Genomic DNA, 144,179 nt, shown 5'->3' with positions numbered 1-144,179 from the left:
TGTCCAGGGTCCAGGCTGAGAGAGACTGGGATATTTGTGACTGACAGGGCTTGCATTAGTAACTGACAAGGTTTTACCTTAATTAATACTCTCTCTCCATACACAAAACACCTTGGTACCAGGTATAAGTAATAATAGATTTATTATTGGCTTATAGGAATAATTAGACAAAGAGAATTGCTTCAAATAGCACTAAATGGTTCATTGCAGATAATAGCAACTACTATAGAGAATATCTAATATCCTGGGCCCCCGCGAGAACTGAACATCAAACTGAATGGCAGGGGGAAAAAAGATATGGAACTAACAGCAGGAGGTGAGGGAAATGAATGACTGTGATGCGATGTGTGACCACGCCCCCCCTGACGTCACTGGGAGCTCCGGCGACGGTTGAAGAGCGCCTCACCATCAGGTGCCGCGCGCCAAAGGGGCGCAACAAAGGGGCTCTCCCCTTTGTGCACCCCTTCGTACAACCCTTGTGCTTCTAAAAAAAAAAAAAAAAAAATCTTTTATATTTTTCTGTTATTTAACCTTTATTCCAATTCTTTACCTTTTCTTTTTGCTTGTTAACAATTTTAATTAGAAATGTTCATTGTATTAAACTATGGAAATTTATTTCCTGCTATTCTGTTTAATGTAAACCGGTATGATTTACATCGAATGTAAGAATGTCGGTATATAAAAATTAAAAATAAATAAATAAAATAAATATAAAGATACAGAGTTTACATAGTCACACTGTAGAAAACAAGAACCCAAGAGATCCATCTGTCCTGCCAAGGTCTGAGGTCTGTGTTGAATGATTCTCTTATAGCTTTGTTCACCTTTATACAGAAATCTATCAGGATAAATCTAACACTGGCAGATGCATAAGGTGGGAATGAGCAAACTGCTTGAAACAGGAGGGCGAGCCTTCCTCCCTCTGTTTGCTTATCAGTCCTGGTGCCCCAGTTAAGCACATCAGACCCTAATGTTGGTTTGATGCCTCCCTTCCTGCTTTGTCCTAATCATCGGCAAAGAGCCCCGTTATGATATCTGCAAGCAGTAATTAATGTGGGGGATTATATGCCAGGAAGGGCTCTGTGTGCTTGCGCATATGCAAATTAAGTTAACCAGTTCTGAGTTTGCCAGGCCCAGAATCAGTTTTAGATATACTTATGTACATTATCTCTGGGTGTGGCTCCGAGTTCATCAATAAGAAATAATCTCATAACAACCGTAAGCTGTTACTAATTTCTGCCTTGTTTGGAGTTCATTTTTTTGCCACTTTTCCTATAAATTCTAGAATTTGAATTGGGGGTTTTTTGGCCCTTTTTTCTGTAAACGTTTTGTAAGCTAGTGGCTTATTAAATTGTTCATTCCCTGGCTGGCAAGGGTAACTTAAATTTCAAAAGTAACAGCCCCTGGCCACTATGTTAGTTACAGAAGATTGCAAATGCTCTTTGGAAGGTAATGAAAGGGAAATTGTGTGGAGAGAGACGAAGAAATGGCAGAAATATTAAACGAATACTTCAGTTCTGTGTTCATTAAAGAGGACCCTGGAGAAGGACCGTCGCTAGTTAACAAGAAACTGGAGGGGAGTGGAGTAGATGTAACTCCATTTACAGAAGAGAATGTATGGGAAGAGCTGGAGAAACTGAAAGTGGACAAAGCCATGGGGCCTGATGAGGTTCATCCCAGGATACTGAGGGAGCTCAGAGATGTGCTGGTGGATCCGCTGTGTGACCTGTTCAATAGATCCCTAGAAACGGGAGTGGTGCCGAGTGATTGGAGGAGAGCGGTGGTGGTCCCGCTTCACAAGAGTGGGAGCAGAGAGGAGGCTGGAAACTACAGACTGGTTACATCACCTCGGCGGTGGGAAAAGTAATAGAGTCGCTGCTGAAGGAAAGAATAGTGAACTATCTACAGTCGGAAGAACTGCTGGACCAGAGGCAGCAGGGATTCACCAGGGGAAGGTCCTGGCAGATGAATCTGATTAACTTTTTTGATTGGGTGACTGGATTTCAGCAAAGTTCTTGGAGGAGAAGTCCATTAATTGCTATTAATCAAGTGTTTAAAATCATGAGAGGTCTAGAACGGGTAGATGTGAATTGGTTATTTACTCTTTCGGATAGTAGAAAGACTAGGGGGCACTCCATGAAGTTAGCATGGGGCACATTTAAAACTAATCAGAGAAAGTTCTTTTTCACTCAACGCACAATTAAACTCTGGAATTTGTTGCCAGAGGATGTGGTTAGTGCAGTTAGTGTAGCTGTGTTTAAAAAAGGATTGGATAAGTTCTTGGAGGAGAAGTCCATTACCTGCTATTAATTAAGTTGACTTAGAAAATAGCCACTGCTACTATTGGCAACGGTAACATGGAATAGACCAAATAGTGTTTGGGTACTTGCCAGGTTCTTATGGCCTGGATTGGCCACTGTTGGAAACAGGATGCTGGGCTTGATGGACCCTTGGTCTGACCCAGAATGGTGTTATGTTGGGGACCGCTAGGAGAGCGATCCCAACTTGAGGAGGTTGTGTGCCCTTAGGCCTCACACAATCCCAGACGAATCCAAGACAGAACTGAGGGTTGGCGAGGCGTGTCCCAGCATGGGCGAAGACAAAGTCTGACCCTCTGCCGGACCTGCATGCTTCTGGAAGCCCACCATCAAGACCGTGTCTTAAAAAAAATCACGCGTGGATAAAACCAGTCTCAGTCCCATGAGCCTTGTCAAAAACCATATTTGCAGGGATGCAAAATTCAGATTCATCTACAAAGTCCTATAATTGAATAGAGATAGTATAGCTATACATGGCAGGTTAGAAATAGACGGATAATTATATGGCAAGATAGGGTCCAAGGGATGTACAATAGCTTACTTCAAGGCCGACGGAACAAAACCTTCGCTCAGTGAGGTGGGTATAATCTGAGCCAATATTGGAGCAAAGCTTTCTTGTCGCTGTTTTACTAGCCAGATAGGGTAGGAAAAGAACCAAATTCACAAAGTGTTGACTTTGAGATTTCCACTATGGATAGGAATGGGTTTTGAAATCTTACAGATTTCCAACATGCTTGTTTCTGTTTAAATCCTAAGCAACACCACTGGTTAAAACCTTTTAAGCTAAATATTCACAGTTGCCAGTTTTAAGACTTTATAAGACTTATCCCATGTCTAGCCTGCTTTGCATGGCAAAATACAAAGGAAAAAGGAGAGAGTGAGATTACAAATGTCTGCCAGGAATTTGAATACAGCATGCCTTGGCAGAGGATATGGAGATCCATGATTTATATTCGCGTGTGCGTTCACACATTTCACAGAAATCTCAGGAGGACTGAACATGGCGTAGAATAACACCCATAATCCATCGGTAAGGACTCTGCCCTAACACTTCCATACCAAAAGAACTTTCTCTAACTAATATCCAAATACCGCACCCGTTCTCCTTCCTGGTTCTTTCACGACATCACTCTGTTCTCTGAGGTGGTTTGCACCTAAACAGTCTTTATGACCAGCTCATCTGGTTTGTATCGCTATGTTCTATCCACTTTCCCTCTCTCGTACTATTACAATTGACCCTTTTTATAAATCTCTACAAATAATCTCAAAATAGAACTTCCCGGTCTCTTAAGATTTTCCCAGCACCAGAAATACTTGTGGAAACTTTAGTTCTTTCTCAGACAATTGACTGTCAGTTCAAGCGTGCCGGTGGCTTAATATTTTTTTCCTGTTGATTGAGATTGCACCTGCTACCTTCCTCGTGCCAAAAAAATTGTGTGAGGTTTCTTTTTATTCTGCTGACATCAGATTTAGTCTTAAGCTGTTTTCTTACCTTGGAAATTTGCTTTCATTAACTTTTAAAAACCTAGACTCTGTGAAGAACGTATTATTACTGTTTTCCTGGCGCGGGACAGGAGTTCCCGATGGAGTGGCTCTCAGCAGGATTTTTGCAATGTTTTACCTGCGTTAATGGGTTTTTAAAAAAAAATCGCTTACCTGATATGTGGATTAACTTATGTGCATACGAGTCCTGTTAACACGTACGTTTATCCAGATTGAGAAGAGGTATTCCTGGAGATGGAGGAAGAAAGATTTACATGGGAAGGATTTACATTTGCCCACCTATACGTGGATTTTCAAAAGTATGCCCCTAGATTTTCACAGGAAATTTGTGTGGACATTTTAGCAGCTGTAATTGTTGTGTGGGTAGATCCAGCGGGATAATTTTCAAAGTGAACTTAAACATTTGTGGAGCTTATGCGCATATTTACAGGTTAACTTATGTGCAGCGTTAGAAAATGACTCCCAGAATGAGGGAAAAATGTAGATCAGGCCCTTAAGGATCTTAAAAAGTGAATTTTTAAAAGCCTGGCACACACATCGATTGGGGGATGCACAAAGACGTCGGGTTTATGTGCGCCAACCGTATTTTACGAAGCGCCCATATACGAGTGTAAATGCCACGGCACGCACACCTCCAAAGTTTCCAAAAAGATACGGGCATGGTTTTGGTGGAGCGAGGACATTTCAGGGCCCGGCCAAGAGATGCGTGCACAGATATTCACGCGCCGAGGTCCCTGTGCCGCTTAACTTTACTTCTGCTATGGATGATGTGTTAGTCAAAAAAAATAAAAGGATCGAGCCATTTCTGAGGGGTTTAGAGCGTAGGCTATCAGACCAGGGTGGTGGGAGGACCTATCTGTTAACTGGGCGAACTGGTGGACAAACTGAGAACGGCGTGGGCGCGCACGCCTCTTTTAAAACCTCCCAATTTATGCGGTAGGAGCAGGATTTGCCTGCCACTTAAAACCCGGTGCATACGTGCGCCTGGCCAGGCTATTTTATAACACACGTGCGCATCTACGGGTGCTAGTTATAAAACAGCCACACCCCTGGGCGCAGGATGACGCATACGCGCACCTATGCACCTGGGCGCCGGTTGGAAAGATACCGCACCTGGACGTATATCTAGCAGGAGAAGAGAGATAAGAGGGATGTGATAGACGCATTCCAGCTCCTTAAGGCTATAAATACACAAGAGGACAATGCTTTCTGTGGAAAGAGTTATGATGTAAGGCTGCAAAAGGATAGAGTAAGGTTATGCATTTGTTTAAAATGAATGCGTAAAATCCAACAAATAAGTCCATTTTCAGTGTGTTTTGTTTCAAACAAAATAAATGGAGGGACCCTCCAAAAATAATAGAAATTTTAATTTGTATTCACTTTTGGATACATTAAGGACTATGGAGCAAGTAAAACTCAGTTTGATTTTTCTAGAAGCTAGAAAGAACGGAGCCAGGATGGAGAGGAACAAGGAAGGAACCTGACCAGTCAAGGCGATCACTTTTTGACCCAGCATATCCCAGTGTAATTTCCTCATTTTTTTTAAAGCTACAGCTCCTGAATGTAATCCGCTTGGAAGTGCTAAAAAGCAGAAAATAAATATTTAAAACAAATAAAAAAAAATCAACAAAATAATCTGAACCGAAAAGAAAGCTGGGCTTAAACATCACCATTTTCTAGAATAACTTCTATTGAAATTCAGAGAAAGAGAGAGAGTATGAGTGAAAGAAAAAGTGTACAGAAGAGTTTAGCTAGGAGAAAAATGTTAGGAAGACTTTTACCTCTTGTTGCCACTGTGTTACAGAACAGGGATTAGAATGGTACAGATATCATCATCATCCTTAGTTTCTTTCACATTTTTCAAGCCAAAGGGTTCAAAGCATTTTACAGCAGGTGAAGATGCGCAGTTTACAGAGTTATAGTGGCAATTTAGGTGGGGGTCAATATTAAAAGCCTGGCTAGCTAAGTTACTGTTGCGAAAGTCGGCCTAATGGGACCGCAGCCAGATCCTCCCACCTACTGGCCCGGCGAACTCTGCCTCCTCGGTCCCGGGAACCTCGCTTCAGCCGGCGGTCGCAGCTGGTGAGCCGCACCGAGGCCAGACCGCCATTCCGATGCCGCGTGGAGGATGGCACGCCGGCGGCTCCTGCTCTGGCCTTCCTCCTGACCCCCGGCTTCCCAGGCGCGCGCGCCACCTGACCCCTTTTCAGGGGTCACCGCAAGAGGGGCCCAGACTCTCCTCCAAAACCTGCAGGTATTTAAGGCAGGGCCTGCTTCTCAGGTCTTGCCTTGACTACTCCTGGCTTCAGTTCCTGTTTGGATCTGTCACCGTTGTCTGATACCTGTTTCCTGTCTTCTGCTTCTCTGTGCCAAGACCTTTGCCTGCCTGACTACGAGATACTCTGCCTGCCAAGACCTTTGCCTGCCTGACTACGAGATACTCTGCCTGCCTAGACTCTGGCCAGCTTCGCTACGAGGCACGCCCTCCGCCTACGTCCTTGCCTGCAGACTCAAGTTCACCTCCATCCTGAGACCTTATGTAAGTCCAGCCGGCCCTGGAACCCAAGGGCTCAACCTGCGGGGAACGAGGGCTGGTAATGGTGAAGGTCCCGAGGGGGTCTCCTATAGCCTCGCCTGCCATCGGAAGAGCCCTCTGGGGCTCCTCCCCATCGGTTCTCTACTCCGCCGGCCCAAGGATCCCCTCTCGTAATAGTTACTTAGCCAGATAGCACTCATCCAGGCAGGTTACAAGGATATTCAGCAGCATGGCTGATAAGTTATAGCCATCTGCTATTGAGCAAGTCTAACTTAGACAGACAACTTATCCAGGTAAGTTTCAATATCGCTGCTTAGCCAAATAAGTTCTCTGGCTAAGTAGCATCGCCCCGATCCACCCACTGCCCGCCCTCAAAGTTCTCTGGCTAAGAGATAGCTAGATAAGTGACTTATCTGGCTATCTAGTGGCTGCTGAACTTAAGCAGATATTTATTTTATTTATTTTATTTAACGGTTTTATATACCGACATTCATCAATGATATCACATCGGTTCACAGCGTAACATGAAACTAGTGCCTGTGGCGGCGCTTTACATCGAACAAATTTAACATAATACAATTAGAACATATTGAAACATAATAACTAGAGAGTAAGGAAAGGTAGGGGAAATAAAGCATTAAACTAAAATTAAAATAACATGATTACAAGAGGGTAAAAAAGAGAAAAAAGGGGAGGAAGAGTGACAGAAGAATGAAATTAGATTAATAAATTAATGTAGGCAAAGAATGCAGGTATATACAAAATGTACAATTATAGGGAATAACATGAAATAACAATTGTGAAGGGAAGGGGTGAGGAGAGGGGGGGAGAAGATATTCAGCTCCCACCAAATACCTAGATAAGTCCTACTTATCTGGGTATCTGCCGGCAGAATATTGAGCCCACAAAGTTTAAACTGTAGCAATTTTCAAAAGCCTTTAGGGAGAAATGAGGCATTGCCCCTATTTTCCCCCTTAAACCTGTGCAGGACCAGGCTAGATGCCTGGGCTATTTTAATTCCCCTTGAGAGAGAAAGCTCTGTGGGTGAGGCCTAGCAGGGAAGGAATAAGAGCTGGGATCCAGTGGGGAGAAGCAGAAGCAGACCAGGCAAGGGCCTCCAGGAGGAAGGCAGCACCTGCGAAATAATGCTGTCCAAACACTCAGTGGTAATGAAGCTGTAAATATTGAGGGAAGCAGTACTAAACTATGAGTAATGAGAGTACACTATTCTGAAGATAAGACAGTCTACTAATGTTTGCTTGTAATTAACCAATAAACTTAGAAGTGCTTTTAACAGGCTGGAATCAGACTATGGCCTAGATTTATCAAAATGCGGTAAGTACCGCATGCGATAGCAAAAGGGGCGTGGTTTATGCTAATGTAGTGTTTATCGCAGTTTGCGAAACTTACCTGTGCGAAGAGCTAAGTTAGTGCACATTGCGATACCACTTCATATTCTGCGATAAGTGCCAAACCTGATGTATTTCCTGCATGCAACCACTGGGGGACCCATTGTTCAATGCTCCTGGACGAGAGAGAGAAGGAATAATAACTTCTCTCTGAAAACAGCAGTCAAGTGACAAACAAACCAGGTGTGTGTATATGAACAATTCAGACCGCAGCAGAACCCAAATCTGCTTGGAGACCAGGAACACCAATCCAAGAAAGTGGACTTTTCAGGCAGGGAAACTCTGTCACAGCCAGGTCAGAGCCCTGGTCAAGATGTCACAAGACTGGATGTCACACGGCCAGAGATCACAAGAACCAGAGAGGGGAAATCTGAAATGAAGTAGACTAGAGACCCCATTTTGTGCTCCTGTCTATTATGTATGAGCTCCTACATATGCATGTCCTGCCTTTTAAAAGCAGCAGGCGAGTGGGACTTGAAAGAAAGGGGCAGCAGAAGATGAAGCACTCCCTGCCCATCCCTACAGCCCTGCAAACAAGCTTCAGGATTCCAGAGAACATAGTATGGAAGGAACTGCAGCATCATCTGGCTCTGCAAGCTAGACATCTACAATGATGAGACTGATGGAAATCTTATATAAATTATGGGACTAGTTAGCTATATTTATTAATTAACATCCTAAGCAAGTCAAGGATTCTGACGTGTGTTGCTTTGTCTTCACTTACAATATGCTAAGCTGTAGTTATTATAAGTACTTGCTGTATTAATAATTGTCATACAAGTTTCTTACCTAGCATAAGGTGTCATTTTATTCTAAACAGTAAAGCTGAAATGTCTGAAAAGAAAGAGGTCTGATTCTGAGATAAAGAGGTGTTCTTTTCTGGGCATATACTGTAAATAAAGGGAAACTTCAGTAGTGCTGTCCCCTTCCCAGAGACAGTGAGAGACAAAAGGTGGAGGGGGAGGGGGGAGAGGTAAGGCGGGCTATCTCCCGCAAGCCACAGAATACCCTTCTGTTCCTACAAGCTCACTTACATGGATAAAGTGCACATTTACACATGTAAAACCCAATTTTAAGCGGGTAAATACTTTTTAATACCCAAAATGCATTCACTGTCAGAAAGCCATCAGTAGAGGAAAGGGAGTGGAGGCACCTTACAAACAGTGGTATGCAGAAGCATCTGCAAAAACAATACCCATTAGCGTTGGTTTCAAGGGAGTCTGCTCAAAGAAATAACAGCAGCAGGAAAGCCGGAAAAAAAGGGAACATCTACTCCTAAGCCGACCTGCACCCCCTTACCCATTGTAACTGCACTGTTTCTTCACTGACCTGATGAAAAGAGGCCAACGCTTAAAAGCTCATCACAGCTGTATTAAATTAGTCCAATAAAAAGATGTCAGCTACAACTTGTTTGCTGACCTTTAATTCCACATTTTGTTCTTAGAAAGAGAGAAATTGACAGCAGACAAAGAGCACTAGGCCCTTCTAGTCTTCCCATTTTCCCTACCTACTGCAAACACCGTGCACCCTGCATCTTCGCCAGCTCGACCTAGGGATGTATTTTTCTCTGTACCAAATGATCGTAGCATGCACTAAAGCCACATTAGCATGTGTTAAATGATTTTAGCGTGCACCAGCATGTGCAAAAAGCATTTAGCATTCACTCAACGAAACAAAATGAGTAAAATGAAAGGGAGGTGCCAAACAACCATTTCATTGTTCCCATTAGTATCCTAACGGATCCCTGTTAGGGAGCCAGAGATTTCTTTCATTTGCACCCTGTTTATTGTTTCAGGGGCCTTCTTCTCCCAAGTTTCTGACCTAGAGATTGGAAATATTGATGAAGTTTTCCACTGTTGCGACTCAGGCTGTCCATTCCTCCAAAGGTCTGGTACTCGGTGAGGACAGCCGTAACTTTCACTTAAATTACTTTTGTTTAAAATTGACCTTAGTTCTAAGAACCTGCTAGTGGAGTTTCTGGAAAAGCTAAACCCCAGCGCTGTAGTAATTTATTGAACATACTGGGGGGAATCTGGCCTCTGCTGCTTGAAAACAGATCAAAGTATTAGGAGGGTGTCGCTATGAAAAGCAGAGGCCTATTAAAAATTATGCCTTCACCTAATGCTCTTAATATTTTCCATGGGTTGCTGCCAGATAATTACTAACATCTACAGCGTGCCATAAACATCCTGCGCTTTGTGTCAAAAGCATCTGTAGGAAACAGATCCAGTTTCAAATCGCTGTGCTGAGGGTCCTGCATCTATCCTAGTATTGGAAGAAGCGGCCATTTTGTGTCAGTTGTAAAACAAGTACAGCCGCATTCACTGCTATAAATGTTTCTTGCAGCAGTGTTCCTTCAGATGAAAAAATTATCTTAGTGTGTATAGAGGCAGAGAGTAGCACCATGCACTTTACTTTTAATAATTAACAGCAAAGAAAAATAAACATAAAAAATAGATATTGATGCTAGATGTAACCCTTTTTCCCAGATGGCATATATCCTATGAGTCTATAAAAGAATTTCTTTACGTGGGTTAGCTCCTCAGTGCTTTCCCCAACTCTTGTGTTTCCCTGGGTGGAGGGGGGGATTCTTCTCTATGGCGGAAAGGATAACCTTCTGTGTGTGTTACCCTTGCTCTTCAGGACAGGTAGCTGGACAAAATAGGCAGGACTCGCTGGATGGGTGTTCAAGATAATTTTACTGATACTGATGGGAGGAAAATCAATAAAGTGAATAACTAAAATGTCCAAATACATCCATATTCCTTGTCTTTAGTGTAGTACAAGTTTATTTGATGTATTCCTCTGTGGAAGTGTCCCTTGTTACTGAAACTTGGAACTTGTAATCCATCCATGATGTGGCATGAACGTCTGTCCCAAGGGGCTGGGGTATCCTAGCCTGGGCAGAAGTCCCTTTCCCCAACTGCACCTGATTCCAGAAGGGCTCTCCCGATCTTCACCTGCCTGTGTCTCAGGGTGGAAACTCCGGTCGGGGGTCTCCCGATGATTCTTCTTCTTCAACTGCTCTTCAAAAGAAAAGGTCATTGACCTTCCTGAGGGGAAGGACCAATTCTGGAACAGATATTCCAGTCCAGAACTGGGCAGGGAAGGGGGCAGCAAAAAATACTTCCTGCCACCAAAATAGAAAATAAATATCAAAAAGGGTTTCAGTGGCTGAGCAATGCAACCTGCTCTTGATGGGTCGAAGGGCCCCTAGGAAGATTGGATGGGACAATTGGCTTTTACGTGCTATCAGTGCTACTATACACAAATATTTTTTCATTTACACAGTGCCTGCCATTCAAATGGGATCCCTTAGGAATATTATTATCATAGCTGGATAATGTATGCAAAGTAAAGTAATCTTCATAGATGCCAAGTCACCCAATTCCTGGAGGGAGATTTTGAGCCAATCCTGGTTCCCACGCCTCTGGCCCCACAGATGATCTTTCCTTGCCTGGACCAGTGGGAGAGTTGATCCCATGGGCAGCAGCCTGGGTCTGGAGAGGTCGTGGCTTTTGGCCAGGCTACGACATCCTTGGGTGCAGAACACGCAGAACAGAGCAGCACTGGTAAAAGGGGGGTTCCCCAAATGGGACAGCAGAGTCGTCGCATTGGTGCCTCCTTCGGTCCACTTGCAGCCGTCTGGAAGTCCTCAGTCCTCTTTAACTCTTGCTTCCCCCCCCCCCCCCGTGCAGACTTTCAGAGCAGCACACGCCGGCTGCAGCGAATGAGGGGGAAGTGGTAGAAATGGGCAGGTCCCACGCTGGCAACAAATCTTCCTGACCCTACTGGTAAATATTTGGTGGTGCTCCCTTTTTCATAGGTGGGGTTGTTACTGTTCGAGCGCTGACAGCTAGTGCTGTTTTGGTGTGGGGAGGTTTGCTCTATTGTAATTGTAATTCAGTTTAATCGATGGCTTTCGGAGGGCCAAGCCCGCACCCAACGCACTTTACACAGCAAAACCGAAATACTACACGGGTTCCAGGTGCCTCTCTCGCTTTGTTGCAGGGTTTTCTGGTAGGCATCAGAGCAGTGCATGAAAATATAATAAACGTTGTTTTAATTCATATTTCTACCTCATAAGACTGTACTTTGAGCGTCCTTTTCCACGTCTACTTTAAATGCATCATTGGTAATTGTGAGTGAAGAGGGCCACGACGGGAGGGGGGCGCAGGACTATAAGATGTATCTAGGGCACCAGCCCTGGCGTAAAATATCCTGGGACCCAGCTCCGTTTCCGACCAGGACTTGTCTCCCACACAGAACCCTGTATTTATTCACTGGTTCATCACTTATTCTTTATTGCTTTGTTTCTGAATCCGCTTGTTGATAACAGCTGAATTCTACTGTCTGATTTGTGCTTCATTAATCCCCTTGCATGGGATCTACCTGTCAGCCCTGAGCCTTTGAACTGAGGTTGAAATATTTATTGGCTTCAAAACTTCAATAATTTTGCTTTTCAGGTGTATTTTGAGAGCAGATTATCATGATTTTTATGGGGACAGTCCAGCAGATAACCATTCCTCCCCACAAAAGAATTACTTGCCCGCTATTAGCCCTGCAGGGAAGAAAGGTCCCAGATTTGCTGCTGCTGGTGGGTCGGGGTTCTCTAGTGGCTCCGTGGCCTCCCTTAGTCTCCGGCTGCTTCCAGCCCGTGGCCTCTTCCCGACATTGGCCGCCAGCGGGGTTGGGGGGGGGGGTGTCTATGGGCGGCCCCGGGCCATCGCCCCCTCCAAGCCGCCCACCTTGTACAAGTGCACGGTTAGTACAGGGGGTTGCGCCGGCCCTGGAAACTTGGAGGGATTCCCTTCTCTCTAAACTTTTCACCATCTGTTTTCTTTGTGCATCTTAGTTTTGATCCAGCGAGGCGAGCGCCGCCGGTGGTGACTTTGCTGCCGAGGCGAGTCTCCCTTTCATGAGCTGCGGAGGTAAGCAGGTCTGTTCTGCCAGCGGCCGGGCCAGGGTGAAGCTAGCACAGAACCACCCCCCCTTCCCCCCAACCACCCCCTCCAGCTCCCTTATGGAGCAGGCCTGGTGCTCTTAGGCCTGCAAAGGTGGGCAACTCTGCGGAACGCTCTCCTTCCCAGAACGTCACCTTTAGCAGTGCCTGGGCGAGGGAGCGCGCCGGGATTCCTGCAATAAGGTACGTTAAGAACCGAATCTCGCATTCCAAACCCCACGAGGAAACTGCCGGTATTGGTGCTTGGGAAATTATTCGCAGCAGCAGCGTGCGGGCAGAAACTCTTCAAGAGGAAGTCTCCTGTGCAAGGCTTGGAAGGCTCGCTCTTTCCTATCATCGGCGACTCGGTGAGCCATGGGGGAGGACTCGGGGGGCAGCATTTGTCGAGAAGCAGAGGAGAGGCGGCCAGCGGACGGTTCTCTTCGGGGGCTCCGAGGAAGGAAAGGTTCGGCCGCCGCCCTGGCCGATCGGGGGCGCTCTTCCCCTCTGTCACCTTTTGGGAGGGACTTCCAGGAGGGACTCGGAAAGCTGCTGCAGGAGATCTGTTCCTAGGTGAATGGAATATGAAATTCTCTCCCAGTGGGAGTAAATAAAACAACAAACCAAAATAGGAGTGTTGTGGTTAGCCCCCTGTTTCTGAGGGGGAAGGCGCCCAGTAAGACCCCTTCGGGAATCCACATCTCACCTATTTCGCTCACACAGTGTAAGGCATCTGTTTGGAGGATTTTGTTTTTCTCTGGAGGCTTCTTGGGACATTCTGAGACTTACCTTTTTGTATTCCTACACCTGTTTTGTTTCATTTTGTACTGCTGGACTACTTATTTTTGCTGTCAGTAAAAATGAATTTTGGCTTGGAGCACAGCTCATGGGGTGTGGACTGTTATTCCGAGAGCCGGTGATCTCCTCGTCAGGACTGGTGCAAGGGTACCTGGTGCCCTGGGCAAACCTTCGGTTCTGCACCTCCCTCTCCGCAGCAGCTCAAGCCCAGGGCTCCCTCCTTTGGCAGAATTGCATCTGGCACAGCGCCCCCTCTGGACTCGTGCTGGTGGGATATTTCTGTCTCTAAAAGTTTGGTGCTCTAGGTCAGTGGTCCCCAACCCTGTCCTGGGGTCCTCACCAGCCAGTCGGGTTTTCAGGATCTCCACAATGAATATGCATGAGAGAAAATCTGCATGCACTCACTGCCCTCCATAACATGCAAATTTTCTCTCATGCATATTCATTGTGGAGGTCCTGAAAACCCGACTGGCTGGTGGGCCCCCCAGGACAGGGTTGGGGACCTCTGCTCTAGGTGACGACCTACAGTCGTTTGCCCAATGGAAGCACCAGTGCTGCCCCCCTTGAGTCGTACAGGTTAGGCTGTCCTCCATAGCAGAATCCAGAGTCCAGAGCTTCACCGAGCTGGAGAGGGCTCTGCAGCATCTGAAGAAGGTTCTTGGGAATCTCACTTGTGCTACAGTCTGCTGGTGTTTAAATTAATTGCAAGAATACAGGAGTTAAGTAGGAGAACTTGCCCGGGACAGTAAGGTGCTCTCCAGATCCACTTCATGAATCAGAAAGATTAACTTAAGTAACAAAACCCCCCTTAATTACACATGTTTGTAGAAAAATGTATCTGATTGCAGCAGGAATGTGAGGGTTGAAGGCTTCAAGAGATTTTATGCATTTATTTATTTACAATTATTATATACTGCTTGTTTCCGCAATTAGCTCAGTGCAGTTTACAAAAAAAAATCATAAAAATAAAAACATAATCAACAGATTAACATAAAATACATTTAAAATCATACAAAAAGTATACATTATAAGTCAAGACTCTTAACACTTAGAAGACTTAAACCTCTATTAGATTTTCAAGAGTTTAGATCTGTTTTGCAGGCTTTATTATTCGCCAATATGGATTACTGTAATGCTATCTTACTTGGTTTACCGCAATCAACGTTAAGATCTTTCCAGATATTACAGAACGCTGCGGCCTGAGTTTTGACCGGCAGTAGGAAAGTGGATCACATAACAGCAATTCTGAAACAACTGCATTGGCTGCCATTAAACTATAGAATACAGTATTAAACCGTATGTATTCTCCACAACATAATATATGGAGAAAAGACAGAATGGCTGAACACTGCAATAAAAATACATACTCCGCAAAGAGATTTAAGATCGGCCAATAAAGGCCTTTTGGCAATACCGACCATCAAATCAGCCCGGTTAAGCCAAATAAGGGAACGGGCAGTATCAATAGCTGGATCTAAATTTTGGAATGCTCTCCCCACACACGATTACAAACAGATAAGAAAAAATTCAAAGCTGAGTTGAAAACTTGGCTTTTTAAATGCGCATTTGCAGAAAACTAATAGCATAGCTTATTAGTACAGCACGATTCTTTTTGTTAACAACTTTTAGCACTATCTTATTTTAATCTAGTCTGTCTTAAAATGGTTGTTATTATTGTTTTGTTTATCAATTTTATTATTTTATCCATCACAAGATATTTTATGTTTTTTTATCTTAATATGTATACTCGTTATGATCTCTGGCTTCCAAGACTATTAATATTTATTTGAAAACTTTTATTGCTCTTAGCATCTAAAATATATTTTATGTACTTTTAACAGATTTTAGATGCAATTATATTTGATAAAAGTTTGTATTTCTTTTATGGTACTTAATGTGAACTGTTGTGAAGGCCAGGCCATAAACCATAAGATTACTCAATTGATTTAAAAGCTTCAATAAAATAAGAGTCTTAACCTTTTTTTCTAAAAAGCTTGTAAATTCTTTTTCACATGTAAACCCGATGGTAGGGCATTCCATGAAGTGGGAGCAATGCGTGTGGTTTGTAGTTTCTAATCACGTAGAGATGGAACAAACAGCAGATTTTCATTTGCAGATCTTAATGTCCGCCCAGGAGTGTATTTAGGTATTTTGTTTTTAAGGGAGCACTCACCATCTCAATTCAAAACTTTAAATGTAATGACTCAGATTTTAAACCGCACATGCCAATTAACTAGAAGCCAGGGAAGCTTATACAATATTACAGAAATGTGATCTGTTCATTTTGGCTCCGGTTATAATCATTGCAGCTGCATTGCTGGAAGGCTCTTATATAGTATTGTGGCAGACAAACAAACAGAGTATTGCAGTATTCGATCTGTCCAAATATTGGCACTTGCAGAACTGATGTAAGAATATCCTCAGTTAGTAAGTGAAGCATTAATATCTTAAACTTATAAAATCCCATTTTGACCAAGTATCTAATGTGTGGTCGAAAAGACAATTCAGAATCTCGTTCGACTCCTAAGTTCCAAGCTTCCCCAACAGGTTGCAATTGTATTTCTGAACACTGCACAACTGGCGGAATATTCTCAGAGAGTTTAGTGCCTGTCCATAACAGGGATGTTTTATTAATGCATTTAACTGAAGCCAACTACTACATACATTGTCTACAGTGCGGTCCTTACTCTCTGAATCTTAAGGTAACTGCATTTGTGGAATAGAACATTTGACCTGACTCTAGTGAAGCTCTGTAAAGAGGTTTGCAGCCAAAAAATGTTATTGTTTTTTTCTTTATTTTTGTGGGGGGTTTTGTGTTGCTTGTTTTTTTGTTTCTGTTTAATTGTATGCTGTTATATTTGAGTGCTGCACACTAAATCTCATTTAGTGCATGCTAATTGAAACAAAATAAAACAGCAATAGTACATCCCTGCTGTGTAGTTGGGGATAATAACATCAGGGATTTACTAGTCAAAGTATTTTTTTTCTAATGTAATGATTTCAGGATCCGGAGGAACATCATTTCACATTCAGACTGCCGTGCACTAAAACTCGAACCTCTGCTTGTATATTGGCAAAAGGTGGGGGTGGCCACATGGCCACAGATTACTAAAGCTACCCACCACAGAATGGCTGGAAGTTGCAAACAGGATTGGACTAGCATATCCCTAGGGGTATGTGGTAACGACAGCTATTAGATGTGCCAAAGGACAAGGGGTTAGAAATTCTCTCTAGGTCTTGAGCTCATGTATTAGTTCTGCCTATTACTGGAAAAGGCCTCCCAATTAAGAGAGCCGTTGCCTGAGCCTGAATGACACGTAGGATGTTCTGGGAAGCGATTCTTAGAGTAGAAGAAAGAGACTACACGGGAGTATTTACATGACTTTAAAGGGCTAGTGTCTGGAACTTTGGAGAGTCTTCATCTATGGACGTCAATAAACAATAATATTGCCCAGTAGCTCTGGGTAATTTTGCTGTGGCATTGAGAGTTCTGGCTTCTGGTATATTTGGCAAAGATTGAAAAGTAAAGTAGAAAATGGCAGGACAGCTGCAGACTGCAGCACTGGGTTTCTTGAATAATGGATATTGACTCCCTTCTCGATTTTTTTTTTTTAAAGCGTGAAAGTGTTTAAAAAAATATTCGTGCTTAAGGATCATCGCCCGAATACCCATCACAAGCCTTTGACGGTCACCAGTTGCGATTCTGAGGTAAACGCCCCTTCTGGAACAAAGCAGTTGGTCCATATGACCAACTGCTTTGTTCCAGAAGTGGGCCCTGTTGAACTCTTTCCGGAGCAGATTTGAATCACTTTCACGCTCAACAACTCCCTGGAGAGCCCTAGCATCCAAGACGGTGAATTCAGTTCTCTTATATCTTAGCCTGTGGTTCCTTGTTGGATGTCAATCAGTTCACTAATGAATTATCACATCTCGATCTCTCCAACGCATCTACAGCCACCACCTCATGGTGCAACATCACCAAAAAGATCGCAGACATTACCTGCCCTTCCATCACAAAAGTAGTACAACCTTCGCCAGACAACAGGAAACCCTGGTTCACCCCAGAACTGAAGCTGCTTAAACAAGAGCTAAGAAATAAAGAACACACTTGGAGGAGAAACCCATCCCCCACAACATTAGCTATTTATAAAACCTCCCTCAATGCTTATAGGATCACCATACTGAGAACAAAGAGAGATTTTTTCTCAAAAAAAATACATCATTTCATATTTGATTCAAAAGCACTTTTCTCCTACGTTTCAGCTCTCACTAAACCATCACCTCCTACCATTCCTGATGATCAAGCACTCAACAAAGCATCAGAACTAGCAGAATACTTTAAGGATAAAATTGACAAACTATCTCTTTCTCATCATCTTTTTCATATCCCCCTTTCCCTCACATTACCTCACCTCAACTAAATACAACGCTGGAAACTTTCGAGACCACTTCAGCACTTGAGATAGAAAACATACTTAAAAAAATGAAACCGTCATCTCATCCCTTAGACACAATTCCTACTAACCTTCTCATCGCAATAAGAAACTCCATATCAAAACCAATTGCAGACATCATTAACTGCTCTCTCTCCCAGGGTCTAGTTCCTGACCAACTTAAATTAGCCATTCTCAAACCTCTACTTAAAAAACCTAACCTTCCAACCACAGATCCAGCTAACTTCCGCCCAATAGCTAATCTGCCATTGATCGCCAAAATTATGGAAAAGATAGTCAATAAACAACTATCTGAATATTTGGAAGAAAACAACATTCTTGTATCTTCCCAGTATGGCTTTCGGAAATCGTTAAGCACTGAATCTCTCCTTATCTCTCTTACCGATTCTATTCTATCTAATATGGACAAAAAACAACCACATCTTTTGATACCACTAGATCTCTCTGCAGCCTTTGACACTGTCAACCATTCATCTCTATTAAAATGTCTGGCAGATATAGGCATTAAAGGAACAGTCTTCAGCTGGTTCAAATCCTTCCTAGCAAATAGACAATTCAAAGTAAAGATTAACAACAAAGAATCACAACCGATCCCTTCCAACCGGGGGGTCCCTCAGGGTTCCTCCCTTTCCCCTACCCTCTTCAACATTTACCTCTTACCCCTATGTCATCTACTTACTAAACTAAACCTAACTCACTATCTCTACGCGGATGACATCCAGATACTCATCCCAATCTCAGAATCCTTACAAAAAACCTTGGCTCACTGGAACAATTGTTTGCAACAGATCAATCATCTTCTCTCCAGCCTTTGCCTCATTCTTAACAACAACAAAATTGAGATCCTAATCATCAATCAAGACATCAACATCAAACTTCTAAACCCAGCTGACCTACTCAACTCATCCACTCCCATATTAAATCACTCACCACATGTTCGAGATCTAGGTATCATGCTAGACAATCAGCTCAATTTTAAAAAATTCATAAGCACAACCACCAAAGACTGTTTTTATAAGTTACAAGTCTTAAAAAAATTGAAGCCTCTTCTTTATTTCAACGATTTTCGGATGGTCCTACAAGCCATTATTCTATCAAAAGTCGACTATTGCAATTCGCTTCTCTTTGGCCTTCCATATTCATCCATCAAACCCCTCCAAATGCTACAGAACTCTGCAGCCAGAATCCTTACCAATACGAATAAAAGAGATCACATCACCCCCATTCTCAAGCTCCTCCACTGGCTGCCTATAAAGCAAAGGATCCTATATAAAGTACTCACCGTAATTCATAAATCCATTCACAATATCTCTCCTCTTCAATTATGTAACCAACTACGCCCTCACTCCTCCTCTAGACCCATCAGAGGAGCATATAAAGGCACACTCTATGTACCTTCAACAAAATCCTCACATCATAACCGTGCCATATCTACAGCAGGCCCCATTCAATGGAATGCGCTCCCACCAGACATTCGGCTTGAGTTCTGCCACTCTTCATTCAAAAAAAAACTTAAAACCTGGCTCTTTAGCCAAGCTTTTCCAGGACCATGATCATCATTTTTTCCCCTCCAACCAGCAAGAACATATCTTCTTCACAAACCCCCATTTTCCATACCACTACCTACTTCGGTATCTAATCTCTTGCTGCAGGACACTTGAGACTTTCTCACTTATACGTTATAATTTTTATGCTCAATAAGACCTGTCAACTTAATTGTTTAAGTCTTTTTTTTTTTTTTTTTTTTTCTCCTTTATCTTTTGGTCATCAATGTTACAACGTTATTGTTAAATTTTGAACTTATGTACACTGTTCCAAGTTTCATAACCTTGTTCTATGTAATGCCTTTTGGCAATTTTCATGTTCTGTTTCAATGTAAACCAATGTGATCTTTATTTCATATAGGAACACTGGTATATAAAAATCTAAAAATAAATAAATAAATAAATGTCATTTCTATTATTAGAAAAAGATAGGCTGCAAATGCTAATGAGTTTTGATTTTACACAGCATAGTGCCTTTCAATTTTGAAAGCTATGCTGTGATTCTAAGGTCAGCGCTTAGAATAAAAAAACAAAAAACTGGGGTATTATTCAGTGTGTGTGACTGGTTCTTAAAAGAGGATAGGAAAAATGGACCATTAAAAAGATAAAGTACTTTCATAGGTGGTCTTGACAATGGACAATGCCTCTGGCTATTATTTTTACATAGATAATTATCACCGCTATTACTAGCAATGGTTACATGGAATAGACTTAGCTTTGGAGGTCCAGAATGGGACGAAAAATCCCTCTTTTTTTGGCACCACAAAGTACACGGAGTACCCTCCGGCCCCTCGTTCCGCCTCTGGAACTGTTAACGATGGCCTGCAGGCTTATCCGACGGCGTAGCGTGGATTCCACCTCGGTTTGCTAGATTGGGGACGCACAGCGCGATACCAGGAAGGCGTCTCTGGGAGGGTGAGCGTCACCTACACGGATCACCTGCAGTATTATCCACTGGTCGGTCATAATTCTTGCCCACTCCTCGTAGGATTGGGACAGCCGTTCCCCTACCGCCGCCTCCCGGAAGTGGGTGCTCCTGAGTTCATTGGGAGACTTTGCCCATTCCCTTTGGATTCTGCCAGTGACTTTACCAGCTGCTCCAAGTCCTTGCCAAAGAGGCACTCCCCCCTGAAGGGAAGATTGCAGAAACGTGTTCTAGAAAAAAAAGAGTCCGCCCACCAATTTTGGAGCTACAGCAGTCGTCGGGCCTCCTCTGAAGAGGCCGTGGAACGCGCCGAAGTCCGAACCAGGTCATACAGGGCATCCGCCGTGTAAGCCACCCCACTGCGCCCGGGACATGATCCCCGAGGTGGCCAGGGTCCTGTGGTTGCTGAACCCAACACAGGCAGGGGCGCTGCAACAAACTGGCACGTACAGCCGCTCTGAGGTTCAAGCCGAGACTTCAACAAGGCGTCTCAGGTGAGCATATCCCATAGTCAGTACCGCTGTATAAGTACCACGCACTATCCAACTGCGCCACTGGAGCCCTAATATTCGATCCTGGGCATCCTTCAGGGCCACCGAACCTGCCACAGGAACGGTGGTCTTCTTATTAACGGCTGGACCGCCGCACCTACCTTGAGGGTCCATAAGGACTCCAAATGCTCCTCTGACAGCGGATACAGCTTGGCCATGGCCCGACCTACCTTGAGGCCGGCAACCGGGACATCCCATTCCCTGCTGATAAGCTTCTGAATTTTCTTTGGAATTAGGAAAGCCGAGGGGGATCCTCGCAGGCCGTCCAGGACCAGGTTGACCCCCTTCGCTGTCAGAATCCTCCTGTGACAGTTTGAGCCCCAATTCCTCCAACACCTAGGGAATAAGGTGCTAAAACTGCCTGACCACCTGAGGGTCATCACCCCCCCCCCCCCCCAGGGGTGTCCAGCAACAACAGGTCATCCCCCGCCGGCCTCTGGGTCCGGATCAGGGTTACAGTCTCCCTGGGGTGTGGCTGCCCGAGGGCCCGGAGAAGGCAGGACCTGAGTCTTTAGACGCTTGGCAGAGCCACCAGCGCTGTCCTGAGACCTCCTCTTTGCCGCCTTCCTAGCCAGGAAGGTCTCGAGCATTAGTAGCACAAACTCCGGGGACAAACCACCGGGTCCCACATCCTCGCTACTGGAATCCGAAGCTGCATCCTTCGGGTCTCCCTGGCCCGGTTCTACCACTGCTGGGGAAAGCGGGGAAAACGGGGGAGGGGGGGGGGAGGGAACTTCCTTAGCTTCCTTCCCCTGGGTAATCTTTGACCCTGGGGGTTTAGCTTTCGTTCCTGCTCTTCCCCCAAGCACGCTCTTAGGCCTTCTGGGCTTCTGACCCTTGGCAAATGACCCCCTTCCTCCCCGCAGCACATGAGGCACAGAGAGAGAGAGCATCCAACTCTAAAACCAGGCCACAGGCCCTACAAACCTTCACCAGGGCCTTTTCAGACATGGCAGCCCTTCCCCCAGCTCCACTGGGTTCCCAGAAGGAAGAAAATGGGCCGGGCTGAGCACTAGTGAAAAAAACAAAATGGCTCCCAGCCTAGGTTCAGCGCTCCGCGGAGGAGGAAGGAAGCAGATAAAAAGCACTGCAAACCTGCGGTTTAACTGCCCAGGCCCTCAGAACGCCTGCCCTGGGGCCAAAAAACGCCCAGGAGCTACTTCCCCGACCCGAGGAGGCTCCGGGCACTAGGATGCTCCTCCTCCTACAACTGAGCACTGCCTAAAACGGCACATCTCACAGAAAGGCCCCTGCAAAGAAAAACTGAAGGCAAGAATTTCATCTGTTATTTTTTTAACTCTGTAAGTAACAATAAAAAAATCCCCACAGGGGTACTTTCCTTTAGGAGGCGCCGGAAGAGGGCTTCGGGGCGTGGAGGGAACCAGTCCCCTGGCTATCCAACTCCCCAGAATCCAAGGGCTCTACAGCCGGGGGTGTCCAACCCCCCGATCGCCCTGCTCCACCCAAGGGATGGCCCGCGATCGGCATCTCACACCTCAGGGAACCCTGCAAAAAACTCAGTCCAGAGCTGCAGGATGCACGACCACCATCTGCTGGAGACAGAGAAATACTGAGGAGCTGCAGATGGCACTAGAGTTATATAGCTGAGCCTCGAAGTTTGTTCTCTGCCTCCATCTGCTGGTGGGAGTGCATAACCCACTGGTCTGGACTGATCTGGGTATGTCCAGGAACTGTTTGTTGATGGCCTTCCCAGTGCCAAGCCTATCCCCAGTGAATATTACAAAGGCCTAATGCCATATGGGTTCCAACAGTCTTTCCTATATTGGGGAGAGGGGGTAAGGGAGTGAGACTGCTGAAGACTTGGGGGGCGTAGGAGGGGAGAGTGGACGGAGGGAGCAAGACTGCAGGTGACTCGGGGAGGGGGGGGGGTAGAGATGGAAATGGAGAGGGGACGGAGGGAGGGAGGAAGACTGAATCCCTTATTATAAATGTCACCGCACGTCACTGGCGTAAGAACATAAGAAAATGCCATACTGGGTCAGACCAAGGGTCCATCAGGCCCAGCATCCTGTTTCCAACAGTGGCCAATCCAGGCCATAAGAACCTGGCAAGTACCCAAAAACTAAGTCTATTCCATGTAACCATTGCTAATGGCAGTGGCTATTCTCTAAGTGAACTTAATAGCAGGTAATGGACTCCTCCTCCAAGAACTTATCCAATCCTTTTTTAAACACAGCTATACTAACTGCACTAACCACATCCTCTGGTACCAAATTCCAGAGTTTAATTGTGCGTTGAGTGAAACAGAACTTTCTCCGATTAGTCTTAAATGTGCTACTTGCTAACTTCATGGAGTGCCCCCTAGTCTTTCTATTATTATTCTATTATTGGTTACGGCTACATTTACTCTGGGGTGGGGAGAAAAATGATTAGCAGTCATTTCAAGTGAAGGGATCACCGGTGAGGCTCACACCACCACCACCCAATGCAATCCGACCGAGAAAGAACTGAAAATCCACAGCGCGTCATCCACCTGTAGCCGTGCGGCGCGGGGAGCACAGCGGAGCCTTGCACGGGGCTGCTGGCCGCGCCTCCTTTTCAGGCTGGTTTGTCTGTTTCCCCTCTCTGTCCCTGACATCTGATCAAAGTTTAAGCTATCAGTTCATTTCCTGCAGGAAGTTTTCAAACGAGGAGTATCGGATCGCAGAAAATGGGATCCCTGCGTCCAGGGCAGCGAGAGGCGCTTCAGATTATTTATAAATGGAGGCTGTGTTGTGCTGGCGATGGCTCCGCTGATAAGTCCCCTCTCGTCCGCAGCCTCTTCGGATGTCGGCAGAGGACAGAGGAGCCTTTATCTGCTGAAGGTAATTCTGGTTAGATGAGACGGGAGTTGCAGGAATGTTTGGTTGGGGGGGGGGGGGGGGGTGCATGGCCGCCTTTCAGGTTTCAGATATTTTAGCCGAAGCCCCACTGTCCCTTAAAGCAGAGTTTAATGTGAGTCTTGTTTCACGAAAGCAGAATAGCATTCTTCTTACCGGACCGTTTGTGGGTAAACGTTTTGCAGCTACGAAGCCGCTTTTGCGTGTGGATTCTGCAAGCGCTCGCTTTCCTTCTGATAAAGTTATCCCGGGGAACGCACCCGCGCCCATTTCCAGCTGCTGATTTGGAGAAAGATTGCACACATACTCCTGAAATGTGAAAAGCAAGGCCACGAGTGCAAACCCCACCCCCCGGGAGCAGTCCCCTCCTGCTGCAGGCATGGGCACAGGGGTCCTGGGACTGTGTTTTTACTCGCCTCTAGGGGGCGGGTGATTTTCCACGGGTAAAGCAGGGTTTCCTCCCCAGGAACAGCTTTAAGAAGTTCCCTCCCTGCCCTCTTTTGTGTACCGGCCTGGGCAGGACAATCGCCGAGGCCGAACTGCGCGGGCACAAATCGTTTTATCCGCCTTGAATCCTGCTGGCTGCAAATCCACTCTCCCGCCACGGGATCGAAAGCCCCCGCTTCCTTCTGCGGCGAGCGCGTGTTTAGCCACCGCGAGGGGATGCATTCCCGGGGTCGCCTTTAATGTGGAAATGCGTGCGTGTGGATTGCATTTTCAACCGCACTCACTATTCTCCCCCCCAAACTTTTACCTGCAGAAAAATGGGGGTGGTAAAAAGTATGCGTGGTCTTTGTCCGAGAGCGGGCTCCCTGGATAACTGCCCCCAGGGAGGGTAATTGTGTGCATGTAAGGCAGAGCGTCATACAATCTTAGGATCAGCAATAAGCTTGTTGGGAACATGGGGTGACCACGTCGCAGAGGTGCTTGGCGGATCAATTAATGAGATTCCCCATAGCATCCTTGTGGAAGGCCGCACCGACGCTAAATGGGTGAGGGAGGCAGGGGCGTGAAATTGTGATGGTGGAGAAGCTTCCCTGTCTGCTCAAAAGGAAGGTGCTGGTGCTGCTGTATGGGAAAAAAAAAAAAAATGGGGCCGGAACAGCCAACCTGAGTACTAAATCGTACGTGGAAACTGAACCAGGGTGAGAAGATGCAGATTTATTTACTTTTATTTATTTAAGGCTTTTATATACCGACTTTCTTGATACAGATCAAATCAACTCTGTTTACATCGAACGAAGCAGAACTATAACCAACCATACAACAAGAGACAATTTGAAGGAGCATAAAAAGCACAAGATTAAAGCAATCTTGTGCTTTTGCTGTAATGAACAGCGGGATGTATATTAAGAAGCTTATGTTGCCTTCTAGGGGAGGATTTCCAAGTTGTTGAGGGGGGCAGGTGTGTCTCTGTTTCTCAGTGCGTTCGTCTTTGTACCTTTCTTATTGTATATGTACTGATAAATATACAAATAAAGAGTTAAAAAAAAAAAAAAAAGCATGGGTGCAAACGTTCCCGAACATTTTCCGCACTCACAATGACGGGCGGGTAAGTTTGGAGGAATACATTTTCAAGGCTTACATGCATGGGCGCTTTGTGCTGCCTAACTCTGATTGAAAAAGCAGCTCACATAATGTCACCTTCTCTGAGAATGCGTATTTGTGTCTCCTTCGCTGGAAGAAGGGAAATACTGACTTTAACCTTCATTATTCAGCACAGTGCCAGTGCCGACCGCACTTACAGCATAAATCTGCCGTTCGTTTTGGAAGCTTGGCAACTCCGCACATGACTGTTTTGAAAGAAGCAAGTGCAGTTCAACTCGACAGATTCTTAGGCTGACTGATTTATAGCCTGAATGGCTCTCTAGAGCATGTGGAAATATGGGTAAGTGCATATTAGGTATTGAGTTCCCCGGGTCTCTGCAGATATGACAGAATCTCTGTGTGCCGTGTTAAGCAGCTGTGAATACTCGGTGGACTTCCTCGAAGAAAACATTTCAGGATAATTTATTTGGAACGCATAATAAGACAGCTAGGGCATACATAGTCAAATCTTTTCATGAGTCACTGCTCGGCCCGCTCGCTCGCTCCCTTCCCAGCACCACACACACATAAAACGTCCTGAAGCCATTTTTTGGGGGGAATGCCTGCTCGTGGAACTTCCATCAGTTTTCTCATTTTATCTGGATCGGTGGAACATGAAACCTTTCCTCTGCAGATTGGTATCTTCAAGGCGTTCATGCAGAAAGTGCAGACCACGAGACATAAATACTGTTGTGTCCGTGGACCGTTGGGCTGGGGGGGGGGGTGAGATTGGCTCTGCCTGCAGGGAGGAGCCCCCTTGCAGGTCCTCACCGCCAGCAGGCGGACCCAGGCGAAGCGGAGACCGCTCAGGAGCTTCACCTTCACCGGCCCACGTTCTCCTCGGGTTGAGCCTCTGGATACCGGTGCCGGCAGGACCTAGGAGAAGGCCTCTGCTGAAGGCTAGGACGTGGCCCAAGAGGTAAGATGTCGTCGGGGGCCAGCAGTGCTCAGGGGAGTCGAGAATCCAGGCAAGGGTTAAGGCCGGGTAACCGTCCAAGGGAGAGGAAGAGGGATGGATATAGGTGGAGACGGTCTGGGATGGCAAAGCAAGAACAGGTTGTGCAGACGAAGGCTGGAAGCAACGCACAATACAACGTAGCTGGACCTGTTGCTGAGGCAGGGTGTATCAGGAGGGCAAGGATGGTGATGTCATCAGTAGGAGCTGTGGGGACCTTCCCTTTAAATGAGCCGATGTTGGGGGCGCGCGCATGCCTAAGGGAAGCAGCGGGGGCAGGAGCTAGCGGAGACCTGCTGCACGACGCCCGGTGGCCTCCCGCTGGGGAAAGAAGTCATTGGCGTCTCGCCACGATGAAGAGACAAGTGGCCGGCCCGGCCACGGCGGCAAGAGCAACGGCTGACGGGAGCAGCCTGCGAACCACTGAACCCCACAGCCAGCTTCCATCCATGGCGTATATGTCGCATTTGCTCAGTTCAAGCTACGATTCTGACATTTCTAGCTAAGGGAATCTAAATGGAATTCTTTTTCCTTTTTCCCTTCAGGTGCATCTTTTTCGAATTTCCTCCATTCCAGTGGAACGCCTTCAGCTAGTCCTTGATTTTACAGCTGGAACTTCAAGCATTTCCTTACTTGCGCTCTTGTATTTTGTGTTCACAAAGCAGGAGAACAAATCCCAGGATGCCTAGGGATGTAAATCTCAAAAGGAAATAACCGTCAGCCAACCTTTTATAAATAAATGAATTGATTAATTTAAATACATAGTGTTCCTGATGAACTGAAAGAGCGGGGTGGTATGTTCGGATATTAATCATGTACTACTCCTCAGCCGGGTATCCGTGCGCTCTTGCTGTTAGTGAATTGTGCACATGCCAAGTTCCTGAGGTCGCTTCAATTATCTTGGTGGGTAATCGCACATTTTTCATGTTGGGATAAGAGTAGAAAGCCAAAGAATCAAAACTGATTACTCCAGTGAAGGCATCAGAATTCACAAGAATGATGTTCTCTTCCCCGTATAGACTTAACCCATTGTTGTAAAATTTACGGGTCTGGACACACACAGAATACCATCTAAACTAAACTGTCTATGCTCTCTCAAATAAAACAAGGGGATTGCTGGGTTGCTCACCTTGGAAACAGTAGAAATGAAAGACAACCAAAAAGCAGTAAGTGATGCCTTCATCCTGGATGACCTGATTTGCTAAGAGATTTCTTCAATGTCAAATTTATTGGACAGGAGCAAAACTCGAGCCCTCCAATGGGGCAGATCTTCCTTCAGGATTTTTTCCCTTTACAGTATAGCAAGTGCAAGGTCCGTGTGTACTTTACACCAGCACCATCTGTGACATTTATCATTGAAAATCACGTACAAGGTACACAAGTACCTTGCAACTAGTTAGGTTGTCGAGAATTGCCTCCAAAAGACTGCACGATGACCAGAATATGGCAATAACATACATGCTAAAGTACTTGGGAAAAACAAGTCATTCACCACATGGTTACTCAACAGCAGAGTAGCCTAATAGTTATAACAGTGGGGCTGCAAACCAGAGTTCAGATCCCACTGACACTCCATGTGACCTTAGGCGAGTCACTTCATCCTCTGTTACCTGATGTACAAACAGAGTGTAGAGGCAGGGGAGTACCTGAATGTAACTCAGGTTGAGCTCCTAATGAAAGGGTGTGAGCTAATAAGCAGCTATGCTCCAATGCAAATGCCGTCCCCGTCCTCACACAGCTTTCTGTTTCATTCAGAATACATTCTTTTCTCACGCAGACTTGCACAGTCAGTGAAAGGTGGACTGGAGGGAAACACTAAAGCCCCATTTACTGAAGGATGTGAGAAGAAAGCCACGTGAGGCGTCCCAGCAGGAGCTCGTGTTGTATCGGCATTGAAAATGCTGTGTACATTAACCACACGATCTCTGCCAAAGGCTTTTCTACAGAATTAAATCAGGAAGATGAATGCATACCCTGGCCCACAGACCAGTACATGAAACGAAAGAACACGAGCTCCCAACACGATAAAGAGAAGAATCCACCAAGGCCAAAGGGGCGGGTAGACGAGGGAGGGCTGCTTGGGAAAAAAGAGGGATTTTCCCCCTCTTCAACTGAGGCACGAAGCAGGGGCTTGCTTGTCTTTTCTAAAAATAAACTGTGGCAACCGTCAAATAAATCACAACAAAACACCTCCCGAAATAAATCGCAGATGGAGAGACGGCAGATGGTGAATGAAGATGTAAAGATTCTGATCAGACGCCAAGCCATGTCGTAAGCCCAAGCAGAAGTCTCTTCATCCTGAAACCGAGGACAGGGTGATCTGGTGCAATGAATCTTTCCAGCCGACAGAACATGTATTCCATGGAAATCCTAATGGATTATGGTTACCAGCTCACAGAAACCCCAGTTAGTCAGATGATTTAGTATATCTAGATCTATCAGTTTTTTCTCGTTAAGTGTCAGAGCCATTTAAGCGCACAAAACACGGATTTGTGCCTATTAATGGTTTTCTAAAATCGCTCAGAGTTTTATGTGCATAAAATTGCGCAGGTAACCTGGTGTCACGCATGACTTTGCGTGCACGAAGAAGAGGCGTGGTTAGAGGGCGGAGCTGAAGAGGAGTTTGGATTCAAGCTATATACTTTTGATTCTAAAACACACATAACAGGGACATTCATAGGCGCAAGTTCTGCCCGCAGACGGGCCGATACAGAAAAACTCGCGGGAGAGCCGGCGAGCACCCGCTCTCCCGGTGCGCGCCCAGGCCACTCTCCTGGGCGCGCGATTCAGAAAGAAAAAATATGCAAACGAGGACCCGCGGTAAAAGGAGGCACTACGGACACTAGCGCGTCCCTAGCTTTTTGTCAGGAGCGGCGGCTGTCAGCGGGTTTGACGGCCGATGCTCAATTTTACCGGCGTCGGTTCTCGAACCCGCTGACAGCCACAGGTTCGGAAAACGGACACTGGCTAAATTGAGCGTCCATCTTCCAACCCGCGTGCAGATTTTAAATTATTTTTTTTTTAATTTAAAATTTTTTTTTAATTTTGGGGCCTCCAACTTAATATCGCTATGATATTAAGTCGGAGGGTGTACAGAAAATCAGCTTTTTCTGCTTTTCTGTACACTTTGCCGCTGCCGGCCGAAATTAACTCCTGCTACTGTGCTACTTTGCAAAACCTCCCAAGCTAACTTCCTCTTCCACTTTTTTGCTAAACCCAACTAAAAGCCACCAGTGGCTCTGATTCCCCCCCCCCCCCCCCCCCAACTACAAACACTGCAACTGAGATCCAGCAAGTTCATTTACCTTGGGCCTAAGTCCATTGCACTGCTTGACCATTGCCTAAGAATCCCCGTGCCACCTTTAAAAATGGCGCGGGCCATCTAGTGCTCCTACCATGTGACACGGGCCGGCCAATGACACGGATACCCTGTCAAATGGTAAGGGCAAAGGGCCATCGGCGCCATTTTTATTAGTGGCAGCCGACGGCCTGAGAGCGGGAGATCACTCCCGGGACCCCTACTGGACCACGAGGTAGTACTTTTAAAAAGGTTTTTTGGGGGGGGGGTCGGGAGGGTGGGGGAAGCTAAAGGATCTGTTTTAAAGGGTCGGGGTGGGTTTTTTGTTTATCGTCTCGGGCGCAGCCGATAAAATAAAAAAAATGATCAGACCGCATGAAAAAAATTTCACAATGTGAATCGGAACCGGAATCGGAACCAATTCCAGTTCCGATTCACATCTCTAGAACAAATATCTACCCTGAGAGTTTTCCGCACACATTTATAGTAAACAGATAACAAGGGAGTCGTTTCCTGTTCAAAACGGAATATCTTGTCTAATATGGGAAAGGTCGATTGCTGCATGGAAGCTGGCGGCAAGGAGTGGAGGTAATGCCGAATTTGCAAGTAAGGAAAAGTATGCTGATTCCCCAGTCCATATAAGTCTCGCAGTTCTGCAAAAGACAGGATCTTCCCCTCTCCTGTTATTAGCTGCCTCAATTGAGTAATGCCTTTGGACGCCCATACATGGATTCTGCACCAGCACGCAAGCAGCGTTACGACATAGGAAATGCCGTGCTGAGTCAGAGTGAGAGCCCAACACCAAGCTCAGCAGCATCCTGTCTCCCACAGTGGCCACTCCACATCTCTAGGAGATACCAGTAGATGCAAAAAGAGTCGATCCATGTTTTTGATGCCCCACTCCCATGGATAATTGGTGGCTGGCTTCTCCCAAGTCTAGCTGGCTAATGATGGATGAGTACTTCCATGAACTCATCCTAACCTAGCTTTCTTTCTGGAGCCTGTGCTGAAATCACCTTTGGGACAAAGACTGCTTTTCTTTACATTTTTACCTCTCAACTGTTTTGGTTTTTTTATAATGCTGGACTGTTTACTAATTGTTATCTTCAGTAAAATTACTTCTTCTTCTGGATCACAGTGCTTGGAGCGTGGACTGGATGGTTTTTATTCTTCGAGTGTGATCCCCTGGGTCTTACAGGTTAGCCCGCCCCTCCCACAGGATGCACCGATTAGAAAGGTCTCTGAAGTGGTGTCCTTTGTGAAAGAAGGGGCGGGGAGGAGAGCACTGTTACAATGAATGGTTAGATTTGATCACAAAAAGTCTATGATTTAAGTGTGTGCTAAGCTATAACGGGGGTTCTGTGACCGGCAATCTCCATAGCGGAGAACACAAAATGGTTAACTCGACCAGCAGGAAGCCTGCAGATATTTATTACACAGTATTTATCCATTAGCTAAATTACACATAGACTAGATGAAGGACAGCGGGGGCCAAACGTAAGGGAAATTAAAAAAAAAAAATGCGAACACTCGGTGTTTATTCCCGGACCATCATACCCTGGTACCTTTGCAGTTGCAAGACCGAAACGGGGCTGACCACAGCCATCGAGCTAGAAAAAGCGCCTGAATCAACTACTTATATCCACGGAAACACCCGACAGTGTGCCAACCAACATTTTGTGTCAAAAAATGGGCAGGAGCATGTACAAACATATCTCAGCACAAAACATTTTAATGGACTAAAGAAGGTTAATTCCTTTGTGACTGTGGTTTCCCCCAGGATGATTTGAGGCCTGAAATGATCACGTACATTTCTGCCCTATCACAAGTCGGACCTCTGGAGAAGAAACCATGCAGCTCAAAAAAACAGCAAACAAACTGACTGTCACAGCAGGCTGCTTCCCTGGAATCTGCTTTATTTTGAAGAAGATGGTTAACAAATAATAGTGCAGCAAACAGCCCAGTCTTTGCATCAATGTTGAAAATTTCCCACAGATTCAAAGCGGTAGCCAATGACGCATGTAATTCCAATCTAATAAATAAAGTCCCCAGACGAATGCAATTGGACTCAGATTCTACATCATTAACATATTTGACCCATGGTTGAACAGGTGTTCTCCAGTGGTGCCCAATCCAAGCAGGTAGCTCCATTTAACTGATCATAGATTTCAATGTTATGTTATGCTTCTTTATCCCACAGGAAATGTTACCCTAGTGACTGCTTATGATAAATTACCCACAGAATCAAGCAACTCTATGTTTATCTATATATGTACCGCTACTTAATCTACTGTTCGCTGCTCAACTATATTACTCTCCAGTTGTATTCGTTTGAACTTCGTCTTCATCTCTCCTAACGCCCAAGTTTTTACTCCCTGTTTATTATAACTTTGTCTTCTCCATAGTTGTTAATGTGGTTTTTCCCCTAGTTCCATTGTAAACCGGTACGATAAGACTTGTCTTGAGCATCGGTATAGTAAAAGAATTTAAATAAATAAATAAGGCACTGCCATCCCAGATCAGAATATTTAATCATAGTCCCACCCTAAAAAAATGGATTCTACTCACCGACCTCATCACGTGTTGGTAGCAAAGTTTGTAGGCAAAGGATGTTCATATCCGTCACGTTCTGTCCTCAGGCAGTAAGTTGGCTCCAATATGTTGGCAGTATCAAGAGCACAAAGATAAGTCGTTTTGCAAACTAACCAGTTTTAGTCTGGATCCACTACAAAGTCTGGGACGAAACAGCAGCTCCACACCCCAGCCCACCCCTCAGAACAGAATGACTTGGAGAACCCCTTCTCCCACAAGGGTCTCCCTGGTTGTATACATCAAAGCGTCTGCAGGGCTGTTCTAGGTTATAACACTTTTCCAGTTTTTGGAAAAAGGTAGGTGATAGAGGGGGGGTTCCTTAATTTTTTTAAATCTATCTCTGTAGAACCTTAACCTCTGTGAAGAGAACCCATTCCCTTGGAAATTGTCCTGGAGAAATATCACTGAAGAAATAAAACATTTAAACTTTTTTTTCTGTCTTTGTTGCCCACATAAATAGCTTTAAATAACATGAATACAGCTACTTTGCCCATAATCACTTGTAGTGCCCTCTTAAGCTTTTTCATTCGGCAGTCACACCAGAACGCTATTGACTTGCTGTTTCTCAACATGTCTGACTCAGTCTGTCATTGCCCTGATCACATGACTTTAAGAGCCAATGGAATGCAGGGGAGGATTTGACCAATGAGAAAGCTGTGAGGACAAAGATTTTAAATATGCCTGGGTTTCTAAAGTGTAGTTAGAGAGAGAGAGAATAGGACAACAGAAATGCTGCCTGTGAGACTGCTCTGTTAGGCCTGAAAAGATTTACACCATGAGTATTCCAGTCCGACTGGGTACAGGGAAATTAATGGATAGGAAACATTATTAGCCAGGTAGTCTCAAGAAAGTTGTTGCTATCCCTGGGAGCGAGTAACAGGAAATAGATCTACTCTATGGGATCTGCCAGGTAATTGTGACCTGGATTGGCTACTGTTGGAGACAGGATGCGGGGCTAAATGTACCTTGGCCTGACCCAGCATGGCAATTCTTACATTTTTTATGATGGTTTTGGGAAGAGACTAGCAGTAACTCGCTAGGGATTATGACACCTCTGCTGAATCCGTGTTGTTGTTCCTGCACATACCCAGATCAGTCCAGACCAGTGGGTTATGCACTCCCACCAGCAGATGGAGACAGAGAGCAAAGCTTCGAGGCGCTGGTATCCCAAGTGTGCCACCTGCAGCTGATCAGTATTTCTCTGACTCCAGCAGATGGTGCTCGTGTGTACCTGCAGCTCTGTGTGAGACTCATTTTTCTTGCTCCCTCAGGTGCTAGGTTCAGTGTCTGGGCCATCCCTCAGGTAGAGCCGGGCGAACGGGGGGGGTTGGTTATCCCTGGCGGTGCTAGCCCGTGTTGTTCCGGGTCCCAAGATAGCCAGCGATCCGAAGGCTCCCTCTCAGTGTCTGCGCTACAGGGAATTAGTCCCTTTGGGGATTTTTTTCTATTATTCTTAGTTTAGGCTTTATTTTTTTTCTGTTACAAGAAGTTAAAGTTTTTGTGTAAAAAAATAAAAAAAAAAAACAGCTGCAAGTTCCCTGTTCATCGCGGCTCCCGGGGTAAATCAGTCTGCCCGGTGGGGCAGAGCCAGGCAGACCCCTGAAGAGGAGGGGAGAGTGTTTCAGCCCTGGTAAGAAACCCGAGGACGTTTTTAGGCTCCCTGCCTCATTTTTACCACCAGCTCCGGAACTATTTTTACCGTGGCGGCCATTTTGTTTTGTTCTTTTTTTTACCTCCCACGCGGCTCCCCAGCGTTCCTGAGGCCGATTTTCGCAGCGTTTTTGGTGGGGGTCACCAGGACTGGGTGGCAGCAATTGTTTTCTTCCAGGGTGGGGGAGTTATATGCCCCTTTTTGCAGGAGGAACATGGCAGAAACTCCTCTGGTGGAACTGTGCACTGGGTGGGCAAGGGGCCTCAGACAAGAGGACCAAACCTAAAAAGTCTGCACGCAGGTCAGGCTCGGCGGCTGGGTCTAACGGAAGGAGCCCAACCCCCACTGCACAGCCTGTGGAAAATGTCTCCCAGGATGACCCTCCCCCGCTGTCCCCCACTGCGCGGACTCTGAGACCGGAGGAATCGAGAGACACCGACACTGATTCCAGCAGTGACGAGACGGGACCGGGGGGGGGGGGGGGGGGGGATTTTCACTGGAATTTGTGCTGCTCATGCATGAAGCATTTATGGCTCGGAAGCTCGCGAAGCGCAGAGCCCAGGAATGGAGCGTGGCAGTTCCCAAGCGTCCCCATCTGCGAATTGACGGTCGTCCATCACGGGCAACAGGTAAGAACCAATTTTCCTTTGTTGTTGCTGTTGTGGCTGATGGCTGCCATCAAACCACTATGATCTGTCTTTTGGAAGCATGCAGATTTACAGGGATGACGTATGTCCTGCTGCAGCCTTGCACTAACTCCCATGTCAAGCAAGATCACCTTCCGCTAATCACAGCTGAAATGGTGGGGGGGGGGGGGAAATAAGATTTGATGGATAATATATGGGGTCTGGGTAGAACCAAACTTGGATGGGGTTAAATAGAATTTAATTATCCTTCCTCCCTTCAGAGCAAGGAATCAGTGCCCCCTTCTTTTCAGTTGCCTCAAGTGACTCAAATATCATTTCAGCTTCTCCTTCCTGGCTATTTGTCATAAGCAGAAAAACTACAGAATAAGGGAGAGGGAGGCACCTTATCTCCACATGCACAACTCGAGAATTTCCTGTGGTTTTGGTGGTCCTCACACATCTCACCACAGAGAATATCATATTGACAGTGACACAGGAAGAAATTGGTGCGGAAAGCCTCTGATATTGCCTGGCCAGGAGGTGCAAGTCACTCTCCTGTATTCCCAGCACCCCCTGGTTCCAGCACGATTGCATGCAGAATGCCCCAAAGCCTCATGACCAAGAGTCACAAGCCACCCAATACTCGCAAGCACCCCAAACAGTTTCTGCATTGCAAAAGCTCCACCAAAGACCAATGCCTTGAAGGCAGAGATACTATTGAACTCCTCCCAAACAGCGTAAAAAAATTACTACCTCCTGTGCTAGACGACCAAAGTGAGCTGCCTGCATCACCCTGTCACAATTTTCACTGTTGATCACATCAGGTCCCGATTTCCCAGGCATGTGCCTCTGAGGGAGATACTTCATTCAGATGTGAAAAGGTAACCCTTAGAGCAATATTTCCAGATAATTCTTGTGTTGGCCCATTTATCCTAACTGGCCAAGGATACAGGCATAGGTGAGGAAATTGATGAGCACGTCAGTAATAATCTGTTTTTGCAACAGGAGGTTAAATACCCTTGCTTTGCCAATAACCATAACATAATCGTCTCCCAACAGGAGTCACATGGTAGGACCCTATATTGCACATATTCTTCTCAACCTCAGTCAGAAGGCCAAGATGACACCGTCCTGAACTCACGGCGCAGACCCTGCACTTGCGTCTTAACCAAAAGGGCCAATGCCTGAATAAAGGAACAGTTGAGTACTGGAATACTTCTCAACATTTTGAAAGCAAGACTAATCTTTTCAGTTGCCAGGGCACCCATGTAAATGAGAGAGAGGAGTTGTATAGAGTGGAGAGGTTACATTCATTCACTCCGGGCTGTAGACTCCTGTACTGTCTACGTGCTGTTTATTCTAGGTCCTGCATGTAGTTACATGCGTCTCAACTCAAGTGTAGCCCCATGGCAAAAATAACGAGAGAACTATTCCACCACGAAGGAATGGATCTGATGTGTAAGGGAGTCAGACCTAAACAAAGCAGAAACACATCACGTAGCACCGTGACCCGCCCCTGAAAACCAACCCAAAGCAAACCAAACACACAAAACAAATTAATTCCTCACCCCGTTGACCTGTAGGTTTTGGAAGGTGCACGTGGGGCTCCACCCAGTTAACGCATTCTTAATCTGTGGCTTATCCTAAGAGCCCTGTCCAATTTCTATCCAACCTACAGGTATCTCCATCAAAGACCCAATCATCGCCACCGCCGCCACCACGTCCCTGCCATCAACTCATGGGGCAATGGTTGCAAGCTTCCACAGATATTCAGAATAATGGAAGACGTCAGTGCCCTCTTTTTCAGGGTTCTTACAGATGTTCCAACAAGTCCTTAAAAGACAAGTCTTGTGCAGGGCTCAACAAAATGTTTCTTTTTATTTAATAAAGCAATTGTGAAGTGCAGGGGCACGTAAAGGGCTGAACTCACCGCAGCACCATCCACTCCCTGGTCTGTTTCTCAGGGAAACCAGGTAAACACGAGGCAAGCAACGCCCAACATTTTGTAAACGTGACCTTCCAAGAAAGGCCTGAAATTTCCTGTTAGAAGTGGATTTTAAAAGTTGTTATGTGCACGTCGCAAAAAAACGTGCAGGCTGTTTAGGGAAAATAAAGTAAAAGCTGAAAACGAAGGTCCCTAGCTATAGGCGATGCTCTGCATTTTGTGTGCAGCCTGACCAGATAAGTTTGTAGCTCCTGGATTCAGCAGGGACCTCTGTGTTAAAAAGTCAACGTCTGGGGACAGACTTTTGAAAGCCTCTCTGTTTTTATACCACCGCTCCCAGATGACTGGTTCAGCTGCCGACACAGTTGCCGGAGAAGGCGGAAGTGTCCTCCAGTTGGAGTCACTAAATTAGTGGTAGTCACTCTCCATCCCGCACCACTCCCCCCTTTTCTCTCCCCCCCCCCCCCCCCTTCCAGTTTCTGAGTGCATTGAGTGCATCACCTCCTCAAGAGAATCGAGCTTTGGTAACCCCAACACACAGGAGACTCAAACACAAGTCTCCTGCACTATTCTGGTGGTGGCGGCCCAGTTTTATTCCAAGGACCCAGGTGCACCACCGTTTCCGTCCTTAATTTCGAATTTAATGGGCAGCGCCGTCTGTCCTTTTAATATGATTTTATGCACAGTGCACCCTGCGTTTCTGAGACAGCAGCCGAGCAACGATTTTGCTCTTGCACAGAAGGTAACAGATGAATCGAACCCAGGTTATTGCGAGGCCCGACAATCTTCCTTCACTTGAGTCTGACACGGAGCCCAGTTGTGTTGCAAGCGCCTTTAACTACATTTCAATCGAATATGGGAGCAGGTAGACGAAAGCTGTATTCAAGAACAGCTTTCCCAGTGGACACGGGAAGTGCATGCTTAGGGGGTGCCACGGCCTGCGCCACGCGGGGCATCGCGGGTAAGACGGGAGGACGCCGCTTCGACAGAGCTTCAACGCCAAGCCAGTGGCATCCTGCCCTCCCACTTTCTCCAGGTGCGATGCTCTCCCCCCCCAGGGTAGATCCCCTGCCTACGGGCAGATGTACGATATAAATCCAGCTCTGGCTGTACTGTGGCTTCTTAGTAATGCAGACCCTAAAAACAGGGTTGTGGGATACACAGGGTCCTATGGGATTACTTTACGCCCCGAGTTCACAGATTTTATACATTACCAGGAGAGAGAAAGGGACAAAACAACTCTTAGCTGCCCAGAGTCACAGATGCTGCGCTCCATACATTTTTAACTAATTAACTAAACAGAATAAATCCAAGCCATTGATTTACAAATAAAAATGATTTCCTAGGGGAAGAGACCTGTGTGACTTGTGCCTTATCTTTTTTTTTCTTATCCGTTTGCCACCACGGACAAAGTGCCCAGGCAACACGGGGGATCCCCCGCTGGCTGAGGACAGGAGTGAAACCCCTCCGAGCTGGCTCTTGCACCAGCAGGGATCAGCGCGGCGGCAGCTTCCGCTCCTGCCGTAGCGTGTCTCTCCCTGCCGGGCACCGTCAGGCGGGAGGCTCGAACCAGCTGCACAGCGCTCTAATCTGGTGCCTCTCGTGGTATTTGCAGCTCAGGGACCCGTTCAGCTAATTCTTTAATACATTTTCTAATGACTCTAAGGGCACCATGAGGTCACTATTCAGAAGCCATTGTGATGGATAACCTTTAAGTTATCCATCCAAATATGCAAAACTCTTATATCCAGATAAGTAGTTATCCGGCTATAATTTAGCCAGATAAAGAAAGGAGCATTCCAGGGGCATTTCCGGAGAGGATAAATTATCCGGATAACACAGCCAAATACCGAGTATATTCAGCTAATGTTAGCCGGATAACTTCAGACCTGCTTCAGAAGTGGCTTAAAGCTGTCCGGCCCTCTGTGACTGGATACCTTTCTACCTAAGCAGATATCTTAAAAGATATCCAGTTAAGTAACACTGTCAGTGTCACCCAAAAAAATATCCGGATAACTTTAAGCAAGCATATTCAGGGGGAGGTTTACGCCACTGCATATACAGGACAAGTTATCCGGCTAACTGGCCCGTTAAATGGCCTACGAATATTGGCATCTGCAAATCTAAGTGCACACTTATCACGTACACAGCGGAGCAGGATCTTAGCCAGAAACCTCTTATTAATGCAAACAAAGGCTCTCTCCTTCTTTTTTCACTACGCAGATAAAGCCCTAAATTATGTTGCTAATTCATTTTACATTTCCTCTGGTTCACCAGGCAATGGATTTGCTCTACATTCCCCAAACTCTGTTTTTTTTTTTTAATTGGCCAAAAATTCAGCTATGCCTCTACCAGAACCTGCCAAGAATTGAAGTCAGACTTTCTGTACAAAAAAAAAAAAATACAGGAGGTGGAGTGAAGAATGCCAAACGCAAGACAGGAATGTATTTGCAAAAGAAGCAAAAAGAAAGAAAGAGAATTGATTGGCATAGCAACCAAACAAAAACCCTGTACGGATAAGAAACATTGCTGATACCGAGTAAAATAGGTGCAAGGTCTTGGTGGGGGCGATGAAAGAGCAGTAACTGCTAAGCCGAGCCTAAGAAAGCACTGCAACTCTTAGACATTTTCAGAAAAGTAAGAAAATAGAGCCTCTGAGATACTCAGCAATAACTGCAATGAACGGTTTTCTACAGTTCGCAGGCCATAAAAGTGATTCACACCATGTTGGCCAAGATCTAGCAGCCATGCTGGTGCCAGAGCTACCCGAAGCCTTTGTAGGCTGGGAGACTTTCTATGCAAGCGGTCTCATCGTTATCCAAAGTCGATACCACATGTGAACATTTGAGATCTCATGGGCGTCTTCTTTTGGGGTCATCTCTGAAAAAGGGACGCGTGTGCTCTCAAGAGCTAATGTGCAATAGTCGGTCTTGATAATTCCTAAGTTGGTAGGAAAAGGTTAAGTGATCAGTTAAAAGGCATGGCGGGAGCGGAGAGATGGTGTTGGGTTGCACATGGTGATTTGTTTGTAGAGACCCCCTTAGGTCGCCACCAGATGGCCCTAAATCGTAGCCCTTGAGTTAGTCGGCTAGGAGGGAGCAGAGCTGGAGCCAGGCAATGGGGCACCTATGGCCCAAGAGAAAATCTGTGCCCTCCCCCTTTACACAACACATGACACCACGCGTTGGGGGACTCTGCTCAATGTTTGTACAGTAATGCCCATGGCCAGTGCCAGGGTATTAGGTGCACCCCCCACCCCATCACACCCTCCTCACACACAATTAAAAATTATGGGGCAGATTTTAAATGTTACGCGCGCAGAGTACATTTGTGCGCGCTAGGGACCAACAACATCATTATTATTATTATCTCTTCAATAATTATTGAATTTAAATGTGATAATTACATTTTTGCACTTTATTGATTGATATTGTTAAAGAATCATATTTTTGAGGTTAAAAAATGAGGTATGTGATTTTATGTGTATGGGTATGTGTGTGATGGATGGATGTGCTAGAGAGATTTTTAATGTTAGATAGGTATTTAATATATGTGAACATCAATAAAAAATAAAAAAGTTTATGATGGTGTCGTGTCTTCTTCTTGTGTATACTGAGGTATGTGCACAGACTAAGAGAGGGATCTTGGGGTGATAGTGTCTGGTGATCTGAAGACAGCGAAGCAATGCGACAAATTGATAGCTAAAGCCAGAAGAATGCTGGGCTGCATAGAGAGAGGAATATCGAGTAAGAAAAGGGAAGTGATGATCCCCCTTGTACAGGTCCTTGGTGAGGCCTCACCTGGAGTATTGTGTTCAGTTCTGGAGACCGTATCTCAAAAGGGACAGAGACAGGATGGAGGCGGTCCAGAGAAGGGCATCCAAAATGGTGGGGGGTCTCCATCAAATGACTTATGAGGAGAGGTTGAAGAATCTAAATATGTACCCCCTGGAGGAAAGGAGGTGCAGGGGAGATGGGATACAGACCTTCAGATAACTGAAAGGTTTTAATGATGCACAATCGACAAACCTTTTCTGTTGGAAAGAAATCAGTAGAACTAGGGATCACGAAATGAAACTCCAGGGAGGAAGATTCAGAACCAACGTCAGGAAATATTTCTTCACGGAGAGGGTGGAGGATGCCTGGAATGCCTTTTCGGAGGAGGTGGTGAAGACAAAACAGTGAAAGAATTCAAAGGGGCATGGGATAAACACTGTGGACCCCTAAAGGCTACAGGATGGGAATAAATAAAAGAGTGCATGGGGGTAACTTGCTGGTGTGGCAGTTACTGCCCTTAACCAATAAGCCTGATACTTTGATGCAACTCCAACATTGCTCTCTGCTTCAATGGCAAGAGGTAACGGGGAATTGGATTCAAACAGCAACCAACAAGGCCCCTGACTTTGACGGTTTGGGAAACTAAGTAAGGGGGGTGACTTGTATGGCGCAGCAGATGGTACCATAAACTTGCTGGGCAGACTGGATGGACCGTTTGGTCCTTTTCTGCCGTCATTTTCTGTTTGTATGTCAGCACTCAAACAGCAATAACCCTACTATATGAAAGTTAATACTACAAATATTACCCCAGGCCTAAAATAGTAATATACCCCCTATTAGGAAAACAGAAGAAGCCAAGCTGCTATAGATCCCTACATAGAAATTACACACTAATGGAATAACTCACTTCAATCACACATGCAAAGCACAAATAGACCTTCAAATACAGAATAAAGAGACCACACAGTATAAACAGAACTGTACAGACAAAAACTGAACAGGAAACTGCAACAAGCCAAATTCTTATGCACTGCAACAATGTAAAAACCAGAAACATTACCATTGCTCATAAAACAAAGTTAGTAAAGCCATACCAATGAAAAGAATAATTCAAAATAATTAATGAATAGAATAACATTCAATAATTAAAAATTCATATAAAAATCTTCCAAACATCAATAAAATATTTCAAAACAGACACATCAAATAACACTCAACAATTAAAATAAGGAACGTTTGATTTCCAGATGCCCTGAAATTGTCATGGATTAGCAGGCAGAGAGTAACTGGGGTAGTTGAGCACACACATGCTCCCTCTCATACACACACATGCTCTCAGTCACTCCCCCCCCCCCCCCCCCACATGCACACATGCTCTCTCTCACTCTCCCACACACATGCACACATACTCTCATTCTCCCGCACACATGCGCTCTCTCACTCTCCCACACACATGCACACATACTCTCATTCTCCCGCACACATGCGCTCTCTCACTCTCTCACACACATGCACACATACTCTCATTCTCCCGCACACATGCACACATACTCTCACTCTCCCGCACACATGCACACATACTCTCATTCTCCCGCACACATGCGCTCTCTCACTCTCTCACACACATGCATACATACTCTCATTCTCCCGCACACATGCGCTCTCTCACTCTCCCGCACACATGCACACATACTCTCATTCTCCCGCACACATGCGCGCTCTCTCTCTCACTTCCTCCTTGATGCAGCAGGCTGCAGCAATCTCCTTCTACAGCCCCCGTGGCTAAGAGAACGACGTCCGGACATGGGGCATTGGACTACTTCCAGCAGGGCGCGCTCCTCCTCGGCAGATTGGCCCCGCTGAAATTGTCGGCGTGGTACGTGCTGCCTTAGTAAGCGTAAAAGCAGCAGAGCCCCGCCAGAATCAGCAGCATTGCCAGCAGGGCTGCGCCGCTTTCCCACCTACTAAGGCCACGCTGACCACACCGTTGATTTTGACCGGGCAGTGCTGCTTTTCTTTTGCTGAGGACCCGCTGTGGGTCTGCCACACTGTTTTGGTTGGCACCTTTTGGTAGCAGCGCCTATGGCTATGGCCATATTGGCCAATGGCCATAGGCACACTACAGCTCTGGGAGGGAGACCCCATCCCCATAGCACCTCCCCTTGGTGTCAACTCCACCGTGGCCTAGGGGTCCACCTCTGGCGCAACACAGAGAATATCATAATGCCTCTGTATCGCTCCATGGTGAGACCACACCTTGAATACTGTGTGCAATTCTGGTCGCCGCATCTCAAAAAAGATATAATTGTGATGGAGAAGGTACAGAGAAGGGCAACCAAAATGATAAAGGGGATGGAACAGCTCCCCTATGAGGAAAGGCTGAAGAGGTTAGGGCTGTTCAGCTTGGAGAAGAGAGGGCTGAGGGGGGATATGATAGAGGTGTTTAAAATCATGAGAGGTCTAGAACGGGTAGATGTGACTCGGTTATTTACACTTTCAGATAATAGAAGGACATGGGGGCACTCCATGAAGTTAGCAAGTAGCACATTTAAAACAAATCGGAGAAAATCCTTTTTCACTCAAGACACAGTTAAACTCTGGAATTTGTTGCCAGGGGATGTGGTTAGTGCAGTTAGTGTAGCTGTGGTTTTTCATTTTTTTAAAAATTTTTAGTGTAGCTGTGTTTAAAAAGGTTTGGATAAGTTCTTGGAGGAGAAGTCCATTACCTGCTATTAATCAGTTAACTTACAAAATAGCCACTGCTATTACTAGCATCAGTAGCATGGGATAGACTTAGTTTTTGGGTACTTTCCAGGTACTTGTAGTGTGGATTGGCTACTGCTGGAAACAGGATGCTGGGCTTGATGGACCCTTGGTATGACCCAGCATGGCAATTTCTTATGTTCTTATGGATATTGTCATGTGTCCTGCTACACTGCTTCTTTCTTGGGTCTCTCTCTAACAGTTAACATGAGGAGGAAACATGCTGCTTGCTTTATGATTAAGCTGCCGAAACCAGAAGAGGCTTTTTTGCTCATAGGTCGGTTAATGGCATAGGCGAGGATAGCATCTATAACAGTTAACGTCTGTATTGTGCCTTTGCTCCAGAGAGAATCCCTTCCCAACTTGCTTGACAAGCACTGCTCCAGAATCCTGTTGCTAGCTATCTCTGCAGACAATACTACGACTGTTTATTCAGGATTGGGACTCGGCTGCTGCATGGTGGGGAGCATTTCCTTTTACCCTTTCAAAGCTTATATATAGTCTTGGTTTAAGAAATGTTGATGCTAGCCAGTTGTGGCTGTGTGCAAATATCTAACGTACTAAGCTGCACGTGGAGAGTGATGGGATCCTTTTTGGATAATGGAAGAGAAACTGAGGTGTGCAAAACTTCCCAAAGTAAAAAAAAAAAAAAATCAAATATGGAGTTTTTAACCTTCACAATTTATTTAGGCAATGACAATTGTTACTTTTGCCCCAAGCATCCGCAAGATTTTGCCACCTTTCATGAGTGCATCCACCATTTCACCCTACGGTGGAAGATTTTGCCAAAGAAAAGCAAAAGGCAGTGGGCTCTCACAAAATTATTCAAGGAAGGAGAAAATAGTCCATTGCACATCCAAAGTGGGAGGGTTTTAACTGAGATACAGGGGGAGTGTCGTGCCCAGGGTGACACAGGAAGCTGCCTGCAGGGGGAGCTAAACCTCCTTTCCTCCTCACGTCTTTCACTGCGTAACTCAATGCTCTGATCGCTAGACTGCATCTCCTCTCTTACTGTTTAATAATTATTATTTCCAATTATCATTACATGGCATTCCTTACCGGGCTCTGCTTCGGCACCTGGGTTGTGCCTCACCATTTCAAGCAGATTTTCTTTGAGCAGCTCTTAATTGAGCCAGTCAGCACAAAAGAGACAGCAGTCTGGACCCTGGCCATGGAAAATGTGTGGTAACTCTTCGAACAGGGAGCGAAAAAAAAAAAAATACATCACACATGTTTTATGGGAAAGAAGATACAATTGGAATCATGTGAAGACCGTCTGGTCCAAAACCAGAGTTGCGCTAAATACTTCATCATCCAGGCAATGGGTCACATAAGGTTTGAATTTTAGATTGAGCAATATAAATAAATGTAATGATAGCACCAGCGCAGAACAAGCTTGGTAAGGTAACAACTGTGGCTACTTAGGAGTAGATGTTTTCCAGAATTATCTAGCTGGTCCTGAAAATTTACGCATCAGTTCTTTTTTTTTTTAAGAATAAAAGTGAAGTGCAATACAATTTTAAATAAGGATACATTTTAAATTGCCACGTGGGCGCACATGTACACACGTATGCCGGCTCGCGGCCATTTTATAACATACGTGCGTATATGCGCGCATGGTATATAATAGGCTGCACACGCGTGACGTGCACATGCCGCTTCTACCACGTAAGTGGGGGGGGGGGGATTTTAGTAGACACGCACACCAACGCAATTACCAGTTTCCCCAGTTCATTTCCAGTTCACCCAGGTAAAGTTCAGAATTTCCTAACCCCCTGAGTTAATTAGTCCCTTTTACCTTGTTAAAACCCCGGTGCCTCCAGCTCCACTCCACCTGCCAACTGTGGGGACCCGTAGGTCCTCACTTACGGGTTGCGTCAACTCCACCCTCAGCCCAAGGGTCCACCTCCGACGCAACAGGTTGCAAAGGCCATGGACTTGGTGGAGCCGCGTGCCTTCCAGGCCATAACTGACCTGGCATCCAAGGTACAAGAACAGCACAATTCTTAGAGGCACTGCCTGCCTCCATTGGACATCTTCATACCTGGCTTAATGACTGTATTAGTGACTCAGTTTCAACTTCGGCTTCTCCTCATCCACAGCCACCTCCATCAATGCCTCAAGCCTTGTTAGCATTCCCAGCGCCCCCGCTTGGAGGCAGTCTTCCTGTCAAGTGAGCTCAGTAGCCAAAGTCTGAAACTTGATGGTATAGTCGAAGAGAATTTCTTGACCTTGATGGAGATATAGTAAGCTGGTGCTTGCCATGGTGTATCGCTCAGGATCATCGAAAGTCCGTCGAAACACAGCCACAAACTGAGTCAGTTCTTTCAACAAGGAATCTGAGCATTCTCACAGGGGGGAAGCCCAAGCCAGCACCTTCCCCTCAAGGCGGGATAAGATGAAGGTGACCTTCGTCAATTCGTCCTGGAAGACGGAGGGCTGCAGAGCGAATTGCATATAACATTGGTTAATAAACCTTCTGCAGAGTCTGGAGTCACCGTTGAAGCGCAAGGGCATCAAGACACGTGAAATTGGTCCCCTGAGGCCATTACAGCCTTCCATCATCTGAAGGAAGCCTTCCAGAAAGGGTCCTGTCTGCACCATCCCGACCCAAATCGTCCTTTCCTAGTGGAAGTTGATGCCTCTGCCATTGGGGCTGGGGCAGTTCTGAGTCAACGCACCACTTCTGGTACCATAGCTCCGTGTTCTTTCTATTCCCGTAAATTTTCATCTGCAGAGCAAAATTATAGCATCGGGGACCATGAGCTGCTTGCCATAAAACTGGCGTTCAAAGAATGGCACCTGTGGCTAGAGGGCACACAACACAAATTCACTGTGTTTACCGATCATAAGAATCTGGAACATTTGAGTCCAGCACAACGTCTCATCGCCCATCAAGCTCGATGGGCCTTGTTTTTCTCCAGATGCAATTTTGAACTTCGCTGTCACCCAACCAACAAAAATCTCCGGGCAGATGCCCTATTATGATCCTTCAAGCCTGAAGACACTCCGGAAGAGCCTACTCATATTATAGACCTGGCCTGTATTAGTTTATCTGCTACTCATCCAGTTCCTGCTGGAAAGATGGTCATGCCCCGAGGACTCTGAGAAAGAGTTCTCCGTTGGGCACATAATTCCAAGTTTGCTGGTCATCCAGGACAAGTACGAACGTTAGCACTGCTCCAGCGGTTCTTCTGAAATATCTGTGCACAGGAAAAACCCCTGGTCGGTCGACCTTGGGGTCTTCTACAACTACTTCCAGCACCCGAAGAACCGTGGACTCACTTGTCTAAGGATTTCATCATGGATTTGCTAGGGATGTGAATCGTTTTTTGATGATTTAAAATATCGTCCGATATATTTTAAATCGTCAAAAATTGTTAGGGCCACGATACAATACCAATTCCCCCGATTTATCGTCAAAAAATCGTAAATCGGGGGAAGGGGGAGGGCAGGAAAACCGGCACACTAAAACACCCTAAAACCCACCCCTGACCCTTTAAATTAAATCCCCCACCCCCCGAACCCCTCCCCAAATGCCTTAAATTACCTGGGGGTCCAGCGGCACACTAAAACACGGCACACTAAAACCCCCTAAAACCCACCCCGACCCTTTAAATTAAATCCCCCACCCCAAATGCCTTAAATTACCTGGGGGTCCGTAGCGGCGGTCCGTAGCTTAAATTACCTCCGTAGCCTTAAATTACCTCCGTAGCGGTGGTCCGTAGCTAAATCGGGGGAAGGGGGAGAGCAGGAAAAGCGGCACACTAAATCGTGTAGTCTTCAGCCGGCGCCATTTTGCAAAATGGCCGCCGCAAAATGGCGGCGGCCATAGACCAAAACGATACGAAGCAGGAGGTCGTTCCGGACCCCCGCTGGACTTTTGGCAAATCTTGTGGGGGTCAGGAGGCCCCCCCAAGCTGGCCAAAAGTTCCTGGGGGTCCAGCGGGGGTCCGGGAGCGATCTCCTGCCGCGAATCATTTTCCGTACGGAAAATGGCGCCGGCAGGAGATCGACTGCAGGAGGTCGTTCAGCGAGGGTTCCGGACCCCCGCTGAACGACCTCCTGCAGTCGATCTTCTGCCGGCGCCATTTTCCATACGGAAAATGGCACCGGCCATACGCGTATGGCCGGCGATCTCCTGCCGGCGCCATTTTCCATACGGAAAACGATTCGCGGCAGGAGATCGCTCCCAGACCCCCGCTGGACCCCCAGGAACTTTTGGCCAGCTTGGGGGGGCCTCCTGACCCCCACAAGACTTGCCAAAAGTCCAGCGGGGGTCCAGAACGACCTCCTGCGTCGAATCGTTTTGGTCTATGGCCGCCGCCATTTTGCAAAATGGCGCCGGCTGAAGACTACACGATTTAGTGTGCCGCTTTTCCTGCTCTCCCCCTTCCCCCGATTTAGCTACGGACCGCCGCTATGGAGGTAATTTAAGGCTATGGAGGTAATTTAAGCTACAGACCGCCGCTACGGACCCCCAGGTAATTTAAGGCATTCGGGAGGGTGGGGGATTTAATTTAAAGGGTCGGGGTGGGTTTTAGGGGGTTTTAGTGTGCCGTGTTTTAGTGTGCCGCTGGACCCCCAGGTAATTTAAGGCATTTGGGGGGGGGTTCGGGAGGGTGGGGGATTTAATTTAAAGGGTCGGGGGTGGGTTTTAGGGGGTTTTAGTGTGCCGGCTCACGATTTTAACGATTTTCACGATACTTTACACACCCAAACGGCAACAATACGATTCCCTCCCCCTCCCAGCCGAAATCGATCGTTAAGACGATCGAGGACACGATTCACATCTCTAGGATTTGCCGCTTTCAAAGGGTCACACCATAATATGGGTAACCATAGATCGATTTTCAAAAATGGCCCATTTCATCCCTCTACCAGGCCTACCAACTGCTCCAAAGCTAGCATGTTTATTCTTCTACCATATCTTTAGACTGCATGGCCTACCCAAGGACATTGTTTCAGACAGAGGACCTCAATTTGTTGCTCGGTACTGGCACGCCCTCTTCCGAAAATTCAGTATTAACATCAGCTTAACGACCGCCTATTATCCCCAAGCCAACGGGCAAGCTGAGCAAATGAATCGCTCCTTGAAGGCCTTCCTGCGCGCTTACATCAATGATCAACAAGACAATTGGTCTGACCTTCTATCCTGGGCATAGTTTTCTCACAACTCTCACATCGCCACTGCTACTGGAACTTCACCATTCTCAATTGTCTATGGAAAACAGCCACGACCACCATTGACCATACCTCTATCAGTGCCGTCCCCTGTGGCATGGGTTACTGTGGATGCCCTTAAGATGTTATGGGAGCAGACACATTAAACCAATACCTGAAGCTTTCAGGTTTAAAGACACTGACACACACTCTTATTCTTAGCCGTATTGAGTACTGTAACGCCCTATTACATGGTCTCTACACGCTAGCAGAATATCTAAACTCAATCTCTTCACAACAATTTAAACTTTTTCAATTAGTGCAGAATACGGCAGCAAAATTCATTTTTGGTAAGCAGAAGTTTGATCATGTAACCAGGGGTGGCTCAAGTCAATCTGCTGCCTGAGGTGAAGGATGATATGTTGCCCCCCCCCCCCCCCCATGGCCCGGTGCAGGTGAAATCTCCGAGGGCCAGGGCAGGGGGGTGAAGTGACTTGCCCAAGGTCACAAGGAAGGGCAATAGGATTTGAACCCTGGCTTCCCTTGTGTGCAGCCCCTGCTCTAACCACTCAGTTTTGGGGCCCTGTTATTTTTTTGTTCTCAGTCTTTGGCGTCAGCACTAGGGGGCACCGGAGAAACATTTAATGAGGCAGGGTGGCCTTTGGCTGCCCCGCACCCTGGGTCTAGAAACGGGACTCCTCCATTCCCTATTGCCTGCCTCCCACCCTCCTCCAGGATCTGCCCCCTGGGGGTGTGAGAGGTTGGTGAATGGTGGGAGTCTGTGTGTGTGTGTGTGTGTGTGTGTCTCACACACTCTCTCTTAGGGCTGATACAAGGGTATTAAATGCCCCAGACAAACCTTACAGCCTCTCATTCCCCCTTTCCTCCCCTCCCCAGATAATTAAAACATTTGCATTCTTTTCCATTTTACAATGTATTAACTTCCCCAACCTAAAAAGGCAGATTGCATATGGAAAACAGACATTCAAAGTGCAATCTTCTGAAGTAAAAATAATGCTTACAACAACTTATATATTATATAGGCCTACTCTGCAAAAACACACACTTTCACTAATAATAGTTTACCAGACTTAATAAACTTCCTTTCTCATAGTAATCAAGGCGGTTACTGGATCCCATATGGTATTAGGCCTATGGTAAAGTGCACTGGGGATGGACTTGGCCCAAGGAAAGCCAATTCCAGTATAGCAAGCCTTCCATATCATAACTGCCAGCACTCAACCTATGAAAAAGCCTTACTGCAAATATTACATCAGGCCCGAAACACCAATACACCTCCTATTAGGAAAACAGATTAAAGCCAGGTTGTTGTAAATCCCTGCACAGAAACTACATGCAGGCAGATACCTAAAGCCTCAGTCACACACGCAGAACACAGACTCTCACCAAATACAGAATAAAGAGATCATAAAATATAAACTGAAACGTGCAGACAGAAACTGAACTGGAAATCACAAGAAGCAATGCAAACACAATCAAGAAATATAAAACATTAAACAAACCAATAAAAAGAATGTCAAATCTGCTGATAAATTCAGCCAATTAAAAACATGTATAAAATGTTTAAAATATTACCAAATACTAATAAAATATTTCAAAACAGCAGAAACATCACATTCAATAATTAAAACTAACAAGGATAAAAAAAAATCTCCCACTCTCCATACCAGCTGGGAGGGCCAACGGTGCCCGTGAGGGCAAGGTGGGGGCAAGGGTCCCAGAGTTGGCCATGACAGATTCCTCCAATTGAGAACGTGTTCTCTCCACAGAAGACGCCAATGCTTCCATGATCCGTTGTTGCTCTCGGACATGAGTGACCAGACCAGGGATGGCCTGCAGGGCCAGAGACTCCGCCGAGTCTATGGCCTTGGCAACCTGTTGCTCTGGAGGTGGACCCTTGGCCTGGTGCAGGATTGGTATGGCCCTCTGGTCGGACCCAGAGAGCGCCTGCAACCAGGAGGTGGAGCTCACAAGGAGACAGAGGCTAGCTGGAGCTTCACCAATAACAGTCCAGGGATTCTGCAGGTTGAGCCCTTGGGTACCCAGATCGCCTGGACTTAGGTGGGCCTCTGGTGGTCTCCCAGAGAGAAAGCAGAGGGGTGTGCCCACCATGAGTAAGGGTGCATGGCTGATGCTGAATGGCTGGAAAAGACCTGAACAGGAAGCTCTGGAGACCTCAGGGAGGTGGCAGTTCAGGGAGGTCCTCCAGGCATGACAGGCGTCTGTGGGTCTAGCCTAGATTTCCAGTCCTCCTGAGATTGTCGTAGATTGACTTTAACTTCTCTCACACACATATATACAGGTACTCTCACACACATCACACATGTGCGCAGGCACGCTCCCTCATAGACACACACACACAAACACCCTGCCCCACCCCCCTCTCATAACACCCCACCCCACCACCACCCTCTCATCACACATATACACATACCACCACCCTCTCAAACACACACAGACACAAAACCACCACCACTACTCTCATACACACACACACCCACTCCCACCACCCTCTCATAACCACACTCACACACACAACCCCACCACCCTCTTATCACACACACACAAACACACATCCCCACCACCCTCTCATATACACACACATACACACCCCACCCCACCATCCTCTCATACCCACACACACACAAACAACCACCCTCTCATACATACACACACACATACACAAAACCACGACCACCACTCTCACACACGCACACACACATACACAAGTATTCCCACCACCCTGTCATATAGACACACACCACCTTCACTACCCTCTCATACACCCCCAATTTCTCATATACACACACCACACACACCGTCCTCTCATATACACACACTACCCCACACCCTTTCATACACACACCACTCCATCTCCCTCTCACATACACACACAACCATCCCCACCACCCTCTCATACAAACACACTCACAACCATCCCCACCACCCTCTCATACAAACACACTCACAACCATCCCCACCACTCTCATACACTCACACACACACACCCCACCATCCTCTCATATACACACACATACACTACCCCCACCACCCTCTCATACACATACCACTCCACCACCCTCTCACACACACACCACTCCACCACCCTCTCACACACACACTCACACAACCACCCCCACCACCCTCTCATACAAACACACACACACACAACCATCCCCACCACTCTCATACACTCACACACAACCACCCCACCACCCTCTCATACACACACACACACATACACAAAACCATGACCACCACTCTCATACACGCACACACACAACCTCCACCACCCTCTTATACACACTCACATACACGCACACACACACACAAAACCTTCTCATACACACACCCACCTCCCTCCACACACACCCTTTCATATACACACACACATTCACACCCCCACCCTCTCATATGCATACACACACTCTCTCATACACACTCAGAAAGTCTCTCTCGCACAAAGGCACTCACTCTCACAGGGAAAATCTCTCTCACACACACATTTTGGACCTTTTCTCTGGCTGCACAGCAAGGTCTCTTCTGTCATCGGCTGCAGGGGAAACGCTGGAGGCACCGCAGTGACTCTTCTTCAGCTTCTGGATCGTGGAGTGGGAACCCTTCCAGCACGTCACAGTTCCGTGCCACTGCCAGACCTTTTGTTTGCTGGCAGGGAATGGAAACCCCACTAGCATGTCACTGCTCCACGCCACCAGCACTGCAGGTTTTCCTGCCGACAGAGTTGTTTGCCTGAATGAAGGATGAGGCGGCTGTGGCAGAAGGTTTCAGGGGGCAATTTTGCTGTCTCAAAATCTTGCCGCCTGAAGTGGCCACCTCACCCTGCCTCATTATAGAACTGCCCCTGCATGTAATCCCTCTAATCCGTGGCGTACACTGGCTTCCAATCTCATTACGGATTTATTTTAAAATAATGTCTTCAAAATCCAATAAAACGTTAATGATAAAAAGAAAAAAGAAACAAAGAAGTACCTCGGGAGCAGCAGGCCATGATGTTTCTGTTTGCCCTAGTCATCCAGAAAACGGACAAGCCTGAGTCCCGCGAGAGGATTGTTCTTGGGCTATACAGCGATATCTCCTCCACTCTCTCATCCAGTCTCGATGAACCCTTAACCAGTGACGGTTCGAACCTCTGCCCTGAAGGACTCAGGTGCAAGAGACAACTACCATCTCAGATGTTTAGTGGAATACCTGAGGAGTCCATGTGGTAAATTTGAAGATCCAATTTTGTATCACACTATGAAGTGGGCCTTGGACAATTCTTTTCACCACCACTTCTTTTAAGGATCTTATCAACATCACCAGCAGTTTTTCTAAATTCTGAAGGTAGTCATAGCGGTTGCTATGCATGCCATAGCTAGGTGGCGCTCTTCATCTACTATGTCTTCTTGGATTACAAATTTGAGAATATTACTACATTCTTGGAAGTCGTGCTGAAGGACTACAGCACTGTTGATTCCGAAGTAGACGTCATCTCTACCTCTCAAATTGTGTTGGTCCACTCAGAGGTCGTGCTGGAGATTTACAGCACTGCTGATTCTGAAGTAAGAATACATCCCTAGCTACCAGTATTGCGTTTGGCCTACTCAGAAGTCATGCTGGGGTTACAGCACCGTTTGATTCCGAAGAAGAAGATATCTCTATTCACGAACCTTACTTAAGGATTACTCGGAAGTCGTGCCCATACCTATGGCACTGGTTGATTCCGAAGAAAGAAGATGTCTCTACTCATCAACTTTGTTGGATCATTCGGAAGTCGTGCTGAGGGTTTACAGCACTGTTTGATTCCGAAGATGAAGATTTATCGATCCATCAGCCTGTTCATTTTGCTGGTATTATCAACATCTGTCTTCCAGCATCCTGCAGAAGAGCTATATCAGAAGTGGATATTGGACCAATTTCTACATCACCACTTCCACTGAAACCTCAGTGATGTCCTCAGCAGCCCTCTCATTGCTGCTGACGTCATTATTCATTCTACTAGATTCTTTAAATCTATATTTATCTGTGTTAAAGAACTTGAACTCAAGACTTTGAGACCTTGGATGTTTGAACAAAGACTGAACTTTGTTTGCCTGAAAAGGCTTTGACCCAAAACCATCTTTGGGATCCTTAGACCTATTGGATAAGAGATGCTCATCAGTTCCACCTCGTGCATCTCTGGTACTTAACCTAGTACCTGAAGAGGAGATCGCCCTTTGAAGGGGGATACTGTTACGTTTGTGCCTCTTCTTGCCCCTCGCTCCACCCTTTCTACTTTGGGAGCAACTCCCTTTGGCTCTGATGGACAGATGCAGCCACAGCTTCTCCCTGCCTCTTGGTTCCAGTGTCCCCGGGCTGGCTTAACCCTACGGATCTGCCATATTCCCGATGATGTAAGGGCAAGCACGGCGCGCACTCCAGACTTTATACCAGCAAGGGCGCGAACCTCGGGGCGTCCTCCATAGTGACAGCATCCATTTTTCACTTTAAAAGGTCTTTGTTTGCTAACTTCTAATGAGTTAGTGAGGAACTCCAACAGGGCTTCGGCAGTCCACGAAACTTGCAACAATGATCTGAGTCAGAGAGGGGAATCCTTCTCCACTGCTCGGTCTTTTCAAACTTAACAGGAGTACCCGCTCCACAGGGCTCTGCTCTCTCTTCTTGATTTCAGATTGCCGGAATACTCAGAAGACTCCTCATTGCCTGGAAGCGATCGCAGACGTGAACACAGTGAGTTCTATAGTAGATAGGAATCAGTACTCGCTCCATGAGAGCCTACATTCCTATAGCTCTGAAGACTCTCTTCCGTCCAAGACGCTATCACAGGTACAGAGGATCGAGAGTTACATTGGCAAGATTGCAGATAGGAATCAACCGGTACTCGCTCCATGAGGGCCCATGTTCCTAGAATCCTTTACAGACTCTCTTCTACTCTAGAAGCCATTCCATATACAGCTATTGTGAGTTCTTATTACAGACTGTTTAGAGCAGGGGTAGGGAACCTATGGCTCGCGAGCCAGATGTGGCTCTTTTGATGGCTGCATCTGGCTTGCAGACAAATCTTTAATAAAAAAGTAAAAATCTTGGGGGGTGTCAGGAGGGTGGGGGTTTTTGTTAGATTTTTACTTTTTTATTAAAGATTTGTCTGCGAGCCCTGGACCCCCGCTGGACCACCAGGGACTTTTGGCAGGTCTTGGGGGGGGGGGGGGAGTCAGGAGGGTGGGGGGTTGTAGTAAATTAATTTGGTAGGTCTTGTATGGCTCTCACGGAATTACATTTTAAAATATGTGGCGTTCATGGCTCTCTCAGCCATAAAGGTTCCCGACCCCTGGTTTAGAGGAACCAGTGCTTGCCTACGGCTTCTGTTCCTGAATATACTGAAGACTCTCTGTGGCATAGAGACCATTGCAGACATCTACTATTGTGACTGTACCATCTTGTATCTAGTATACTCTGTCTACTCACTCCTTCTAGTCTCTCTCTACAGCTCAGCGACTCAAGAGATTATATTCCAGTATCAGAAGGACTTCCGCCCTACCGGACACCTCGACTCACTACTGCCACCACTGGTGGTCCAGCTTCCAGCTTAATAAAGAACTATTTATGTTTACTTCATATTCTAGCCTAGCTGGTGGTTCCTCTCAGGATCTCCTCCTGAGGGTGCTGTCATCTGCCATTGGTTCAGGGATTCACCATTTCCTCCAAGTGGTCATTCCTTACACTAGTATCACTCTGTGGGAGCCAAATACTACCGACCACTACCACCGCTTACGGAATTATTATATAGATAGCTACCTTCTCTTTCTATGGGACTTGCCAGCAGCCTATATATAACATATTGCTACTCTGTAGCGGAGGCATGATAGATTGCTATCTCAGTAGTGAAGTACAATATACCTATTGTTAGCTCCTCTCCTCAGAAGAGTCTCATTGAACAGATTGCCAACTCCTCTTCCTGGGGAGTTGATCCATACAGATTACTACCTCCTTTCCTTACAGGAGCATCTAACAGCAGTTCGCTAACAGATTACTAACTTTGCCCTCCTGGAGGAGCAGATCATGACAGATTGCTACTCCTCCTCCTTTCAGGAGAAAAGCAGAACAGTTTGCTAACTTCGCCCTCCTGGCGGGGTGGGTGACAACAGATTGCTAACTCCTCCCCTCTGGAGGAGGAGAGTGTAACACTGTTCCATCCCCTTTATCATTTTGGTTGCCCTTCTCTGTACCTTCTTCATCGCAATTATATCTTTTTTGAGATGCGGCGACCAGAATTGTAGACAGTATTCAAGGTGCGGTCTCAGCATGGAGCGATATAGAAGCATTATGACATTTTCCGTTTTATTATCCATTCCCTTCCTAATAATTCCTAACATTGTTTGCTTTTTTGACTGCTGCAGCACACTGAGCCGACGATTTCAAAGTATTATCCACTATGATGCCTAGAGCTTTTTCCTGGGTGGTAGCTCCTAATATGGAACCTAACATCGTGTAACTACAGTAAGGGTTATTTTTCTCTATATGCAACACCTTGCACTTATCCACATTAAATTTAATCTGCCATTTGGATTCCCAATCTTCCAGTCTCAACCAAGACAAGAGGATCAGTGAACACCAGGAGTTCTTTATTCTGCACAGAACATCATAAAAAGCCCGACTCAGGCCGAGTTTCGCTCTTTGAGCTGCTTCATGGTCTGACAGAACAAAACAAATATAATCACATATAAAAACATGTAAATGTGAATAAAAACATGAATAAAAACATATACACCAAACATAGATAATGAAATTATATAAATTATATAAAATCAAAAACACAGATAATTATTAATGGCAGACAACACTGAATCACAACAATATTCTAACATGGGGCCTGATTCACTAAGGCGTTTCTCCCATTCTGTGTCTATGGGAAAATGCCTTGATGAATCAGTCCCATGGTCTAATTAGTTAACAAATTAGCTAAAAAAAACCAAACAACCCACTGCTTATATAAAAGTTTCCTTGTTTAAAAAAACTAAAATATACGTTCCCATATGTAAATCCATATATGATTAACAACTTTGAAATACCTATTATGTGTAATGCCTGTGGTTTGTCTCCATACAGCAGTTCAGCCTCTTAAGAACTGTTTAAACTATTGCCTTCAAGACAAACAGTGAGTAATATTGTAACAAATTATAACCACTTAGTGAAACAAAGTAAAAAATCTTGAAACAATGAATCACATGGTTGTCTATCTAGAGTTAAAAAAGAAGTGCTCTAAAACAACTAATAATTAAGATACTGATATGCAGACAGGGGCTTAATGTAAAACAAAAAGGTGAAGCCATAAAATAAATATACAACTACTATGTCTTCATAAATACAATTTGCTCATGAAACTTGTGATTATTTAAATGTGTTTCTTCGAATTTGGCCACATAGAGATTGGCAATCAAGGGTGCCATCGAGGAGTCCATAGTCACACCTTTTGTCTGAATATAATATTGTTAATTAAATGCAAAGAAATTGTTATATAGGGCTATCGTCGCCATATCAATGATAAATTGCGTGGGTATTCTTTTATGTGATTTCCTGATAAGCAGTTGTTCCTCTATAATTTAACGGAATGTTGGTGTATAATGATTCGACGTCAAAAGTGACTGAAATGATGTTATCACTAAGCATAGGTAATTCCTGTAATATTGTAATTATGTGCGAGGAGTCCCGTACATATGATGGTATCAACGGGACCGCTGGTTTTAGGAAGAGGTCAATAAATTTGGAGAGGGGATCCAAAAGGGAACTATTCCCTGAAATAATAGATCTTCCCGGAGGATCTGTTAGGGACTTAGATGTATCTTTGGTAGAACATAAATGGTGGGCATCATAGGATGGTCAACAGTGAGGTAACTTAACTCCTTTTTAGTCAGACAACCAGAAGCATTTGCTATTGAGAGTAAGTTATCAATTGATTTCTTAACTTTTAATGTCCGATCTACTGCAGACTTACTGTAACATTTTTCAGAGAGTTGTCTCTCAATTTCCTGAATATATTTTTGTTTGTCAAGAACAACTTCTGCCCCTCCTTTATCTGCTGATTTTATAATTATATTTTTATCACTGCTGAGTGATTTAATAGCAAGTTTCTCTTTTGTCATCAGATTATTCTTAAACCTAATTTTATTTTCTTTCTCTTCTATGTCTTTAAGCACAAGTGCTTCATAAGTGTGTATGACAGGATTGACCGGTCCATTAGGCATCCACTTGCTACTTGGTTTGATTATTGAAATATCTATTATGTGTAATGCCTGTGGTTTGTCTCCATACAGCAGTTCAGCCTCTTAAGAACTGAGAAAACATCCATATCTTTTAAAATCTGTGGTCAGCGCGCGCAAGGCTGCGCAAAATCGGCAGCCTACTCATGCCGAGCCGCGCAGCCTGCCTCTGTTCCCTCCGAGGCCGCTCCGAAATCAGAGCAGCCTCAGAGGGAACTTTTTTTTTGTTCCCCCCACCTTTCCCTCCCTTCCCCTATCTAACCCACCCCCAGCCCTAACTAAATCCCCCTCCCCTACTTTATTTCATTGAGTTATGCCTGCCTCTGGCAGGTGTAACTTGTGCACATCGCTGGCTCCCTGCCCTGGCCTAGGCCGCTGTGCCGTAGCATGCGGCCCCGCCCCTGGACTGCCATCACGCCTCTGGACATGCCCCGGACACGCCCCGAATGCCGCGCCACCCTGACATGCCCCCGACACGCCCCCCAAGGAAAGCCCTGGGACTTACGCGTGTCCCGGGGCTTTGTGCGCACCGGCGGCCTATACAAAATAGGCCGCCGGTGCGCAGGGCTTTTAAAATCTACCCCATTGTACGCAGGGGTAGGAACGAATGACAATCCTTTATTTAGGATGGAAAGCTCATCTTCATTTAAGGTTCTATTAGAAATATTAATCACCCTATTAGGGTTGTCATCGCTGGAATTAAATATGGGTGATAAAACCCTCTGCCTCTCCCTCGACCTCTTCCTCTGGTTGGCTGGTCCCATTGCTTCTCGTGATTTATCTTTGGCGTGAAGTCTTTCTTCCATAACTTCTGCAATTGAAAAACCTGATCGTCTGGTACTTCTGGGACTGACTGAGTTCGGTTAGTTGTAAACAGAAGTGCAGAGGGATCTAAGTAATCATCAGTATCTTCATTGTCCCTACGGATTCGTTTACAGCTACAGTCCCTGTGGGGACTATTGTTGCGCCCTCCTTCATTTTTACTAGAATTGTGTTTGGGATACAATTTATTCATAACAGGTGGTTGAAAATTATACCGAGGTCTATTATAGCTTATATTATTATTGCGTCACCAGGAGTAAACATTATTAGTTTAATAGTCAGTCTCATCTCGCTTAAACTTCTCATATTTATATCCTTTGAGTTCTTTGGTAAATTTGTCTAAATTATTTTTATAATCATCATATATGAGATCAAAACACAAATCATTGGTTTTCAAGTATTCCAACTCATTATCCAACTCTGCTTTGATCTTCTCTTTTTTGGGATGACTTAATAATTAATATCATCAAGTCCAGAGAACATTTGTTCAATATTGCATCCCAACTATTCATGAACGCCTCATCTTCTTTGTACATGCTCGGTAGTTTGTTTATCCTCAAACCTCAAGTAATGTAGGAGCATGCAAATTGCTCCTTACTAGACCTTTACTGAGGTTAATAGTATTTTCCCATCTTTTGATGTGATCCTCAAAGCCCTCATTGTCCTTAAAAAAAAGGTTCAGACGGGAGTAACTCATTCAATTGCTCATTACTGTAGCTGAGGGCATCCTTCCATGGTGTGAACGACATACTCCGCAAAAGGGAAAGTCCAAAAAAACAAACCAGAAACTGATCCAATATTGCAGTAGCGACCAAGACAAGAGGATCAGTGAACACCAGGAGTTCTTTATTCTGCCGAAAACATCATAATTAAAAATCAGGAACAAAAGAAGCATTCCTGCCAGGCAGCAGACCTACAATACTGAGCACGTCAGCAGGTACCAGAAGGCGTGAGTTTGTGCTGATTTTGTGTGTTGGAGCTGTGGGCGCTCTATAGTTACTCAATGTTTGTCCCCACCAGTAATTCCTCGCCATTTTGTGAGAGAGAACTCCATTTCCTGTAAAACATGGCCTTCTGCAAGAGAGTCTGACTGTGCATGGGTAAATCGATATAGGTTTAGTAAACCTGATAAAGAACACAATTCATGCAGAAAGTCTATTTACCTATCATCACTACTGAACAAATGCATGATTAGATAAGGAAACCATCCTTTATAAGAAAAGCTGGTGGATTTTTTTTCTAGCCAACTAAAGACCTATGAGCAGTACTCATGTGCAATGAAGTGAATAACCGAAAGTCCTATTTACCTAAAATACAGAGCCAGCTGAAAACTAAGCATGCAAATTAAAATTTAAATCTCTGTTTAGCTTTTGCCATGAATTACTCCAACTATATACAGGCCGATATAATACAGTGTGCTCAGCTGAGCGCACTGTTTAACTCGTGGCTGGACACGGGTTTTGGAGGCGCGTCTGCAACCGCTTATACCAGAAGGAGATTAGCAAATCCAAAATGTGCGTCCAACTTCCCAGGAAACTAACAGCGCTCATCGCATGCAAATACATGTTGATGAGGCTATTAGCTATTCACCCCAGATTTAAAAATAACAAATAAAAAAAATGTGCCCGATCCACACATTTTTATGCTCACAAAATTATGCCTGCCCAGAGCAGGTGTTAAGTTCTGAGTGGCCCAAAAAAGTGTACAGAAAAGCAGAAAATGCTTTCCTGTACATCCTCCGACTTAATATCGCAGCGATATTAAGTCGGAGGAACCAAAAGTTTAAAAACCAAAGGGCTGGCGTTCAGGTTAGGAAAAGGGATGCTCAGTTAACGAGCAAGGTGAGCGCTGCAGCGCGTCATGCATTCACCCGGAGCAGGGGGAGAGGCTGGCTCGCTGCCGAACCTGATCGGCCTCAGGAAGCGCGGGGCCGGGGCCCCCGGAAACAGCAGCAGATCCCACCGGTGGAAGAGAAAAGGGGCTCGGTGGGTGTTCATTAGACGTCCAAAGGGCCGGTGGAGCTTCCCAGGCCCCACCATTGGCAGGAAGACGAGGCGAGAGGTGGGGAAAAGGAGAGGAAGAGGAAGAGGAGGAGGTGGGCGTGAATGAGAGACGTGGAGAGTGCAACAGGGAACTCGTGGGAGCCACATAGCGATCCCTTCCCCAGCTTCACATCCTCCCGCTGACCCCCCCCCCCCTCTACACTCATGCTCCCACATCCAGCTGCTACCCCCCCCCCCCCCCCTACACTACTGCCACCAGCAACAGCCCCAACTCTACACACACACAGGGGAGGAGAAGAGGGGAAGGGAGGAGGACGTGGAGAGTGGGAGGAGGGGACAAAGTGGAAAGTGCTGGAAGCACAACACAAGCCAACCTCAGCATATACCCGATACCAGCTGCACGTCATCTCCCCTCCTACCAGCATCCCACACCAGATCACTGAGCAAGAACATCCCCATTCCCCCAACCCCTGCCCCCAAAACCATCTGCACACCCACACACATCCCCCCACACCCCCTTATTCCGCTGCCACCCCCACACACATGGGGCGGGAAGAGGGGTGCAGGACAACGTGTAGAGTGCAAGGGGGATGTGACATCACCCCTGCACTACATGTACCCTTCCCCCCCCCCCAGTCCCACCCTCTACCACGCCTTCCCCAATGAGCCCCGTAAGCCCACCCACCTACCCCCATTCCTCCACCCCCCACAGAGCACATACCAGGCCCCCACACACCTGCAGGTCTGGGAGTCGTAAAAATGCCCTCCTTATATTGGGGGGCTTTGCCTTAACGTGCAGGCGCGCTCAGTCTAAGCAAAAATACAGGAGCCAGGCTCAGGGATTCTATCGCTTTCTCTTCAGTCACTTGCCCCCCCCCCCCCCCCCCGCTATCCCCTGGCATTGCCCACCCAGGCAGGAACACGGAGTCCAGAGCAGAGCGCTCACTGGCAAACGAAGCAAAAGCAGGGCCTTAGTAAAAATATATATAACGTCATTCACCCAAACAGGAGCCACCAAACTAACTTGTGAACATGATCTAATAACGTACGAACACATCTGCAGCCACCGGGAGGGGAGACGTTCTGGCTATCAGTCTTGCTGTCCACGCTGCATGACAAGAGCCAAGGCCTCAGGGGACCCAGTTCCCCGTCTACCCAAATGCGTCGCCAACTTTAAAACAGCCATGAAGAGACAGAGAAGATTCGAACGAAGTCCTGGACGAGTCTGATTCCGCGTTTCGACGAGCCTGTCTGCATCAGGGAGAAGATTTTTAACTTCGACGAAAAGCTACGGAATTGCTTTCACGCACCTCGGCTTTGCTTGCAGCAGGTTTGCTACTCAAAAACCAAAAGCAGGCAGGCTGAGGAACTACTACTACTGTCCAGTCATAAGAGAATATATCACAGCCACGTCTACCCAGCTGCTTCTTACCCTTTGATCATTCAGAGATCTGTCCAAACGGTGCATGAAGAAAATTGATAAGATGCACTTCATGTGCCACAAACGTACTGTAAGTAAGTGAGATCACGCTATCATTCAGCTTATGCAGTCACTCAGCTAAATAAACAGCTCGTATTAAGTTGCACCTCCAAGGAAATTAGAGGATCGGTTAGCCATATAAACAGCTGAGACCAAGGCAGGCCTGCAAAGCGCTCTGTTTTTTTAATTTTTTCATAAATCCCCCGCTCGTCTGTCTGTATTGTGATTGTAGGAGCGCTCATTGCAGTTACAGCTCTCTCAGGAAAGGGCTTGCTGAGACGGCTTTGGCGGGGTTTTTTTTTAATGAATGGTCCTCCTGCCTCTTTTCATGAATGGACCTGCCAGACTGATGGGCTGCTTTGCAGGCCCAGCTTAATATCAGCTGTTTACATGGCTTAATAGACCCTCTGGTTTCTATCAGCCAGTCTCCTTGGAGGTGCAGCCATTTACTTGGCTGAATGATTATCTGCATAATTAGCAGTGGCTTGGCCAGAGGTGGGAAGATGGAAAGACTGCGCGGGGATTTGGTTTCACTTTGAAACCTCCACACGTGCTTTACTGCGTGTACTTCCACCCATATTCAGACACCCAGCTTACATGGCTAATGCGTCTTTCAAAATGTGCCCTCTGTCTGTATAGTGCAGCACCCACTTTGTAGCACTATATAAAGGTTTGCTAGTAGCAGACCAAGTTTGGGAAGCCACTGTTTGTCCCTGCAAGCCTCACAGTGCTTTAGCATTTTAGATTCCTCAGCCAGGAACCCTGGCAATGAATGAGTTTCCTTTTAGCATTACAGGAAGTCTCCCTCCATAACAGAAGAAACTGGAAGAGGGGTCGGCGGCCGCAAGAGTCATCTGCTTGAAACATTTCAGTATTTCAGGCCTGTAGCTTCATTGAAAAGACCTGGATGGCATCCATAGATAGGAAATAAAAAGAGAGAGAGGGGGGTATTTCTGAAACATTAAGACATGTATGGTATTCTCCAGGGGAAGCCAATAAGTCAGGATTTCCTGGCACCCAGACAGATGAATTCAGGAGCAGTGGGTTATGCACCTCCACCAGCAGATGGAGACAGAGTAAACTGATGTCATAGTATATACACTCCTGCAGTGACATCAGCCTGCCAGTGTTCTCCGTCTCCAGCAGATGGTGGACGTGCATCTCCCTTCTGGGGACTGCTGCAAGTTTCAGAAGGAGAAATAAAAAGGAAATTTAATTTGCCCCACTCTTCTGCGGTGATACCAAATGGTCCCTCCCCCAGTCGAGAATTCCTGGGGTGATTCCCGTGGACCCTCAGATGAGGGCCTCGGTCTGGTCGCTGGTTTTCTTAGCCGGCGTGAACTCAGCTGTTAAATCGGTTGAAAGGCAGCAGGTGCGGGAAGCCAAGCGGGTCGGTGATGCCCTGTCCCCCCTGCAGCCAGAGACCATCTCTGTACTCAGCCAGGAAAGGTTTATAAAAAAAAAAAAGGAAGACAGAGAAGGTGGGTTTTTGGTAGGGCTTCCTCTACTCTCCAGTCTCCATGTGCCGTTCTGACGTTCGTTTAACGGACAAGGGCAGCCTGGTGGGTTGAGCAGCCCTTTTGGGTTAGGCTCTGCTTGTAGGCTTTTCTCTGTCCGCTGCAGATGCGTTTTCGCATGCCTTTGCTTTCTTCAGGTCCATCGGTTCATGCAAGTGCGTCTGGCTGCATGTCCAGGTTGTGCTCCAGTTTTTGGATGCTTAGTCAGATACTTAGGCATCCAGGTAATAGCGGCATTGGTGTTTGGCACGCTCATACCTGTATGCACAGTTTAGGTGGCATTGGCTTGTGCACTTAAGTTTCGGATGCCTGAAGCATGGATATTCTACCATAGTGATTGCCACTGGTGAAGCGCACTGTTAACCTGCATTTGGACGCGTGTTTTTGACGCGCTAGCTTTACCCCTTATTCAGTAAGGGGTAATAGCGTGTTGAAAACACGCGTCCAACCCCCTCCCCCCGAGACTAATAGTGCCCGCAACATGTAAATGCATGTTGATGGCCCTATTAGGTATTCCCATGCGATACAGAAAGTAAAATGTGCAGCCAAGCCGCATATTTTACTCTAAGAAATTAGCGCCTACCCAAAGGTAGGCGTTAATTTCTGCCGGTGCCGGGGAAGTGCACAGAAAAGCAGTAAAAAAGTTAAAAATAAGTTAAAAATAAAAAAAAATAAAAATTTAAAATCTGCCTGCGGGTTGAAAACGGACGCTCAATTTTGCCGGCGTCCGGTTTCCGAGCCCGTGGCTGTCAGCGGGTTTGAGAACAGACGCCGGCAAAATTGAGCGTCGGCTGTCAAACCCGCTGACAGCCGCCGCTCCTGTCAAAAAGGAGGCGCTAGGGACGTGCTAGTGTCCCTAGCGCCTCTTTTTACCGCGGTCTCTAATTTAAATATTTTAGTTTACTGAATCGTGCGCACAGGACACTGGTCTGTGCATGCACCCGCTCTCCCGAGAACTTTACCGTATCAGCCTGAATGTGTGGAGAAGGGACTTGGGAAGGACGGGGGGGGGGGGGGGGGGGGGGGGGGGGCAGAAGAGGACTGATCTTTGGTCCCTAGGGAAAGAGAGAGGGGATTCCATCCTGCTTACTAGGAAAAAGAAAGTGAGAGACAGGACCCTATGAAAGAGGGAGGGAGGGAGGTGGGAGATGGGAAGTGTTATATTCAGGCCACTGAGGCCCCCTCGTCATTCTGTTATGTGTGTGTGTGTTGGGAAAGTCTTATTTTGGGGCTATCAAGTCCCCATCATTGTCACATGTGTGTGCGTGTGTTGGGGGGGAGGCTGGGGTTTATGTTGGAGCTGCTGAGCCCCCATCATTGCTTTGAGGAGGATGTTATGTTAGGGTCCAACGTGTCCAGACAGCACAGGTAGGAAAGAGAAGCCCTGTTCCTCTTGGTTTAGTGATTCGAGTACGTCAGCTCTGGGAATGGGAATGTGCAGCCTCTCGGATAACTTTGTATTTTGCACAGTTCAGGAGGGAATGCATTTCTGTTTCTATTTCTCCACTCTTGCACTGCATGCAGTGTCCAAGTTTCCTGTTGAATTTTCATGTGCTCATGTTTTTTTGGTTATGAAAAGATAAGCAAATTGCTTTTCCTCTTCGTCCTGCCAGACCAGTCTCCACAGTGGGTAATCCTATTCGTATGGGCATCAAGAAGCCAGCAAGCGCCTTTCCCATACATTCCGCAATCCAAGATATGATTACACTGGAATGGTCCTCGCCAGACTCAAGATTACAAAATATGAAAAGACTTTATGTGATGGAAGGGAAGGACAGGGAAGGACACTGCTGCATCCCTAAGGTGGACTAAGCAGTGTCTGCAGTCTCTAAGATAACGACTATACCGATTGAAGGGGGGCAGCCCTCAGGGACGTACAGGATAGAAGGATCGAGACACTGCTAAGAAAAGATTTTGAATTGCATAACCTAGTGCTACAGGCAGCAATCTGCGGAGGTTATGTGGCGAGGGTTTTAGTCTGCAAACTGCAGCTGTCCCCACAAGTAGGTCAGGCGGAAGGGGCCAGTAACCAAGAGTTGGCACAGGCAGAATCTATAGCAGCCTATGTGGCCGATGCCCTCTATGACCTTATTAGGATTACAGCCAAGCAGGCCATTAAGCGCGTGATGGCCAGGCGCCTCTTGTGGCTGAAGACCTGGACAGCAGACTCAGCATCAAAGACCAAGAAAATTGTTACTTGGGGAAGACTTGGAATCCCTCATGAAGGCCCAGGAGGCCAAACCCTTGAGGCTTCAGAGAATAGAAGTAGGAGACACAGTGGTAGACAGCAGCCCAAGGACACCAGGCAGTCCAGATGGTCAAGATTTCAGCCCAGTGGGGAAGGTAGATCATGCTGGGGGCCAGATGTGGCTCCAGAGATATGGGCAACAGGGGTCAGCCCCCAAAGGGGACACAATAATGTTTTGAAGGTCCACTCAAAGCCTCCACATGTTGGAGGCAGACTAAAGGAGTTTTATCACAAGTGGACCTCAATAACTACAGATCGGTGGTTCTCGAGACTATCAGAGAAGGGTACTATCTGGAACTAAAGAGCATTATAAGGGAACAGTTCATCCCCTCACCTTGCAGCAGAGCAAAGAAACAGGCACTTCAAGATGCGGTGACCAGGCTGTTAGATCTCAAAGTCATTACCCCAGTCCCCAACCAGGAAAGAGGAAGAGGCACTTACTCCATATTTTTCATAGTGCTAAAAAAGACGGATCATACCAGTCCAGTGCTGGACCTTAAGAAGGTAAAGCCAAGCGCTGAGAATCCCACATTTCAGAATGGAGTCCTTAGGGACCATCAAGGCAGCAGTAAGAAGAGGCAAATTTCTCTCCTCTTTGGACCTGATGGAAGTCTATCTACACATATCTGCACGGGAAAGCTTCCAGAGCTTTTTGCGCTTCGCTGCCTTGGGCCATCACTATCAGTTACAGGCACAACCATTTGGGTTGGTGATGGCCCCACATTCCTTCATGAAGCTCTTACTAGTGGTAGCATCTGCCCTGCACAAGGAGGGAATCATCAGAGTCCATCCTTACTTGGACGATTGGCTAATAAAAGCAGACACAAGACAGGAAGGGGTTGCGGCAACGGAAAGGTCATACGACAGCTAGAAGCCTTGGGGTGGATAGTAAACAAGAGCCATCTGTGCCCAGCTCAAACATTGCAGTACCTCGGAGCACTATTCGATACAAGCAGAGGGATGCTGTTCCCGCCAGAAGAAAGGATAGACAAATGCAACAACAGGTGGACAGGCTGATATCCACCAGGAAGCCCAAGGCAAGAACTTATCTTCAAGTGCTAGGATTGATGGCGGCAGCCCTCGAAGCAGTGCCCTGGGCAAAGGCACACATGAGATCACTACAGCAGTACCTCCTAGCAAAGGGAGTACCACAAGAGCTGGATTTCGATCAGAAACTGACACTACCATGGCATGTGAAGGAAAGTCTCCATTGGTGGCAGGAGAGAGTCAACCTAGCCAAAGGCTCCAGTTTAGAAGCCCTCCAGTGGGCCCTACTAACTAGAGACACCAGGAGCAAGAGCTGGGGGGGGCGTTCTACGACGGTCAGATGGCACAAGGGCTCTGGTCGCAGCAGGAGAGGAATTTCTTCATAAACAGGCTGGAGACCAGAGCAGCACTCCTAGCCTAAATCAGATTCAGATCAAGGGTGAAAGGATGCCCACTCTTGCTTCTCTCAGCCAACGCAACAACAGTAGCCTACATCAACAGGCAAGGAGGAACCAGGAGCCCACAGATGACAATAGAAATTTCCCGCTTAATGACATGGGCAGAATGTCACCTCCAGGACATCTCGGTGGCCCACATAGCAGACTTCCTAATTCAGCAAAGACTAGACCCAGGAAAGTGGGAGCTATCGGAAGAGGCTTTCCAACAGATAGTGACTCATTGGGGGCAGCCCCAGTGGATCTTAATGTACCAAGGCAGCCAACTTTTTCAGCAGGAGAAGAGAATATGGGTCCAAGAGAATTGATATGTTAGCCCAGGAGTGGCCCACAGGAGTCCTCCTCAACTTCTTTCCCCCCTGGTCTATGGTGGGGAGTAGCCTCAATAGAGCAGTGAGCTACTAAGGTCAAGTAATCCTAGTAGCACCAGACTGGCAGAGATGGCCGTGGTATGTGGACCTAAGCAGCCTAAGCATAGAGGAGCTGATCAGTTCAAACTAGTACAGGGCCTCCTTCATCAGGAGCCAGTCAAAATAGAAAACCCAGCACAATTCTCTCTTATGACATGGTTATTGAGAGGGACAGGTTCAAGGAAAGAGGCTCACCACAGGGTAAAAGCCACACTTCTGACAACACAAAAAAAAAAAACCAACCTCATTAGCATATGCTAGGACCTGGAGACATTTTGAGCATTTATGCTCTCAAAGAAACGTTTCCTCAGGGAAGGCAGATTACAACAGCAATTTGCAGTTCCTAGAGGACAACCTGGATAAGAGGCTGACAGAGAGCTCTCAGGGTCAGGTTGGCAGCTATCGCCTGCTACAGAGGGCGGATCAGAGGCTCCTTGGTGGCATTGCCTCCAGACGTGGTCTGCTTCCTACAGAGGACTAAGCACATATGGCCACCTTGCAAACTAGTAGTGTCAGCATGGGATCTGAACTTGGTGCTGAGGACACTAGCTAAAGCCCCTATGAGCCGCTCAAAAGCATCCAAGGAAGGGAAGTTCACCTGGAAGACAGCCATCCTAGTGGCCATATGCTCGCCAAGAAGAATATCGGAGATTCAAGCCCTATTGTGCCGGGAACCATATCTCTCTTTATCAAAGGCAAAAGTGACACTGAGGCCAGTTCCATTCTTCCTCCCCAAGGTGGTGTCTGAATTCCACCTTAGTTAACCGATCACTCTGCCAGGATTCAGAAAAGCAGATTGTACAGAGGGGAGGAAGGACTTACATTTTTGGATGTGTATGAAGAACCCTCCGGAAGTACCTGAAGTCTACAAACAAGTTCAGGAAGTCAGATAAATTATTTGTTCTGTACTCGGGAGTCTGCAAAGGGGAGGCAGCCTCCAACATGGATCAGGAAAGCAAGTGCCTCGTCATATTTATTGAGCGGCAAGGAGGTACCGCAGGGCTTGAGGGCAAACTCAACAAGGTCCAGACCTCCTCCTGGGCAGAACTGAGATCAATGTCTCCCATAGACATTTGTAGGGCAGCCACGCGGGCCTCAGTGCACACATTCACGAAGCATTACAGACTGCACCTACATGAAAGAACAGATACCAGATATGTGACAGGAGTCCTGGAAGAGCCTTAGGACTTTCCCACCCGGGGGGGGGGGGGGGGGGGGGGACACATAGCTTAGGTGCATCCCACTGTGACGACAGGTCTGGCAGGATGAAGAGGAAGGTACAATTAGATCTTACCTTAATAATTTTCTTTCCTCAAGTCCTGACAGACCAGTCCTAAATTCCTCCCGTTAAAAGAAAAAAAAAAAAAGAGACGAAAGAATTAGTGGGAGAAGAATATCTCCTATAGACATCCACAGTAGTAGAATTCAGAGGAGGTCGTACCTCCACCTTTTAGGCAGTTCCCTCGAAGCGAGGGGCAAGGGTCGACCTGGACGCTGTTTTGTTGATTTGTTCTTTGGCCATGGACAGGCCGTACTTTAATTTTCCAATTTGTGTCAGGCTACCCTAGGTAGATGGGAAGGGGGGGGGGGGGGGGGGCAAAAAAAATACATTTATAAGAAAATTCAGACAGAAAAGGGGGCGATCAGGAAGTTTGGCCTCCCCAGAAAGAACACCCGGGAATATTAGTGCCCGGCGCTTATCCTTTTCTTTTTTTTGTGGCTTAATTTCACGTTTCCTAGGGGGCACAGGAAGCAGCAAAGATAACGGTAACTATGATAGATAGCACCAGCCTGGGCAAGAAGCTACTGACTCCTTCCCTGCTGAGCCAGCCTACATAGGAGAGGGCCCCAGAGGAAGAGGTCTGGAACTCTGCCTCCACCTGCTGGTAGGAGGACCAAACTCACTGTGAAGACTGGTCTGGCAGGACTTGAGGAAGAAAATTAGCAAGGTAAGCTCTAATTGTACCTTCCACGTTTTCACACTGGGGAAACATATTTCTGCTTTTTCACATGTAAATCCTGTAAAACAAAGGATTCAGTAAATGGTTTAGATAGTAGTGCTGCCGTCTGAAACCTGCTTGGAGCCCATTGAGAGCACTGGATTATTCCTGCTCAACACGATCACATTTCTGATAAGGATTCAATAATAAATGGGTCTCTGAATAGTTGCAATATTTCATTTGTAGATTTGCAATGCTGTCATTTCATAGGCTTTGTGACTACTGCAGCCGGTGGGACCCTGGATAGTTGCTCCTTCCCATCCCACCCCCCAAGGAGGGTCCTGCATGTGAGTACCTGCACCTTCCCCCCCCCCCCCCCACAAAAAAAAAAAGCACTTCCTAAATTCAATCTAAAACTATAATGGACCACTGTCAGCATAAAACAAGGCATACATAAGAGCATTACAACCAATAAAAGAAAGGCATGCGATAAACCTCACGCAGTAAAACCTACTTTTTCACTGCCGAAAGCCCTAGATTTGTAAACACCAAAAACGTCCATAGTCAGAGGCATTTAGCCAGATAATTCACAAAATTATAAATAAATTATCATTATAAAATATTAGATAAACTTATCCAGCTGTCTTTAAATAGCTAGCTATGGGCCTGATTCATCAAGGTGTTTCCTCAGACACAGAAGAAGAGAAAAGCCTTAGTGAATGAGGCAGTGTATTTAACAATGTGGCCACGCTCTCGAATATCCCTCCCAAAGTTAGCCAGATAAGTTTATCTTAACTTTGCAGTCTGGCCAGTGACTGAATGTGCACCTCCAAATGATTTCAGTGTTGCTTTCCTATTTGAGCAATGCCTCATAGGCAGCTCTTCTAGCGTCGTTGTGCCTCCTTGTTTAGTTTGGGATGTGTCAGTGCACAGACGTGGGCTTTACAGGAGAAGAATATCTACTTTATACTTACATAGAAATAATTATCGCACCTGTTCACCGAATAAACTGGTAAAAGGAAAGAGGGTCTACGGCTTTCGTTGGTTCTCTCTGTGCTATGCCAATGTGACTGCCAGGCACAGCTGTGGAAAAACAGTCTCTTAGCTCCAAACATTCCTCCACCATTTAGCGTTAACATCTGGCTCCGTGCAAATCCAGCCTCTCTCCAAGTCTAAGGCTGATTTAGTGTTTAATCACATTAAATTCTAATCTCAGCTGAGACAATAAGTTAAACACCATCCGCATGCCAAGTGAGAAGAGAGAGGATGCCAGTAACTGGAACCTTAAAAAGTTGCTGAGAATTAATAAATCACATATTTTTATCTCTTGGGGGAATGCTTCTATTACAAAGCAATTCCAGTAAGAGCCTTCCGTGCCAAATCAAATACTGGTAATAGCAGGGAAAAACAATTCCTGCCAGTTTCAGTGTCCAAAGGTTCTGAAAAAAAAAAAATCTGGAAAACTGAAAACGCTTTGCCCCTCTTTCCATGAAATCAGAGGGTGTCAGGCACCAGGAAACATGATGTTCCCAGTGATCTGCAACAACAAAAATGAATAATGTATATCTGAGGCCACAGAACATTGCTTGAGGCATTGCCGTCCATGGCAAACAGCATCCAAGAATCTGCAAGATTGCAAACTGTGCAGCCGAGTGATAAACCCGCACTGGCCTTTCCTTTGAATGTATAGTGTGTGTGTGTGTGTGTGTGTGTGTGGGTGTGTGTGTGTGTGTGTGGGGTGTGTGTGTGTGTGTGTGTGTGGTGTCTGTGTATGTATGTGTGTGTGTGTGAGTGTGAGTTTGTGTGAGTGTGTGTGTGAGTGAGTGTGAGTGTGTGTGTGAGTGTGTGAGTTTGTGTGAGTGTGTGTGTGAGTGAGTGTGAGTGTGTGTGTGAGTGTGAGTGTGTCTGTGAGTGTGTGTGTGTGTGAGTGTGTGTGTGAGTGTGTGTTTGTGTGTGTGTGTGTCTGTGTATGTATGTGTGTGTGTGTGAGTGTGAGTTTGTGTGAGTGTGTGTGTGAGTGAGTGTGAGTGTGTCTGTGAGTGTGTGTGTGAGTGTGTGTGTGTGTGTGTGTGTGAGTGTGTGTGTGAGTGTGTGTGTGTGTGTGCACGCGCGCACGCTCTCTCATGCAGCGCCCAGCAGCAGTTTGTGGCAAAAGGTCAGTGAAATACAGTCACAACTTGCAAAGTGAAAGTCAGCGCAGTGATCACTTCAATGCACACAATTTGCAGCAATGGTAAAACAGAAGGAAACACTTGGTATTTGTAGGCACATATAAAAAATGTTCCAAAACCCCTTTCCCCTCCATTGGGAGCTACCCCCAACCGCTGTCCCCTTTGACTGCTGCCTTGGTATCATCATTCCTCTTTGGCTCAGAGGATCCCATGGGCCATAGCCCCCTGCTCATTTCCCTCCGCCACGGTTGGGTCTGACAGCCGTGGTTATCTGATGTAATGTGTCAGTGGCTGCTGCACATAAACACCGATGCACGTAAACTACGGCATCTAGAATGGAAAAAGAAAATCAGCTGTTCACCTGGCGTGTTGCGTGAACCCTGGATAAAGAGAGAGGCCACCTGAGAGAAAAAAAGATTTAGAAACACCTAACCAAATGAAAATTCACCAAACTTTACTGAGAACAAAATCCGGTCTCTGCCCCATTTTGAACAAATGTGCAGTTTTTACCATTTGTGGTGACAATACTGGTGAAACAAAACAAGAGCCCTCCCATGCAGCTGCTCCTTTTGATTCATTATTTCTACTTTTGAAATTCTAAATGTTTTCATAGCAAAGGAACATGGAGGTCCGTCCTGTGGTAGCCCTGTGACCAGGGTTTGAGTGATGGCTTCTGCCCTTCCCCCCGGACCTTACCTAGGCAACGTTCAGAGAGCTAGGAGGAGGGAGACCAGGCCGACCCTCTGAGGTGTGCAGCACGGGGTTACTCGTGGCTGGGGCATTGCCTTTTGGATGTGCAATAATAGCATCCGATGCAGCAAGGAGCTTAAGCGCATCTAAAACACGCGCCCTAACCAAATCATAAAGGATAGCGCCATGAAGACATTAAGCTACTACCGTCCAATGCAGGGAAGTGCACCCAGAGGCTGGGCGCTCGGTGCACATATTTTATGCTGGAAAATCAACTCCAGCTCTGGAGGGGGGAGTAAAGTTTACTTGCAGTCAACGGCTCATGAGAAACAGAGAATATTTGGCCCGCTGTGTTGCGATAAATGATTTAGTTATTCAGGGTCAGAACAAAACCCATAAAAATGTATCTAGGGATTAGTTGGTGCCGAGCCTGATGATTAGCCTAAGCACACGTTGAAAACCGTGGCAGACTCCTTCACGTTGGGTAAACAATAGGCACTGCAGATTTCTGTCACTTCATGTAAGCAATGCGTTTTTGCTGGGAACGCACAATTTAGACATCTGGGTGCCCAATGCAGCAATTTCTCTCTCATTAGAATATCACATTGGGCGCACAGGGGATGCAGATTCGAGCACATTAGGGGGGGAAAAAAGCCTATTTTTCGCAGGCATGTCAGTGCTCGGACCCAGGTTCTGGAGGGAGCCACGGTCTGTGGCCTCCGGGCCTAGGACCTGTTGCCGCAAGGCCTGGACTCAGGTAGAAGGGAAGAGAAGGCTGCAAATGGGGAAAATCAGCAAAGTAATTAAGAGAGGTGAGTTCCCCTCGGAGGAAGCTGCCAGGCCACAAAAAAACCCCAAAACAAAACACACATGCAACAGTTTTAGAAAAATGGAGAAATATGATTGGCTACCCCCTTTTATCACATTAGTCCATTAGACTAAGGATAGAGCACGTGCAGTGGTGTGGGATGACGATCAGAGATCAGGATGAGCCTGGAGGACTGAGAGCTCTTTCCCGCATTGTTAGTTTGTCTTTTTTGTCAGTGTGTCCTTATGCGGTAGTGGAGGAGTGCAGAGTGGAGGATGGAGCATGGAAGGCGTGGGGCAGGAGTGCTAGGAGGAGGAGGAGGAGGAGTAGGGATAGGGACAGGAGTAGAGATAGAGATGAGGGAGAGGATAGGAGTAGGTGGGAGGTGGGAGGGGGAAGGGGGAAGGGGGAAGGGGTTAGGCAGGCGAATGTGGCAAGAGGAGGACAGCAGGATAGGGCTAGTCAAGGAGGGCAGGGTGGAGGGGGTTGGCAGGGCAGGTGTCAGAGAAGGGGAGCGAGAATGAGGAAAGTGCTACCTTTCCGTACGAGGAAGTGGCACACCGCTCATCTGGCAGCCAGGCAGCAGGTCGGACTCGTCTTCGCGCATACAAGTTCAGTGTCGGGGACAACGAGATGGCTCCTCGCCAGGATCCTCGAGCATTACAGCGCGCTGTTTGGGAACCGTGAAGCGAAGATGTCCAGAGTGGCCAAGGGCCAGATATGGGTGCACCATCACCCAGGCCATATCCCGGCACAGTGGAATAAAGAGGACTGGAGAGCAGGTGGCCCAGCTGAAAACCCAGGAGGAAAGCTGCAACAGATATCAGCACTAGATGGAAGGAGGTGTCCCATGCCTGATAGTCCTCAAGTCCATGGAGGAGCATCTCATTCAATGGCTGAGACTGGACATCTTCGAAGGGATGGATGAGGCCCTGGACACCATGTGAGTTGGAGCCAGTAAGTTCATGTCACCTGTAAATGTCAAGCCTGCTATAGATGTTCACATATTTTGGCATAAGATGCTCGCATTGAATGATGCATGTGCACTTAGCATTCATAAGAACATAAGAAATTGCCATGCTGGGTCAGACCAAGGGTCCATCAAGCCCAGCATCCTATTTCCAACAGAGGCCAAACCAGGCCACAAGAACCTGGCAATTACCCAAACACTAAGAAGATCCCATGCTACTGATGCAATTAATAGCAGTGGCTATTCCCTAAGTAAACTTGATTAATAGCAGGTAATGGACTTCTCCTCCAAGAACTTATCCAAACATTTTTTGAACCCAGCTACACTAACTGTACTAACCACATCCTCTGGCAACATGCTGGCTGTGTCCCATTAAACTATGTCTATCTAAATATTTTGTGATTTTATTCTTTATAACAGTTTCCATGATTTTTCCCTGCACTGAAGTCAGGCTCAATGGTCTATAGTTTCTCAGATCACCCCCGGAGCCCTTTTTAAATATCGAGGATACATTGGCCATCTTCCAATCTTCAGGTACAACGGATGATTTTAATGATAGGTTACAAATTAATTGTAATAGGTCTGAAATTTCATATTTTGTAGTTCTTTCAGAACCCTGTGGTGTATACCATCCGAACCAGGTGATTTACTACCTTTCAGATTGTCAATTTGGCCTACCACATCTTCCAGATTCACCATGATTTGGTTCAGTACATCTGAATCATCGCCCTTGAAAACCATCTCTGGAATGGGTATCTCCCCAACTTCCTCTTCAGTAAACACTGAAGCAATCTTTTAATCTTTCTAGGATGGCCTTATCTTCCCTAAGTGCCCCTTTAACCTCTCGATCATCTAATGGTCTAACCAACTCCCTTGCAGGCTTTCTGCTTTGGATATATTTTTTAAATTTTTTATTCTGAGTTTTTGCGCCTCTACGGCCAATTTCTTTTCAAATTCTCTCTTAGCCTGTCTTATCAATATCTTACATTTAACTGGCCAATGCTTATGCTTTATCCTATTTTCTTCCAATTTTTGAATGAAGATCTTTTGGCTAAAATAGCCTCTTTCAGCTCACATTTTAGGCATGCTGGAAATCTTTTGGCCTTCCTTCCACCTTTTTTAATGAGTGGAATACATCTGGATTGTGCTTCTAGGATGGCATTTTTTACCAATGTCCACACCTATTGCACACTTTTTACCTTTGTAGCTGCACCTTTCAGTTTTTTTTAAACTATTTTTCTCATTTTATCAAAGTTTCCCTTTAGAAAGTTTAGTGCTAGAGCTGTAGATTTACTTACTGTCCACCTCCCAGTCATTAATTCAAATTTGATCATATTATGATTACTATTGCCAAGCGGCCTCACCACCGTTATCTCTCTCACTAAATCCTGTGCTCCGTCTCTCGTCGGTTCCTCAACTAATACTTGAAAGGTTTTAATGATCCAAAGACAACGACAAACCTTTTCCGTAGGAAAAAAATCAGCAGAACCAGGGGTCACGATTTGAAGCTCCAGGGAGGAAGATTCAGAACCAATGTCAGGACGTATTTCTTCACGGAGAGGGTGGTGGATGCCTGGAATGCCCTTCCGAAGGAAGTGGTGAAGACCAGAACTGTGAAGGACTTCAAAGGGGCGTGGGATAAACACTGTGGATCCATAAAATCAAGAGGCCGTCAATAAAGAGTGGGTGGCTCGCCAGAATGACGGCTACTGCCTGGAGATAATACCCTTATTCAATAAACATACACATGGTTACTGTGACTCCAACATCGCTCTAAGCTACAACAGCAAGAGGAAATGTGGAAAAAAGGATTCGCACTCACAAAGTGGGGAGTAGCTGGCTTGTTACGGCGGTTACTACCCCAAACCAAATAAGCCTGATACTTCACTTTCAATGCATATCCAGCATAGCTCTCTGCTTCAACGGCAGGGGAGAAGAAAAACTGATACTTCACGCATATCCAGCATAGCTCTCTGCTTCAACGACAGGGGAGAAGAAAAACTGATACTTCACGCATATCCAGCATAGCTCTCTGTTTCAACGACAGGGGAGAAGAAGAAAAACTGATACTTCACGCATATCCAGCATAGCTCTCTGCTTCAACAGCAGGGGAGAAGAAAAACTGATACTTCACGCATATCCAGCATAGCTCCCTGCTTCAACGGCAGGGGAGAAGAAAAACTGATACTTCACGCATATCCAGCATAGCTCTCTGCTTCAACGACAGGGGAGAAGAAAAACTGATACTTCACGCATATCCAGCATAGCTCTCTGTTTCAACGACAGGGGAGAAGAAGAAAAACTGATACTTCACGCATATCCAGCATAGCTCTCTGCTTCAACGGCAGGGGAGAAGAAAAACTGATACTTCACGCATATCCAGCATAGCTCCCTGCTTCAACGGCAGGGGAGAAGAAAAACTGATACTTCACGCATATCCAGCATAGCTCTCTGCTTCAACGGCAGGGGAGAAGAAAAACTGATACTTCACGCATATCCAGCATAGCTCTCTGCTTCAACGGCAGGGGAGAAGAAAAACTGATACTTCACGCATATCCAGCATAGCTCTCTGCTTCAACGGCAGGGGAGAAGAAAAAAGGATTCGCACTCACAAAGCGGGGAGTAGCTGGCTTGTTACGGCGGTTACTACCCCAAACCAAATAAGCCTGATACTTCACTTTCAATGCATATCCTGCTTCAACAGCAGGGGAGAAGAAAAACTGATACTTCACGCATATCCAGCATAGCTCCCTGCTTCAACGGCAGGGGAGAAGAAAAACAACCAATAAGGGCTGTATAACACAGTCTGGGTAAAACAAATAAGCATGGGTGTAGCTTGCTTATTGCGGCGGTTACTTCCCCTACTACCCATAACTAATCAAGCTTGATATTTCACTTGGTTGCAGCTCCATCACTGCTCTCTACATTAATGGTGGGGGTGGAAGGGAAATAGAACCAAAGAGCTAAGAGAAACAGATAAGTATGAGAAAAAAAATGTGAAGCTTGCTGGGCAGACTGGATGGGCCGTTTGGTCTTCTTCTGCCGTCATTTCTATGTTTCTATGTTTCTATAATTGCTCCATAGAACTATCATTTATTCCATCCAGTAACTTTATCTCTCTAGCGTGTCCTGATGTTACACTGACCCAGTCAATATTGGAGTAATTGAAATCTAAAATATATCAAGGAGAGTCAACACAGTAACCCAATAGGAAAACTGTAAACAAAAAAGGGAACTGTACTTTAATTCAAAATATTGCCTATAGTGACGGTGTCAGCAAGCCAGACATTGTGATTCAATCCCGAATCCAACCGGACCTCTAATCATTCACCATCACTTTAAAAACTCTTTAATTATTTTTGTATGAAAATATTTTTTTATGTGTTTTTCTTTTTCTTTAAAAATTAGTCAAAACGACTTATATATTTCACTCCATTAATGACGTGAAGACAAGAAGTAGCTGGCATTCTCTCAATGTGTTGTATACAAAAACGCCCAACACGGCCGATGTTTCGCTTATTTAAGCTTCCTCAGGGGCATCTAGATGGATATCAACATAGGAGTGTTTTGCCGATTCAAAATGGACCCGACGTCTCAATCATTCTTCTGCGACACTCCTATGTTGATATCCATCTAGATGCCCCTGAGGAAGCTTAAATAAGTGAAACATCGGCCGTGTTGGGCGTTTTTGTATACAACACATTGAGAGAATGCCAGCTACTTCTTGTCTTCACGTCATTAATGGAGTGAAATATATAAGTCGTTTTGACTAATTTTTAAAGAAAAAGAAAAACACATAAAAAATATTTTCATACAAAAATAATTAAAGAGTTTTTTAAGTGATGGTGAATGATTAGAGGTCCGGTTGGATTCGGGATTGAATCACAATGTCTGGCTTGCTGACACCGTCACTATAGGCAATATTTTGAATTAAAGTACAGTTCCCTTTTTTGTTTACAGTAATTGAAATCTCCCATTATTACTGCACTACCAATTTGGTTAGCTTCCCTAATTTCTTAGCATTTCACTGTCCATCTCACAATCTTGGTCAGGTGGATGATAGTATACTCTTGTCACTATTCTCTTCCTCAATACACAAGGGATTTCTACCCATAAATATTTGATTGTGCATTTAGCCTCATGCAGGATCCCGTTGGACTCTATGCCATCCCGGACATAAAGCGCCACCCTGACACCAAGATGCTCCTCTCTGTCATTGCGATATATTTGTATCTTATAATGGTATAGCATTATCCCTTTGGTTATCCTATCATTCACTGCTATACACTCTAATTCTCCCATCTTACTTCTTAGACTTCTAGCAATAGCATACAAAGATTTCAAAGTGTGTTTTTTGTTTGTATTTTCATTCTGCTTTTTAATTTAAGTTAGAATTTTTTAGCTCAGATGAGTTTTTAGTTACAGGCACTTGGACTACTTTTCTTATTGCTGGAACCTCACTGTCGGGATGCCCTAATTCTAATGCACGCAACAAAAGACCACCTATCAGTGTACTGTTTGCACAACCAAATACGGATGCAATAGGAACTTGACATGAGACATGGGATTTGTGCTCCCATTGGCTCCACCTGATTGATACGATAACATCTGTAATTCTGGTCTGTCGGTTATGACAGGAATAAACCTCAGGCAAACTTTGTTTTGCCTCTTCAGCTTTCACCTTCGTTATGTGTTTGTATTCTGTTCGGAGCCCCACTAATGAGAAAGACAGCGTGTTTTCTGGAAAGCAGAGCCTTCTAGCTGCTAGGCATGTGGCAGAAGTTTCCATGAAGGTTTGTTGATCCTGGACACAAGCTGAAAGATATATGGATTTAGGACAAAAATAGGTCCTTGGCTGAGCACCACAGTTTTCCGTGGATATCTATTCAAATCACCAGCCAAAGCAAATTGTACTAATACTGAAAAAATGCTGTTCTCAAACTAGACAATCCTGAACTTGGAGGCATTGTAGTCCATCAGAGCACAGGCCTATCATTTGATTGCTATTAATTCAGGAGGGAAACACTATAGTATAGTAAGAAGCTGTGATGTGTCATGTAAACTAATACTGTTTAAAGCTGTTTAAGTTGCCTGGGTTTAAGTTGCTTCCCATGAGCGTACATTGTTAAAGCAGTGCATCGTGTACACTTCAGAGAACAGCATATGATTAAAAATGATTTTTTAGTTGGTTTGCGACAGTCTGTAAAAATATACAGAAGAGAGAGTCCGTAGAGCTTACAGACAACATACAGAAGAGAGAGTCTCCATAGAGCTTACAGACAACATACAGAAGAGAGAGTCTCCATAGAGCTTACAGACAACATACAGAAGAGAGAGTCTCCATAGAGCTTACAGACAACACACCTGCAACTGCTCCTCCAGAAGCCCAAAATGGCTTAAACAGCTAATAAGAGCTCAGCACAAAAAGGACCACCTCTGCCCTACAAAATTTATAGATACATTTTTTATTTGAGAAATTATTTTGCCCTTGTGTTGTTGCATCGGAGGTGGACCCTTGGGCCGAGGTGGGGTTGACGCAACCCATCGGCAGGCGGAATGGGCTGAAGGTAGAGGCCGCTGGAGCTTCACCTATACCAGCCCTCGTTCCCTGCGGGTTGAGCCTTTGGGTGCCGGCAGGACTTAGTTGGGCCTCGAGGTTGGTTTGTGAAGAGAGGTGGTTCAGCCCAGAGATAGCAGTCGATAGGTGGCGTAGTCCTACCCTGGACTGGGTTCGGTATAGGAACTCGGCGCCAATGGAACGGAGAGTAGCTGGAGGTGCTCAAGCAAAGAAAGGCCGGAGCCTTGTAAGTCCACGTCCAGGGAATAGGCTAGAGGAGGTGTCACTGACAGGCTAGGATTGGGGCCGGCAGCAAACAGAGGTCATGGCAAGCAATGTAGAATTCTGGACACGGAGAAGTCTGTGTTGCGCCTGTCGGTCGCAGACGGCTGCGACCTCTCATGCTCACCTCTTTTCTTGCTACTTCAGCTATTCTTGGAAGACTGGCGGCCTCCACCAGCGAACGCCGACCTCCCTGGCGTCCCCGAGACGGCATGGGCAATGCCGACCACCATCTTGTTTCTGGAGTTACCTAGGGCGCGCGCGCGCATGGGCTATCCTTTATACACATCATGGCGGGAACCCCGGGGGCGTCCCCTCCGCGTGACGTCACTGCCTAGCTATATTTAAGCTGACTGAACCTACACTAGGACGAGTTAGCAAGGAGTTCTTCTCGTTGCTGAATCCGCTTCTCCTTGGACTTCCTGTTCCTGTGTCAGTGGGGAACGCTCTGAGTACCCGCTCTTCAGGGACTCGTCCATGTTCCTAGGCTATCCGCTCCTTGGAGGGCCTTCCTGCCTACTCTTTGGAACCAAGCCTTATGAGTACCATCCAACTTCTCTCTGCCACGACTTGCTGGGTTTCCCTGTGGTGTACCCAGTGCCTCGGGCCACTACCGCATTCTCTCCAGCAGGGCTCACTACCTCTACTCTGCACTTCAGTGGCTGCTGCCTACGTCTCAGTACGTCTGAGCTCCAGGACCTAAGATCTCCTCAACACCATCTGCCTCACCAGTCATCCTTGGCTTACCCCGCGCTGTGGACCACTACCAGATCTATATACCAGAGATATTACAACTCCATTGGAAGACTGTCTGGCATACCCTGCGCTGTGGGCCACTACAGGATTGTCTCATTTGAGGTATCACCCTGAGGACACCCCACAGTTCCAGAGCTGTACTCTGATTGCATTATTCGCTCCTTGGGTTCTACGCACCAACTGTCTCATCTCTGCATACCCCGCTCCACGGGTTATGCTCTTTCTCTCCCTATACTAAAGTCTACTCTATAGCTGTGTCCTAGCTACTGACCATGCCTACCAATGGTGAGGCCCATAGGGCTCCTCCCTGTGGGTGGTGACACCTCTCGGCCCAGGGTTCACTACCATACTGAAACATAACAGTCTGTAGCATAGTCAATCAAGGCAATGGTCAGGGCATGGAGAAGGCAGGCATAGTCAGGCATAACAGAAGTCCGGGGCTGGAGATAAGCCGAAGAGTAGTCAGGCGTGGCAGAGATCCGGGGCTGGAGATGAGCTGAAGAGTAGTCAGGCATAGCAGAGGTCCAGGACTGGAGATAAGCTGAAGAGTAGTCAGGCGTAGCAGAGGTCTGAGGCTGGGGATAAGCTGAAGAGTAGTCAGGCATAGCAGAAGTCCGGGGCTGGAGATAAGCTGAAGAGTAGTCGGGCGTAGCAGAGGTCTGGGGCTGGAGAAAGGATGAAGAGTAGTCAGGTGTAGCGGAGGTCCGGGGCTGGAGAGAAGCCAAAGAGTAGTCAGGCGTAGCGGAGGTCCGAGGCTGGAGAGAAGCTGAAGAGTAGTCAGGCATAGCAGAGGTCCGGGGCTGGAGATAAGCTGAAGAGTAGTCAGGCGGAGCAGAGGTCCAAGGCTAGGGATAAGCTGAAGAGTAGTCAGGTGTAGCAGAAGTCCGGGGCTGGAGATAAGCTGAAGAGTAGTCGGGCGTAGCAGAGGTCCAGGGCTGGAGAGAAGCTGAAGAGTAGTCAGGCGTATCGGAGGTCCACGGCTGGAGATGAGATGAAGACTAGTCAGGCGTAGCAGAGGTCTGGGGCTGGAGATAGGATGAAGAGTAGTCAGGTGTAGCAGAGGTCTGGGGCTGGAGATAAGCCGAAGAGTAGTCAGGCATAGCAGAGGTCCGGGGCTGGAGATAAGCTGAAGAGTAGTCAGGCGTAACAGAGGTCTCCGGGGCTGGAGATAAGCCGAAGAGTAGTCGGGCGTAGCAGAGGTCCGGGGCTGGAGATAACCTGAAGAGTAGTCAGACGTAGCGAAGGTCCGGGGCTGGAGAGAAGCTGAAGAGTAGTCAGGCATAACAGAGGTCTCCGGGGCTGGAGATAAGCTGAAGAGTAGTCAGGCGTAACAGAGATCTCCGGGGCTGGAGATAAGCTGAAGAATAATCAGGCATAGCAGAGGTCCGGGGCTGGGGATAAGCTGAAGAGTAGTCAGGTGTAGCAGAGTTCCGGGGCTGGAGATAAGCCGGAGTAGTCAGGCGTAGCGGAGGTCCGGGGCTGGAGATAAGCTGAAGAGTAGTCAGGCATAACAGAGATCTCCGGGGCTGGAGATAAGCTGAAGAGTAGTCAGGCGTAGCAGAGGTCCGGGGCTGGAGATAAGCTGAAGAATAATCAGGCATAGCAGAGGTCCGGGGCTGGGGATAAGCTGAAGAGTAGTCAGGTGTAGCAGAGGTCTGGGGCTGGAGATAAGCCGAAGAGTAGTCAGATGTAGCGGAGGTCTGGGCTGGAGATAAGGCGAAGAGTAGTCAGACGTAACGGAGGTCCGGGGCTTAATGATCGTCCTAGTAACTCTGTCTCTAACTCAGCTCCTCCTCCTCCACAGCCACTTCCATCGATGCCCCAAGCCTTGTTGGCACTTCCAGCTCCCCCACGCTTCATCGGCAACTTCAGACTCTGCAGAGGGTTCATTAATCAATGCTATATGCAATTTGCTCTGCAGCCTTCCGTCTTCCAGGATGAGTTGACAAAAGTCACGTTGGTCATTGGTTTTGGCACTTATTGTCAGGAGTCTTGGTGTGTTGCTGCTTGGCCGGAGTCATGGGTCGACCAGGAATATTACCTTTTTGGAATTGTTTCCTATTGTGGTGGTGTTGGTCAACTGGAGTAACAGGTTGCATGGCAAGAAGGTTATATTCAGGGGTGGTGCAGGTTAATAATAGGCAGTTGGATTGCTGTTTGTTGATCGCTGATTTATTGCGAGAGTTTGTGCTCTTCTGTCTGCAGTTGAATGTGCCTGTATGGGCACAGCATGTGCCGGGCATTGATAATTCTATTGCCGACTCTCTTACTCATTCTAAGTGGGGGTATTTCGAATGCTGGTGCCTGGAGCGTTCATCCTATCCCACCTTGAAGGGAAAGCGCTGGCTTGGGCTTTTCCCCTGTGGGAACGCTCGGATTCCTTGTTGAAGGAACTGGCTCAGTTTGTGGCTGTATTCAGACGCACCTTTGATGATCCCGGGCGACATACTGTGGCAAGCACCAGCTTACTACACCTCCGTCAAGGACAAAGAAGTATTTTTGATTATACCATTGAGTTTTGGACTTTGGCTACCGAGCTTGCTTGGCAGGAAGACTGCCTCTGGGCTATCTACCTGGACAGACTCTCTCCGCAGCTAAAAGATGAGTTGGCTGCACGGGAACTCCCTTCCTCTTTGGAGGACCTTATAGACTTGGCAGGCCGAATCTACCATCATGTTCAAGAGCGTCACCAGGAGAGTCGGATGCCCAAGAAGCCTTTGCGGGTTCGTTCCCGTTCACCACCTATTACCAACCCTACTTTTGGCAGTGATACTAGAGTGGGCAAGACGGAAGAGCCTAATCAGTTGGGCCATGGGTGGCTGACACCAGAAGAGCACCTCCGGTGGAGACAAACTGGTCTGTGTCCTAAGAGGTAGGCGAGCGCCGTTCGGAAGGGACAGGCGATGGCCTCCGTCACCCTCGGCCGATCGAAAGGGAGTCAGGTAATTAACCTTGTTTTTATGTTGTATTTTAGTGTTTTTATTTGCTATTTGGAGGGGCGGGATATAAATGCCTTCAAATAAATAAATACATACATTTTACTCCACTCTCCTGAGAGCTGTTTGCTTTAGCTCCTCTTTATCTCTTACCCTGCAAGAAATTTGTTCTCCCGGGGTTTTCATGCATCCCCCTCTGCCAAAACTAGAAAAACGTGAATCCAGAAGGGTGCCCGGAAATGTTGCAAACTCTTGCATCAGGCTAAGAGGCCTTACACACAGATAGAAGCATTAGAAAAGCTTGACTGCCAACTGTGGATGCCAAAGGCACGCAAGGAAAACTTCATACATTGGTAGGAAGTGAACAATTCTTGGTTACCAGCAGATTGCTCTTTGAGTTTCATAGACGTCTACAGTATTTTAGTAGTCCTCGGTGGTATGTGGCAATATTCATCGAAGTGGCCCACATTATTAGAACATGCTAGTGGGAAATATAAGCAACTGCCAAATGGAAATGCAATACTTCTCTAAAAATTATTGGCAAAAATCTCATCTGCAGGTCCAGAGGCCAAGTCACTAGAGCAGAGAGAGATAGATAGTCCAAAGGAGCAAAATGGTGCACAGCCTGCCCTATGAGACATAAGAAAGGACATAGCAATGTCTACCTTAGAGCAGAGAAGGGAAGTGGGCAAGGACAAAGGCATTCAAATATCTCACATGGAAACAGTAGTAGGTTGAGGACTTTTATGGCTCAGCATCATCTAAGCCATCCTGTGCCAGAAATATGATTAAATCAAATGTCTTAAGAGTATTAGTAATGCGCAAGAGATAGATATTCTTTGATGGAGAAAACAAAGGGACATAGTAGGACTGGTGAGAGTATGAAAAATGGAAAAATTATTAAGAGTAATGCAAGTAATCATTTATTCACATAAAGAGTGGGGAACTCATGGAAAAGCATCGCAGGGGAGGAATTAGCGGTAACCTCTCCCCCTTAGGAAGACTTAGAGGATCCTCAGCAGTGAGGATAAATCAGGACTGTGGTATTGCACTAGGAAGAGGGACTGGATGGGCTTTTATCTACCCTCATTTTTCAGTAACTTCACTTTTTATGTTTTAGGTGACTGAATAGAACATGTCCTACCCTCTCAGAGGCAGTTACAGGCGTCCTGCTGATGAAATCTTCCCTGGGCATGCTCTTTTCTGCCTATAATCCCACGGACCCCACTCCCACGGCACCTTGTAGCGCATTCAAACCTAAGGTGCATGCTTACTTCCGATTCAGATCCTTTTCCTGGCTTGCCAGGTTTACAAGTGCTGCAAAGTAATGGACAGAGAATGCTTAAAACAAAGGAGCATCGCTGCCGGGAAGGAGAAATGCAGCTTGCCCGTGATCCCCTCCGGAAAGAAAAGATTCACGAAATGCACGGGAAGGGTTGTGCATTTAAATGCCCGGGTAAGCTGCCGCCCTGGCACCCGGCGGCTTTCCTCGGGCCACGTGTGAAATGTTTCCCCCTCCCCGCAGCGTTGCCTCTCGCGTGTCACCGGACCCGGGCCCAGTAGATGGCGCTGTGACCCTCAGGTCCCCGCACGCCCGCCCGCCGTGGCTCACGGTTAACCCTTTCATTACAGGGGAAACTTGATCACCTCCGTCCGCTGTCCACCCGAGGCTGCCACAGAAGCGGAAAGAAGTGGTTTCCATCTGTTTCCTTGCACAGACTCCAGCAGCAGCAGCAGCAGAATCCCATTTGTCTACAGCTTTGCGACCTTTTACTGCTGCCCCACATAAAAACCGGGGGTCCGTTCCTTTCCCTGAGATCTCCGCACCGAGCCCTTAAACCAGATGTTATCGCCGGAATTTGCGCACACGCGCTAATACCGATTTCTGGTTACTCCGCGCTGGTAAGGCAGGCCCCCGGCTCCTCGGAAACATGGCCTGCAGCCACCTCTGGTGTGGCGGGATAGGGGGGCACATGTCTGCTGCCCGACCTGAATGACAGCTTCCGGGGGGGGGGGGGGGGCCAGGATGATGACTTAATTAGGGCGAGGCGGGCTCAGCACGATGTTATTCATGTATGTTGCGTGTCAGGCAGGTGAGATGGATGTGGATGGCAGGGGTAGGAAAGGGAGTTGAGAAGCCTAGTGAAAAGGATTGGTGGGGGGGGGGGGGGGTGAGGGAGAGCTGCAGTTGGTTTAAACAGGGGGAACTGATGGGCTGCTTTGCCCAGGGTGGCAGAGTACCCGAGAGGAGGTATCCAGACCCGGGGGGCAGAATGGATGGACCTGCCACCGGAATCCAACCGGACAGACAGCAGGGTGGGGGTGGCCGGGCTTTATCCAGCAGGGGGATAAGATAGGAGGTATGATCCGATAGCGCCATGGGAGGGTAGGGTTAAAACAATGGGCAGGAGCTGGTGATGGCGACAGGCCGGCAGTGGCTGCATAATATCCAGCAAGGCAACAGGACCCGGGCGGCCAGATGTTTGGGCAGTGGGCGTGCTGGTTGGTTTTCGGCAGCTGTTTAGATTCGTACAAAAACATCTGGTAAGGCATTGGGAGGAGGGGGTGTGTCGCTGTGTCATATTTCAAAGGATTTTTCTTCTCGCTTGCCGTGCGTTTTTTCAATGCTGTGTCTGTTTATTTTAGGAATCATTGCTGCTGTAAATTGTTTATAAAATTACTGTGACCCGCCTCATGGTTTACTTGTAAATAGCAAGCTGGTAATCAAGTTTAAATAAATATTGAGAATGATTCACAGTATGGGCATCCCATGCCACAGGACCACTCACACCCTCTCTCTTCACAGTGAATAAACCGTACACAACAACAAAAAAAACACAAACCCCAGCAAACCACTTGTTGCACCATAACAGATATAAGTATCCGAGCATCACAATATCAAAACCTTAAACCCGTTGCCCCGGTGAACATCTGCCACATCCCAAGCAAGATGTCCACCCCCCAGACTACCCAGCCTGTAGGATTCCATGTGATGTACCCACCACACCCCAGCAAGGCACCCACCCGGGTGTGACTGAACCCAGCCACACCTCCTTCAACCTGTTAAACGATCCATGAAAGTAAACCCAGTACAAAAAGTCTGCTTGGGTAAATCGCCACAGTCACGGGGTAGTTGAAAATCTATCCCCGTGACTCACCCCCAAAACTGAGGCCGAGATTCCAACAACACATCTTCCAAATCCTGACCAACATCAGATAAATGAACCTCATCTGGCCGAAACGGGCCAGGACAAAAATCCCAGGTCCACTCATATTTCACGTGTCCACTCCCCGGTCTACAGCCAAGAGCCAATCTGCTGGTTAAGCTTGGCTCGACTGCGACCCCAAAAACACTGGCCTTGGAATCTAGAATTTTTGACAGGCAAAAAAAGAAATGACCACATTACAGGAACACTTGCTGAACTTCATTGGCTCCCAATTGAACAAAGAATACAATATAAGGCACTAGGTATAATTCATAAACTAATCCACGATGAAAAAGCCGACTAGCTTAACACGGCACTGCGCGTCCATGTCCCTCAAAGAAACCTGAGATCTGCAAATAAGGCTCTTCTAACCATCCCCTCTGTCAAATCAGCACGCCTCATGCAAGTAAGGGAAAGAGCACTGTCACTGGCTGGCCCCGTGCTATGGAACTCCATGCCACTCGAAATAAGGCTGCAGAGAAATTCGAAAATATTCAAAACCATTCTGAAAACCTGGCTTTTTAAACAAGCTTTTTATAAAGATAAAGAGAAGGAGAAAAACAGATGATGAATAAAGATGCACTAAGTTAGAAGCTGTTATTTTTAACCTATCAATGCATATTAATGGTAAAACCAAACCGCCTAATATGCTCCCAACAAACAAGCTTAACATAATTATGAATTGTTACCGTACTATGATGGCACATAACCAATTTGTAATCTATACCACCCTTATGTTTCATTGTTGTGCCCTTATGTAAACCGTTGTGATGGTTATCTAACTTAACGACGGTATAGAAGAATTTTTAAATAAATAAAATAAAAAATGTCGGACCATAACACCAACATATTAGGCAACCACAATATAACAGTAGGGAAAAATTTTCGAATAATACCCAGCAACTGATGACACAACCACAGACCCACCACTAGCACCAGAGGCTGAGCCCACTTCTTCAGCAATTCGTGGAGAAGAGGAAGCAGCTGATCCCAGTGCATCCCATGTCACCCGAACCAGCGCACCCCCACTCCTTGCACGGTGAAGCCCAAGTGGGTATCATACAGATGTGGCTGAGCATGCCTAGGAACACACATCTCATAGAAATGTCCAATAATCCAGCAACTTCGAGCACCCCTCCAGGTATCTGGAAAGACAAATAACATTATCAACCCCCCCATCCCCCATAACTCAAACCTTCACATATGACTCGTAAGGGTCCAACTTCCAACGGCCAATCCGCCATATAACATCCTCTGACAATCCAGAGAGGGCAGCCAAAATGGGCGCGCCGATATGAAAGGAATGAGTTCCATAACGACCAACATCCAAACCCAGCTGATCAAGCATGGTCCGCAACACAGCAGCAAACTGATATCTAGTCAATGGGCCACCTTCCTCATGCACCAAAAACTGCAAGCCACCTACAGGCCACAGAGACAGAAAGCTGCATACATGAGCTACCAGACAAGTCATCAAACCAGACACAGTAACAAGAGTCAACCATGCACCCCCTACCAGCCTGATCTGTTTTAGATCGATGTATCTTCAAACAGACCATCTCCGCTTCCAGCACCACATGCTCAAATCACCCAGCCGCCTTAGCAACCAGCTTCCCAACCTGAAAAGCCCCCAAAAAGGCTAAAACAAAAGCCACAAGAACGAGGCATGTTTCAAAATCTAAAAAGCAAAGCTCTGCCAACTTCTGCCACAAATGCAACAACTCGTGAGTAATAGGAAGGCGGCCATTGGGAACCAAGTCAACCTCCCTTGACCAACATGGCAACATACACTGCACCAAAAAACAATTAGATGTGCAACCCCACCCATGAGCCTTAAAGAAAATGGATAAACCTGCAATGTGGCTCAAATCGTCAGCCTTAGTAAAACCCAATGCCCTAGCACTAGTAAATGTAGTCCATCAATAGAACATCCGACACCAGACTCCAAATCCCATCCCTTATCAAGCACAAATTGCAGCACTTTCCTACCACAACATATATTGACCATGGAGATGGGGCTAGTGATGCCCGCAGCATATTCCAAGATTCTGTGCACCAAACCTCTAAAGGAAATCAGGGACCACAGCTCCCGGAAAATCTGCTCCAGGCGCCAGCTTTCGAAATACCCCAACTTAGAATGACTAAGAGCGTCGGCAATAGAATTATCAATGCCCGGCACATGCTGTGCCCATACAGGCACATTCAACTGCAGACAGAAGAGCACAAACTCTCGCAATAAATCAGCATTCAACAAACAGCAATCCAACTGCCCATTATTAACCGGCACCGCCCCTGAATATAACCTTCTTGTCATGCAACCTGTCACGCCAAATGACCAGCACCACCACAATAGGAAACAATTCCAAAAAGGTAGTATTCCTGGTCGACCCATGACTCCGGCCAAGCAGCAGCACACCAAGACTCCTGACAAGTGCCAAAACCAATGCCCCCAGCTGCATCAGCAAACAATTCCATTTTCTGGTTGGACAGCAGCTCCTCCTGCCACACTGCAACCCCATTGAAAGTATCCAAAAAGGCTGACAAAATATGCAAATCTTCCCTAAAACAGTGAGTAATCTTAATGCGATGATGTCTTATGGACACTGGCCATAGCAGCAGATAAATGCTGCAAGAAGATGCAACCCATCTGACGATGCTGGTTGGAACCCTCCCGGTGACAAACTTGATGCTTCGCCATACCCTGATGACTCCTCCAGTCCTCCTGCCGTGATGTTCCAGGAAGCTCCACAATGGCCACAGTCCCACCACAGGAAAAGACTGGCACATCTTGCCCTCCCCCCACCACAGGCTCTGGAAGAAAGGAGTCCTGTGAATGATAAACCATGGACCCACCAACAGAAGGCTGACCTTATATCCACTTGACCTTATCCCCAACTTATCCAAACCACCACTGATACCCCCAGGCCAAAAGCTAGGTCCACTGGCCATTGAACTTTAAGAACTAACATAGGAAGACAACTGACCATCAGAACCCGGCCCCATAAAACATGCTGATGAAGGTTCGGGCCCAGGGACTACCCCAAAGAAGAACCAGTGAACTGCTGAGCTCCAGGAGGGGCAGCAGAACCAGGCACCATTGCAGAGGCCCCAGCTTCCACACCCTCACCTCTCCCACAGGAGGGAAAGAAGGTAGTGGCCTGAAAGAGGAGCTGGACAACCCAAGAGGAAGATGCTCACCCAGGCCAGGTTGAGTCTCAGCCCGAGTTCCAACCAACTATGACCCCCAAAGAGGCAGCACCAATACCGTGAATAGAAATAGCTCCTCTCCTAGCCAGACCTGCTGCTGCAGGACACCCCACTACCACGTCCCGTACTGGATGAAGATAGTGCACAGAAACAGCAATCATAGAGTCCCCAGAGCCTCACTAATACCCGAATGACGCTGACTGCAGGACCACACTCACATGACTGGGACATCATCCTCCCATGCCCACGTGTACACCCGCGCAGACTGCCATGATGCAAATTTCCCAGTTGTGTATTGGTTTCCCCCAACATAATGCCAGCGGTAAGTGGCCCTCTTAACAAATCAGCTCCACCGAACGCAGAAGGCGTGCAAGCCAGCTCACGCAAACCTCCCCCTTCCAATTCCCGACTGCCACTCATTGAGGAAACGCCCGCACTCACGCCACCGCCAGCCTCCCACCAACAAACCGGCATGATAGAATGCTCTGGAGCCAACTCAGCTGCACACTTACCACACCATCCGACCAAACATCTGCCAAAGCAGTCAACCAATGTCCATCCCGTCCTGCAACCTAAAACAACAAGAAGGGAAGAGTGAGGGGGGAAACAAAAGATCCTGTGCATCCAGAATCCCTCAAATGTATATCCTTCCCTAAACATGCTAACTCAAACTCGCAGTTCCCATTAGAGCAATCAAACACAGCAAACTTTACCTAATTTGAATGCTCCAACGGAAAGCAGGGACCCAGTTACGTGTCTCCAGCATGCCTTGCTCGGGACATGCCGAAGAAGGCTGCACATAAGAACATAAGAAATTGCCATGCTGGGTCAGACCAAGGGTCCATCAAGCCCAGCATCCTGTTTCCAACAGAGGCCAAACCAGGCCACAAGAATCTGGCAAGTACCCAAACACCAAGAAGATCCCATGCTACTGATGCAATTAATACCAGTGGCTATTCCCCAAGTAAAATTGATTAATAGCCATTAATGGACTTCTCCTCCAAGAACTTATCCAAACCTTTTTTGAACCCAGCTACACTAACTGCACTAACCACATCCTCTGGCAACAAATTCCAGAGCTTTATTGTGCGTTGAGTGAAAAAGAATTTTCTCCGATTAGTCTTAAATGTGCTACTTGCTAACTTCATGGAATGCCCCCTAGTCCTTCTATTATTTGAAAGTGAAAATAACCGATTCACATCTACTTGTTCAAGACCTCTCATGATCTTAAAGGCTCAACAAAAGCCCACATTGTCACAGGCAAACCAGCACATGGTCTGGCGTAAAGGATTAGGCCAGACCTACCTGCACCTCGTGACTTGGCCCAGTTGGGTCCCCAGAGGGCTGCAGCACGTTAGGGGAATCCGTGCGGTCCTGGAGCACCCACCCGTTACCGCCACAGGGACACGGGAGGCAGGCTTCCACCTCTTGTATGGTCCTACTATAACGCCTGAGGGATTCGAATAACCTCAGTTTAGGAGGTCTTTTTTCTTTTTACGGTACATAAACTTCCAAAACCGAGAAGGCGGAAATAACTGAGTCCAAAACTTTCTCATTTTTTAATTAGAATAAAGTGAAAGCTTTGAGAAACGGGGACTGTAATAGCTACCCAGCTAGAGAGGGTGAATTTTCATCGACCATCGCTTCCTATCAGATAATGCCCATCACTAGCACTTGGAGTTTATAGAGATATCCATTTTCTGGGCCAAATATACCATTCACGTAAGCGATCGATTCACCCAAATTCAAGACTTAGAAAAATTTCTGGCAGAAAAACATTTGTTGAATTTGGAGAATAAAAATATTAAAATTCAGTTGTTGGGTTTTTTTTAAATTAAAGTGAGGACCTGCTCCTTTATCTGGGGCTTTAGCCCACCCTCTCTCTGCATCATTGTAATACGCTTCTCAGTTTCTTTTTCAATATGTGCTCACTCTCTTGATATCATCGATACCAGGAACTGGGGAGAGAGGAAATACCCTGCGTGCACCCCGATTATGAAACCAGCTTGGACCGAGGGGTGAGGGAATGATATTTCATCAGCCCCCTTTATACTCAGAAGCTCTTTATGTGGCCGAAGGACACAGGAAACAAGAATAAATAAATACACGAAAGATAGAAATCTTGAATTTATTGTGGGAAAACAGCCTTTTTATATTTATAACGACTGTTACAGGAGTGAAGGAAGCCTTTCAAGTATGCAGACGTGAGGAAGGAAGCACTGCATGCTCTGGCAGGAGTCAGGAGAAGGAGGCCTATATTACGCCTGACCCAGTAAAAGTGGGGGTGTCAGGAGGCCAGATACAGGGCCCAATGGGCACTAACATATCGCTGCTCTGAGACAGCAGAGAGGTACAGGAGCAGAGTTAGCAGCCAGGGCAGGAAAAGTACAAACGCACAAGGACATTTCTATACCACCTAGCAGAACTCAGGCCCAGGGATTGTGACCATGCATGCACTCTTATAGGGGCTCTGCCTTCATAGAGAGACAATATAACAAACTCAGGAACCTTAAGCATGACATTCCTCACCTGGCGTTTTGCGTGTGGCTTGAAGGAGGGGTATTATGAGCTCTATACATGCACATTAGTGTCTATGACTGAGAAATGATGACGTACCAGAGTTGGTTAATGCAACAAGTGGTCGGTATGAATGAATTCTGCTTGCTCATGTAACAGCATGCCAGTATTATATATTCTCGTTTCACATTGTCTCATATTTCTATACCTCCTTCTTCAAGGAGACCCAAAGTGGTTTGGAATACATTATAAAAGAGCAATAAATACAATACAAATTTTAAAATACAATAAAAAAAAACAACCCTCCCCTTTATATGTCTTTGTTCATCCATAGTTCCATGAACATTTGCTGTGTGTCCGAGTAGATTAGAGACGTATTTGGGAAACTTGTGTGGAGTACAGATGTCAAAGCATGAGGTGTGAGTGAATGAGTGTGTGGGAGAAAGAGGGAGTAAAGCTGTGAATGGAAGTAAAATTCAGCTCAGAGCAGGATAAGAGAGATGGTGTGTATGTTATTGGATAGGCTAATGTAGGCATTAGAACAGGAGAAAGCAGTGCCTGAAAGACAAGCACAATGATCTCGGGCAGGAAAAGCAGCACTAACCCTTTAAAAGTTACTTTTGCATGAGAAATCTGAACCAGCATCAGGGCCACAGTGCTAGCAATTTTGCTGCCCTGTGTGAACAGTTATTGCGCTGACCGGCTCCTCGTTCTTTTTAACACAGAATACCCCACCTCAGTTAAATATGCAGAACACAGGCTCACCCTCACCAAATACAGAATAAAGAGGCTATAAAATATAAACAGAAACATGTAGACTGAAATTGAACTGGAAACTGCAACAAGCCAGAATCTGTATGCAGTGCAGCAATGGAGAAACAGAAACATCAGCAGTCCTCATAAATCATTCATCAAATAATAAAATCAAGGTGTATTAATAAAACCATACTAACAAAAATATTTCCAACGAGCTAAAGAAAAGAATAACATCCAATAATTAAGAACTCATGCAGCATTTTAAAAATTTTCCAAGAGCAGTAAAATATATCAGAATATCAGACATAGACACCCAATAATTAAAACTCGTAAGGATGGAAAATTCACTCCTCTCCATACCTGAAAACGTTTCATTTCCAGTCATCCTAGTATGGTGTGGATTAGTGGGGCAACACAAACTTTCTTCACACACATACACCCAGGCAGGATCCCATTCACACACACACACACCCCTCAGTCAAGTTCCCATTCACACCCACAAAAACACACCAGGTAAGCTCTCATTCACCTACACACCACAGACAGGTTCCCATTTATTTACACACACACATACACACACACACCCCCCCCGAGACAGGTTCCCATTCAAACACACACACACACACTTACACATACCAGATTCCCATTCAATCACATGCACCCCCCAGGCAGGCTCCCAGTCACACACACTCACACACAGACACACATTCCCCAGACAAGTTCCCATTCATTCACACACACACTCCAAATTCCCATTCATTCACATAAACATCCCAAGCAGGCTCCCATTCACTCACACACAAACACACACACACATACCCCAGTCAGGTTCTCATTCATTCACACAAACACTCATCCCCGATAGGTTCCCATTCACACATACCCTAAGCACATTCCCATTCACACTCCCACACCCACACATTTCAGTCAAGCTCCCATTCACACACACCCTAAGCACATTCCCATTTTCACACACACACACACACACACACACACACACACACATTTCAGTCAAGTTCCCATTCACATACACACCCCAGACATGTTCCTATTCATTCACACATAGACACACACACACATACACCCAGACAGGTTCCCATTCATTCACACAAACACACACCCCAGCAGGTTCCCATTCATTTACATAAACATATACCCCAGACCAGTTCCCATTCATTTACACACACACAGAAACACACACCCCCAAACAGGTTCTCATTCATTCACACACACACACACACCCTAAGCACATTCCCATTAACACACACATCCCAGGCAGGTCCCCATTCACACACACACACTCACCACCCCAGTCAAGTCACCATTCACACACACACACATACCCCGGTCAAGTTTCCATTTGCATACACTTCCCAGACAGGTACCCATTCATTCACACTCACACACAGACAGATTCCCATTCATTCAATCACACCCACACACCCTAAGCAGGCTCTCATTCATACACACACACATACCCCAGACAGGTTCCCATTCATTCACATCCACACACACCAGAGAGATTCCCATTCACACACACCCCAGGCAGGCTCCCATTCACACACACACACACACACACACACACATACCACACATACTCCAGACAGGTTCCCATTCATTCACATGCACACACACAATCACACACACACCAATCAGGTTCCCATTCAAACACACATCCCAGGCAGGTTTCAATTCATTCACACACACACACACACACACACACACACATACCCCCCCCAGGCAGGTTCCCATTCACGCACATACACCCCAGTCAGGGTCACATTCACATGCACAGGCACATCCCTGTCAGGTTCCCATACACACACACACACACACCTGCATCCCAGTCAGGCTGTCATTCATTCACTCACATACACGTTATATTCCTTATAGCCTCAGCCTGATAATGAAGGAGAGGGAGACTACATTTTTTGCAGTAACTGTAAACATTACAGTACTATGAGCAGGGGCCTAACCTACAAGGCATTTTCAATCATCCAACCATGAGGTCACTGATGCCTGGAATTACAAATTACTGTCTGTTCACTAAAGCCTTGGTGGCCCACTGAATGTGCATGTTATGGTTTTAATGAATGGACAATAACTACCAGCCTTCTCTGAAATGAACAGCACATAACATTAAGCCGGTGCCATCCTTGATTCACTACAGCTCTAGCAGGGAGGTCTCTATCAAATCCTGGTCTTCTTAGGGGGATATCTTCTTGCATAGAGCTCTCCTTCTCCTATTACCTCTCCACTTCATCCCCGCTGATGTATTTGTGCAATCTGCTGCCACGGCTAAAACAAGGCTTTTTTTTTTTTTTTAATTTGGGCTTGCTTTTAGTTTCCAGAAATTAATGCATTTGCTGAACCTGCAAATGGAAATGGAAACTTAGATTGGTAACAGGAGCCCTGTGTATGTTATAATTGTCCAGCAAAGCTGCCTGGTTCTCATAAGAGAGTAATAGGTCCATATACGTGCGTAATGAGCAGTCTGAGCAGCGATGGTACAATGCATAGGGGGAGGCACAGGATTGCACTGGGATTCCTAACTCTTGGAATGTGCCAGTGCACGACAGCGCGAGCTGTGGTTCCTGGGACTGCAGGTGCCCGCTGCAAAGGACAGAACTTGCTTTGCTGCATTGCATCCAGTTAAGGCGATTCATTTTGCACTGATGATAATGGCAGAGGGGGAATGCACACCAACATGAGTCACCACATGTGTGCGTATTGACGTAGGGATAGGAAAGGGTCTGCAAGAAGAAAGAACACATTTGAATTTTGATGCTGAGATTTAGGTAAGTTTGATTTAGGTAAGTTTGATGGCTACATACATACTAGACTTCCTTGACATCTCCTCCGCATTTGACACCGTCAGCCATCCCATTCTCCTACAGCGGTTGACTGAAATAGGCATTACAGGTGTTGCCCACAACTGGTTCAATTCATATCTCAGCAATAGAGATTACAAAATTCAGCTAGGCAATCATGTTTCCAAGGCTATCCCCCTTAATCAAGGTGTCCCTCAAGGTTCATCCCTCTCTTCAACCCTCTTCAATATTTACATTCTACCCCTCTGTCATTTCCTATCCAGCCTAAATCTCCCACACTACATATATGCTGACGATGTTCAGCTCCTCATACCCATCACTGACTCTATTTCTAAAACCATGGATTTCTGGAATGATACTCTCCAATCCATAAACAATCTCCTTTCTTCCATCCACCTAGCTCTCAACACTACTAAAACTGAAATCATGCTCATCTCACCCTTAACCACTCGATCCTTCCCCCTCTTTCACAGTTCCAATTTGCACAACAAGTCCGTGATCTGGGTATCATTCTCGATGGGCATTTCACACTGAAGAAATTTATCAACAACATACTAAAAGATGGCTTCTTTAAACTTCATACACTAAAAAAACTAAAACCCTTACTACCCCCCCCCCCCCCCCCGATTTCCAAACAGTGCTCCAAACCACCATCTTCGCCAAAACCGACTACTGCAACTCCCTTCTCCTCGGCCTTCCTAACAACGCCATTCACCCCATTCAAATTTTACAAAACACAACAGCCCGAATCTTGACCAACTTACACAGACACGACCATATTACACCTGTTCTAAAAGATCTACATTGGCTCCCACTAGCTTCCCGTATACAATATAAGACTCTCTCTCTCATCCACAAGGCTCTTTACAATCCTGAAATGAACTGGTTTAATGAATCCTTCCGCTTACACCAGTCTAATAAGCCCACTAGACACGCACATCTCACAACTATGCCCATCCCTTCCCCTAAACTCTACAAACTAACATCTACCAGAGCCCGTGCAATATCGATAGCCGGGCCGACCCTTTGGAACACAATGCCAGTTGAACTACGGCAAGAGCAATGCCTCAAATCGTTCAAGCGGAAACTCAAGACCTGGCTCTTCACCAAGGCAAACGCCTAATTTCTCCCTTCCTCTCCACTGCCCACCCTTCCTCTCCTCTGGCCCCCTCTTCTGGCCCTCTATCCCCTCACTTCGCCCTTCTCCTACCTTTTTCTCCCCCCCTCACCTCATACACTTTTTCTCCCCCCCTCACCTCATACCTTTTTCTCCCCCCCTCACCTCGTTCCCTTCCCTCTGCTCACCACTCCCCCCTCTCCTCCTAGCACCCCTAAACTGCTTATCTCTTAGTGTCTTCCTTTTGTACATATGTATATATTTACAAACCTCGTTGATTATTTAATGCAAATTTCCCCTTGTTATTCACACCCTCATTTATTCATTTGTTAACTTGTTTTATTTGTTCAATGTAAAGCGCCATGCCTGGCGTTTGTTTGTGTTACACTGTAAACCGATGTGATATCCTGGATGAATGTCGGTATATAAAAATTTTAAATAAATAAATAAATAAATAAACATTATGGGGTACAGTCACCACAGTACAGATGCACTGATGCCTCCTGGCCATTCTTCACTTACCTGATTCTCACCAAGCCTCATAAATATCAACCACATAAGAGCAGAATCACTAGGAGGTGCTTCTATAATGTACAGAGTACAGCAGTGCAAAGCAAGTGGTCTGTCAGGCTCAGCTCTCCTGCGGTACCTTTAAGAGGAGGGCTAGCTGGCAGGGAACAGGGAGGGCAGCAAAGGGAATCCCTGGGTCTGTTTAAGGAGGTAGCTCACTTCAGGAGGGGTGCCAGCTCCTGGTTGCACTTGTCAGTGGGAGAATCTGGAAACAAGTGAACCCAGAGGTGCCTACCTGTCTGTTCCACCGTTTGCAGTAGTTTATAAGGTTGGAGGCCGGATTTCTTCCGAATGAGAAGATCCACGGGATGACCCTCCAGCACTGCATAAACTGGCCGGCATGCTAGAGAGCAAGCGAGAGGTTCCCTGCAAGTGAATACCACTCTCTGCGCGTAGATAGAGCTTCATGGAAATTAATTTTTGTTTATATTTGAGCGCACATCCTAGCATGCACGGCACTGGCACGGGAATTAAAAAACAAATTCTTGAAACAGTCAAAGATGTTTAAAATAGTTTGTGGTTACATGGCAGGGGATCCCTTCAGGATGCTTTCTGGGCAGCGGCTCAAAGTCACCTTACCCCAGACGTTTATTTACAAAAAAAAAAAAAGCCACTGGCTTCTGGCTAATTCCCACCACCTTCCCCCAGAGATGCTCCCAGGGGGTGCGAGCCTCTTCCTAGAGCTGTGAGAAAGCAACCGAGGGCTAAATCCGAGTCTCGGGCCGGGCACGGTGCCCCCCCTCCCCCCCGTGCAGTGCCGCCTGGACAGGGAAAGTGAAATGCGAGCCCAAATCACCCCCCCCCCCCCTGGGTTTGATTCACTGCGGTGATTTGCACATTTCTTTTATTTCTACATTCCCCTTATTCCAGCTTTAAAATGGTAACCGTAACCATTTCAATACTCAGCCAACAGGCAACACTGAGCTCAGACAAAAATCCAGGTCTAGGGACTGGATTAACACTTACCAGTAATCCCTGTAACACATAGCCACACAAGAGGACTATATTGCAATCATTCAGCAGCCACAGGATAGAAGCTAAATAATGCATAAGCATTGGCAAGTTAAATGTAAGACATTGATTAGACAGGCTAAGAAAGAATTTGAAAAGAAGTTGGCCATAGAGGCAAAAAATCACAGTAAACACTTTTTAAAATATATCCAAAGCAGAAAGCCTGTGAGGGAATCAGTTGGACCGTTAGATGATCGAGGGGTTAAAGGGGCACTTAGAGAAGATAAGGCCATCGCGGAAAGATTAAATGATTTCTTTGCTTTGATGTTTACTGAAGAGGATGTTGGGGCGATACCCATACCGGAAAAGGTTTTCATGGGTAATGATTCAGATGGACTGAACCAAATCACGGTGAACCTAGAAGATGTGGTAGGCCTGATTGACAAACTGTAGTAAATCACCTGGACCAGATGGTATACAACCCAGGGTTCTGAAGGAACTAAAAAATGAAATTTCAGACCTATTAATAAAGATTTGTAACTTATCATTAAAATCATCCATTGTACCTGAAGACTGGAGGATAGCTAATGTAACCCCAATATTTAAAAAGGGCTCCAGGGGCGATCCGGGAAACTACAGACCAGTTAGCTGACTTCAGTGCCAGGAAAAATAGTGGAAAGTGTTCTAAACATCAAAATCACAGAACATATAGAAAGACATGGTTTAATGAAACAAAGTCAGCATGGCTTTACCCAGGGCAAGTCTTGCCTCACAAATCTGCTTCACTTTTTTGAAGGAGTTAATAAACATGTGGATAAAGGTGAACTGGTAGATATAGTGTACTTGGATTTTCAGAAGGTGTTTGACAAACTTCCTCATGAGAGGCTTCTAGGAAAAGTAAAATGTCATGGGATAGGAGGCGATGTCCTTTCGTGGATTGCAAACTGGCTAAAAGACAGGAAACAGAGAGTAGGATTAAATGGTCAATTTTCTCAGAGGAAGGGGGTGGACAGTGGAGTGCCTCAGGGATCTGTATTGGGACCCTTACTTTTCAATATATTTATAAATGATCTGGAAAGAAATACGATGATTGAGGTAATCAAATTTGCAGATGATACAAAATTATTCAGAGTAGTTAAATCACAAGTGGATTGTGATAAATTGCAGGAAGACTGGAAAATTGGGCATCCAAATGGCAGATGAAATTTAATGTGGATAAGTGCAAGGTGATGCATACAGAGAAAAATAACCCATGAAATAGTTACACAATGTTACGTTCCATATTAGGTGCTACCACCCAGGCAAAAGATCTAGGCATCATTTTGTGAATAACACATTGAAATCATTGGTACAGTGTGCTGCAGCAGTCAAAAAAGCAAACAGAATGTTACGAATTATTAGAAAGGGAATGGTTAATAAACAGAAAATGTCATAATGCCTCTGTATCACTCCATGGTGAGACCACACCTTGAATACTGTGTACAATTCTGGTCGCCGCATCTCAAAAAAGATATAATTGCGATGGAGAAGGTACAGAGAAGGGCTACCAAAATGATAAATGGGATGGAACAGCTCCCCTATGAGGAAAGGCTGAAGAGGTTAGGGCTGTTCAGCTTGGAGATGGCTGAGGGGGGATATGATAGAGGTGTTTAAACTCATGAGAGGTCTAGAACGGGTAAATGTGAATCTGTTATTTTCGGATAATAGAAGGACTAGGGGGCATTCCATGAAGTTAGCATGTGGCACATTTAAAACTAATCAGAGAAAGTTCTTTTTCACTCAACGCACAATTAAACTCTGGAATTTGTTGCCAGAGGATGTGGTTAGTGCAGTTAGTATAGCTGTGTTTAAAAAAGGATTGGATAAGTTCTTGGAGGAGAAGTCCATTACCTGCTATTAATTAAGTTGACTTAGAAAATAGCCACTGCTATTACTAGCAACAGTAACAAGGAGTAGACTTAGTTTTTGGGAACTTGCCAGGTTCTTATGGCCTGAATTGGCCACTGTTGGAAACAGGATGCTGGGCTTGATGGACCCTTGGTCTGACCCAGTATGGCATGTTCTTATGTTCATCTGACTGTCCTAAAGAAAAGGAAATTATCAGGTAAGTAGTAATTTCTCATTTCTTAGCGTCCAGTCAGATGAATCCAGAATAAGTGGGATGTACACAAGCTACTCCCTCATTGGGCGGGAGGCTGCCAGCTGCAGGGGTAACCAGAAGGAAAAAGGATCAATAAACACCAGGAATTCTTTATTGAGCTCTTTATTTAGCACAAAGTGTGATAAAAGCCCAACTCAGGCCAAGTTTCGCTCGTTGAGCTGCTTCAGGGGCTAATAAAATAAAATATATATAGAAACATATAAATACGAATAAAAACATATACACCATACACAAATAATTAAATCATATAAAAAATAAATTAAAATTGATCCATGACACATGATGGTGTTTTTGCGATCTAATAGCTGTACAGTGCTGCCAATAATTTTAATTTAATTTTCTGCTGTGTCTATTTTTGTGCTCTTAGGAGTTTCTTTCAGTCAGACTGCTAAAAACCTTTCAACGCACAGCTGTGCTGTGGTTACTTTCTTGTGGTTAAATGTTTGTCTCGAGTCAGACTTTGTATGGATACTTTGTTTCAATGATGTGATACTTTGTTGCACATAGAGGCTCTGATGCTTAGTTATGTCTGGCTTTTCAGCTCATTGGAAAAGCTCACCTGCTGTATGAAGATTAATCATCTGCAAGAATTGAAATAGGTATCCAAAATGATTTCATTCAAAGTTGTTTAAAGTTTTTTTAATAACAGACTGCACCTATCCATTCTATTTTTAGTATCTAATAGTATAGCACTGATTAATAATTTTATGTGGACATATATGAACTCTATAGAATATGCTTGAATAACAATTTGTCTGTTCTTATCTAGTTTTTATGTTGTGATTAAGTGTGTCATGGATCAATTTTAATTTATTATATGATTTTATTATTTGTGTATGGTGTATATGTTCTTATTCGTATTTATATGCTTCTATATATGTTTTATTTTATTAGCCCCTGAAGCAGCTCAACGAGCGAAACTCGGCCTGAGTCGGGCTTTTATCACACTCTGTGCTAAATAAAGAGCTCAATAAAGAATTCCTGGTGTTTATTGATCCTTTTTCCTTCTGGTTGCTACTGCAATATTGGATCAATTTCCGGTTTGTTTTTTTGGAGCTGCAGGGGCAATGCAGGAAGGCCCACAGAGCCTCTTTGGCCCTCTGGCTGCAGGGGAATCATGGTTGTTCCTGCAGGGCCTATTATTCCGGTCCTGCCAATGGCTAAAGACGCGGGGCACTGAGGAAGAGACTCTGTGCCCAGTGCTAACAAATCCCCTGGCTGGCGCCATTCTGGAAGCCAGTGGGGCTGTGGCGAGCAGGGACTGCTTCTCTTCACAGAAGACTCCTGCAGCTATCGGAGAGGATTTTGGGCCCTCAGGGGTGGGGACCCCCTGTTTAGGATTTTCTATGATTGGGAGGGCAAGGGAGCAGGGCGCGACACAGGGATTTAACTTTGACTTTATGAGCCTGTGAAGAGCACGGGAGGGCAGGTGGGAGAAACGTTAAGGCCATTGGGGACTTTTAATGACACTTTTGGGGGTGAGACTTTGCACAGGCCCACTCTTCATACCTGGCAACTACAGATTTCCAGCCACTCTGAGATTATAGTTGATTGGAGTACGGGCACACAAACTTTAACCTCTCTCTGTCATATACAGACTCTCTCACACTCTCTCACACACTGGCAGTCTCTCACTCTCACACGCATTGATAGGCACTTTTATTTATTTATTTATTTTATTATTTTCTATACCGGCTTTCACGACCAGAGGTTGCATCAAGTCGGTTTACATTTAACAAGTCGTGCATTGAACATAGAACTAGAGGTATTGAACTGGTGCAGAAAGTAATAGTTACAATGAACAAGGAAGTTAACAACTGGGATAGGAGAAAAAAAGAGAATAGGGACAGGAATATTTACATAGTAAAACGCATTTACAGTGAATATTTACATAGTATGCACTTTCTCTCACTCTCACACAGATAGGCACTTTCTCTCACTTGCACAGGCAGTTTATGTCACTCTCTTATACACACAAGCACTCTCTTTCCCTTTCACACAGACACAGAGGCAATGTATCACACACACACATACAAAGGCATTCTCTCTCACACACACACACACTAAGGCAGTTTATGTCACTCTCATACATACAAGCACTCTTTCATTCTCATACACAGACATAGAGGCAATGTATCACTCACACACACATATATATAACCAGGCACACACAGAGATGTCACAGTCTGGGAGGCTGGAGTCAAAACTACCCCTGAGACATGATGGAATTCTGCCCAAGCAGCCCCCTCCCTCCCTTGCATTCTGGGGACCAGCAGACTTTCCTCCTGGAGAACATCAAGGCTGGTGCTGGATTCGAGCACAGGCTGGGAGCTGGATGGAAGCTGGGAACTGGAGTTAGGCACAGACTGGGAGCTGGAGACAGGGACTGACTGGATCCAGGCACCGACGGTAAGGCTGGTACTAAGGACAAGCAGGGTCTGGGGACAGGAAGGCCTTGAACCAAGGACAAGGGCAAGATCTGGGAAATAGACAAGGGACTGAACTGGACTGGGCAGGACAAGGACCAGACAAGGAGAGGGCAGGACAAGAAATGGAGTAGACAAGGCAAGACAGGACAAGAGAAGGCCAGGACTAAGCCATGCAACATTAAACAAGAAAGCCCGACTGGGCAAGAGAATGGGCAGGGTAACCCTAGTAGGCCCGAAGGCTGCAAGGCAGGACAGGTAGGCCCCAGAAGGCCACTGGGCAATGCAAGAGAGCCTAGAAGACTGCAGAGCAAGGCAAGGAAGCCTGGAAGGCTACAGAGCAAGGTAGGAGGTCAAGGTAGGCTACAGAGCAAGGCAGGAGGCCTGGATAGGCCCCAACACAAAGCAGAAGGCCAAGGAGACCACAAGGCCTGGCAGGAGGCCTGGATAGGCCGCAAGGCAAGGAAGAAGGCCTGGTTTGGCAACAAGGCAAGGCCGGCCAGGTGAAGAAGCCGAGGTGACTTCACGAGGATGGAAGGAGGAACTGGGCAGGCTGGGTTAAGTAGGGCTGGAACTGCTGTGACAGGAGATGAGTGAGGGGATGGCTAGGAATGCTGTGAAGTGAGGCTCCCCGAGGACCTTTACTGGTGGGGAGGCGGCACAGCCGTGGCACGGAGCGGCTGCGCACACTTCACAGCAGGTAGAAGGGTTTCCGGTTCCTGTTTGGGAGGGCAGTGCTGTAGTAAACGACTGGATTTATTTTTTCTGTGCGTTTTGGACTTTGTGCTGCTGTTTGGTGCACAAACCATTGGTCTATTTCTGCTTTGGATGTGGTTTTTCCTGCCATCGGTGTCAGTGTAAAAAAAAAAACAAAAAACACTTTTCTTTTGAACGCCAGCTTTGAAGTCAGTGTGAGATTTTTTTTCTTTTTTTTCTGGTGCCTTTTCACTGGACTGAATGGCAGAACCGCCCCCTGAGAGGAGAAACCCAAAGGGGGGGGCCTTAACAGAGACAATCCTTTCCCTCCCCTTGTGCGGGGGCCCTGGCAGGTCAGGGGGGGGGGGTCCCTGCTCTGGGCCGCGAGCCTCCCTGAGAGTCCCTGTGCCCAGGACCAGATCAGGACAGGACGGGGGGTGGGGTTTGCATTTCCTTATCCTCTCTTTGGAAGAATTTTGGTAGAATGGTCTATCAAGTGCAAAACAGTAGCTTAAGATAATGAACCATTTCAAATAAGTTTTCAAAAGCCTAACTCGCTCCATGGGCCCGATAAAAGAAAAAAAGAGATAAAATACAGAGCCTGGAGAAAGTGAAACAAGAAGCCTGGATTTATTTTGAACACAGGCAGTGCCATGTTTAGTTCAATCTGAAAGGTTAGAGTATTCCCTTCCCTGGGCAGGCAGCTCCTCGACAGGAAAGGTTTGCAACTGAGTCAGAAGGACTGACCTGTCCGCTGAGGGCTGCTTTAACCAGGTTGGAAAATGCGAGCATTTATCATTTTGAAAGGAATATCTGGGTGAGTGGTTGGGGGGGGTGGGGGTGCGGTCGTCCAACTACATAAATGAGCGGGGGAGCGATTCTAAAGCTCCGTGTCTTAAAAATTCTTTAAGAATTTTAGGGAATGAGCGATGGTCTTTAAAAAGCGCTTTTAGTATCCTTTCAAAATTCCAGGTGTCAGCCGTCGCTGATCCATTAGAGACTGGGAGAGAGTTGGCAAGTCGATTTATAAACAGCAGATAAGGAATACAATTAAATTCTTCACCAGAAAAAAATCCTTTATTCACTTATATTAATTCCTCAAGTAATATTCACATCCCTGCCACTACATGAACCAGCTGTCAGTAATCAACAAAACAGATTCACTCAAACAAAAAATATACTTGTCCATGAATTGGTAAAAAAAAAAAAAAAATGTACAATAATGTAAAAAAAAATAAAAATCTAAATTCTGTTTATTACAGAAAAAACGTCCATCCTTCCCTAGGCACACAGAGAAGGTGGTGGATGCATAAAAGAGCATTATTCTGTATTTGGTGAGGGGCTGTGTTTTGTTACGTGTGACCAAGATAAGGGATTCTGCTAGTATGTGAGTTCTGTGACTGTGGAGGGATCTCTAGCAGCCCAACTTGCTCTATTTTCCCAGTGGTAGGTGGATTGGTTTCCTAGGGCCTGGTAAAATATTTGCAGTATTGCATTTTCATAGCAGGGTTGTTGCAGTTTGAGTTCTGGCAGTTAGTGCTGTTTTAGTATGGCAAGTATGCTATGTAGGTTCTCAATGACATTTTTCTTACTTCACAAAGTGTCTGGTGATGGAGAGAGTTTGTGTCACCGTTACTGAGGTGACGACGGAGTTTGAATGGTTTTCTATGGTGAGTAGTAGGGGAGGTGTTAGCAGCCAGCGGTTAATGTAGGCCCAAATAGTAGAATAACAGCCTTACCTGGATCGGCCAAGAAGAGAGCAACCCTGCACCCAGTAATGGACAGTCCTAGTCACCGGGATGGACGATAAACAAGATGGATTCAATGATAGCCCAAACCTGTCAGGGCCGGCGGCAAGCTGGGCAATCCAGAGACAGTCCAAGATCAGGGCAGGTGGCAGACAAGGCACATCCAGGAAGGACTAGGGGGCACTCCATGAAGTTAGCATGGGGCACATTTAAAACTAATCGGAGAAAGTTCTTTTTTACTCAACGCACAATTAAACTCTGGAATTTGTTGCCAGAGGATGTGGTTAGTGCAGTTAGTATAGCTGTGTTTAAAAAAGGATTGGATAAGTTCTTGGAGGAGAAGTCCATTACCTGCTATTAAGTTCACTTAGAGAATAGCCACTGCCATTAGCAATGGTTACATGGGATAGACTTAGTTTTTGGGTACTTGCCAGGTTCTTATGGCCTGGATTGGCCACTGTTGGAAACAGGATGCTGGGCTTGATGGACCCTTGGTCTGACCCAGTATGGCATTTTCTTATGTTCCTCTTCTAACAGGAGTAGAACATCCAAGTTCAGCCCAGCCCAGCATTTCAGAGATTATCTTCAACTAACGCAGCATGGATTTCCTGACTTATGTATTTAGGTATTTCTTGATATTTTATTTGCAATCTGCCCCCTACAACCAGATATACTTATATAAATTGTGTGTGTGTGCTTATATCTATATCTGTAATACATGCAAAACAAAGTTCAATATTTGAAAACATGATGTCCAATTATCTATTTTTACAGAACTGTTCTGGGAGAGGTGCTGGTGGGGCCATGCTGATTACATTTAATTAACAACATTTCTGCTGGGGGCAGGTACGCCCAGGGGCCTGAAAGTTAATTGGGGTTGGAGGTGGGGGCACAAGGCTGAAGGTTGAGCTAGGGCGTTGATTTCCAAAACTGTCCACGGGGACCCCCAGGCCAGTCAGGATATCCCCAATGACTTGCACGTGAGGCAGATGTGCATGCACCGTATCCCTTGCATCCAGACCCATCTCGTGGGTATTCATTGGGGATATCCTGACTGGCTGGGGGTTTCCCCAGCAGAGATTCGGGAAATACGGACCTAGGCTGTCAAATGCCCTTACACAAGCCCTGCCCACAGGCCACGTAGGTTGGAAGAAGAAAAACGCCTCACGTCACACTCGCATGGGCCCATGTGAATCGGAAGAAGGTACAGCCGCGCTTGCGTGGACCCGCTGAGGCCGAAGTAAGGTAAAAGTGTGCTGGAAGGAGGAGGAGGAGGAGGAGGCGTGCGTCTGCTCTCCCATCATCCAGCAGCGGGCAGGCAGCATCGGATTAATGGGGGGTGGAGAGGGGTGGCAGTCATGATGGAGAAGAGAAAAGGGGGCTCATCCCAAAAGCTCACCCAGGGCCCTTTAAGGGGTTAAAGGTCGCTGCTCATTGGCTGGAAAGCGCAGGCCACAGTGCCGGCATAGTGAGAGCAGATCCTCTGTTCGGAGGCACTGGGCCCAAAATGCAAAAGATATCGGGTTATTCGGATATAAATGATCCGGTTAACTTAGAATGGATAAGTGCTAGTTAACCGGGTAAGTTACATTGCTATTGAGCTGGTCTGACTTATTGGGTTATCTTAACCAGATAAGGCTGAATACAGGCACTTACCCCGATGTGAAAACCGGATAAGTAGCCCCGCCTTGATCTGTCCATCGCCCGCCCCAGGATATCCAGCTATCCACTTAACCGGATAAATACTTATCTGGCTGAACGGCGACCGCTGAACATAGCCGGATATTCAGCGGCTGCCAAGAGATACGCAGGTAAGTTGTGGTTTTATATCCTGTGGTCGCAGTGCACGTTCAGCTCTTCCCTGTGCAAGGTTACCTCTGCGACTAACCAGGTGTAAGTCAGAATAAAACTATAGCCAGGTACGGACTGCGTGAGGGGTTTGAGTAAACTGAGGGGGGGCATCTGTAACATGAAACGTTCCACCCTCTCCTTAAAAAAATTTTTTTTTGGTATCTTGAAGTACATCGTTTAAAAAAAAAAAAAAAAAAAAGTCACGTGAAATATTCATACAAAAGGGAAACACGTTTTCCATAGTAATAAATCAATTAAGACACAATTATGAATTCTGTAGGGGTTATTGATGGAGTTGGGATTGACCGATTGATTAATATCCTAAGAAAGAATTATTGGTGCATGGTACTTAGGAGCAGACATATGCACGTCAGGCGTATTTTATCCAATCCGTGCTCACTCGCGTGGACGACATCAGATTCCTACGTATGTGGCCGGCCGCCCACGTATGCATGCGCACGCTTGTTTAAAAATTACCATCTAAGGGGGGAAATAGAGAGACTTTCCTCAGGGCAGAAGGGACCTGGGGCTTCCACTCTGCTGTTTCCAACTTCTCAGGCCACTGTCCTGACCACTAGGCCACTCAATCTACGACAGGAGAAGAAAGGGGATCGATCGCCTCTCTGGGACCCCTTTTCTGCAGTCCTGTGCACGTGCTGCAGTGGGAATGGAAAGGTGAAGAGGTCAGGAAGGCCCACGTGTTCGTTCGTTTAGGGCCAGCCCTGCATATGGTAGAAGGGCAGAGTCCCACTCTCCTCCTCAAATGGGGAGGGGGTGTATTAGCCTAACTAGACCCATGCTAGATGCTGCTAGACGAAATGTGGCTTGTCATTGCAGATCTGTGTCGGATCCTCCTGTGGTGGATTGGGTGCATCTTCTCGGGCGGGTATGTATACACGACGGAGTCCGTCACCTTTCAGCTGTGGCACTTTTATTCCAATGTTCCTAAAAACCGAGAGCCTTTTTTTTGCAGAAAGTGGGCCTTTTCTATGATGCGGTGACATGATCTGTTCATCCAGCACCGCAGACTCTTAAAATGCTCTATCCATTATTTGCAGGACTTGATTTTGCTGTTTGATTTGCAAGTGGCACTTTTTATGTCTTATATTTACCTCTTTCTTCTCTGAAGAGTGCCTCATAAGTTTAAGATTAAGTCACGACCTGGTACATGTCTGGAAGAGAACGGTTCATCCATACGTTGTCGAATTACATTGAATAGTTGCGCGTTGATAATCTGTGAGTCTTTTAGGATTGTAGTTTGAAAAATAAATAAATAAAAAGGGTGCCACTCTGGTGCTCTGCCTATGAGTGCCAACCTCTTAAATCCAGCCCTGTATGCGGGCTGCCTGCGAACCGAAATCGACAGCGTAAAACTGAAAGGCAGTGCTCCCATCGCACCGGCTTAGGGTTGTGGTCAAACGGGTTGTGTTTTTTGCCTTTTGCCTTTTCCAGTGTATGCGAGGCGCGCGCACATCTGGCCCCGATTAGCTCCGCTCTCTCCCTGTGCAATCCTACACTCTCCGCTTTTTAATGAGGATTCTGCCTCGGCGCTGATGCAAACGAGGAAAGACAGAACTGGGGATGGGGCACGGAGCGCTGCTATGGCGCTTAAGCCTTCTCCGCCGCAGTCTTGTCAAGCGCCGACTTCATTCTCCAAAAACATCTGGCAGGCAGCTGCTTTTTTTTTTTTTTCCCAGCACGCTGCCTGATATTCTTGTTGCTCGTGAACCCCCTCCCCCGCTCAGCCCCCCCCCCCCTGAAAGATGTCATGAATATACCGGATGGTTGATATTACATCACCCTACACAACATCTGCAGAGATTGCTCTCCACTTAATACTACGCTGGGCGGGGGTCGAGGCAAGGGGTGGGGGTGAGATGTGGAGTGAAACATGCAGAAAACTTCTCAGCCAGCTGTCCATGCCATATGAGGCTACGCAGAGCCTACGGCTTACACGTTTTCCTATGGACGGATTTAAGGACGTTTTGAGGATACCCGCTGAAGCAATGCCCCTTGCCTCCTAGCATTTATTATCTGCCACCGTCTATGAAGAGGGACCGGGGAGGATGGAAGGGGGAGAAGATTCTCAATTGCCCCTTTTGCCTCCTTAGATGCTGCGGCACTTTTGGAAAGCTGTGACGAAGGCCTGGCCATCAGCTCTACCTCGACTGTGAATTTCACGTTGGAACTGGATAGGGAGTGGCTTTTAAGGTTGCTCTTTTATAGAAACCAAAATGTTCTTTTTTTTTTTTCAAATGTAATGATCTGAATATTTTCTGATGTGGTTAGGGCTACAGAGGGAGTTTTCTTGTTTTGAGGGCCTTTATTTCTTATAGTTTGCTGTAGGTGTGTCAGTGCTTATCAGAATTCCTGAGGTGATTTCTGATATCCCTCAGAGGTGAGCCTTGGTCCAGTAGCCGGTTCCCGGCGTAGACTTAGCCCCCAGAATGGCTGAAAGGCAGCAGGTGCATAACCGAGTGCAGTGGTGAAGGTAATTCCCCCTCCCCCTGCAGCTGGAGACCGTCCGGCACACGATCGGTAAGCGCCGAGACCAGGTAAGCAGAAAACTTTAAATTCAGGTCTCCGGTCTCCAGAGCTCGGATTGCCGTACCAATTCCTACTTTCTTCTAGCGAGGTAAAAAGGGAGCACCGATCGGGTTGAGCAGCCTTGGTTGGGCTAAGCCCCGATCCGATGCAAGGGTCCACAGACGTGGAGACCCTTGGGGGGCACCATCTTACGCACGGAGGGCGTCGGCGCCATCTTCCCTTCTTGACTGGCGGTACACGCGGGGCAGGCCAGATGACTGATGTGCCTAACTAGTGCGTGTCCAATACAGACACTGCGCGCACAACTGAGCAGACTCTGTGCGCATAACCGCGCGCACAGCCGCGCTTACAACTACATGCGCACATTGAAGCTCATTACCTGTGCGCCTAGACATAGAGGCAATGGCACCGGCGTCCAAGGAGCCGAGAAGGCACTTTCTTTGCACAGCCTGTCACATAAGAGCCGCGTAGCCTGAACTGGAGTTCCTGCCTGGGTCAGCGTTGCGAAGAAGTCCAGGGGAGACCAAAGCCTGATCCCTCACTGTCGGAGGATAGGTCCGGAACTACTACACACGCTAGCACCCCGGATCTATGCAACTCCGAGATGGCTTCTCCACAAGAGGGCACCTCAGGGACCCCTACTCCAACTCCCCCTGGGATTAACAATGACCCAGGGACCTTCTCCTGGTTAGAATTTTTCCAAGGGCTGCAAGCCTTCGTTCAGGCGCAATCAGCCCCGGCTGCATCCCGGGCTCAACCCCTGCTGGAAGCACAAGATCCTCCCGGCCCTGCTCGGATGCCTCGAGACGTGCCTTGCCTAACCAAGAATTTCCCTGACAGGGACCCGGACACCTCAGATGATGATGGCGGCTCCCTGGACGAAGGACATTCTCCAAAATTATGGTGGTCATAGCAGCAACAGGAAGACCACCTAAGCAGAGGAGTAAGCCTATCCCCACCGAACTGGATCTTGCTCACCATGGATGCGAGCCTGCGAGGGTGGGGAGCCCACTGTCAGGAACTGACGGCCCAGGGACAATGGAGCAAGGAAGAGGCAGGATGGAACATAAACCGCCTGGAAGCTCAAGCAGTCAGACTAGCGTGCCTGTGATTCAGCCACAGATTCCGAGGCAAAGCGATTCAAGTAATGTCAGACAATGCTACAACGGATGCCTACATCAACCGCCAGGGAAGAATCAGGAGCCAGCAGGTGTCTCTGGAGATAGATCCTCTCATGGCTTGGGCAGAGATAAACCTACAAGGGATCTCGGCCTCCCACATCACAGGAAAAGACAATGTCTCAGCAGACTTCCTCAGCAGAGAGAGCCTGGACCCAGGGGAATGGACGCTGTTGACCACAGCCTTCCAATTGATAGTAAATCGCTGGGGCCTCGCAGCCATGAACCTACAGGCCACCTATCTCAGTGCCCAAGTCCCCAGGTTCTTCAGCCGCAGACAAGAGCCACACTCCCAAGGGATCGATGTGCTCATCCAGACCTGGCCAGAGGAGGAATTGCTGTACGACTTCCCCCCATGGCCACTACTGGGCAAGGTCATCCGCAAGATAGAACACCACAGGGGACTAGTTCTACTAGTGGCCCCGGATTGGCCAAGATGCCCATGGTACGCAGACATGCAAAAACTCCTTGCGGGGAGCCCTCTGTGCCTACCTCCACACAGGGACCTTCTTGAGCAGGGCCTGATTCTTCACGAAGATCCATCTCGATTTTCTCTTATGGTCTGGCCCTTGAGAGGACTCGCCTGAAGAAGTGCGGTTACTCGAAGCCCGTGATTGAAACCCTGCTCCAAGTGTGTAAGTTCTCAACATCCCTGGCATACATACGGATCTGGAGAATATTTGAAGCCTGGTACGAGGACCGCGAGATACTCCCATGGAAGGCCAAGATCCCCATGATTCTGGAGTTTCTGCAGGACGGTATGAAGAAGGGGTTGTCACTCAACTCCCTCAAGGTACAAGTAGCCGCCCTCTCGTGCTTCGGAGCTGAAGTGAACGGTATCCGTATATCAGCTCATCCGGATTTGACCCCTTTCCTAAAAGGGGTTAAGCAACTTCGGCCACCCCTAAAGTGGCCGGTGCCCCTATGGAACCTCAATCTGGCATTAGACTTCCTAGTGGGGGCTTCCTTCAGACCAACGCACAGTCTGTCACTACGCCTCTTAACATTGAAGTCAGTATTCCTGGTGGCAATATGTTCAGATCGTCACATCTCCGAGCTACAGGCACTATCCTGTTGGGAACCGTTCCTTAGGTTCACCCCTGGAACCATACAGCTGCGCACCGTCCCCTCCTTCCTACCAAAAGTGGTTTCCAAGTTTCACTTGAACCAAACCATCTCGCTACCAGCTCCGGATGACATTAAGGACTCTGAAGACTCATGCTGCCTTCACCACCTGAATGTCGGCAGACTCCTGGTGCGATACCTGGAAAGATCGGAACTGGTGCACAAAACGGATCGCCTGTTCATTCTTCACAGTGGGAAGAAACAAGGAGAAGTGGCCTCGCAGGCAACCATAGCCCGCTGGATGAAAGAAGTAATCAAGGCGGCCAACATAGAGGCAGGAAAGCCCTTACCCCTACAGGTTAAGGCTCATTCTACGAGGGCCCAGGCAGTATCTTGGGCAGAAACCAAGCTGCTGTCGCCCACCGAGATCTGTCGAGCGGCGACGTGGTCCTCCCTACACACCTTCTCCAGATTCTAACGCCTGGATGTCCAGGCTAGAGAAGACGCAGTCTTCACAAGGGCAGTAGTAAGTGGGCCACGGGCAGCCTCCCGCCCTGTCCGGGAGTAGCTTTTGTACATCCCACTGGTCCTGAGTCCATCTGGCTACACGCTAGGAAATGGAGAAATTACTTACCTGGTAATTTCGTTTTCCTTAGTGTAGACAGATGGACTCAGCATCCCGCCCATGGCTGCCCACAGAAAAGGAGGGCCTTGGAAAGAGAAACTAGAGATTAAACAATTACGGGTAAGCCGGTGCCTACCCCTAGTTCAGGACACCCGCAGTTAGTCTGGTGTTGACATTAACTTGGTTGAGTGCACTGGCGGTCTCCAGTTTTTTGTTTTTTAAATCAGTTGAATCAAGTTTGATCAGTTTTAATCAAGTTGTTGTGCAAGATATATATCCACAATGGATTTCGTGGTGGATACTGAGGAGCTGAGGTCACTGCAGGGGTATATCAAGGGTGACGTCAGCTGTGAAATCTGACTCTGTCTCCCATCTGCTAGCAGAAGAGCACATAACCCATTGGTCCAGAGTCCATCTGTCTACACTAAGGAAAACGAAATTATCAGGTAAGTAATTTCTCCATTTGCTTCCCCCACTCCATCTGTGGACTTAATGAGACATTAACCATATTGGGGGAAGGAGGAAGGGAGGTATCTTTAATATTTCTTTATGTAATAATTTATGAATCCTGTCATTTCTGTGTCAACAATGGGGCCGAGGACTGGAGTTGGCCAACCCTGTAATAGGGCTGCTAGGTTCACAACCTTTTTTTTTTTTTTTTTTTTTTTTTTAAACCCCACAGCTCCACCTAAGCGACTGAATTTCACCGGTTGAGGCTAAAGTTATTTAGGAACAATCTGCTCTCAGCCATGTCCAGCGGTAGTAGAATAACTTATTTGGCTAACTCCAAATATCAGAGGTAGCCGGATAGGTTATTCGGCTAATTCATCCCTGCCCTGGAATGTCCCCGTAAGCCCCTTTTTTTAATTTAGCTGAATTTGCAATTTAGCCGGATAACGTGTGAGATGTCCAGCTTAATTGGCTTTGAATATGGACCTCTAAGGGTATCAGTAGATGAGGAATTCCACATAAGCAGGGGGGAAGGGCGGGAGAGGAATCAAAAACTTGACGGCCAACTAATGGGTCTTTGGCAAGAAGGTGCAGAAACATCAGGTGAATTTCTCCTGTTACAAAGAAAAAGCAGACCCGAGTCAGAATCAATTACAGCGGGGCCATGCCCCCCTCCTGCTTGTCATCATCGAGAGCCCAGCAGGCAATTGCTTTGTAACCCACAGGCTGTGAACAGGCCGCCAGCTATCCCAGCACAAGCTCAGCACTTAACACACAGACGTTTTAGCTTTCGGCTGCCTAAAGGCACCCTGGGGTTTCTGAGAACCGTACTCGTAATTTGCCTTATTCACTGACAAATATTGCCAGGAGCGATGCCCGCCAGCACCCCAAACTCAGGCAGAAAGTGCGGGCTATTAACATGCGCACCATCTCAAAACTAAGCAACTAGAGTTTATGCTCGCTTGGCCCAGTCAGCACAGCAGGCCATTAACTTGGGGAGACCCAGAGCAGAGCTAGCACGTTCGATACCTTGCATGCAAAAAACCCCCCCCAAAAAACGGGTCGTTTTCAGTAGCATTAGTAAGTCGGCACATACGTAAGTCGGCGTGTCTAAAGTTAGCGTGAGATGGGAGGCACATTTATAAAATACTGCGTGTCTGTGCCACGGAAGTAAGCACACATGTTTCCAATGCAGGAAATCAAATATTTTCTCTTAGCAATTTATAAAAGTATGTACCCTGCATTTTGAGCACATAACAACCGTGGCATGTGCACCTAATAACCCTGCGCTCTGTGCGGAGGCGGCTCGTTTATAAACAATCCGCCGAATTCGCTCAGGAAAACCCTTGTGTGTGTGTGCGCAGCCTCGGAATCGCCAGTTCGCCCTCACCTCCCCCAGTTCCACCTGAATCTCCAGCAGTTCACACTGACCCCCCCACCACCACCACCACTTGACTCGCACCTCCCAACCCCAAAATCCGCAGACAGAAGACAGGCCCAATTTCACGCCCACCACTTAACGGCCGGGCGTGAAAGCGCACGGGCGAGTTTGGTAATGCGTGCGCGTCTGCCGCTTACAAAACAGTAGCTGGTGCGTGAAATTCCGAAGCCCCTCCCAGCATGCCCTTATTTTAACTTCTGCATTTCCTCCTGGCGCCGCTGATACACACATACTTCAGATTTTGCAGAATGCTACCTACACGCATTCAGTTCTACCTACACCTGGAAGCTCCAATCTAACGCGTAGACGTCATCAGCAGGGTCTGGTTTTTCTTCACTTCAGCGCGTGTCTCTTGTTTAAATAGATTAAGTTTACATATAGTATATTGTCAAGAAATACCCACTTTCAGCTGTGCTGTTTGCTCCACAAGTAATAAGGCATTATGTTTCAGCTCTGATATCTGAACCTCAACATAAAAACCTTCTGGAATTTGTAGTGGGGTTTGTTTTTTTAATTTCTAACAAAACAGGCTGAAATGCATTGTGCTGGAGTTCGGCTCTTGGAAACCTCTTGTTAAATAATGTTTCCTAACATGTAGAGAGATGGACTCAGGACCAGTGGGTTATGCTCCCCTGCCAGCAGACTGAGACGGTGCACACTGATGGCACAGTATATATACTCCTGCAGCGACCCCAGCCTGCCAGTATTCTCCGTCTCCAGCAGATGGTGGATGTGCATCTCCCTATGGGGACTGCTGTGAATTTTGGAAGGAGAATTTTAAATTGAGAAAGAAAAATCCCACTCTTCTGCGGTGATAAAGATCCCTCCTCAAGTTGAGAAATTCCTGAGGCGATTTCCAAGGACCCTCGGAGGTGTGCCTTGGTCCGGTAGCCAGTTCCCTGTGTGGACTTAGCTGCTAGTGGCTGAAAGGCAGCAGGTGCAGAAGGCCGAGCGCGGCAGTAACCGGCAATTGCCCTCTCCCCCCCCACAGCCGGAGACCATCTCTCTGTACTCAGCCGGTAAGTGCTGAGCTCAGGTAAGTTAAAAAAAAAAGAAAAGAAAGTTTTACTTACAGAGACAGTTAGGGGGTTTTAGGCCTTCCGTTTGTCTCCGTTCTCGGCGCACTGTACCGACATCGTTCCTGCTCCCATTGGGGTTAAGGGACCTGGGCAGCATGGCGGATTGAGCGGTCCTGGTGGACTAGGCCGCACATTCAGCCTGTTTTCTGTGCACCATTTGGTAGTCCTCAGCAGCGTTTTTACGCGCTCCTGTGCATGTCTTACTGCCCTCTTCAGGATGTCGGTGTGTGCAATGTGTCGGCTCTGGGCATGTGTTGTGCGCGCCGCGTTAGGCGCGATTTTTTTGCGCACAATAATCTGCACACTAGTTGGCATGCGCCTTGCCGTGCTTTCTTCAGGGGCGCTTAACATTTGTGCGTGCAATTTTTCAAACGCGAGCCATTTAAATGCATAGTTACCGCTGCTCATGGCGCCATTAAATAAGAAGCCTAAGCAGCTTTCTCTTTCTGTCATACTAGGGCTTCTCAGCCTGACCAATCTTCCAACATGTGTCAGTGCTGTTCAGATGCACAGGGAGAGTTGTCTTCCTCGGATTTTGCTAAGCCTGGATCTTCCCACTCCAATGATAGCCGCCAATGATAGCCGCCAATGATAGCCGCCAATGAAGAGTGGGTGACTCGCCAGAATGATGGCTACTGCCTGGAGACAATACCCTTAGTCAATAAACATACACATGGTTACTGTGACTCCAACATCACTCTAAGATTCAACAGCATGAGGAAATGTGGAAAAAAGGATTTGCACTCACAATGACGGGAGTAGCTGGCTTGTTACGGCGGTTACTACCCCAAACCAAATATCCAGATTACTACCTCCACCTTCCTCTATTCCTGATGCCTTTCAACTAGCTTGATCACTCCATTCTTATACTTCACTTTCAATGCATATCCAGCATAGTTCTCTGCTTCAACAGCAGGGGAAAAGAAAAACTGTTACTTCACACATCCAGCAGAGCTCTCTGCTTAAACGGCAGGGGAGAAGAAAAAAGGGTTCGCACTCACAAAGCGGGGAGTAGCTGGCTTGTTACGGCGGTTACTACCCCAAACCAAATGTACCTGATACTTCACTCTCGACGCATATCCAGCATGGCTCTCTACTTCAACGGCATCGGAGAAAGACTGATACATCACGAATTTCCAGCATAGCTCTCTGCTTCAACGGCAGGGGAAAAGAAAAACTGATACTTCACGCATATCCAGCATAACTTCAACGGCAGGGGAGAAGAAAAAAGGATTCACACTCACAAAGCGGGGAGTAGCTGGCTTGTCACGGCGGTTACTACCCCAAACCAAATGTGCCTGATACTTCACTTTCGATGCATATCCAGCATAGCTCTCTGCTTCAACAGCAGGGGAGAAGATAAACAACCAATAAGGGCTGTATAACATAATCTGGGTAAAAACAAATAAGCATGGGTGTAGCTTGCTTATTGCGGCGGTTACTACTCCTACTACCTCTAACTAATCAAGCTAGATATTTCACTTGGATGCAGCTCCTCCACCGCTCTCTACATTAATGGCGGGGGTGGAAGGGAATTAGAACCAAGAGCTAAGAGAAACAGATAAGTATGGGAGAAGAAATGAGGGAAGCTTGCTGGGCAGACTGGATGGGCCATTTGGTCTTCTTCTGCCGTCATTTCTATGTTTCTATGTTTCTATGTTTCTATGTTTCCGGCGTTGGCTGGCAGTGCGCCAGATCTTGGTACTCCCTTGACTGGCTCTTCCGCAGAAGATGGCAGTTCAGTTGGGCCCGCTCCAGTACCTTCGGGGTTTGGTCTGGACCCAGCTGTTTTTTCTTGTGTGGAGCTTTTTCAGAGTTTACAAGCCTTTGTACAGGTGCAGCCCTGCACTTCACCCAGTTCTGTCAGATCGGACCCTCAGCTGGAGGCTCCTCCCTCTTCCAATCCTATGGTTAAGCACCGTGACACGCCTCGGTTCATCATGGGCCTCCCAGGTGGGGACCCGGATGGCATGGATGATGAGGCTGATCCTGATTCTTTGGAAGGTGGGGAAATTCCTCCTGGTTTGGAGCCGTATCAAACCATGTTGTGGTTCTTTCATAGAGATGAACTAACGGCCCTGATTTCCCAGATCTTGAAGATGCTGGAAGTACCTGGGGCAGAGTCTATGTCAGAGCTGAGGAAGAATCCCATTTTGGTTTCCTTACGTAAAGCTTCTTTTTTCCTGTTATGGAGGCCATTCAAAATTGAATGATCTTGAATGGGCATCCTGGAGACAAGTTTCAAAGGGGGTCAGGTGTTGGAAGGCCTCTTCCCTCTGGATCCAGCTGTGAAGGAATGTTTGCATTTTCCCAAAGTGGATCCACTTGTCTGCACCGTCTCTGGGATAACCCTTAGCCACGTGCAGAAGGAGAGGTAAAGTGGATCTAGTCCAATGCAGATGTCATCCTATTAACCCTTCTTCACAAACCCCCACTCCCTACAACACACACAAACTCACAAACAGGTGCACACGCGTGTACAGACCAGCACGGAAGTTATATCTCAGAGTAGCATGGTCACTGACATTCTCCCTCTATGCTCACCGCGTCCTTGTAGCATTCTCCGCAGACCTACAGGGGCAACGTCTTTCTACAACCCGAAATAAACGAATTCCGACGCTTACATTTGTTTCAGGGGCCAAGCAAAGCAGCATTTCCTTTTGTAAAGATCTAAAGATTTTCCAGAGACTGATCGCATCCCTCTCTGTGTGCAGCCAGTACGACAGGCTGTGGTGTATTTGGTTATTTTTCTTAGACTGCGTGCGCTGTCCGAGATATTTGAAAATATAATATTAGTTTAGGTTAAGAGGGGGTGCGGGGCCTTGGGGCCCTGGAATGCTGACGTGCATGACGCCCCCTCCAAGCTGACAGGAAATGATGAGGCCTCCGGGGACCCCCCCAGAGTGCAGGGCCTAGGATGGTTACCCCTATTCCCCCCCACCAAGGATGGCTCTGAATTTTGCTATCCCCAGGACACTCTGTGGGAGTGAGAAAGCACAATCATAAGACTGACAGAAAGAGAGAATAAACGAAAGGTGAAACTGCTAACGGATGTGCACAGAAGCGAATGCACCGCCTCCTCACAACAACGTTTATGCTGGCAATAACTTTCAGAAGACTGGAAAGGTGAACTCCCTGGCATTCTTTAATTCCAGCCTTTACTCAGCAGGGATGGAATAATAAATAATAAATAAATGCTCCGGGCCTGTACTTCCACCTGGGTGGCAGGTGTACAGAGTGAGTGAGTGAGTGAGTGCACGCTCCTCCCCAGCCCAGCCCTCTCACTCTCCTCCCCTCTTCCACTCCCATCCCGGTGCAGTCCTCTCCAGCCCTATTTACTTCCTCTCCCTCTCCCACCCACATCCTCATCCTCTTCTCTTCCTCCTCTCCTTCCCTATCCTCACTCCTTTTCTCCCGCACTAATTCATCTGCTCACCAGTATTTCACAGCTGCAGCCCTCGTGGATGCTCCTTCCCGTCCGCTGGCAGAGTCTGAGGGTTAGCCCATCAGCTCCGCTGCTTCTGCCCACAGCTCCTGTTGTGTTGGTAGTGGCCTGTGGATCCCCCACGGCGCCTCCTCCTCCTAGGGTGTCCTTTTTCACCTGGGTGTAAATGGAGACTTCACCCCCCCCCCCCCCCCCCCCCCATAATCTTCCATTGCCAGACATTTTACACACACCTAAGCTGTCCCTGCATCTGCAGATAATAAAAGTTCACAGCTGGATACCATTATCAGGAGGAACATAGGTGGTGTCTGCAGGACATTGAGTAGGAAGTGTCCATTAGGTATCTCTGAGCAGTGCTGGGTACATCCGGCAGGCGCGTTACAAATAATTAATAATAATAATAATAATAATAATAATAATAATGATAGAAAGTGATAGATGGATAAGGACCGTGCATCTCACGCTGAGATTGGACGGTGTCCGCTTTCAGGACCCCCCCCCCAGGCTCTCTCTCATCGCTCTAGGCCAGCGATTCTCAGCTGGTGCGTCGCGTGCTCCCGGTCTCTCCTGCTGCTCTTCCTTCCCTGCTGCCGTTGCCGCCGGGCTGTCAGCGCGTTCAAGCCCAGCGGGAACGGCAGCGGCGCTAGAAGAAGCTGTGGCACCTGCGGCTGGGCCTTTTCTTCTTCCCGCGCCCCTCGTGACCCGGAACAGGAAGTGATACGCGGTGCGCGGGAAGGAGAAAGAGCCGGGCCACGTGATAAAGTAGCAGCGGCGGCTGCAGCATCGGCCCCCGAGCAATCGAAGCAGCAGGTGATAGAGAAAGGAGACAGCAGCATGAGCCTCCCGCGGCCGATGGGATTCTTCCTTCTTGGCCTGTGGGGGCTGGAGGAGGAGGCTGCAGCTACCATTTGTGCTGGGGGGGGAAGAGGAATTGAATGAGAGAAAGAGAGAAGCAGCAGCAGCCTGTGTGTGAGTGAGAGAAACTGGTCAGAGAGCTGATGTGTGTGTATATGTGAGAGACAATGAAAGTGACTGCTCAAGGAGATGACTGGTGTGTATGTGAGCATGTGAGACAGTCAGGGATGTGACTGGTGTGTGTGTGAGAGAAAAAGCATGGAAGTGAGAAATCTGGGTATGTGAGAAAGCATGGGAGTAAGAAGCCTGGTGTAGTGGGGGTGTGTGTGAAAAAGCATGGGAGTGAGAAGCCTGATTATGTGAGAGAAAGAGCGTGGGAGTGGGAAGCCTGTGTGTGTGTGCATGCATGAGAGCGAGAGACTGGTTGGTAAGGTGACGGGGTGTGTGAGAGAAAGAGACTGGTGTGTGTGAATATGAGAGAAAGAATGTGATTCAGGGAATGAGAAGCCTGTGCACATGGAGAGCTAGCATGGAAATGAGAGAGAGACTGGTGTGTGTGTGTGTGTGTATGTGTGTGTAACAGAGAGAAAGTGATTATGGGAATGAGAAGCCTGTGCATGTGAAGAGAGTGAGCATGGGAGTGAGAAACCTGGGTGTGTGTGAGACACAGCATGGGAGGGAGAAGCCTGTATATGTAAGACAGAACATGGAAGTGGGAAGCCTGTGTGTGTGTGTATGCATGAGAGAGATCAGGTGACTGGTGTGTGTGTCTGTGAGAGAAAGAAAGTGATTATGGGAATGAGAAACCTGTGCATGTGAAGAGTGAGCATGGGAGTGAGAAATATGGGTGTGTGTGAGAGACAGCATGGGAGTGAGAAGCCTGTATATCTGAAAGAACATGGGAGTGGGAAGCCTGTGTGTGTGTGTATGCATGAGAGAGATCAGGTGACTGGTGTGTGTTTGTGTGTGTGAGAGAAAGAAAGTGATTATGGGAATGAGAAGCCTGTGCATGTGGAGAGAACAAGCATGGGAGTGAGAGACTGGTGAGTGTGTGTGAGAAAGAGAAAGTGATTATGAGAGTGAGAAGCCCGTATATGTAAGTAGAACACAGGAGTGGGAAGCCTGTGTGTGTGTATGGCATGAGAGAGCATGAGAGAAACTGTTCAGGAAGGTGACTGGTGTGTGTGTCAAAGACTGGGAAATGATTGGTGTATGAGAGACAGAAACTGGTCATGGGGGCATGACTGGTATGGTGTGTGTGTATGAGAGACATGGGACTAAGGAAGAGGACCATGAGTATAGAGCTTAGCCTCTACTGCTGCTTCTGGTGTGTGCTACGGCCTGCATGGAAGAGGAGTAGGAGAGCTGCTGGAGGGGGGTAAGTAAAGGTGGCATTTTAAATTTATTTTTCTTGATTGACTGCCATTTTAATTATTTAATATTATGTGATGTGTCTGCTTTTTTTTAAATATTTTATTAGTGTTTGGAGAATTTTTAATAGTTTTTATGAGTTTTTAATTGTTGGATGTTATTCTGTTCATAGCTGTTTTGAAACATTTATTCTGCTTATTAGTATAGTTTTACAATTATTTCTGTGTGGAGATCTATAGCTGCTTGCTAGTTCTGTTTTCCTAATAAGAGGTGTATTGGTTTATAGGGCCTGATTTAATATTTGTAGTGTTGCCTTTTCATAGATAGGGTTGCTCCTGTTTGAGTGCATTCCATAATACAGGTGTAACTGTGTGCGGATTAGTTTATGTGCATTACTACAGATCCTGGGAGTATGTTAGATCGGTTCTGTGTCTGTTACCGAGATGAGATATTTTACTAGCATGTAAGCGTTTGTATCGGTCTTATTTGTTGTGTTTTCTCAAGAGGACATGCATTGGTGGTAAACTGCTGTCTTTTCATAAGTAGGGCTATTGAGCCTGGAAGTAGAAGGAGTTTGAGTTGCTGTTACTGCGATGACACCAGAACCAGAATATCTTTTTTGTAGGGTGAGTTGTATGGGGAATGTCATAATTCTGCTTTACATCCATTATTGTGGGTCAGGGGGGTTCCCCTGGATGCAAACTGTACTTTTACATTTAGCCCTATGATGGTCACATGTTCCATGTCTCTCGCATGTGAGAACCATCTGTCAGGCGTGTCCCGACAGAAAAAAGGTTGAGAACCACTGCTCTAGGCATTAGGTTACAGTTTCAGCTCAACACTAAACCTGCAGCTGATGCAGACTTATTGGACTGCGATTCAGCTGTTGCTAAACTGCTTGGTTTCTGATCTGCAGAATAATAATAAAAAAAAAGCATGATTATAGTAAGGCAAAAAAAAGAATATGCCAGTGCACGTGGTCAGTTCACACCCGGGGCCCTATCCCGCCCCCGCCCATCCGAGCCGGACACCAACGCTGCACAGACACAATGAAAGCCCGAGTCATAACTGGGACCCAAATAGCCGCAGCCGTTTATTAGAGGGACCCTAACAGGGGTGCCGAGTCCTAATCTCACCCGCAGGGCAGGTGCCGCCATCTCCGTTCCTTCCACCCTAGCGGAACCGGAAGGGAAGAGGGTGAGGGGGGGTTTGCGCTCCCTGCGCGTCCCCCCTGGCCGGCGGCAGAGCCCCTCGCAAATGTACCCGGCCGTCGATTCGTCAAGGCCCAATCCCCCGGGCCTGACATCCGTCATCAATGGCCCAATCACCGAGGGGTGGCCCCCAAGGCCCCTCTCTCTGCTTCGTAGCCCGTGCAAGTGGTGGGAACTCTTATTGAACTCATGTAATAATTATCCATAGATGATGATGATCATTAAGAACTGAGACCTGGCGGGCACGACATCTAATAAAGGAAGCTCTGTGGTCTTAAACGCTCACTTAGATCGTCATCTTTGGATAATAAAATGTATCGCAGCCCACAAAGAACGCGGCAATGAGACGGGAGAGTTCTGCAATATCAGGGCCACTGCATCTTCTCAGCTTACGATTTAAAATTCAAAACTCTGCGTACAAAACTTTAAATTCTGCATAACTTTATATTCGGTCAAAGTAACACAGTATACATGGACAGTCTTGAAGTGATTAATTTAAAATGTGATACATAAAAAAGTTATTACTTATAGAGAACCTCACTACAGCACATCAACCGCAGGGAAATCGGACACAAACTCATATATGGTGGGGACTCCGACGAGCGAGGCGGGTTCAGATTCAGATAACTTTCCTGGCGCGACGGTTTTACACGCGTGCCAAAGGGAACGACTGCGCTTCCCAGTCAAGCAGCGACTAAACAAGGCAGCGTCAGCAAAAGAAAGTGCAGAGGAAAGTCTATGATTTACCAGCTCTTTCCTCTTAACGAAGAGCTAACCAAACAAAAAGCCCGATGTAATAAGCTGAGGGCGTACGACAATATTAGCCCCCCCCATGGAGTGCAAAAGATGCGCAAAATAAAATGCGAGCTCATCCTTTTGCATAGGCTGAAACGTACAACTCCACTCTGAAGGGGAAGGGGTTAATGTACAGCTTGCCTTGTGCACAGAAAAGTCTTTAATGTGCATACAACATGGTCTGCGCTTGCTCTGTGTGCATTCATTCATAAGACAGGAGAGGGCAGAGCTGAGCCCGGCGGAGACAACGAGCGAGCCCCCTCCCCCCACCCCTCCGGCTCCATGTCTGCGGATCTCCAAGACCCGTGCTGTGGCTGCTTCCGGCACCAGCGGCGGCGGGGACAGGCAGGGACCCACAGATTAAAAAAAAAAAAAAAGAAGCAGACCCGCGGGAACACTTTAAAAATATTTTAAGAGGCGAGGGGAATAGGAAAGGACTATGTATAGGCACAAATCCCCTTTCTTGCACATAAATCTGGAGAGCAGGTCCCAGGCCACCGCGAATTCTCCATCAGCCCGGCGCTCACCCCAGCACCGGAAACTTTACTCTCTGGCTGACCAAGAGTAAAATTTCCAGCGTAAACCCAACATAAGTTAGACCTGTGCATCTCTGTGCACTGGGAGGGTAATAGCTAATGCCTTCAACCACATGGGACTTTCCATGCCAGGGCGCTGAGTAGCAAGCACGGTTGGTGCGCAAAACGTGCTGCACGGGGAGTAAAATTTGCAGACAAAGAGGCCGATGCAATACGGTGATCTCAGCCCAGCCCAGAGCACTATATAACCAGCAATCAGACGCGGGTTGAATGGGCGCTAATGAAACCCCTAATGCAGTAAGGGGATTAGGGCCTATTCAACGCGCGTCCGACGCGGAGTGAGTCTAATAGCGCTAATCACGTGCAAATGCACGTGACTGAGGCTATTAGCATTCACCCCAAATGCAAAAAAAAAATAATGTACATCTAGGACACACATCTAGCGCCTGGAGCAGGCGTTAATAGCCGAGCGCTCCTTAAAAAACTGCTTTTCTGTACCGCCTCCTACTTAACACCGTTGCAATATTAAGCAGGAGGAAAACCAAAATTAAATTAAGTTAAAAAAAATAGAAAAAAAACCCCCACACTGGCAGTCGGGTGCAGGAGACAGACGCTCGAACGATAAGCGTCCGTTTCCCGAACCCCCTGGCTGTGCGGCATTTAGGAAAACCGACGCCGATAAACTCAGCGTCGGTTTTCCTAACCGGCGGACCCGCCGACGCCGATCGGGTTCTCGTTAGTAAGGAGGCACTAGGGGCGCGCAAGCAACCCTAGCGCCTCCTTACTAACGTGACCCCCCCTAATTTAAATATTGCATGACTCCCCCCCCCCCTTGGGAGCGCCTGGGGCGCGTTAAGAAAGCGGGCGCTGACTGTTCAGCGCCCGCTTTCTACGCAAATTCATTGCATCGGCCCCAAAATACCTGCGGGTTGAGCTGTGCTGTCTGCCCAGTGCAACTTTTTGCGTTGGCCCCAGAAAACATAAATCTTCCTGTAAAGTACCTGTTGGGTTTTTTTTTCTTTATCTGGAAATATAAGAACGGCTCGAGATTCCTTAAATACTTTCAATGATCTCATTCGAGGTTAAGATCCATCATCAGGGAAAACTGATCCGTCCTAACCCCAGTCTGTGAGCAGGAAAGGCAAACCAGGATCAGACGATAACCAAAATCACCTTGGCCTGAACTTTCCCCAGCAATTAGCTAATGTAGGCCAATTCATCTTTCCCTGACAGTTTATGGTTTTAAGGAAATGCGAGATGCTTGTTTAAAAAAAAAAAAAATGCACACTTTAGCACATCTGCTGGTGAAATAAAAACCCATTTACCTGCACGGTTTCACCTTCCCTCCTTGCTCCCCCCTTCTGGCTCTAATTAGCGAAGGCTAATTGCTTACTTTTCTACTTCAGGACAGGGAGTTTGTTGTACTCCCTTGGCGTAAAAGATGCAAGCCACGGAGAGGATGAAGCTGATGCTCGAGCACGGCGCTGCAGGCGGCCACTGTGCACCGTGAATATTAATCATCAGGTCCTCGAACGGCCGTCTCCCGTCTAGGAAAGCTGCGCCGAAGCGATGCCCCTGCGGTTGTGCTGGCAGTCCCCTCCGTACACGACTCCCTGTCCCGAGGGAGGAATCATTTTTTTTGGAGGGGGGTGGAAGCTCTCGCCTGTGGACCAGGCGATGGTGCGGTTCCCCCTGTGTTGTGTCGGCCGCCGCTGCACCCCAGGGTGTGAGATGCTGGAACAAGCCCAGGCAGGACAAGTCTCCCGATTCTTTAATTTAATTGTTAAAGTCCACCTTCCATAAGGGTGAAATTACAGCTCACTGATGTACAAAGGTGTTTTTCTCTTCTGGGTAGGGGTTCCTTTATCTCAGGTGTCTGGGCAGAGCTTCCCATGGTGATATTTAAAGGCACAAAGCTTTCCCAGCAGGCCAAAGGGGAATCCTAGTGGAAGGGGTCCCCCTACGAACACCGAAAATTTCTACCCGAGTCCAGTTCATTCACGATTACCCAGCCTGTCCTGGTCGGAGTGGGAATTCCCAAAATCCTGATCCTCCTTTCCTGATGTCAGTACTGGGGACGTCTCTGGCAGGAAAAGTCTCTAAATGTGGGAACCAGGCCAGTCTGTTCTCAACCTTTTTTCTGTCGGGACACACCTGATAGATAGTTCCCACATGCGTGACACACTGAACACATGACAGTCACAGGGCCAACCCCACTCCCACCCCCGACCCTCAGTAATGGGTGTGAAGCAGAACTAGAACATTCTCCGTGCAACTCACCATACAAAAAAGATATTCTGGTGTTATCTCAGTAACAGCAACACAAACTCCCTCTATACCAGGCGCAATAGCCCTGCTTATGGAAAGACAGCAGTTCACCACCAATGCATGTCCTATTGAGAAAACACAACAAATAAGATTGATACAAATGCCTACATGCAAGTTAAATACCTCACCTCAGTCATAGACACAAGTACCAAGTACAGAAAGACCACAAATTACAAATATGGAGACAGAAACTGGAATGGAAACCCAAAACAGCCTCTCTGCATGCAGTGCGAACCTGGAGAAATGGAAAGAGAAATATAGCACCTAACATAGTCCCAGGATCTGCAATAATGCACACAAACTAACCCGCACAAAGTTACACCTGCATTATGGAACAGACTCAAACAGTAACAACCCTACCTATGAAATACAACTATTAAGCCAGGCCCTAAACACTAATACACCACCTATTAGGAAACCAGAATAAGCCAAGCTGCTATAGAACCCCACACAGAAATAATTGTAAAGCTAAGAAATAATTGTAAAACTTTATGAATAAATGTTTCAAAACAGCTGATGAACAGAACAACATCTAACAATTAAAAACTCTTAAAAATTATTAAAAATTCTCCAAATACCAATAAAATATTTCAAAACAGCAGACACATTACATAATACCCAATAATTAAAATGGCAGTCAATCAAGAAAAATAAACTTAAAAAGCCACCTTTACTTACCCTCTCCAGCAGTTCTCCTACTCCTTTCCTTTGCAGGCCACACCAGAAGCAGAAGTAGCTGCTGAAGCTGTCCTCATGGTCCTCTTCCTTAGGGACCACAACTAGTCTCTTCTCTCTCACACACACACACACCAGTCATACCCTCAAGACCAGTTTCTGTCTCTCACACACCAATCATCTCCCCAACCAGTCTCTCTCTCACACATACACATGTCTCCTCCCTGATCAGTCTCTCTCAATCACACAATGCTCTCTATCTCTTACTTACACACAAGCTCTCAATCACTCACATTTTCTCTCAGGCACAGGCTCTCTCTCTCTCTCACTTATACACTGGCTGCCTGGCTGTCTCTCACTCCCACTCCCTCCCTCGGAGCACAAATGGTTGCATCAACCCTTTGGAACACGCCACCCATTCAGCTTCGGTTAGAAGACTCCCTCCAAAAATGTAGAATGTATTTGAAACAATTTTTTGCTGAAGCAAGCCCTCCATTAGTGCATAACTAAGATTTCCTTTATGCAAACGTCGTCTGCAGTTTAAAACAATTTTTTTTGTTCGTTTGTTTTAATTGTATTTTATGTTTTTATTCTGAGAATGTAAATACTTGTAAATCGCTTAGCCCAATTTGTGTTAAACGATTAATACATTTTAACAAATGAGAATAAAATGAAATGTAACTGCAGCAGCAGCCTCCTCCGACCCCCCACAGCCCAAGAAAGAAGAATCCCATTGACCGTGGGGGGCTAACCCTGCTGTCTCTCCCTTGCTGATCACCGGCTGCTTCAGTTTTTGCTCCAGACCTGCGCTGCTGCTTGGAGGCCGATGCTGTCGCTACTTTTCAACACAGCGGGGCCTTTTCTTCCCACGCGCCCTGCTACGCATCACTTCCTCTTCCGGGCTGTGGGGGGCAGAAAGAAGAAATGGCCCTGCTGCAGCTGCCGGCTTCAGTGAACACTGCTGCCATTCCCGTCCAGCCAGGTTTGAATGTTCCGGAGGCCCGGGCGGCAGCCGCACTAGTGGAAGAACGTCTGCCTCTCGCTGGGTGGAGGAAGGGGAGAGGAGCTATGAGAGAGACCTGCCGGTGCTTGGCGACACACTGGTTGAGAATCACCGATGCAGGCACCCTGTGAAGAGGGTGAGTCAAAAAAACCTCTCCTCAAACAAAATGTGAATAATTGTCGTCTGAAAATCTCTCAGTGACTGCTGCTTCACTACCACTGGTGCTTGCCCCATCTAGGGTGTAGAGGGGATCACAGGTCTTCAAGGGTCTGTGTTGAGCCCTTTTGCCCCAGTGGGAATCAGGCTAAAAATCTATCTCACTGCAACTAAATATAGGGCACCCTTTGGCAGGGTGTGCACAGAAAGTTCCTGATGAGGCAGGGAGGCCTTACTAGAGAGAGGAAAAAGTTACGCCCTCACTGCTCTGAATCTAAATCAAAAAGACTCCACAGTACACTAAAATGGCTGACTAAATACAGTAGGCAACCAACCACTGCCCTCCAGGTTGCGAGGGGCTGAGAGGGATGGAGGGCTCATCGATGTAAGGGTTCTAAGCAGTGACATCTAGTGGCCAACCTATAGAGGTGCCACCCTTAATTTCAATACAGAGAATGATGTCCTGTGGGAAAACCACACTCATTGAAGTGGGAACATAGGCTTTTATACCTGTGGCATTACTAACCAGCGTTAGCTGTATTAGTTCTGGAGAACCCTAGGTCCTTTGCAGGCTATGAGACCTTTCTTTTTGGCTCTATATAAAAATTATCCCAAGATGTTGCAGATGAGTTTCCAAGACCACATGGGTCCATCCTGCACATTAGCAGACAGGGAGTTTTTAATTTGGGCAGAGTTAAGTGCGACGCAGATTAAAGAGATTATGGTAAAGGAAGACATCCAATGAGGGTTGCTATCAGACTTAAATCAATTTTAATGGATTGACCTAGATCTGAATTTCTAAACTTCATCCTACTATCTTCCCCCACAAAAAAAACAAAAAACAAAAGTCAACAAATGCAGAAGAATGGGTTTAAAAACCAGGAATGGATCAGTCTGTCAACGCTGACCTGGATAGCAATATCACGGTAAATTACAGCAGTTAAAGACCAATTGGCCCATCCAGTTTGCCCAGCAGATTCCTCCTCTGTGATTCTCTACTACTTTAGGTAGATAAATATATCAAATCCCATATTTCAACCAACACCAGCACCTCCCACGTCTCATACCCGACCTCTCAGCCCTGTTCCTACCACTGTCCCCGTTTATCTGTCCGAAGTATGTCCACTTTCTGTTACAATGCTGGCCTCCACCATCTCTGTTGATAGGCTATTTCAGGTCTTGTCTTCTTCTTTGAATTTTACAAGACCAACATGTAATCCAACACCCAGGTCCTCTTTCATGTTTTACCTCCAAGTTCCAGGAGAATCCACACAGCCGACCTCCAATGCTTACTGATGCTTGGTTTTAACCATGGCTGCTCCATATGGGTTATCCCAACACTTTTGGAAGTCTGCTGCGGTCATGACGCTGCTATTTATTATCGCAACCACTGTTCCGTGTAAGGTTCCACCAGTGCTGTTAGGTTTGCAACCATGGCTTCTTGGAAGCCTGAGGCAGACACGCCATCACTTTCTGCCCATGCCTTGCATTTTCCCCTTTGTAGCTCGAATGTTTCATATGACTGAGCAAGCACTCAAGCACCTTTCTTCATTCTTGCTCCTTTCCCCCATCTTACTATCGTGTTCTGCATGTTTAAAATCTGTCAAGAGAATCGGCTGCCAGCACTCTGCTAGTTGGGTGTTCTAGGTCTCTATTGCCCTGGTCAGATAGTAACACTGAGAGCAACCATCAAACAAATTGACGGCCTCTCAGGTCAACTCTTTATGCTTGCTCCCAAATCAACTTACAACTATATCCAAAAGCAAAAATAACTCCCAGGGTTGCAGAGTCATTAATGAGTAATTTATTCGGTGAAATTGGTTAATTGTCAAAGAGAAAGCTGCACAATAAAATATTAGGGTGCATAATGTGTGCCAGCATTGGAAAGCTTCCTAAGAAGGAGATTTGAAGAGGGGAAGTGAAAGACGTCCTCATATCCCATTGAGAGGTAGTAGAGTCAGGAGGGGTTTAGGAAGAGGCCAGTGTAAAAATGATTACTTTTATGGCCAAGAAGAGGGGAGTCAGCAAGTATGAGGACTGAGTTCCTCAGAAGCAGGAAAAGAGATTTATCCAAGGGAAGGAAACGACTTCTTCTGTAGTAGATAAAACGGATACATTTTCAAGTAGAGGTCAAACTGGCAAAGTACACATGCGCGTTCCAGGCTGCAGAAATCCAAATGATTTTAAATAGAAGGTACCTGCGCATGCTGTGTTTGAATATCAGCTGCTTCCTATGCATCTAAAAATACGAGCAAACCCGTGAAAAAAATTGTTAAATGATAGTATGACGTAGACGGGTTTGTGGCACGCCTACTGCATGCCTAGATTTCTGAAGCTGAGCTGCACGTGCTTAGCTCCAACCAGGCCTCCGAAACAGCCTCCCTCTCTCTCTGCTGCGCCACCCCCTACGCCTCTTGCAATGCGGCCCAAGCTCCGTGCATTATGGAACTCCACGCATACTTTCTGGTGGCTAAAAATCCAGTTGCCCATTTATGGCTGACTTAGGTGGTTAATTCTGTTTTTACCCATGCAAAAGACAGCTAAGCCCATGAAATGTTATCCTGTAAATATAAATATAGTGATGAGAACTGTGTGCCTGTGGTGCAGTGTGGACTTAATGTGATGCTGTAGCTTTAGTCAACTTAATGAAATCGGTAAAGTTAATAAAACAAAAGAGGTTTGGACATTTCTTTTAAGGGGGGATGCAAGGTGTGATTCAGATGGGTTAACTTGAGAGACAGAGAAAGCCAGTATTGTGATTTATTTGTAGCTTTTATTATTTGCTAAAAATACAAAACATAAACTCCAAGTGAGGAGCAGCACAGGAAAAACAAAACCCGCCTTACAATAAATATTCATCAACAACCATTAAAACAAGTAAAATCAATTAAACATATAAAAACGGAAATGACAGTCACAACATTTTAATATAATGTATGTTTACTGAATCACAGCAATTGTTGCCTTTGGTGTTGAGCGTACCGTCGGAGCGCACTGTACTGTATCGGCCTGCATGTAAGAAAAGCAAGACTTTATGTCCACAAATGCAATGGGATAAATGACTCGGAGCTATCTGGTAATCCTAGTTAAAGGACAATGTTGGTGTTCACGCGGCAGTCATCCCTAGCTTGCAGCTAATGAGAAACTCTTTCTGCCTGGACATTGGCTATGCTGATTACTGATCTGAAACTCCTGCTTCTTATTTGAAGGGCACACCCATCTCCTCTTCCGAAGTCGGAAACATCGGACACTGGCTTGTCGTCATTTCGGTTGAAGGTGTGGGCAAGTCAAGTGCACTGCTCCCGCCACTAAGGATGGCTGCTTTTGAAGCCGCATTGAGCTGGTGCGGCAGATGATGCGTACAAGAAAGACACAGGGCCTGACGGCCATGTCTTGGCTTCCATTTAATTCTACTACAACAGGCTAGCTTAAGAAAAATACAGCAGCTTTGTTCTTTTATTATAAGGGCTGTTCTCCTACTTGTAGGAAATATTCATTTTATCTTGAGTAGGTGGAACTGTTGATCTTAATCTCTCGTTGAAGATATATTTCTGAATATCAAGTGGTGGATATCTTGAAAAAATAGTTCTTTTGTAACCCTTAGGGTCTTGATCTGCCCATTCAGGTAGTAGGTGATATTTCATGCAGTGAGTTTGCTGGAGACTGAACAAAATGTGCACTTCTGTTACCTCTGCCAGGCATCTGCCCTTTGAAAGTTTGCTTAAAAAGTTTTTGAAAATGACTTCTGTATGTTCAAACAGAAACAGCTGAAGATTTGATTATCTTGGAAAGATGTATCCGAGTCTTCCACAGAAAAGAGAGAACGTAAGTCAAATGCAGTGTGCAGTATAATTGCTAAAAGCTGGTACCAGCTCCATCAAACAACCCAGCCAGAAAGAGATATCTGATATCTTAAATGGAAAACATCTGAGGAGACAATGACCCCTCTGAAATCTTAACACAAAAGTAATTTTCTGTAGTCTGTGAAGATGCCATAATTAGCAGAGGCATTAAAATACAGAAGTCAAGCAGTTTGTAGTGAAAGATTAGACCCTGGCTATTAAAATTACTGGACTGGTTCCCAGTAACCCCCCTCTATCTTGTTTGGGCTGAAACCTGGTTGATTTCAGGTCCACACACACTGACATGTGATCCTAAAGTAGCAAGTTATTTTTCACATTATGAAATAAAGAAGTATGAAGTATTTTAACTTGAGGCAAGTTAGCCAGCAAATATGAGCTTAAGTTAACAGCAGTTTTCACAGAGGACTTCTGTGTAAGAGTCTGCTTTGAACATTATCCCGTCAAAACTGCACACTCACAATAACACTTGCTAGCTGATGCACGGAGTTTGGCCGAGAGAGCTCCCGTGCAGACGTTTTCAAATAAAAAAGCCCACGTGTGAGGCCCAGCTTTGCCCAGACTCCACCTCTTGGAACGTCTCTTCCCTAAATGTGCAAAACTGCACGCAACGCAGCATGTACGTGCGTAATTTTACGCACATATCCGTCACACAGTTGTCTGCAGCTAGAGCACTACTTGAATACAACCTTCCCTATTTCCTTTTTCCTGTTTTCTTTTTCAGAAGGGAGATAAGTAAGAGCTTCTGTCGAGGACATAGATTAAGTAAATATTAAGATTAAGTAAATATTAGATTAAGTAACCATTGAATTGATAAAATATTGCCGGTCTTTTATACTACCATCTTAGTACTACATAAGTTGATTGTAACTGTACATATTTTTCAACTGTATATAGTTTCTCTATTTGTTTTATTTTCTCAATCTTTACTGCCTTTCCCATCTCCTCCCTGTCTCCTCCCCCTCCCCTCTCCCCCTTCCTCTTCTCGCCTTTTTCCCCCTCCCTTTCCTTGTTTTATTGTAATTTTCCTCCTTTCTGTTCACTGTAAACCGGCATGATGTGCTTCACGAATGTCGGTAAATAAAAGTTCATAAATAAAAGTTCATAAATAAATAAATAAATAAAAAATAATTAAAGACCTAAGTAACAATCCAACAACTTGCACATTAATTAAGATAACATTACTCAAGTTTCCTCACTGATCCTTATAATCAGAATCTTTTATTCAGTGTAACAATTATGGTGCATATGTCCCAAGGCATAGCATTTGGAGACTTAAGGGTTGTCCAATTTACCTCCAGCCATCTGCAATGAAAAAGGAACTGACTCAACTCGAAGAGGAATTATCTAGGCTTCGAAAATCCTCCTCACAGCATCCATAATATCAATGCCAACTTCCTCAGAGGATTCTGAAACCCAGGGGAAAATGGATTACAGTGGGCTCTGCTATGACCCAGAGACACCCAGTCTCCTCAACTGAGAAACATCAGGATATCTGCCCCCACTCCCACAGAGCAGCCAAATATCCAGGAATACGATGGGATCAGATAGATTAAGGCCTGGGGTGAAGAGACATCCTCTGTCCCCACTGATACCCTTATATAATGCTTTTTCTGCACTGGAAACCGAAGCTGCTCCTCCCTCAGACAATAAGTGGACGTCTGTAAAGGAAGAAGACACCCAATGCAACTGAACACCCTTTAACATTATCCAACCTCATAAAAGAAAGCTCCTTCTGATAGGAGACTCAGTCATTAGAGGAACTCATTTGGGATTTCTTTTCAAAGGCAACACAAAACTTGAATGCCTTCCAGGATCTTCAGCTGGTAGAAATGCAAACCAAGTAATCACTGCAATTAAAGAAGAAATTACTCTAATCCATCTGGAAACCAAGGACCTCACTGGAAACAGTGTCCAAGAAGTATAGAAAGATTTCCAGTGCCCGGGGAAGGAGATTAAAACCATGGTAAAGAATATTGCATTTTCTGAAATATTACCTGTTCACGTAAAAGGAAAGGATAAACCAGATAAAAAATTTCAAAACATAATGTACAGAAAGTGGATTTGGATACATTGGAGGCTGGGGTTGTGTATGGAGCAGTAAAAGACTATGCAATAAATGTTAAGGAAGGACAGAGAGGACCGAAAAGGGGGAGGAGTAGCTATTTATTTATTTATTCGTTTTTCTATACCGACATTCGATTTGACATATCACATCAGTTTACATATAACAAGATGTCTAAGGTGAACCTTATAATGACATGGTACATTATAACCTCATAACTGAGTAACTGGCTACATACAAATAACTGTTTTACAAGATAGTATTACCTTAACATGCTTGATAGCATAAGTTAATACAGAATATATTAAGAGTTTAAATTAACTATGTACAGTGGCAGGGTAGGAAACAGGGGGGGCTGAGGTGGAATTAATTGTCTAGTGTGAAAGCTTTCCGGAAGAGCCAGGTTTTGAGGTTCTTTCGGAAGGTAGGTGTAGATGGGTCAGTTCTGAGAGTGGTTGGAAGGTTGTTCCATAGGTGAGGACCCGCTACGGATGCAGCATGTTCTCTAGTGGAGACTCTATGAACTTCCTTGGCAGGGGGAATGGGGAGCAGGCCTGTGTTGGTTGAGTGGAGATTTCTAGTGGGATTGTAGGGGGTTAGAGGACCTTGTAACCAGCTGGCTTTGTCATTGTGGATTGCTTTGTGTATGAGCATGAGTGTTTTGTATTGAGATCTGAACAGGACGGGCAGCTAGTGGAGTTGTTTGAGTGCGGGTGTGATGTGATCTGTTTTTTTCTTATTCGTTAGTAACTGTGCAGCGGCATTTTGTAGGAGTTGGAGGGGCTTGAGGGTGGATGCAGGGAGGCCGATAAGGAGAGTGTTGCAAAAGTCTATTTTGGCGAAAAGGAGGAATTGCAGAACCGTCCGGTAGTCTGGGGGGGTGAAGTAGAGGTTGGAGTTTCTTCAGGATTTGGAGTTTGTAGAATCCTTCTTTTATCAATGTCTTGAAATGCTGTTTGAAGTTCAGTTCCTGGTCTAGGATGACTCCGAGGTCTCTAACTGTCGGTAGTATGTTGTATTTGGTTAGAGCTGTGGGGTCAGATATGGGTATTGATGTATTTCTGGAGAGGTGAAGAATTTCTGTCTTGCTCTGGTTGAGCGTTAGTGCCATTTCTGAGAGGATGGAGGTTATGTTTGTCTGATATGCTTCCCATTGGTTTAGGGCATTGCCGATGTCATCTCTGATGGGGAGCAGGATCTGTACGTCATCAGCGTAAAGAAAATAGGTGAGTTCTGTTTTGTCTAGGTATTTGCATAGTGGCAGCATATAGACGTTGAAGAGGGTGGGGGATAGAGATGAGCCTTGAGAGACTCCCTGTGAAAGGGGTATTTTTTCTGATGTTGTATTTCCTTGGGCTACTTTAAAAGATCTGTTGGTGAGGAATGATTGAAACCATTGTAGAATGGTACTGGTGATGCCTATTTCTTTTAGTCTGTGGATTAGAATCTTGTGGCTGATGGTATCAAAAACAATATCAATGCAACCAAAATGCAAGGGATATGGGGTAGGGAAGAAGCATTGTGGGCTATCCTAAAACAAGATGATGGTTCTTCTATTTACACGGCGTAGTCTATAGGCCTCCAACCCAAACTGAAGACCTGGATCAAGATCTAGTGAAAGACATCCAAAAGGTGGGAAGGAAGGGAGAAGTGTTGCTCATTGGAGATTTTAATCTATCAGTTGTGGATTAAAGTGATCCCTTCTGCACAGTCTGCAAGAAGTAGAGAGATAGTGGATGCCCTTCAAGAGGCTCTGCTCAAATAGTAATGGAACCACACGAGGGAGAGAGTGATACTCAACTTAGTGCTCATTAATGAGGATAATGTCTCTAATGTCCAGACAGGTGCCCACCTGAGCACCAGTGATCAGACGGTATGGTTTGATATCACAAATAAGATACAGAGAAGTCACATGAAGATCCGAGTTTTGAATTTAAAAAATATGGAATTTGACAAAAGGGAGTTGTACTTGGAGGAAGAACTAGAAGACTGGGAGAAAAATGGGTGAGGTGGAACAATAGTGGGCCAAATTAAAACAAACTACTACAAAAGCAACCAATCTATATGTTAGACAAATGTTATTTCATCTGCTCCACAGAGTATTCATACCCTGACTATGACGCTTCCCCGGCAGCAGAGGTCTCCTTGAAGCTCCATCCCATATTGTCTCCAGCAGCTCCTCATGACCCATCAAGCTCAGCCTGTGGTACAGCCTCCTAGCTTCCAGGAGGCCTCAGTGAGCTTGGCCACCTGTCCTGCCAAGCTCCTCCTCCATACTGGCACCACACTTAGACTTCAGCCCTACATAACCCTTCCTTACCAAACCCAAGATGCTTCTGCATTGAGTCACCCTTGGCTCCTTGCCCTAGCCACTGTTGCCTTGCGGTCTACCCAGGCCTATCCTTGTCTTGTGGCTGCCCAGCCTTCTTGCTCCTTGTCATGCCTTGTGGCCATCAGCTTTCTTGCTCCTTGTCTTGCCTTGTGGCCATCCAGCCTTCTGCTCCTACCCTTGCCTTGTGGCCTAAGGGCCTTCTTGCTCTTTCTCCTGACCTCTGGCCTATCTAGACCTTGCCTTGCTATGTGGCCTATCCAGGCTTCTCCTTGCTTCGCCCTCATGGCCTTACCTTGTCTAACCCCTATGGGCTTCCTGAATCACTGCCTTCAGGAGTGTATGTTCCTGTTCTGTTATGTCCTTGTCTTATCCTGCCCTGTCCTGTCTTAGTCTATCCCTGTCCAAGCCTCATTTCCAGTCTTACCCGCATGCTGTTGCTGTCCCAGCCTCAGTTCCAGTCTTACCCGCACGCTGTTCCTGTCCAAGCCTCAGTTCCAGTCTTACCCACACGCCGTTCCTGGCCAAGCCTCAGTTCTATCCTTACCTGTACTCTGCTCCTGTCTATCCTTGCTACAGCTTTACCAACATGTCCCAGCTTTGCTCCAGACTCACCATGTTGGCCTGCTGCCACTAAGACTTGCTAGCCCCCAGAACCCAAGGGCTCAACCTATGGGGGAGGGGGATGATTAAGCAGAAGGCTAACCCAAGCTTTGTCCTGCGTCACTCCAAAGGTGGTGACCCCTATACTCTGCCTGGACTGGAGACATATCAGAAAGTAAACAAAAGTATGAGGAAAAAGAAACCAATTTGGTTCTCAAAAGATGTGGCTGAAAAAAATTAAGACAAAAAGAACAGCAATCAGGCAGTATAAAGGATCCCAAAAAGAGGAAGACAAGGAAGAATACCTGGTGAAAGTTAATGAAATGAAGAAAGAAATCAGGAAAACAAAAGGTGAAGTGGAAGAAAGGATTGACAAAGAGCTAAACTGAGGTGACAAAACACTTTTCAGATATATCAGAGAAAGAAAGAAGGTCCAAAGTGGTATAGTGAAAGTGAAAGGTGAGAAGAAGTAAGGTGTAGAGACAGACGAAGAAATGGCAGAAGTATTAAACAAATACTTCTGTGTTCACTAAAAAAGACCCTGGTTGGTTTACAAGGCCATAGATAGGAATGGGGTAGACACAACTCCTTTTACAGAAGAGAATGAATGGGAAGAGCTAGGAAAACTGAAAGTGGACAAGGCCATGGGGCCTGATGAGGTTCATCCCATGATACTGAGGGAGCTCAGAGATGTGCTGGTGGGTCCTTGAAGGACCTCTTCAATAGATCCTTGGTAATGGGAGTAGGGCCGCAAGATTGAAGAAGAGCAGTGGTGGTCCCTCTTCACAAGAGTGGGAGCAGAGAGGAGGCTGGAAACTACAGGCCGGTTAGCCTCACCTCGATGGTAGGAAAATTAATGGGGAGACTGCTGAAGGAAAGATAGTGAACTATCTACAATCCAGGACATTGCTGGATCCAAGGCAGATGGATTCACCAAGAGAAGATCCAGAAAGACAAATCTGACTGATTTTTTTGATTGGGTGATTAGAGAATTGGATCAAGGAAGAGCACTTGATGTAATTTACTTGGATTTCAGCAAAGCTTTTGATACGATCTCACATAGGAGGCTCGTGACTAAAATGAGAAGCTTGGGAGTCGGTGCCAAGGTGGTGGCGTGGATTACAAACTGGTTGATGGAAGGAAGACAGCGTATGATGGTAAAAGGAACCTACTCTGAAGAGAAAATGGTGTTAAGTGGAGTGCCCCAAGGATCGGTGGTGGGACTAGCTCTGTTCAATATCTTTGTGATCGACACAGCGGAAGGGAGAGAAGGTAAAGTTTTTCTATTTACAGATGATACTAAGATCTGCAACAGAGTGGACACGCCAGGAGGAGTAGAGAGAATGAAATGTGATTTAAGAAAGCTTGAAGAGTGGTCGAAGTTTTCGTAGCTGGGATTCAATGCCAAGAAGTGAAGAGTCATGCATTTGGGATACAGTAATCCTAAAGAGCTGTATGTGATGGGGAGCGAAAGACGAATGCGCATGGACTGAGAGAGGGATCTTGGGGTGAGAACCGACGCCGGAAAAATTGAGCGTTGGCTGTCAAACCCGCTGACAGCCACCGCTCCTGTCAAAAAGGATGCACTAGGGACGCGTTAGTGTCCCTAGTGCCACCTTTTACCGCGGGCCCTCATTTGCATAGGCCTCACTCTTGAATCGTGCACCCAGGAGAGTGGCCTGTGCACGCGCTGGGAGAGTGGGCAAACGCCCACTCTCCCGCACATTTTTCTGAATCGACCTGTATGTGAGGCAAGAGCTAGTCTAAATGGTAGTTTTAGCCCTGCTGTGTTAAGCTGCAGTGAATGAGTTTTAAGACCAAAGCTAATGCAAACTAACAGTAACAGCAGGGCATTGCTACTGCTACGCAAGCAATATCAGGAACCGAAGACATTGTAATGACAACGAGACATAATATTCCTTGGATTCCTGCAATGGAAAAAATCAGAGGCGAGCAAAGGAGAAGATGCATCTTTCTTTCCGGCCTGGAAACACGGCAAGGACAAGAGCAGATCCTGTCCCTTCTAAAATCATAGGAGAGAGCACAGAACAAAATATACTGGCGCATTTCTAGAGTCTGCCAGGAAAGAAGTAGCTTACAGGGATTTAATTTAATCTATCTTGACTGGACAAAAAAAAAATAGACCTGAATTAGCAAAAGAACTTATGTGTCTGTCCAACAGGCAGCTTTGCTTTGGTGGTGTATAGGGTTCCCTCTTTCTGACTGAGCATATGCCAGGAAATGTAGAGAGCCCAGCCTTCTATGTGTTAGTGTCTTCCAAGAAAAGCAGCCAGCTGTAGGTATCCCGTGCACCTCTGAGCAGCGAGATACCCCCGTCAGCCAAACAGAACAAGAGACGTCATCTCAGAAGAGACCAACTCAACTCAATCTAATTGGAGGCCATGGTCTTCTGTGCCTCCTGCCTCCCCATACGCATGGGCACTGAATCCCAATATGAGATGCCAGCTTCACCACATAAGATAGGGCTCTGTTTACTAAGAGCATGCATTAATGTTGCATCTCACTTTAATTAAGAAATTTAGAAAAAACATAGTTTCCTTCCAGACTACCAAAGCACTCAGTCATCTGGTTTATAACTCATTAGCTCTGTTTAAACTAATGCAACTGTGTTAACACAAATTAAACCTCCAACCACAGGTGACCAAACTGCAAGAGTCTCGGCTATGCCTCAAAATATTTAATCCCAGCATGTCCAGATAATTGCTTAAGCAAAAAAATAGTAATTAGAACAAAACAATAGACACATTTTTCTCTGTTTTGCACACAAGGCACTCTCACTTCATATATATCCCGCAGCTGTTGTCTGATATTCTTCTGACACTGAAGTTTCTCTAACAAACATTGTGATTGGTTGGTTTCTTCCCAGATTTCACTGAACCTGATCCTTTTGCTCTTTAGTTCATGCTTTTTGTTGGGTTTTTTTATGTTGTAGCTCAGCTCCGTAAAACCTTTCTCCAACTAGTTATTTCCAATTTAGCAGGCGCAGAACTTCAGTGAAAGCCCAGCTGGAGAAGTAAAACCCCCGCTTTGGGCCATGGCCTATGCCCTAGGCGAGTCCCCGGCTTCAGACCTAGGACTAGGCCGAATCGCCTGAGTTGCGCTTGGGCTTCTGCTGTCAGCAAAAATACCAGCACGAGGCATTCATGGAGGAAGCAGCTTGACTGAGGGATTCGTGGGAGGGAGGAAGAGGGGGACCAGGGTGAGTAAGGGATTCATGTGGGGGAAGGAAGTGAGTGATCACAGGTGAAGTGAGTGAGTGAACCACGGAAAGTGGGGAAGTGAGTGAGTGAACTGGAGATGGCGGGGGGGGGGGGGGAATGCAACGGGATACGTGAGGGGTTCATGGAGAGGAGGGAGAGGGGGGACCAGGGTGAGTAAAGGATTCATGTGGGGGAAGGAAGTGAGTGATCGCAGGTGAAGTGAGTGAGTGAACCACGAAAAGTGGAGGAGTGAGTGAACTGGAGATGACGGGGGGGGGGGGGGGAGGGGGTGACCAGGGTGAGTAAGGGATTCATGTGGGGGAAGGAAGTGAGTGATCGCAGGTGAAGTGAGTGAGTGAACCACGGAAAGTGGGGGAGTGAGTGAGTGAACTGGAGATGGCGAGGGGGGGGAATGCAACGGCATATGTGAGGGGTTCATGGAGAGGAGGGAGAGGAGGGAGAGAATCAAGGTGAATGAGGGATTTGTGGGGAGAAGTGAACTAGGGTACGAGGGAGGGGGGATAAACCAGGATGAGTGAGGGGTTCACGGGCAGGAAGGGGCCAGTTTGAGGGACTGTGGGGGTGGTAGGAAGTGAAAGAGGGAAAGTGAGGGGATGATAGGGACTTTGGAAGGGGGGGGGATAAGGGAACGGGGAACAGGGTTGTGATTCTCCTACCTCATGTCTCAGTTACGTACGTCTACAATTCACAGTAATTCCCTGTCCTTGGACGAGCTTTTACTACTAGAGATTAAGACGTTACGGATACCGAAAGACACAAAACCTATTATCTAGTTTTTAGCAAAGCAATTCAAAAGCAGGCAGTGGGCATGTCAGAATCAGTAACCTCTGTCCACAGAGGCCCCTCTGCTGAGAAACGCCTCGCTGGGGCCTGAAAAACTGCTTTCAGAAGAAATACGAAACTTTTGAGGGGTTCAGAAATCGGCTTTTAGCAGGACATTTCACCCACGCGACTCAAATCTTTGGGAAATTGGAGCAGAATGTTTGCTGAGATATCCACATAAATGCAAAATGATGTAAGACTTAATGATGTGGGATTTTTTTTTTTGGGGGGGGGAGAGGGGTATTGTTTTTATCCTGTTTCAGCTTTCTACATTCCTGAGCTGGAAAAATGATAGCGTGCGCCTTGATTTCCTGACTTCCGAGTACCCCAGGCTGCAGGAAGGTTTTTTTGCTTTCTGATCTAATTGTTGGCTTTATTAGGGTGCATGCAATGCAGGGTGCTGGAGATACGAAGCTGTGATGGTTAGGCCTTTGATTGTCACCTGCCCTGTTCGTATTTGGGCGTTTGAGGTTTTGGAGCTCTCTGGTTTATTGCTCTCTTTACATTCAGCGTTTATTTTCTGGAACCCAGTGCATGGCGGAGTTAAGGGCGAACAGAAATGGCCTCACGGAATCGTTGATATTAAAACCTTTCCTGCTCTGTCGACCAAGATTATTTCTGGAGGAATCTTAACACTAAAAGAAATCAAAACAAATTAAAAAAAAAAAAAAAAGAAAGTCCCAATGGATTTTCGGAGCGCCGATATTGTCGCATTATGGTCCTTTGTGGGCTCTGCTGATGAATGCATTTGGCCGTCCGGGGCAAAGCTTGATACAGCGGATACCGCAAATCCTGCACGGTTATTGCTCTTACAGAGAAAAACATAATTCTGTAATTGGAAACTAGAGATAGGGTCAGCCAGCGGGTCGGTGTCGGTGACGTCGTGACAAAGTATTGACGGCAGAAGAAGTCCACTTGGTGCACCCAGTCTGCCCAGCGAGTTTCTGATGGCAGTCATTGCCTCTCTGTGTGGGCCACCCTGAAGCCTCCATGTAAACGGTAAAGTTACCTCCATTCTTCAAGTCCGTTCTCAAGCCAGCAGGAATCCTCTGGCCATTACCCTTCTTGTCTTCACCGCCTCTTCCAGGCATCCAGCGCCCTTTCCGTGAAGAAGTATTTGCTGACATTGTTCCCGAGTCTCCCTCCCCCTTGGAGCTTCAAGTCGTGACCTCTGGCTTTTACAGCTTTCCATTGGAAGAGATTTGGGTTTTTTGGGGGTTTTTTGCGGATCGTTAATTCCTTTCAGGCATTTGAAGGTCTGTATCAGACACCCCCTTTCTCCTCTCTCTTCCTCTTAGTAAGATCCTTCAGTCTCGTCTCATTGTGGCTTCCCGTGCAGACCCCACACCATGCGCCGCCATGCAGAGGACTTGGTTTTTATAATCTTGCGTCAGGGTTTTTTCATGGCATGGGCTGGGAATGCGCTGGAGGCAATGGTGGTCATAGCGCCTTGTACGCAGGAGTCATGGTCATGAAGGCTCAGGGCGCCAGATCCTAGGCCCTGGCTCCAACTGAGGTGGAAGCCCACGGGAGGAGGAGGAAACTGCCAAGCCCTCTCCGAAGAGCTGATAGGACAACAGGAAGCTTGACCGTCACATCCCAGTGTGTGAACTCGGCCTACAGCTCTGCTCAGCCCTCGCTCGCATGCTCTCCACGGTACAAACGGCTGCCAGCAACCTTTGTTTTGACCCACGCAGGCAGAGCTCCATTAAAAGTTACCCCTTCTTCCTTTAACCACGCGCTGAGGTACCTGCTGCACAGCCTCCTCCTTGCTCCTGCTCTGCCCCTCCCTCATAGATCAGCAGGAGCTCAGGAAATGCCACCAATCATGCCCTCTAAGTGGTACCCCTGCCGGACCTCCCCCCCCCCCCCCCATATGACCCTAGCAAGGTCATTGGTTCCCAGATATGCAGTGATCTCGCATTCTCCCTCCCATCCTGCCGCCCCAGGGATCTTCAAAATGCACTTGGTATCCCTCGTATCGTCTCCTGACTGTGCTTCTTCCAACTTCCTGCAGCTCGATTAAATGCATCTCTCAAGGAAATGTAGAAACCCCCCCCCCCACCCAAAATATCTCGCCTTTGTCGTGCCAGAAACGTCACCTGGTGATCACTGGTACCGACGCTTGAGATCGCCCAAATCACCAGCGCCGGTGGTGCGCGCATCCGAGAGCCGAGCGAGAGCTGTCTGCGCATGCAAGCCCGGGCAGTGGTCCAAGGCGCTCCCCAAAGACAAAAGCCAGGCCCTTCCTGATGGGTCCTTGCACTCCAGGATCTGCCCGCACCAGTATACAGATTCAACCGCACCAGTATACCGCACCAGTATACAGATCCGCCCGCACCAGTATACAGATTCACCCGCACCAGTATACCGCACCAGTATACAGATCCGCCCGCACCAGTATACAGATCCGCCCGCACCAGTATACCGCACCAGTATACAGATTCACCCGCACCAGTATACAGATCCGCCCGCACCAGTATACAGATTCACCCGCACCAGTATACCGCACCAGTATACAGATCCGCCCGCACCAGTATACCGGACACTATAGAACAGTTTGATTTATTTTGCAGATTTCCCGGGAGGCGTGTGCAGTCGAACGTTGTGGGTACAGCTAGTGAGGTGACTTAAGCCGCACTTCCTGGCCCTTCCCGATTATACTCGCTGTGCATAACTGAATATAAACGCTTAATGCATTTCAGTCTGTACCCTTGGCCATTGCTGGGGTGCCTTTCCTACCTCCTGAAGTTGACAGAATCCACGGCTGGCCAAACCTGACTAGAGATTTCAAAGCTGGTGTGAATTTATTTATTTGTATTAGAAAACCAAATCCATCTGTCTCTAGTACAAACGATCAACCTTAAAAAAAAAATGCCTACGTTTTGTCAAAATTGCTCACATGCGTGAGCCACTTGCACTCCAGTAAATGTTATGAAGAAATGTATTTTTTTTTCTCCATCCACCCCCAAAAA

Source organism: Rhinatrema bivittatum, chromosome 6, assembly GCF_901001135.1.
Source record: "Rhinatrema bivittatum chromosome 6, aRhiBiv1.1, whole genome shotgun sequence".
Taxonomy (NCBI): domain Eukaryota; kingdom Metazoa; phylum Chordata; class Amphibia; order Gymnophiona; family Rhinatrematidae; genus Rhinatrema; species Rhinatrema bivittatum.
This window is presented reverse-complemented; position numbering follows the sequence as displayed.